The 140030-nt window shown below is 41.7% G+C and overlaps 37 protein-coding genes across 37 annotated transcripts in view; 23 read left to right on the top strand and 14 right to left on the bottom strand.

Moving 5' to 3' along the window:
- Nucleotides 1–71, top strand: part of GLAREA_10145 (Class I glutamine amidotransferase-like protein) — a gene marked incomplete at both ends in the record, with an annotated part of 715 nt that extends 644 nt beyond the window's left edge. The window contains one exon of the mRNA XM_008080195.1: nt 1–71. This exon is cut by the window's left edge and continues 354 nt beyond it. Coding sequence (XP_008078386.1) covers nt 1–71 — 71 coding nt within the window.
- A 1282-nt stretch (nt 72–1353) lies between these two features.
- GLAREA_10144 (MFS general substrate transporter) lies at nt 1354–3150 on the bottom strand (the record flags this gene model as incomplete). Its single annotated transcript, XM_008080194.1, has 1 exon — nt 1354–3150. The coding sequence occupies one exon, from the start codon at nt 3148–3150 to the stop codon at nt 1354–1356; it is 1797 nt and encodes a 598-aa protein (XP_008078385.1).
- Nucleotides 3151–31079: 27929 nt separating this feature from the next.
- Nucleotides 31080–31679, bottom strand: GLAREA_10143 (uncharacterized protein; the record flags this gene model as incomplete). The annotated part of the gene is made up of 1 exon (XM_008080193.1): nt 31080–31679. One exon carries the CDS (start codon nt 31677–31679, stop codon nt 31080–31082), a length of 600 nt encoding a protein of 199 aa, XP_008078384.1.
- A 923-nt stretch (nt 31680–32602) lies between these two features.
- On the bottom strand, nt 32603–32911 carry GLAREA_10142 (uncharacterized protein; the record flags this gene model as incomplete). Its single annotated transcript, XM_008080192.1, has 1 exon — nt 32603–32911. The coding sequence occupies one exon, from the start codon at nt 32909–32911 to the stop codon at nt 32603–32605; it is 309 nt and encodes a 102-aa protein (XP_008078383.1).
- An 870-nt stretch (nt 32912–33781) lies between these two features.
- GLAREA_10141 (uncharacterized protein) lies at nt 33782–34168 on the bottom strand (the record flags this gene model as incomplete). Its single annotated transcript, XM_008080191.1, has 1 exon — nt 33782–34168. One exon carries the CDS (start codon nt 34166–34168, stop codon nt 33782–33784), a length of 387 nt encoding a protein of 128 aa, XP_008078382.1.
- A 1297-nt stretch (nt 34169–35465) lies between these two features.
- Nucleotides 35466–36029, top strand: GLAREA_10140 (uncharacterized protein; the record flags this gene model as incomplete). The annotated part of the gene is made up of 2 exons (XM_008080190.1): nt 35466–35699; nt 35742–36029. 2 exons carry the CDS (start codon nt 35466–35468, stop codon nt 36027–36029), a joined length of 522 nt encoding a protein of 173 aa, XP_008078381.1.
- Nucleotides 36030–37971: 1942 nt separating this feature from the next.
- Nucleotides 37972–39650, top strand: GLAREA_10139 (UDP-Glycosyltransferase/glycogen phosphorylase; the record flags this gene model as incomplete). Its single annotated transcript, XM_008080189.1, has 3 exons — nt 37972–38278; nt 38328–38700; nt 38750–39650. 3 exons carry the CDS (start codon nt 37972–37974, stop codon nt 39648–39650), a joined length of 1581 nt encoding a protein of 526 aa, XP_008078380.1.
- Nucleotides 39651–41076: 1426 nt separating this feature from the next.
- GLAREA_10138 (Zn2/Cys6 DNA-binding protein) lies at nt 41077–42791 on the bottom strand (the record flags this gene model as incomplete). The annotated part of the gene is made up of 2 exons (XM_008080188.1): nt 41077–42535; nt 42721–42791. The coding sequence occupies 2 exons, from the start codon at nt 42789–42791 to the stop codon at nt 41077–41079; spliced, it is 1530 nt and encodes a 509-aa protein (XP_008078379.1).
- An 835-nt stretch (nt 42792–43626) lies between these two features.
- On the top strand, nt 43627–45015 carry GLAREA_10137 (Acid protease; the record flags this gene model as incomplete). Its single annotated transcript, XM_008080187.1, has 1 exon — nt 43627–45015. The coding sequence occupies one exon, from the start codon at nt 43627–43629 to the stop codon at nt 45013–45015; it is 1389 nt and encodes a 462-aa protein (XP_008078378.1).
- A 430-nt stretch (nt 45016–45445) lies between these two features.
- GLAREA_10136 (uncharacterized protein) lies at nt 45446–47620 on the bottom strand (the record flags this gene model as incomplete). The annotated part of the gene is made up of 4 exons (XM_008080186.1): nt 45446–46101; nt 46215–46261; nt 46365–47316; nt 47371–47620. The coding sequence occupies 4 exons, from the start codon at nt 47618–47620 to the stop codon at nt 45446–45448; spliced, it is 1905 nt and encodes a 634-aa protein (XP_008078377.1).
- An 820-nt stretch (nt 47621–48440) lies between these two features.
- GLAREA_10135 (uncharacterized protein) lies at nt 48441–49903 on the top strand (the record flags this gene model as incomplete). The annotated part of the gene is made up of 4 exons (XM_008080185.1): nt 48441–49085; nt 49137–49281; nt 49368–49483; nt 49544–49903. The coding sequence occupies 4 exons, from the start codon at nt 48441–48443 to the stop codon at nt 49901–49903; spliced, it is 1266 nt and encodes a 421-aa protein (XP_008078376.1).
- A 499-nt stretch (nt 49904–50402) lies between these two features.
- Nucleotides 50403–51594, top strand: GLAREA_10134 (Acid phosphatase/Vanadium-dependent haloperoxidase; the record flags this gene model as incomplete). Its single annotated transcript, XM_008080184.1, has 2 exons — nt 50403–50603; nt 50653–51594. The coding sequence occupies 2 exons, from the start codon at nt 50403–50405 to the stop codon at nt 51592–51594; spliced, it is 1143 nt and encodes a 380-aa protein (XP_008078375.1).
- Nucleotides 51595–53786: 2192 nt separating this feature from the next.
- On the top strand, nt 53787–54458 carry GLAREA_10133 (uncharacterized protein; the record flags this gene model as incomplete). Its single annotated transcript, XM_008080183.1, has 1 exon — nt 53787–54458. One exon carries the CDS (start codon nt 53787–53789, stop codon nt 54456–54458), a length of 672 nt encoding a protein of 223 aa, XP_008078374.1.
- Nucleotides 54459–56345: 1887 nt separating this feature from the next.
- GLAREA_10132 (Pectin lyase-like protein) lies at nt 56346–57672 on the top strand (the record flags this gene model as incomplete). Its single annotated transcript, XM_008080182.1, has 4 exons — nt 56346–56479; nt 56540–56637; nt 56696–57112; nt 57188–57672. The coding sequence occupies 4 exons, from the start codon at nt 56346–56348 to the stop codon at nt 57670–57672; spliced, it is 1134 nt and encodes a 377-aa protein (XP_008078373.1).
- Nucleotides 57673–59539: 1867 nt separating this feature from the next.
- Nucleotides 59540–60445, top strand: GLAREA_10131 (uncharacterized protein; the record flags this gene model as incomplete). The annotated part of the gene is made up of 1 exon (XM_008080181.1): nt 59540–60445. The coding sequence occupies one exon, from the start codon at nt 59540–59542 to the stop codon at nt 60443–60445; it is 906 nt and encodes a 301-aa protein (XP_008078372.1).
- An 890-nt stretch (nt 60446–61335) lies between these two features.
- On the top strand, nt 61336–62291 carry GLAREA_10130 (Nucleic acid-binding protein; the record flags this gene model as incomplete). Its single annotated transcript, XM_008080180.1, has 2 exons — nt 61336–61470; nt 61566–62291. The coding sequence occupies 2 exons, from the start codon at nt 61336–61338 to the stop codon at nt 62289–62291; spliced, it is 861 nt and encodes a 286-aa protein (XP_008078371.1).
- Nucleotides 62292–63991: 1700 nt separating this feature from the next.
- GLAREA_10129 (uncharacterized protein) lies at nt 63992–64396 on the top strand (the record flags this gene model as incomplete). The annotated part of the gene is made up of 1 exon (XM_008080179.1): nt 63992–64396. One exon carries the CDS (start codon nt 63992–63994, stop codon nt 64394–64396), a length of 405 nt encoding a protein of 134 aa, XP_008078370.1.
- Nucleotides 64397–66188: 1792 nt separating this feature from the next.
- On the top strand, nt 66189–66671 carry GLAREA_10128 (uncharacterized protein; the record flags this gene model as incomplete). Its single annotated transcript, XM_008080178.1, has 1 exon — nt 66189–66671. The coding sequence occupies one exon, from the start codon at nt 66189–66191 to the stop codon at nt 66669–66671; it is 483 nt and encodes a 160-aa protein (XP_008078369.1).
- A 652-nt stretch (nt 66672–67323) lies between these two features.
- Nucleotides 67324–71650, bottom strand: GLAREA_10127 (TPR-like protein; the record flags this gene model as incomplete). Its single annotated transcript, XM_008080177.1, has 2 exons — nt 67324–71485; nt 71535–71650. The coding sequence occupies 2 exons, from the start codon at nt 71648–71650 to the stop codon at nt 67324–67326; spliced, it is 4278 nt and encodes a 1425-aa protein (XP_008078368.1).
- Nucleotides 71651–72426: 776 nt separating this feature from the next.
- GLAREA_10126 ((Trans)glycosidase) lies at nt 72427–74816 on the top strand (the record flags this gene model as incomplete). The annotated part of the gene is made up of 3 exons (XM_008080176.1): nt 72427–72810; nt 72860–74110; nt 74157–74816. 3 exons carry the CDS (start codon nt 72427–72429, stop codon nt 74814–74816), a joined length of 2295 nt encoding a protein of 764 aa, XP_008078367.1.
- Nucleotides 74817–75811: 995 nt separating this feature from the next.
- Nucleotides 75812–80046, top strand: GLAREA_10125 (ARM repeat-containing protein; the record flags this gene model as incomplete). The annotated part of the gene is made up of 11 exons (XM_008080175.1): nt 75812–76669; nt 76719–76907; nt 76953–77418; nt 77472–77596; nt 77648–77719; nt 77777–78001; nt 78050–78153; nt 78211–78469; nt 78516–78658; nt 78709–79310; nt 79358–80046. The coding sequence occupies 11 exons, from the start codon at nt 75812–75814 to the stop codon at nt 80044–80046; spliced, it is 3732 nt and encodes a 1243-aa protein (XP_008078366.1).
- A 1347-nt stretch (nt 80047–81393) lies between these two features.
- GLAREA_10124 (uncharacterized protein) lies at nt 81394–82743 on the top strand (the record flags this gene model as incomplete). Its single annotated transcript, XM_008080174.1, has 2 exons — nt 81394–81634; nt 81722–82743. 2 exons carry the CDS (start codon nt 81394–81396, stop codon nt 82741–82743), a joined length of 1263 nt encoding a protein of 420 aa, XP_008078365.1.
- A 2546-nt stretch (nt 82744–85289) lies between these two features.
- GLAREA_10123 (Zn2/Cys6 DNA-binding protein) lies at nt 85290–87387 on the top strand (the record flags this gene model as incomplete). The annotated part of the gene is made up of 5 exons (XM_008080173.1): nt 85290–85313; nt 85387–86004; nt 86055–86195; nt 86245–87012; nt 87058–87387. The coding sequence occupies 5 exons, from the start codon at nt 85290–85292 to the stop codon at nt 87385–87387; spliced, it is 1881 nt and encodes a 626-aa protein (XP_008078364.1).
- Nucleotides 87388–88526: 1139 nt separating this feature from the next.
- Nucleotides 88527–90889, bottom strand: GLAREA_10122 (ARM repeat-containing protein; the record flags this gene model as incomplete). Its single annotated transcript, XM_008080172.1, has 4 exons — nt 88527–89120; nt 89168–89913; nt 89961–90598; nt 90660–90889. The coding sequence occupies 4 exons, from the start codon at nt 90887–90889 to the stop codon at nt 88527–88529; spliced, it is 2208 nt and encodes a 735-aa protein (XP_008078363.1).
- Nucleotides 90890–92078: 1189 nt separating this feature from the next.
- On the bottom strand, nt 92079–92468 carry GLAREA_10121 (BolA-like protein; the record flags this gene model as incomplete). The annotated part of the gene is made up of 2 exons (XM_008080171.1): nt 92079–92317; nt 92375–92468. 2 exons carry the CDS (start codon nt 92466–92468, stop codon nt 92079–92081), a joined length of 333 nt encoding a protein of 110 aa, XP_008078362.1.
- A 514-nt stretch (nt 92469–92982) lies between these two features.
- GLAREA_10120 (NIF3 (NGG1p interacting factor 3)-like protein) lies at nt 92983–94368 on the top strand (the record flags this gene model as incomplete). The annotated part of the gene is made up of 5 exons (XM_008080170.1): nt 92983–93047; nt 93110–93153; nt 93209–93328; nt 93583–93760; nt 93846–94368. The coding sequence occupies 5 exons, from the start codon at nt 92983–92985 to the stop codon at nt 94366–94368; spliced, it is 930 nt and encodes a 309-aa protein (XP_008078361.1).
- Nucleotides 94369–94691: 323 nt separating this feature from the next.
- GLAREA_10119 (uncharacterized protein) lies at nt 94692–95477 on the bottom strand (the record flags this gene model as incomplete). Its single annotated transcript, XM_008080169.1, has 1 exon — nt 94692–95477. One exon carries the CDS (start codon nt 95475–95477, stop codon nt 94692–94694), a length of 786 nt encoding a protein of 261 aa, XP_008078360.1.
- A 254-nt stretch (nt 95478–95731) lies between these two features.
- On the top strand, nt 95732–96506 carry GLAREA_10118 (uncharacterized protein; the record flags this gene model as incomplete). The annotated part of the gene is made up of 2 exons (XM_008080168.1): nt 95732–95881; nt 95940–96506. The coding sequence occupies 2 exons, from the start codon at nt 95732–95734 to the stop codon at nt 96504–96506; spliced, it is 717 nt and encodes a 238-aa protein (XP_008078359.1).
- Nucleotides 96507–98399: 1893 nt separating this feature from the next.
- GLAREA_10117 (Protein kinase-like (PK-like)) lies at nt 98400–99758 on the bottom strand (the record flags this gene model as incomplete). Its single annotated transcript, XM_008080167.1, has 4 exons — nt 98400–98806; nt 98855–99236; nt 99298–99493; nt 99649–99758. 4 exons carry the CDS (start codon nt 99756–99758, stop codon nt 98400–98402), a joined length of 1095 nt encoding a protein of 364 aa, XP_008078358.1.
- Nucleotides 99759–101496: 1738 nt separating this feature from the next.
- On the bottom strand, nt 101497–104507 carry GLAREA_10116 (vWA-like protein; the record flags this gene model as incomplete). The annotated part of the gene is made up of 3 exons (XM_008080166.1): nt 101497–101508; nt 101582–103798; nt 103848–104507. 3 exons carry the CDS (start codon nt 104505–104507, stop codon nt 101497–101499), a joined length of 2889 nt encoding a protein of 962 aa, XP_008078357.1.
- Nucleotides 104508–104784: 277 nt separating this feature from the next.
- On the top strand, nt 104785–105576 carry GLAREA_10115 (uncharacterized protein; the record flags this gene model as incomplete). Its single annotated transcript, XM_008080165.1, has 3 exons — nt 104785–105113; nt 105165–105461; nt 105531–105576. The coding sequence occupies 3 exons, from the start codon at nt 104785–104787 to the stop codon at nt 105574–105576; spliced, it is 672 nt and encodes a 223-aa protein (XP_008078356.1).
- Nucleotides 105577–107650: 2074 nt separating this feature from the next.
- Nucleotides 107651–109146, bottom strand: GLAREA_10114 (uncharacterized protein; the record flags this gene model as incomplete). The annotated part of the gene is made up of 2 exons (XM_008080164.1): nt 107651–108904; nt 108955–109146. The coding sequence occupies 2 exons, from the start codon at nt 109144–109146 to the stop codon at nt 107651–107653; spliced, it is 1446 nt and encodes a 481-aa protein (XP_008078355.1).
- Nucleotides 109147–109556: 410 nt separating this feature from the next.
- GLAREA_10113 (Ribonuclease H-like protein) lies at nt 109557–110675 on the top strand (the record flags this gene model as incomplete). The annotated part of the gene is made up of 1 exon (XM_008080163.1): nt 109557–110675. One exon carries the CDS (start codon nt 109557–109559, stop codon nt 110673–110675), a length of 1119 nt encoding a protein of 372 aa, XP_008078354.1.
- A 377-nt stretch (nt 110676–111052) lies between these two features.
- GLAREA_10112 (uncharacterized protein) lies at nt 111053–111475 on the top strand (the record flags this gene model as incomplete). The annotated part of the gene is made up of 1 exon (XM_008080162.1): nt 111053–111475. The coding sequence occupies one exon, from the start codon at nt 111053–111055 to the stop codon at nt 111473–111475; it is 423 nt and encodes a 140-aa protein (XP_008078353.1).
- A 4585-nt stretch (nt 111476–116060) lies between these two features.
- Nucleotides 116061–120000, top strand: GLAREA_10111 (Seven-hairpin glycosidase; the record flags this gene model as incomplete). The annotated part of the gene is made up of 7 exons (XM_008080161.1): nt 116061–116246; nt 116320–117284; nt 118098–118155; nt 118215–118510; nt 118565–118784; nt 118846–119847; nt 119908–120000. The coding sequence occupies 7 exons, from the start codon at nt 116061–116063 to the stop codon at nt 119998–120000; spliced, it is 2820 nt and encodes a 939-aa protein (XP_008078352.1).
- Nucleotides 120001–126903: 6903 nt separating this feature from the next.
- Nucleotides 126904–127752, top strand: GLAREA_10110 (uncharacterized protein; the record flags this gene model as incomplete). Its single annotated transcript, XM_008080160.1, has 3 exons — nt 126904–127058; nt 127135–127626; nt 127677–127752. 3 exons carry the CDS (start codon nt 126904–126906, stop codon nt 127750–127752), a joined length of 723 nt encoding a protein of 240 aa, XP_008078351.1.
- Nucleotides 127753–138375: 10623 nt separating this feature from the next.
- GLAREA_10109 (uncharacterized protein) lies at nt 138376–139389 on the bottom strand (the record flags this gene model as incomplete). The annotated part of the gene is made up of 3 exons (XM_008080159.1): nt 138376–138782; nt 138988–139182; nt 139305–139389. 3 exons carry the CDS (start codon nt 139387–139389, stop codon nt 138376–138378), a joined length of 687 nt encoding a protein of 228 aa, XP_008078350.1.
- Between the last annotated feature and the right edge of the window lie 641 nt (nt 139390–140030).

The raw sequence follows: 140030 nt of genomic DNA, 5'->3' as shown, positions 1-140030 counted from the left end.
ATGATAGACATTTGGATCACGAGTGGGACCCATTCGCAAATATTTGGTCGGTTAAAGTTGATTCAGCTTAGTCGTGTGATTATGAAGGACTGGGTAGGCAGCAACGGCGTTTACAATTGTATTACATATACAATTATTCAAATCTCGAATCTCGATCTTATATCCGAGATACTATTAACGGGTTGTAATAAGGGTCAGAATAGCATTAGTGCCATTCTCCTCAATGAGTAATGAAGGAATCGAGGTTCAGCCATAAGCTTTCAGTTCGTCAGTGAATCGCCGCTTTATTCGAGGCCCTTCTCGACGGCATATTTCACCATGTCTTTGAACTCACCACCATTCTTCCTTTCTTCCAATTCTTTTATTTTTATTTTTATTTTTTCTTGGAAAGGAAATGGATTAATAGAATTTACATTGTCCGTCTGAGGAGATCAAAGTTTATATCATCTCACAATCTACATCGTCTCAGGAATTCTTCTTTTCGGTCACATGGAATTTTTAACGAGCTTTGAATGAAGCAGTGGACCTTCAATTGCTGTCTGAATTATTGCAGGTCCTGTATTCTTCTGAGCGTTGGGTAAAAAAAGTCACTAGACATACTTGTATTCGACATTCAACTGCTCGTAAACGTACTAACAAGTGTCCATATGTGCCATAATGGTTTAGATTTAATGCACGTGCTACTTCTTCCTTTTGGCTCGTTAACGGATATGGTCTAAACAAAAAATATCGATGAAAAGCCATAAAGACTCTCGCACGCGATAAATCGAAAAATCTCCAGCAAGTGCACAGTGGCGATGTGTCAATTAGCACGGACTGCGCCTTTAGCAACCAGAAACACGCGCGAAAATCTGCTCACAGTTTCCACTGCTTGTTTTTATCATAGATAAACAAAGACAGTCGTGGATATGGTGTACACTTGAAACATAATTCTTTCCTTTAATCCCAGCCAGCAGCGTCTTCAACCAGTCGCCAGGTGGCCATGTATCCTAAACTGCGCTCTGCGATGTAGTCTCACCAGCGGACTCCATAATATATACATCCGTATCTCTAAAACTATTGAACCGGCAGTCATTGTGGTTGGCTAAGTCACCGGCAATTCAGCGATTGTTATCGCACATACAACACCACAGAGGAGGCATTAAACTCAAGCATTTACACTAAAGGCCATTGTTCTTAAAAGATGATTCAGATACATGTGGGACGACTTTTGTCGCGTGAAACTAGCAACATATATGTAATTGCCCTAACTACCTGCCGTTATCTTTCTTGATTTCCATCCAGAAAAACCATCACGTAGGAAACCCTTTCCAGAAATGGAATAAAAGATAGTGTTTCATGTCAGCACCGGAATTATACAACATAGCCCTTGTTTTGTTTAACGCCCTTCACATTCGTATTCTTCCACACAAGCATGGCTACCAGCCCCAGGGCCCAGGTTGCCGCACCAGTAATCAGCAGAAGCCGCCATGTGTCTGCATACGCATGTTGAATTGCCAAACGAGTAGGCGAGTTCCATTCGTAGAAGAGCTGTTCCTCGATAGAACTATATATGGTAGTAAGATTCTCTTGGCTCTCGGGAGGGAGGTATAAAGCTAATTTCTCTGGAAACGTGCCTTGCCAGATGGCAGCAGAGATTGTAAAACCGACGGCACTCCCGATGTAGCAGAACAGGTTCAACAGAGCAATACTGATAGCGAAATATTGCTGGACGGCAGCGGCAGCTAAAAGGCCGATCTCCACTGTGAGCATCAAAATCCCGAACCCAAAGTTGACAAATATGTTACACATGGCGATGTACCCCACATTTCGATCGGGTTGTCGAAAGTTTATCAGCAGACCTGTACCAAGGACTATCAGAGGCAGGGCGAAGTAAAGACTGATCGGTTTGTACCGCCCGGAATATGAGATAGTCACTCCAGCAACAAGGTTCGCGATGACTGATATGACCGTACCCGACTGAACTATGTAACTTGCTTGAGTTACGCTCAGACCATTGACCACTTGAAGGAAAGAGCTCAAATATGAATTCCAGCAAGTTGCGCTCACAAAGAGCACGAAACCCACCATACAAGTGCCAAGGACTGTGCGGTCTCGAAGTATTGCCCACGGGGTTACACAGACCCGAGCAAAGAATCTTTCCCAGACGACAAACGCAGCTATGAACAAGATTCCAAAGACGAGAAAGCTAATGATGAGAGGGGAACTCCAACCCTTGGCTTCCATGGTGTAAAGATTGAATGGCAAGAGAAAGAAGGCAAATCCCGTAGATATAAGCAGTAGCCCAACAACGTCAAACTCATCGATATAGTACATTACAGATTGCCAGCGTGTATGTCCGCTTTGCGTGCGAGCTGGGATAATGCCTTCTCTCTTGGCCTTTTTGTAGTGAAACATGAAAAGTCCAAACAGCGGAAGAGCGACTACCGGAATAAGAATGCTCTCCATTCCAAAAGCCCACCGCCAACCAGAACCGTTCAAAAATGATGTAGAGATTGGACCAGCAAGCCACGATGTAATTAGGTATGGCGAGTTGAGTAAGGCTTGCATAAGACCTCGATGACGGAGTGAAGATGTATCGGCAATAAAAACGCTGAGACAGTAACCGAGACCATTGATTCCGACTGTATAAAAGACTTGGGATGCAGCATATGCTTCGACGCCGTTGCAGGAAGCTGCCATGACGAGGCCGATGGTCGCGAGGAACGCACATAGTATGAACCCATGGGGACGACCGAAGATGTCCAGGACTTTTGCAATACAGAGGTTTGTGACTCCGCCGACCACCTGGCTCACCACACCCGTTGTAGGGATAAGTGAGTGTGCCGCAAAGTCAGAAGTGACATAGGGGAGTAGAGCACCGCTGACTCCAGTGACGATGCCTTGGACAAAGTAGACAAGCCAAATCACGACATAGGCCATAATCAAGGCTTTCAACGACCAAGCAATTGTGATCGCTTCAGCCTTTTGCACACCAGGTTGGAAGTTTGTGTCGACGGATTTGTCGTTCGATGCATTGCCATGGATCACGTCCACGCTATGCTTGAGTTCCGAGGTTGAAGGTTTTTCTGAGATATAATTTTCGCTGACGTCCTTGGTGTCATTTTCGGTCGAAGGGTGGCCGGATGTTGGGGGGCTATGGGAGACCATTGTGATATTCGTATTTAGTCTCAAGAAGTCGTCTTTCTGCTAATCACTAGTGTCGCCAGTGCTCATCAAGAATGAATGAACTGCCTTCTGCGAAATAGCTATAGAAACGAATAAGTGAGAGGAGAGAAGAAAGAAACCGTGGAATGGCAAGCCAGCGCACGGCTTATATCAAGAGAGCACAAAAAGATAGGGTCAGATGCAGACTGTAGATGGCGTAGCCCAAGAAGTAGCTACTACGATGCTGAGACGGCCTGCACTCGATACACCGACGCAGCAAACCTGACAAGTCGGCAGGTTGTCCGTAATATTGGTGGCTTAAGCATTCCATGCAGGCGATGGCGCCAATAGTAACGCCAGGGACACTGAGGAATCTGCGCAAAACCCCTCTCACGAGGTGTGGAAAATAAAGCTTGCTTAAATCACCTCTTATCAGCTCATATAACCGAGTTCCTATCCCAATGCACGGTCCAACTTAGGCCGTGTTTACTCACCTAACAATTTGACAATAATTGTCAAATTGCTAGATTTAAGCATTAGGCTAGTAGGGGGTGATTTTTAGTCTATTCTTCTTTAGTATATAGGTAGGAACTTGTCTCTACGATATATAGTAGCGCTAAGTCTAGTAAGGGTATAACCTTATCGTCGCCTCTTGTACGTTATAATTAAGATTTCTTTATAATTAAGACTTCTTTCTTATTAATTAATTATTAAGTAACTATAGTACCTAAGAAGAAAGTAAATACGAATAAAGCCGCTCCTAGGAGGGTATCGAAAGCGGCGGTAGATACTAGAACCCGTAAACTATCTAGGAAGGCGCTTAAGGTACTTAAGAATAAGGGTTATAATAAGGTCGAGGAACCTAGCTTAAATAATAAAGATACTACGTAGTCTTATTATAATAACTCTTAACCTAGTCTTTATTTCTTTACCGAAATTAATTACTCTCTTCTATCTAGTTCTATACTATTACCTCTACCTAGATCTAATACTTAAGATCTAGAGCCTTAAGATACCTAGAAATTATCCGCTAGGAGCGATAATATCGTTTAGACTTAGAATATAGTTCTCGCTATATATACTACCTTATTAGACTATATTTAAAAGAGTAAGAAGCTAGATATTAGATTTAAGCTAGAGACGTAACGAGCGGTAGTACTTATAGTTAAAGAGGTATATTTAGGTTAAGGTATAGTTACGGCTCTTAAACTTAAGAGTAAGGAGAATATAGAGAGATATTATTATCTTAATCTATAATAGATTAAGAACTAATCTAGATAGAGTTAGAATAATAAAAAGAACGTACCTAAGGTCGTAGATAGAGTCTAGAATAAGGCTTAAAAAGTAAGGGTTTTAAATAAAGATCTATTACTTAATAATTAACTTATATACTTAATAGTTACCTTTATAGAAAAGAATTAAGTACTATAAAAAGAACTTATTTACGTACTATAATATATTAGATAAGATCTATAAGAATAGGATTATAACTAGAGTCTATATAATCTACTTTTCTTATTAAAATAGAGGTATAGATAACTTAGAATAATATCTCGATAAAGACTTTAATTTAGATAATCTCTTCCTTAATCTAGTACTCTATACTTTAACTAGACCTCCTACTATAGTTCTAGATCTTATACTATAACGAAATCGCGGTAGAGGACCTAATACTCTAGCTTCTATTAGTTTAAGAGTATAAGTATCTAAAAAGAAGAAAGACTCTATTAATAAGAAATTCCTAGAGAAGTATACTTAGAACTAGATTCTAACTTATAAATACTAAGAGAGGGTTTTTACTTAAATATAGAAAACTAACGCTCTCTAAGTTAACCTTTAAACGTCCTCTATAGTAAAGGCTTTAAAGAAATTATAAGACAAATATAGTAATAGATTAAATATAGTCTAGATAATTAAAGCTATTAAGTTTCTAATAAATTTTAAGGTAGCTTAAGTATTTATATTATTAAGAGGCGAGATTTAATAACTTTAGTTATAATACTCTAGTAAGGTATAGTTTCTTAATTAGTACTATATAATAATAGTAACGCTATATAGTAACGCTTAGAGTTCTAGAATTGTCTATAATTTGTAATTTAATAACTAGTAAAAAATAAAAACTAGTTATCTATAATAAAGGTAAGATCTTCTTCTATTATCTTATTCTCTTTCTTCTTATCGTTACTAATTAGAACTAAAAGCTTATTATTAGTATTCTCTATATTACTACTCTCTTCTTCGCCTATATTATTATTCTCTATCTTAATATTATTATTCTTCTTATTATTCTCTATATATATCTAAATAAAGTTAGAGTTATAAACCTACTAAGTAAATATAGCTAATTCTTCTTCTAAAACTCTAATAGCTATACTACTACTAGCTATAATCTCTACTTCTAATCTCTCTACTAAAGAGACTATATAGTCTATAAAGATCTTTTTAATTATATACTCTTTCTTATCTTTATTATTATTATTATTACTATTCTTAATAATAGTACGCTTTTTGCCCTATATAATACTAGTTAGTAACGCTTTATAGTAATACTTATAGTATTAATATATCTATAAAAGTACTTATATAAGCTTCTAGGTTCTTCTTTAACTCCTCTATCTTCTTGTCTTTAATAGTTTATAGCTTAATACTTTTCTTATTAATATAAATAGTTATTTTTAAATTAGCGTCCTTATTATTACTATAGTAAGACTCTATAATAGTATTCTCTACGGCTTTAATTATAGTATCTTAATTAGCTTTAGAGAGATTTTCGAAGCTAGGCTTAGATTTCGCGATAGCTTATACGTAGAACTTTATTAAATAATCGGCCTACCTTACTTACTTAATAAACTTAGCGGTTTTTTTATATATTTATTAGTAGTAGGCGTTAAAAGAAGATATTTTAAAGGTATTTAGAAAGGTAAGCGTTACTAGTAGGCGTTATAGTTAGAATAATAGAGTTTAATAATAATTATTAAGGAAAACCGATAACTTTATAGAAAGAACCTATATTTTATAAGATTATTAGAAATATCGAGATATTATATTAATATACTATTATACTTTCTATAAATCCTTCTATTATATTATATATTAGCTATTATTAGAAATTTAAGTAAGAGTTAGAAATTTATAGTATAATAGAATAATTTATAATATAATAGAAGAATTTATAATATAATAGAATAATTTATAAGATAATAAGATAATTTATAATACTATCTTATAATATATAAAGATCGACTCTCTCTAAGAAAACTAGAGCTCTTTATACTTAATAGTATTTAATCTATAAGTTATCTATCTAAGAAATAGTAACGTTTAATAGTAACGCCTAATAGGTTCTAAAACTTTAAATCGCTAGAATAGTACGTAAAAAGAATTAACTAAAACAAATTCTAAAGATATAAGTATATTACGATAATTACTATATAAAGGTAAGAAGTAAGTAATCCTTAATAGTAATATAGAATAGTAATATCTAATATCTCTAAAGCTTAAGTACTTCGCGAAATCTAATATTACTAAAAGGCTAAAGGCTACTTTCTCTCTAAACTTGTCTTTTAACGTCTAGTTTATAAGATTACTTAGAATATTTATATAAAATCTAATATATAATTCTAAAGTATAGCTATCGAAATACTTTAAGAGGTATTAGAATATTACTTAGTAGTATACTTCGAAGATATAATTCTTCTTTCTAACTTAATATATTCTAAAAACTAATATAGTAATAAAATAGCTATAAATATATATATAATTTATATAAAGTATATTACTATTTAGTAAAAAGATATATAATTAGTCTATTAGTTTTATTAGAGTAATTTAGTTATATAAGAAGTTTAAAAGATATCTTAAATATTATAATTAAATTTATTACTTTTTTTACCTATTAATAAAATATTAAAATAATAACCTCTTCTAATTATAATAGTAATACTAGATAGTAATACTATTAAACTTCTTTTCTTAAGAATCGTATAATTTCGCTATAATTCTAATATATAATAGCTACTTTTCTATAGGTCTCTATTTAAATATAACTAATAATTCTTCTATATCTACTAACTAATTTTATCTCTTAACTTATCTATCTTTTTATTTCTATATTATACTCTACTATTTTAAGTATTAATTAATTCTTTATTATTACTACCCTCGATCTATAGCTCTATACTATTCTTATTCTCTAGATTATCTACTCTATTACTCTCTTACGATCGAATAAAATTATAGAGCCCTAATAGTACTAGAACTAGGTAGTTTTAGATATTAATTAAATACTTTATAATAGTATCTAAGATCTTAAACTTTCTTTTATTTATACTAAATATTCTCTCTACTATATTTCTTATTATTATATACTTTAAGTTAAAAAGCTTCTATATATTCTCTAGCTTACGGCTTACTAACCGATTCTTTACTAGGTAATATTATATACTATAGTAGAGCGCTATTATAAACTTAGAATTAGTATACCTAGCGTCCTCGAGCTAATATTTATTAAGTAGAGTAATAAATTTATAAGATAATTAAGTGTTCTATAGTACTCGAGTATTATATATAGATTCTTTCTATCTAGCTAAGATATAAATAAAATTTATATTAAAGTTATATACTACGAGAATATTCTAAGAGAGATACCTCTTTCTATTTTAATATAGTCTATAGAACTCTATAGGTATATAAGCTTTAATATAGGTTTTATTAAGAGCTCTAAGGTAATCTTTAAAGTAAGAAAAGAACCTAGAATTATCTCTAATTAAAGAGGTAATTAGAGTATTAAGATTAGGTAATTTAACGAACTATATATATAGCTTAAGTAGTATATCTAAAATATTATAAAAAGCTTTATAAATTAATAAGTATTAACTCTATCGCTATTTTATATTAATAATATACTTACTAATTAATTTACTAGAGTACTTAAAGATCTCTTTAACGTTATAATTTAAGATAGCTTTAGAGGTAATAAAAATAAAGATTATAATCTTCTCTTCTACTAAGATATATTGTCTTTAATTAATACTACTACTCTCTCTACTACTTAGTACTATATTAGCTAGAAGCTAGTCTCTTAAAGTAAAGAACGTCGATAATTCTATATATAAGTAATATCTAATCCTTTTAGTATTGCCTAATTCTAATAACTTTTAAATATAGTACTCTCTAATTATTTTAGCTCTCTTACGACTATTTCGGCCGCTTTTATTAATATCTATAAAGATTATTCTAAATATTAAAAGATTATCTAATAGATTATTAAATAGAGTAAGAGAAAATAAGATAAGATCTATATTATACTAAAATAAGAGAGTTTATTAGTAGAAGTTAGGTTTTTATTATATTTTAATAGAATTCTAATAATTATATAAGTAGTCGAGACCTATTTTTATAGTTATTAGAATTCTTTTATCTAAATAATAATAATTTAATAATTAATATAGACCTTCTACCTAGATATACGCTAAAAGTAGTATCTAGTCTCTATTAAGCGTTTATTAAGTAAGGTTAGTAAAAATTAAGTAGTTTTAGAAATAGCTTTATATTAGAGCTATAGGGAGACTCTATACTATTCTAATAATTTAATAATTTTATTAAATTATTAGTAAGTAAATAGAGCCTTAGTATATACCTTTTACTACTACTCTATATACTCTCTTAAAATACGTATTATATATTTTAAATAGTCGAATACTATATAGTCGACTATTCTACACGCTATTAATTAAGAAAATATAGAGTAAATTACTATTCTAGACTTATTAAAGTCTAGAATAAAAAAGACTTAATCGGTTAAGTTCTAACTAATATAGAGTTTATAGTATATAGAGTTTAGGAAATAATAGTAAAGATTCTTATTCTACTAAAGTTAAATTATATAATATTCTTACTTAACTCTAGAATATTACTATAGAATATATTTATTATATCGCTTCTTAGACAAGTCCTCGCTTAATAGCGTAACTATAGTATAACTATAACGTATAATTAGAGTATTTCTAATATAGAATAACGATTATTAATAAGTTATAGATATAAATTAATTATATTATAAGACTAAACTTCTCTTAAAGTAAAGCTCTAAGTATATATACTAATTAGTATAGTTATATATACTCTATAATATACTCTCTCTTAAATAAAGCTTACTTTAAGAGCTTCTAAAAAAACTAACTAGAAAAAAGTATACTATAAAGACTATCTATATTTAGATTTAAGTACTAGTATTCTATTATTATATAGTATATTAATTACTATAAAGTTAACTTCTTCTCTATAAAATAGACTTAAAATACTTATCTCTAGTTTTCTTCTTTTTCTCTATTATCTTACTAATCTTAATAAAATATACTTAATAAGTAAAATCTATAACTAGTTTATTCTTATTAGTAATAAAGCTACTTCTAAATTTTTTAGAAATAATCTTACTATAGAAGTAAGACTTCTCTATAATAATACTATCTAGATAAAAGATAATCTTTTTTCTAAAATTAAACTTTTAAAGAAGATTATAGAACTTAGTAGTTAGATTATCTATATTCTTATTTATTAGTTTATAAGCTAAAATATAATTTAACTTTAATATACTTATTAATACTAATAAGTAGAGCTAAAGATAGAAGACTATTTTAGTTAATATTACTATACTTTAAATTAAAATATAGAGAAGAAAAAGAATAGTTATACTTATAAATACTTATAGATAAGTAAATATAAACTTTATAACTACTATCTTAAATAAGATATTATCTAGAGAAATATTATAGATATTTTTAAAGAATTTAATTAGCTTAAATAAAGCTATAGTATTAAAAGATATAAATAGTTAAGAGAAAGACTTATAATTATTTTTAGTTAAATCTAAATAGCTTAAGAGTAGTTTCTATAAAGTACTTAGATTTTAAATTATATCTCTAGTATATTAATTTATTATAACTAATAAAGTATAGGTTTATATATATATTATATTTTTAATATCTATAAATATATTTAATATAGTAATATTAATTATAACTTATATATAGAGAAGTATATATCTAATATAGTAGTCTTTATCTTTAAAATTTTACTCTTATAAATCTAAAGATATAGTAACTATAAGAAGAAGATAGTAAGAGAGATAGTAAGAAAGATAGATAACTTTACTTTATATAGTATAAAGTATTTTCTTAATAAGCTTCTAATTATATTCTATAGAAGTATCTCTATTATTATCTATAGCTATATTATTATTATTTATAAAGTTACTTTAGTTAAACTAAGTTAAAATAGTTTTATTATTAGTATTATTTATTATTTTATTTATTAGTTTTTCTAGATTCTTAATCTATATAATAAATCTATCTTTATTATTAAAGTACTACTTAATAATAGTTAAAGAAATATTTTAATAACTATCTAGTTTATTATATATAAAGTAATTCTCTATTTTAATATTAAATATTAGATTTAAAGTATTATTTTCTTCTAAATACTTATAGAAGTAATCTCTTATATTAAGAAGAATAATTTAAGATTTACTCTTATTATAATTATATTTAATTATCTTAGTAGTTACTCTAGAAATAATATAAAATAATATATAGAATATATTTAAAGTATAATTTTAATATAACTCTACTTTAAGTAGAAACTTATTATAAATACTATAGACTATTAAGATATTTTATTTAAAAGTATCTTAAAATTAAGTCTTCTTATAAAGTATTAATTCTTTATTATTTAAAGTAAAATAATTCTAGAGATTCTAGATATTATCTATTATAGGCTAAGCCTTTAGTTAAAGTAGTAGAGTTATTTATAATAGTTTATAATTACTAAGAAAGTAAGAGAGAGGTAGAGCCGTAGCTCTCTATATATATATACTATAAGCGAGGTAGATTACGTATATATACGTAACTCTAGTATAGGTAATACTAAGTACTACCTTTAGGTCTAACCTATTATAATATCTCTCTCCTCTATCTATAGCTAAACCTCGGCTCTACTTATTTCTCTTAATAAATATTATTAAAAAATTTCTATCTAGTATTAGTATTTCTAAAGAGTTAACTATTTAGAAATACCGGCTACTCTTTTACTATTTTTCTAGTAACGGCCTTATCTTACTAATACTATTTTATACTTTTTATTACGTTTTATTATTCTAGGCTTTTAATTATCTTTTTATATAAGTACGTCCTTTTAAGTATATTAAGACTACTAATTCTTTACTAATTTTATTATTCTAGATATCTATAGTCTTAAGCTCGTCTATCTCTACTCGCTTTTTCTATATTAGTTATACGTAACCTATCTATTTAATAAGGACGTATATACTCTCTTCTCTACCTCGTTTTTTGTCTAAGATTTTATCTACCTTATAGTAATCTTTATTAGTAACTAGGCTTAGTTATAGTTAACTATTATTCTAAACCTAACTCGATAATAGGTCTATTACTACTAGTTATAAGAGCTTATTATAGAATATATTATATACTCTTAGTAGAGTATCTAGCTAATAGAAGTATATATCTATAGTTTCTAGGACTATAAACTTAGTATACTTTATATCTAGCTTCTTACTAGGGCGATTTATCTTTATATTTCTTATGTCTAGCTATACTTTATCTTTAGTCTTAAAAGTAGAAGTCTAACTTCTTCGCTTATTTATCTAGTCTTCTATATTCTACTAAGTAATAGCTATTACCGCTTATATAAAGTTCTATATATCTTTTAGTTTCTTTAGAATAGTATTAGCCTTCTAAATTAGCGACTATAGAGTACCTTTATCTATAGTAATTTTCTTATTAAACTAAATAGGCTCGACGTAGTAACTATAATATAAGAAGAATAGGCTTACTTCTATAGAGGCCGTATCTCTATTATTAATTACTAGCTCTACGTATACTAGTAGCTATACCTACTTTTTCTAGTTAAAGTCTATAAAGTTTTTAATATAACCTTCGACGTTCTAGTTTATTCTCTTAGTAGACTTATTAGTTTCTAGGTTAAATACTATAGAGAGTCTCTATAGAATCTTTAGCTCTTAATAAACCTATCTCTATAAAGAGCTTACAAACTAAGTTTCTCTATCTAAGACAATAGTCTTTAGTAATTTATATTGTCGGTAATAAGTAGTTATAAACTAATTAGCGACTCTCTTAGCTATAATATTATCTAATAGTTGAAATATAACTTCTTTCGGTAGTCTATCTATTACTACTATAATATTTATATAACTATTACTTTCGAAAAGCTTATTAATAAAGTTAACTAATATCTCTTACTAAGGTTAACTAAGAACTAGAAGTAGTTTAAGAAATTCTTACTATCTATCTCTCTAAGCTTTATTTCTTTTATAGATATTATAGTTTCTTATAAACCTTCTTACTTACTTTAATATCTTTAGCTAAAAGAACTATCTTATAAGAATAGTATTAGTAGCCTCTCGTTCTAGGTATCTATAGATAATCGAGTTATATACTTACTAAATTAACTTTATTCTAAGCTCTTTAGAATTAGGTACTTAACGTCTTTTGTAAAACTATAATTTCTCTATACTAGAGAGAGAGTACTTATTTATTAATACTTATAGCTTAATCTCGGCTAGAAATTTTCTTATCTCTTTTTATACGTATTCTATTAACGCCTAGTAGACCTTATTCTTCTCTTCTATAGTTTTCTAGAGAGTCGCTAACTCTTTATTTTCTAGAGTTTTGTCTAGGCTAAAAGAAACTTCTTTCTTATTAGAGGTCTTATTTACTAGAATCGAGTCTTCGAAACTATCTTATCTAGAAATCTTCGAGGTACTACTAGTATCGCCTAACTTATTTATAGTCGACTCTAATATTATTATTATTATAGTTTCTTCTTCTACTCTACGACGGCTTTATATTACTAGTTTTACCTATATCTTATAGGTAACCTTAATAACGTTTTTTAGTAACTTTATAAGGGTCTCTAGTTTTAGAAGTTATAGGGTTCTAGCCTAGAGCCTCTTATCTAAGTCTCTTTATAGTATATTCTAATCTCTTTTTAATAGAGTATCTACTTACTTATTATTCTTATCTAGAATATATAAGAGCTTAAAGTTAAACTAGAATAGCTTAAGGAACTATCTTACTTATCTTTCTATTAACTTCTTTACTATTATAAAGTATTCTAGGTTCTTATTATTACAAGTAGCGTCGGCCTCGGCGTCGTAATACTTCTAGGACTAGAAGGTCCTAGGATTAGGCGAGGTTACGGGAATCGAGTAGTTTCTAGGACCGCCGTCTAATAGGTTAATTTAGTTAATATTAGTTATATTTATATTAGCGGATCGGCCTCGGTTTTAGGCGGTATTACGTAGTAAGTAAAAGTTTAATAAGTTCGCTCGATTTACTATTAAACTCGTTAAACTTATCGAACTCGTTAGAACTTAGATAGAGTAGAAAGTCCTATATAATAATTATAATTTCCTTAGATAGAAGCTTTATACTTAACTTATTATAGTAATAGTATATTATCTATTTAACTTACTCTTATTATAATAAATAGATCTCTAAATCTATAAGTAATAATCTTACGCCTACTTCTTAATATACTAACCTTACGATAACTCTAGTCTACCCCGAGTAGAACCGAATCGTTATACTTTAAGTACCTATTCTTAGTAAGTACTAGATTATTAATAATAGCTCTAAATGTTACTAGCCTAGCCGGAAGCGTCGTAGAAACCCCGGTACTACTACTACTACTAGCCCCTACTATAATCGAAGCTAAGGAGGGTCTACGAATCCCTCTACTAGATAAGTTTAATAGAACTCTAGCTAACCTAGAATAGTTTATTATAAAGGCTTAACTCTATATAGGTTTTTATAGAGACAAGTTTAAAAATAAAATAGATAAGGTCTTATTTCTAATCTCGCGCTTTAAGGGGAAGACTTATAACTAGATTAAACCTTATATTAGCGATTACTAGGAGAATAAGACCTAGGCGGGCTTAGTATCTATAGTTTACTCCTAGTTTATTAAAGATTATTTTAAGTTACTAAGAGACTTTATAGCCGGTATAAGGAAGGCTTTCGGAGATATTAATATTAAGAAAAAATTAGAGCTAGCCCTACTTAAGCTTACCTAGACTAGGTTAACTATCTACTATAATATCGACTTCTAGTAAACCTTAGCTAGGTTAGAACTAGGTAATAAAGCCCTAAGAATATTATTCTATAGAGAATTAAAGAAATTTATAAAGAATAAATTATTATATATAGATTCTCTTAAGACCCTTTACGAGCTAAGTAAAGCCGCTATTAAGATTAATAACTAAGCGTATAAGCGCCGTATTAAAAAGAAAGGAGTCTATTCTTACTATATACGTCTATTAAAGAACTACTATAGCGATCTAATAAAACTTAATATAATTAGTAGAAGAGAACTTAATACTTTAGAAAAGAATAGAAAGAAACTCTTTAATAAGGAGAGAATATATTAAAGAGAGAAGAGACTCTACTTTAAGTATAGAAAAGAAGGTTATATAGTTAGCTTCTATTATAAAGAAAAGCTATAGAAAGACTAGAAAAAATAGTTCGGCCCTACTAGATAACTAGCGGTAATAGATAGAGCTACTCTACTAAAAGGTAATTAGGACAAGTAAGAGGCTACTAAATCGAGTTTAGTAGTCTAGGTAAGATCTAAAATACCTCCGGTAAAGAAGAAATACTAGATCGAAGACTCTTTATACTAGATAGACTTAGAACCTAATAGCCCCTCGGTCTACTAACCCGAGAAAGTAGTTCTAAAACCTAGAGAATACTAGTACTTTTAGGAGATAATAGAAAAGGGAAATATTTAGATAACTAAGAATAGCTAGAAGTTTACTATCGACTAATAGATATAGAGAGAGAAATCTATAATTAATATACGTTATAAAGTATCTTTTATAGATATAAAAAGAGTAGTATTCTAATAAGAACGTACCTAGAAAACGACTATTAAACTACTTAGACTAATTAGGTAGTTACTCTACTTAAATAATATTCTTAAGCTAGAAGATATATAGAAAATTATTAGTAGATCTCTAGGAAAACGTATCTAGGAATAGGTCTTCTTCGTTAAAGAATAAACCGACGAGTTTACTTAATAGGAGGCCCCGATTCTAGATATATATACTCTACACCTTAGTATACTTTATCGCTTATAAGAATAGGTAACGTAATACTATATATAGACCGACTTACTTCGAGATATAGAGGTTATAGAGATATTATTAGACCCTTATAAGCTCTATACTACTAGAGAATAGAGATAAATTATAGTCGAAATAAAGATTAAAGAAAAACTAATTAGAGTTATAATTAACTTAGGAGCTAACGAGAACTATATCTTACTTTATATAGTAAAGAAATTAAATATTTCTATAACTAATATTTAACTATACTCTCTAAAACTCGTAGATAGGTTAGACTATATTAATAGATAGGTTAATAAAGTAACTATCTCGTTAAAATTATTCTTACTAGATAGATATAAAGCTAATATCTAGTTTAATATTACTAAAATCGGAAACTATAAGGCTATATTAGAAATAGCCTAGATCTAAGAGTATAACCCCGAAATAGACTAGTATATAAATACCGTAAACTATAGAAGATACGCCTACGAGAGTATATAGGTTTAACTATAAGGCTAGAGAGAGGTTTACGCTACCTTCTCTAAAGCGCCTAGATACCTCGAAGAAATAGAGGGTTCTCTATAGAATACTAGTAAGAGTATAGAAAAATAAATACCTATATAGTATAGAAGATTTAAGAAGTTATTTAAAAACCCGAAAGACTTTCGAGCCTTACCCGAATACTAACTATAGAATTATAAGATTAATCTAAAAAAAGGAAGATAACTACTTTCTAAGAAATTAAAACGATACTAGTTCGACGTCTCTAAGACGTTAGAGAAATACGTCGATATAGTACTTAAGAAAGAATAGATTAGGCTATCTAAATCGCTAGCTACTTCGAATATACTAGTAGTAGTAAAGATAGGTAATAATAAAGAGAGACCTTATAGAGACTTCTAAAGGCTAAACGATATTACTATTAGAGACTAATACCCTTTACTAAATATATAGTATCTATAAGATAGACTAGCTAAAGTAAAAATATTTATAAAACTTAACTAGAGAAATACAGGAATCGAGTAGTTCCTAGGACCGCCGTCTAATAGGTTAATTTAGTTAATATTAGTTATATTTATATTAGTAGATCGGCCCCGGTTTTAGGTAGTATTACGTAGTAAGTAGAAGTTCGATAAGTTCGCTCGGTTCGCTATTAAACTCGTCGAACTCGTTAGAACTTAGATAGGGTAGAAAGTCCTATATAATAATTGTAATTTCCTTAGATAGGAGCTTTGTACTTAACTTATTATAGTAATAGTATATTATCTATTTAACTTACTCTTATTATAATAAATAGATCTCTAAATCTATAAGTAATAATCTTGCGCCTACTTCTTAATATACTAACCTTACGATAACCCTAGTCTACTCTAAGTAGAACCGAATCGTTATACGCCGCTAGTAAGGGCTCTTCTATAAATATCTTCTTTAGCCTCTTAAAGCTATTCTACGTACTCTTATTCTACTAGAATAGAGTATTCTTAAGTATAAGCGCTATTATTAGCCTTACTATATCTAAAAAGTTCTTAATAAACTTTCTATAGAAGTTTATAAAGTCTAGAAATTCTTAAACTTCTTTTATTATCTTTAGAGCTTTCTATTTAAGAATAGCTTTAACCTTCTTAGAGTCTATCTAAACTCTCTTTCTTACTTTAATAATAAAGTCGAGATACCTTATAGACTTTACCTCGAACTCGCTTTTTCTAATATCTAATTATAGGCCGGCCTCTTAAAGATATATTAGTACTTAATTAACGTATTTCTAGTACTTTTATAGCGATCCTATTATATATACTAGAATATTATTAATATATACTAAATAGAACTCGTCTAAGTAGCCTTATAAAGTCTAGTTAATATACCTCTAAAACGTACTTAGAGTATTCGCTAAGCTAAAAGAAGTAATAAGCTATTTATATAGACTATATTTTATTCTAAAGATAGTTATCTATTTCTTCTCTTTTACTATTCTAATCTTATAGAATATAGCTATAATATCGAACTTTAAGAACTAGTATACTCTATCTATAGTTTATAGTATTTTATAAATTAGAGAAAGTAGGTATTAGTCCTTCTTTATTAGCGCGTTTAACTCTCTATAGTCGACGTAAAATCTTAACTCTCTTTCTAGTTTTTTTGTAAATAATATAAGTACTATAGTAAAGAAACTACTAATCTAAATAAACCTCTTATCTAATAGATCTATTAGAGTCTTTCGAAGAACTAGTAGTTTATCTTATAATATATTATATAGTAGTCTCTAAGAAATTATAGCGTCTTTCTTATCTATTTTTTCTAGCTTAATATAGTAGTTAATATCTACTTAGTATAGAGGTAGTTTATTTACCTTATCTATATTGAAAAGTACTCGAAACTACTTATATTATAGTAGTAATAACGTATTTACGTCTAGTTTCTTCTTACTCTATAGCGCCTTATTAATATTCTTTATAGAAGCTATAAATACTTCTACGTAATACTTCTTTTATAGAGAATATAATACGCCCTTACTCGCTATATATCGAGCCGTATTACCCGAAAGCGTAGCTTATTTAGCTTTATACTTATTAGTTTAGAAACCTTTTATTAGAGTTATAAACACTATAGTAGAAATTTACTTATAGTCTAGTTCGATTTTCTCTTCTAGGACGTACTTTACTCTAGTCCTAGAGCTTAAGATAAAGATCTCTCTATTCTTTTCGTCTATCTTTATATTATAGACTACTATCTAGAGTATTCTAATTACTATATTCTTATTATCTATTCTCGAGATAATATATATAAAATATCTAGACTTATAGTAGCCTTCTATATCTAGAGAGAAATATATAATAGAGTCTACTACTTCTTTATATTTATTAAAAGCTACTATAGCTTAAGATAAGATTTAGTAGTATAAGAGTTTATATTTTCTTATAAAGTAAGAATTAATTATACTATAAGTAAAATATCTAGTATTAATAAGAGCCTTTATATTAATTCTATTAACTAATACTAGTATATTAAATACTAATCTATTTATATTATTTTTAAAGTCTTTCTATATATTATAGTCTAATACTTTCTCTAATTACTTCTAATAGTAGCTATAGTTAGAAGCTATTCTTTTCTTAATACTTTATTCTCTTTACTAGAGTTGTCTAGTACTAAGCTTTCTTTATTCTCGACCTTCTTCTTAATAACCTTATATCTTATCTTCTTATTACTCTTAGTTAAAATAGTAGTTTTCTTAGTTATTTTCGACTTAGACTTTATATTACTAGAGTAGTTATTCTTTAAGACTACTTTATAATTAGCTATAAAGTAATAGTTAAATCTATACTATAATAAAGGTTATTATTATATTATCTTATTTTTTCTTCTTTATTATACTAAGATTCTTTAGATCTCTAGTTATACTATTTACCTTTCTTATATTAAGTACTAAATACCTTAGCTAGAACTTCTTAGTTAATATCTATTAGTTTACTATACTTAGATTACTTCTTAGAAGAACTTACTTATATTTTCTAGTAAAAATAGGAAGACTTTAAGTCTTTAACTATTTATATATTCTCTTAGATATTACTTAGTACTCTATAGTATTATTAGTAACTAAGTAGTTTAATAATAGTTACTATCTAGTCTATAAGCTTACTATTAAGTAATATTCTTAAAAGGTTCTTCTTAACTATATTCTCTTATCTCTAACTACTAACTTCTAGAATCTATTAATTTATCTAGATAATATATTCTTAGAGTAACTATTACGTATATAGTATCTAGAGGCCTTATAACTCTAGAGTCGAGAGAGCTCTAGAATATTATATTTAGAATATAATCGAATCTAGAATAAAGTCTTTAAAATATAGTCTAGTCTAGGATAAGTATTCTAAGGCTAGAGAGTTTCTAGAAGTATTCTTCTAAATACTACTAGATTCTAGAAACTATAAGTTACTTATTTATTATATAGGTTATAGAGGTAAACTATAAGATAGTTAGTTAACTCTTAGTTTCTTAGTTAAAAAGAAAAGTTATATATTATAGTTAACTAAGTTAACTAGCGACTTAAGTAATAGTTAACTTAGTCGACTATTAACTAGGTCGATTAATCTACTATAAGAGTTCTATATAATAATTATAATTTTCTTAGATAAGAGCTTTATACTTAACTTACTATAGTAATAGTATATTATCTATTTAACTTACTCTTTATTATAATAAATAAATCTTTAAGTCTATAAGTAATACTTTATACTACTACTTACTATATACTAACCTTATAATACTCTAGTCTACTATTAAGTAGAGAACTAAATTATTATACTTTAAGTACTTATTCTAAGTAGTATTATAAACTATTAATATAGCCTCTTAACTAAAAGAAACTATTAGTCTAACTACTAGTTATATTAACTTTACTCTAATAACTAGTCTACTAAAAAATACTAGAAAAGAGAAGTAACTAACTCGAGATAATAATAATAAGAGAGATAATATTAGTATACCTAATACTCTACTACTAGTTATAGTTAAAAATACTATTAAGAATAATAAATCTCTTAAAGTTACTCTCTTAGATAAGTTTAATAATAAGTAAAGTAAGCTTAAAACCTTTCTTTACTAGGTTAAAGTCTACTTTATATTTAATAAAGATAAGTTTAAGTTATCTACTAAATAGAGTATATATATAGTCTTATACTTAAGAGAAGAAGCCTAGAAGTAGGTTTAACTATTTTTAAAAGACTTTTTTATATATTATACTACTTAAGAATAAATAGTAATAATCTAAAGAATCTTTAGAGAAATAAATAGATTTAAGGTAGAAATTTATTATATATTTAGCGATATAGATACTAGATAAACTATAGAAAGAAAGCTTCTAGCTCTCTATTAAATAGAATCTACTATTATTTATATAACTAAGTTCTAAAGATATAGAAATAAAATAAGTTAGAATACTACTACTCTAACGGCCCTTTTTAAGAAAGGCTTAAAAGACTACCTTAGAGAGAAACTAGCCTAATAAGAACTAGTCTATAATAATATAGTTAGTCTAGTAAAAGAAGTTATTAAGCTAGATAACTAACTTTATAAGTTTAGAAAGAAAAAATACTATAGACAAAAAGGTTAGAGCTACTATAAAAGAAAGAAATATAAGTATAATAAATCTTTAATAAAATAACTTAATACTATAGACTAACGACTAAAACTTTCTAATAATAAAAGAAATTACTATTAAGAAAAGAGACTTTATTATAAGTATAGATAGTCTAGTTATCTAGCTAGCTTTTACTATAAGGAAAACTATAAAGACTCTAAGAAATAGCTTAATACTATATACTAGTTAGTAATAATATATCGAGTAGCTTAAACTACTCTAGTATTAGTATACTCTAGTACTAATACTTACCTTCTTATATAGAAACTTAAAATAATATATAACTACCTATAACCTAGAAATATTACTTAAAAGATAGCTATTACTCTATAGCCGACTCTAAGAATAGTAACTTATTATATTCTAAATAAGAAGAGATTAAACTAGAACTAGAAGAGTACTAGTACTTTAATAAGGCTACTAAAGAGAGAAATCTTTAGAAAATACGTTATAGCTACTACTTTATAGTAACTAATTAGACTATTAAAGAAAATCTCGAGACTAGTATTTACTATAAGGTTATATATATTAATACTAAAAGAGTAGTATTTACTTAGTAAGAAGCTAATAAAATAACTACTAAGTTATTAGGCCTATTAATAGAGCTATCTTAGTTAGTAGACTTACTTAAACTTAGAGATATCTAGAAAATTATTAGCTAATACTTCGAAAAGCGACTATAGAAATAAGCCTTCTTTATAGAAAGATAGATATCTATCTTTACTTAATAAGAAGCTCTAATACTTAATATAAATACTTTATATCTAGGTACGCCTTACTATCTAAAGACTTAAGAAGCTTATTACTAAGTTTAGGTCAACTTAATAAGAGACGTAGAAGTTATAGAATTTCTCTTAAACCTATATAAGATTTATATAACTAATAGTTAGAGATAAATTATAATAGAAATAAAGATTTATAGTAAAAAAATTTAAGTTATACTTAATTTAAGAGTTACTAGAAATTTTATTTTACCTAATACTATAAGAGAATTAAATATTTCTATTATAAGTATAAGACTATATATACTCTAACTAGTAGATAGAACTAATACTAACTATAATAAAGAAGTAGTAAACTAAGCTATAGTCTTCTCTAAACTATTCTTCTTAGATAAATATAAAGTAGATTTCTAATTTAATATTTTAGATATAAAAAACTATAAGACTATTCTAGAGATACTTTAGTTCTAAAAATATAACTTAGAAATAGACTAGTATACTAATATAGTAACCTATAAAAGATATATTATAGTAGAGTAAGTTTCTCTACTTATAAAGGCTAGTATAAAGTTTTTTCGCTTTAGCCTACTACTAGAGTAGCCGCTATAGCTAAGCTATAAATTATCTTCTTTCTTCTCTATTACTTATATTCTTAGTATTATATATATATATTATTTATTATATATATTATATACTTCTCTATACTATTATAATATCTATAAGAGTTTATAGTAACTAGAAGACTAGAGAGAGGTTAGTACTATCTTCTCTAAAGTATCTAGATACCTTAAAAGAATAGAGAGTCTTCTATAGAATACTAGTAAGAGTATAGAAAAATAAATACTTATATAGTATTAAAAATTTAAGAAGTTATTTAAAAACCTAGAAGACTTTTAAGTCTTACTTAAATATTAACTATAAGACTATAAAATTAATTTTAAAGAAAGAGTAAAATACTCTTTAGAAACCTTAAGGTACTACTATTTCGATACTACTAGAATACTAGAGAAATACGTTAAAACTATACTTAAGAAAGAATAGATTAGAGAATCTAAATTACTAATAGTATCTAATATACTAGTTACTAATAAACCTAGTAATAATAAGAGAAGACTTTATAGAGACTTCTAAAGAGTAAATAAAATTACTATTAAAGACTAATATTCTTTACCTAATACCTAGTACTTATAGAATAAGTTAGCTAAGGTAAAGATATTTATAAAAATTAACTAGAAGAACGCCTTTAACCTAATATAGGTTAAAGAAGAATATAAGTAGAAAATAGCTTTTATTATACTCTCTAGACTTTATAAATATACTATTATACTATTTAGATTAACTAATACTCTAGTAACCTATTAGAGATAGAATAATAATATCTTATAAGAGTATCTCGATAAGTTTATTATCTATTATCTTAATAATATTCTTATCTATTTAAGAACTAAAGAAAGAATATAAAAAATATATCTATTTAGTTTTAAAAGTTCTATTAAAAGTAGACTCTAGACTAAAGCTAAGTAAGTATAAGTTTAGAGTATAGAGAATAACTTTTCTTAGCTATATAATTAAACTAGAAAAAATAAGTATTAAGTCTAAAAAGATCTAGAGAATATAGAACTAGCTAGAATTAATATATATTAAAGATATCTAATTATTTCTTAGATTTAGTAACTTTTATTAATAATTTATTAAAGAATACTTAGAAATAGTAACTCTATTAACTTACCTTATATATAAGAATATACTCTTTATTATAGAAAAAGCTAAGAGAATAGTGTTCTAGATACTAAAGAATAAGTTTACTAGTAAGCTTATAATATAGAGTTTTAATAAAGATAAACCTAGTAAGGTCGAGACTAATACCTTAAATACTACTATTAGTACTATTTACCTATAACTAGATAAATTCGAAAAGTAGTACTTTATTATCTATTACTCTAAGAAATATTTACTTACTAAATAGAACTATAATATCTATAAGAAAGAACTTATAGCTATAGTTAAGTTATTAAAATATTAGAAAATTTATCTTTTAAGAGCTAAGTATCTAGTTAAGATCTATATAGACTATAAGAACCTTTAAATATTCTTAACCTCTAAAGAACTAGATAACCGAAGAATAGTAAGATAGACTAAAGAACTTATCTATTATAATCTTATTATTAAATATATTACTAGAAAAGATAATCTAAGAGCTAACGCTTTAAGCTATTAGCCTAGTTATAAGAATAATAAGGTCTATAAGAAGTAGACTATCTTAAAAGAAAATAAGAATAGTAATCTAGTACTTAATAGTAAAGTTATAGCTACTCTTATAAAGATCTATAGTCTATAGTATAATAAAATTATAGTAACTTAAAATAAAGAACTTAACGTTTTAGAAGAAATATCTAGATATAAAGATAGTAAGCTAAAAATACTCGACTTATATACTAAGAAGTTTATCTAGAAATTCTATAAAGTCTTAAAATATAGCTATTAAGAAATAAGAAGAACTTTCTAGAGAATCTAATAGTAATACTATATTAATAAGCTTTAATCTTTAGTAAAAGGTATAGTAACTAGCTATAATATATATATTTAAAATAAGCTAGTATACTATAGCCCTTATAGACTTATAGAAATAATACTAATTCTTAAATAACTATAGAAAATAATCTTATAAGACTTTATTATTAAACTCTTACTATTAAAAGATCTAATAACTAGTATTAAGTATAACTTAATTATAGTTATAATAAAAAGACTTACTAAGTATATAATTCTAATACTCTATAAGAAGTCTAGTACTACTAAGAAGTTAGTCTATACTTTTATCTAATATATATTTATAAACTATAGTACTCTAGAGAGAATAGTCTTCGACTAAAATAAGTTATTTATATCTAAACTCTAGATAGTTATAATAGTATATATAGAAATAAAGTAAAAGCTATTAACCTTATTCTACTCTTAAATAAATAGAGAAAATAAAAGAATAAACTAAGTAGTTAAAGTATACTTAAGGTATTATATAAACTATAAATAAGATAATTAGATTATACTACTATCTATAGTCTAGTTTATATATAATAGTATACTTATAGAAATAATATAAGTATTACTATTTAAAGCTAACTATAGCTATAAGAAGACTATATTTTAAGAACTCTATAATATAAAAGTTAATAACTAAGTAAAAAGAATTCTTATTAATAACCTTTTCTCTCTTTATAAAAAACTAGTTAAAGAACTTAAGTTTATTATAGAAAGAAACGTATACTACTATAATAAAAGACGTAGTTATAAGTCTATACTATAAGAGAGAGATAAAGTTTATTTAATTAGATATAATATTTAAATAAAATAACTAAGTAATAAACTAGATAATAAAAAATTAGAACTATTTAAAATTAAGTTACTTAAAAAATACTTAAACTATAAATTAGCTCTACTTAAGAGTATAAATATCTTTCTAGTATTCTATATATCTCTTCTTAAGCTAGTACTATCTAGAGTACTACTAGCTCTAGTTATAGAAATAGAACTAGTAAACTCTAATACTAAGTATAAAGTTAAGAAAATCTTAGACTATAAACTTATTAGAGGAAAACTATATTATCTAATAAAACAGAAAGACTACTTATAATTAGAAAATATATAAGAACTAATAAATAACCTTAACTACTCTAAGTAGCTTAAAAGGTTTTACTACTAATATCTAGAGCCTCTTAGAAAGGCCTAGAATTAAAATTTAGATTAAGTAATAAAGAGTTATAAGTAAAGAAGTCGTTAGGTAGAGTAGAGTAGGTTAGTAGTTATTCTACTTCTATCTTCTTCTTCTCTTTCTCTCTTCTCTTCTCTTCTTCTTACTACTCTTTCTTCTTTAATTTATCTAACTTATCTAAAGAGTTAAGACTAGCCGCGATTATTCTCTACTTTTTCTTATCTAGAGTATCTTCTTCTTTTTTAAGCCTCTATAGATAGGTAGATACCTTCTATAAGTAGACTATCTTCTACCTCTTTAGAGTATATACCTTTTGCCTCTTCTTCTCTAGAGACTTCTACTTAAATACTTTAAGTATTCTATTAACTTAATAAACGTTATAAGTCTTACCTTAATAAGTATACTTAGTATATCGAGATAGTTTTATATTATAAGGCGTAATATAAAGGCGTTTACTTTTCTTATAATAGAAGTAAGAAGCTATATTTCTTTTACTAGTCTTTTTAATTAAATTTTCTAAAGAAATATAGCGATAATTATTAGTTCTTTTAAGTAGTATATTAAAAAAGAAAGAAGTCTATAGATACTATATAATTTATTTCTTAGTTATACTTAAGTATAAGAATATACTAGTCTAAATAGAGAGTAGTATTATATATATAGTATCTAGAGGCCTTACGACTCTAGAGTTAAGAGAGCCCTAGAATATTATATCTAGAATATAATTAGATCTAGAATAAAACCTTTAGAACCTAGCCTAGTCTAGGATAAGTATTCTAGGGCTAGAGAGTTTCTAGAAGCGTTCTTCTAGATACTACTAGATTCTAGAAACTATAAGTTACTTATTTATTATATAGATTATAGAGGTAAACTATAAGATAGTTAGTTAATCTCTAGTTTCTTAGTTAAGAAGAAAGTTACGTATTATAGTCGACTAGGTCAACTAACCTACTATAAGAGTTCTATATAATAATTATAATTTTCTTAGATAAGAGCTTTATACTTAACTTACTATAGTAATAGTATATTATCTATTTAACTTACTCTTATTATAATAAATAGATCTTTAAGTTTATAAGTAATACTTTATACCGCCGCTTACTATATACTAACCTTATAATACTCTAGTTTACTATTAAGTAGAGAACTAAATTATTATAGTAACGTAAAGCCTTACTTTATATATCTAAGGGCTTTATCTACCTTTATAGCTTAGAATTTATCTTTAAAGATTAAGTTTAGTTAGTTAAAAAGTCTATTAACTATAAACTCTAGACTTCTCTTAGTATACTTAATCTATAGATAGATTACTTATACTACTTTACTTATTAGATAACTAAACCTATACTAGACTTAGTATTCTAGGTCTTTAATTATAGCCCTATTAATTATAAGTTTCGCTTTAAGCTTACTTATCTATTAAGTATATAGAGTCTTATCTTTACTATTAAACTTCTCTATATCTAGTAAGCTAGCCTTCGGCTTTCTAGCTTCTTATACCTCTATAAGAGAAGAAGTAAGTTATTAATTAAATATTATAACTAGAAAGAGAGGTATAGCTAGAATCTATAGCTAAAGTCTAGCTAGAGCTTCTAAGATATTCTTTATCTAGATATTAAGTCGTTAAGCTATAGTAATCTAGACTTACTCCGCGGCTTATTATACTTATTCTATACTTACAACCTATACTACTAGCTCTTTAATCTAACTCTTACTTAACTAGTTACTTACTACTAGCTAATTAAAGATAGTTTAAATATTATTCTCTATAAGTAATAGTACTACTAGTTCTTCTAAAGAGCCTTCTCTTATATTACCTTCTATATTATATATTCTTCTATCTATTACTTCTTTATTACTATTATAGTAACTATCTATAAATCTATAAAAACTCTCTAATAAACTCTTTAATATTTACTACTATAAAGTCTTTTCTTCTATTATCTAAGATTCTTAGATAAGTAAATAACTTTTAAGTAAAAACTCTAATTTTACTAAATTTACTATATAATCTCGATAACTTTATAATTTAGAGTTTTCTTACTCTATTTATATTCTAAGTTATATACTAGCTACTTAAATATTATACTATTATCTAATAGATTAATTAAGCTCTTTACTTAATTATTATTATTAAGTATAAAGTACTATTATAGTTTCTATATTTCTAGTTTAGATATTTCTAAACTTATATACTATTATACGTTCTCTAATTATAAGATAAGAGTAAGTAATTTAATTATTATAGACTAAGTCTTTAGTTAAAGTAGTAGAGTTATTTATAATAGTTTATAATTACTAAGAAAGTAAGAGAGAGATAGAGCTATAGCTCTCTATATATATATATTATAAGCGAGGTAGATTATATATATATATATAACTCTAGTATAGGTAATACTAAGTACTACTTTTAGGTCTAACTTATTATAGAAGATATTAGTAATTATTAGATACTTAGAAGAGTAGAAAGTAGAACTTAAGAGTATTTATAAGTTTAAGATTAAAATAGACTATAAGAACCTAGAATACTTTATAATAGTAAAGAAGTTAATAAAAAGATAAGTAAAATAGTTTCTTAAGCTATTCTAGTTTAACTTTAAGCTCTTATATATTCTAGGTAAAAATAATAAGTAAGTAGATACTCTATTAAGAAGAGATTAGAATATACTATAAGTAGATACTCTATTAAGAAGAGATTAGAATATACTATAAGAAGACTTAGATAAGAGACTCTAGGCTAAGACTCTATAACTTCTAAAACTAGAGATCTTTATAAAGTTACTAAAGAATATTATTAAGGTTACCTATAAGATATAAGTAAAACTAGTAATATAAAGCTATTATAGAGTTAAAGAAGAAACTATAATAATAATAATATTAAAGCTAACTATAGATAAATTAGATAATACTAGTAGTATCTTAGATATTTCTAGATAAGACGATTCTAAAGACTTAATTCTAGTAAATAAGACTTCTAATAAAAAAGAAGTTTCTTTTAGTCTAAATAGAACTCTAGAAAATAAGATAAGAAAATTTCTAGCTAAGATTAAGCTATAAATATTAATAAATAAGTACTCTCTTTTTAGTATAAGAAAATTATAGTTCTATAAAAGACGTTAGATATCTAATTCTAAAAAGCTTAAAATAAAGTTAATTTAGTAAGTATATAATTTAATTATCTATAGATACCTAGAATAGAAGACTACTAATACTATTATTATAAGATAGTTCTTTTAGCTAAAGATATTAAAGTAAGTAAGAAGGTTTATAAGAAACTATAATATCTATAGAAGAAATAAAGCTTAGAGAGATAGATAGTAAGAATTCCTTAAACTACTCTTAGTTCTTAGTCGACCTTAGTAAGAGATATTAGTTAACTTTATTAATAAGCTTCTTAAAAGTAATAGTTATATAAATATTATAATAGTAATAGATAGACTAATAAAAAGAGTTATATTTTAACTATTAGATAATATTATAGCTAAAAGAGTTACTAGTTAGTTTATAACTACTTATTACTAATAATATAAGTTACTAAAGACTATTATCTTAGATAGAGAAACTTAGTTTATAAGCTCTTTATAGAGATAGGTTTATTAAGAGCTAAAGATTCTATAAAGACTCTCTATAGTATTTAATCTAAAAACTAATAAGTCTATTAAAAGAATAAACTAAAACGTTAAAGTCTATATTAGAAGCTTTATAGATTTTAATTAGAAAAAGTAAGTATAGCTACTAGTATATATAGAACTTATAATTAATAATATAGATTTAGTCTTTATAGAAGTAGTCTATTCTTTTTATATTATAGTTACTATATTAAGCTTCTTTAGTTTAATAAGAAAATTACTATAAATAAAGATACTCTATAGTCGCTAATTTAGAAGACTAATACTATTCTAAAGAAACTAAAAGATATATAAGATTTCGCTTAAGTAGTAATAGCTATTACTTAGTAGAATATAGAAAACTAGATAAATAAATAGAGAAGTTAATTCTCTACTTTTAAGAAAAATAATAAACTATAGTTAAATTTAAGAAATATAAAGATAAATTATTTAAGTAAGAAACTAGATATAAAGTATACTAAATTTATAGTCTTAGAAACTATAGATATATACTTCTATTAGTTAGATATACTACTTAGAGTATATAATATCTTCTATAATAAACTCTTATAACTAGTAGTAATAGACTTATTACTAAGTTAGATTTAAGATAATAGTTAATTATAACTAAGTCTAGTTACTAATAAAGATTACTATAAAGTAGATAAGATCTTAGATAAAAAGTAAGGTAAAGAAGAAAGTATATATATTCTTATTAAATAAATAGATTATATATAACTAATATAGAAATAAAGAGTAGAAATAAAGAAACTAGCTACTCTAGACGTCTAGAATAATAAAGTTAGTAAAAGACTAGTAGTCTTAATATAATTAAAAGAATACTCTTAGTTAAAAAGATAACTAAGTATTTAAGAGAATAAAATATAATAGAAAATATAAAATAGTATTAGTAAGATAAAACTATTACTAGAAATAAGATAAAAAGATAAACTAATATCTCTAAATAATTACTTCTTTAGAGATATTAGTTTATAATAAAAAGATTACTTAATTATATTAATTAAGTATAATATAGAAATAAGTAGAGTTAAGGTTTAGCTAAGTAATAGTTAATTTAGTCTTAATAGTTTTAGACTTAATTTATAAGCTTTTAAGCTATAAATTAGAGTTATATAAGACGTAATAAAGAAGAGAGCCTCTATAGATAGAGAAGAGAGGTATTATAATAAGTTAGATCTAAAGGTAGTACTTAGTATAGTCTATACTAGAGTTATATATATATATATATATAACTTACCTTACTTACCTTATCTATATATAAGAAGCTATAGCTCTATCTCTCTTTCTTTCTTAGTAATTATAAACTATTATAAATAACTCTACTACTTTAACTAAAGGCTTAGTCTATAATAATTATATAAAAGAATAAATAATTATAAACTAAGTATATATAAAGAAAATTAAATCTTAACTATAAGAGAATTTCTTTAACCTTTTTCTATAATAATAATTCTTTTATTCTAAATTTTAATATATAGAATATATTAAATATATATTTATAATTATAGACTTTATTCTTTTAAAATAAAGCTTTTATTCTTATTCTTATTTTTTACTAGAGTATTACTAGAGTTTAAGTAATACTAATTCTCTTTAGTATTTAAGTAAATTAACTTCTTATTACTAACTAGGTTATAATTAAGTCTTATAAACTAAAACTAGAATTCTATATAGTATTCTTTTAACTTATTTATCTTATTCTTATTAAAATATTATAAAAGAGTAAAAAGAAAAAGTAGAGTATAAAGTAATAGTTCTAGTAAGTATTAAGTATAGTTAAGATATTAGATATATTCTTAAGAACCTATTATCTATAGATTTACTCTTTAAAGTTAAGAATAGAAATAGAAAAAGGTACTCTAGAGTATATTTTCTTATTCTCGTTATTTTACTATATAAATTAGAAGTAAACCTAAAAGCTTTAGTTAATTATAGAGACAATATACTAGTATCTAGTACTCTGTCTTTATTAAATACTACGCTAAGTAGTTAGTAGTTAAAGCGTTAAACGAAGACGTCTAAATAAGGAATAGAGAATATAATTACTCTATTAAATAACGAGAACTTAAAGCTTTAGTTCTTGAAAGAATAGAGCCGTAGTAACAAAGACCTCGTGGAATCTCACTTCTACTTAGTTTCGAGGTTTTTACTTAGGTTTATACTTGTGTGAAATTAGCAGCTTGTGTCTTCTTGACAATCTAACTTGTCTAGCATGAATATCAGATAGACCAACCTATTCTGAGCTGAATTGGGCAAAGTATGTCTCGGTTAGAGGGCACACGTGGTTCCTTGACCTTCTTTTCTTTATCAAATCTTTTTCTTTAGGGCATAACCCTCAGCTTTTTATCCTGACACTCTTGATCACTTTGAGATTTCTTCTTCTGGGTCTTCACTAAAGTTCACACTTATGTTCTTGATCAAATTTACACGTTAATTGGGTTATTAAATTTGCTAGCTTTGGATTGTAAATGGTTATTAACCTGATTTTGAGACGGGTCATGATTACATCAGAATCAATCATCGTCAATCGAGATAGACCTAGGAGGTTGGATCTCAAAAGAACCTCATATCTTGATTGTACGCTTAATTCTCAGCGTTGACATGGTCGAGTGATAGCAGCAACACTGCTCTCAACATAAAAGACCATGCCAACGTACACCAAAGCCCCCAAAACGAAGGAAACACGGAATACTCCGCTAGGAAACTGTGCGATGATTTGAGAATGATGACTAACAAAGACAAGAGAAAATACCATGAGCATGATAGTCGTTCCCAGACTCATAGTATACGGCAGCAGTCTTCTCGGAATCAACGAAAACGCTTGTGGGCAGTAGTCGCTGATTGTTTTGTAGATCGACACTACAAATACCAATGTACTTGCGCAGAACGGGAAACTGAGGGTTAGGCCCTGCAGTATCTGATGGTATGCGTGAGATGCCGGGTAGAGTTCTGCTAGCACGTAGCACGTCGCTACGATTATGGGATTGTGGATGACGTAAAGTCCAAGAACGTTGCGTTCAAAGACGAGGATACCGAAGAGAATGGTCAAGATGATGGTGGCGCTGGTAGAGAGTTCGCTGTATCTTGACTGGATGTCTCTTCCATGGTTGACCTGCTGAGATGGTGTGACTAAAGAGCTTGGAGCTGGCGATCTTGCGCTGCGTCTTTTTCTGATCTCTACGTTGTCCATTTTGACTTGCGAGAGAAACTTACCTACGGGCAGACTGTTTTTGAAATTTCTTGTTGCCTTGAAACTACTTTTGGGTATCTTTTGATAATATTTTAGGCAAACGATATTCCTAGATTGGTGTTGGAACTGCTGAGATAAACTACAAGAGCATCTGATAAGAGCTCTTATACATATGAAGTGGCCTATTTTGAAAGAAATCATAACAAAAGAGACAACGAAACAGAACAAAGAAGCTAAGTCGGGACAAACCTCTACATTCTCTAATTCTTCACTTCTAACACAAAGGAAAAAAATCGGGCATTCTTTGATACCATAGAACAAGATGCTTGCTCCCATAGCCACATTTGCCTTTCCTCAGAACCCCAACCGCTCAGATCAGCTACCAGACAGTTGTGGTAGCTGTAGTGCGAGCTTGCGATACTTGATATGTAATTATGCCGAAATAGAGATACTGACTGAAGTTTACGATGTTTGTTAAGTTTTCTCAGTTGAAAGAATGGTAGGAGGACCACAACGGTTTACAGAATATTCTTGGATTCCATGACTAGTACAAGTAAATGTGGCAATGAAGCGATGTTTCATTTCACTTTTGAAAACGATTTCTGTAAAAACGAAGGACAAGAATAACAAAGTAATGGCTTCCACTTAATATGGTATGTCATTAAAGTTTTATTGTAGTGATGAAAAAGATTCAGCACCTTATAGTAGTTTGAAACGAGGTCAGTTGATTTGTATCATGTAGAAATAGGTTAAATTTAAAGCAAAGTTATTGTATTCTTGTTCTTATGAGAGCAATTAAGTTGCTTTTATTGAACGATTTTGAAAGTGACATGACTCTCAGGTAAACCCTCACTTGATTCATTAGAACGGGTCAGGGCAATCATCACCACCAAGAAAGTCACCCTCGAGGAGAAGAAGTGGAATTATCCCATGAGGGAACCGAGCCGCCATCCGACTGCAACAGTGAGGACGACAACAATAGGAATGGAAGCATACTTGACCAGCTGATCAATGAATTCATCATTTTCTCTATCAAACTGAGCTCCTCTTTTATCTGTTTGCCCTCGAGTCTCGTCGAACTTTGAAAAGCTAGGTGGAATTGGGCAGCTATTGGTGCTGGCTTGGACGGTTACCGGAACGGCTCGTTCTTCTGTGCTATCAAGACCCTCTTCATTTGAGATTGTCATGACATCCTGCTCACTGATCATTTCATATTCGCCAAAACCAGCCATTTTAAAACTTTGAGGTTGAAAAATGTTACTCGAAGATATGATTATAAGTAGAAAGAGTATGGAGTCTTGTACTAAAGTTGAAAGACTTAGTGGAAAAAGCATTACGAGAGCACCACCCAAGTACTTATACCCGTAAGAGTAAGAATAGGACATAGTAAATAATGCCCTAGATATGCATAAGAACAATTAGCACAATGCACGATAAAGCATTGGAGCTCAGTTAGAACAATGCCCCTCATTCTCTAATGTCTTATTGCTAGCACAAAGGGAAAAATGGCCATTGTTGGATATCGCAGAACAAGAAACAAACGTCGCAGGCAGATTTCCGCTTTCTAAAAATTATTAGCATGTCGTGAAAGTTACTAGTTCATTAGAGTAGTAATAGGATAAATTGTGGATATATAATGTGTATATAGTGCTGAAATCAAGGTATTAGCTGAGGTTTACGATATGCGTCAAGTCTTTCAGTCGAAATGAATACCGAGGGGCGGCGGAAAGGCCACAAAACTTCGAAAATTCCCTGTTGAAGCCTAGAATTAGTACAACTGAATTATGGATAAGGAAATTGATAGCTAAACTTGCTCGTAACATCACTTTCGAGGAAAATGCTATCAGGGAAAAGACTGTTTCGACAAATCACGAAGTGTACTTAAGAAGTGTTTTTATTAGGGTTTCATTGTATTGATTGAAACATTTAATACGTTTGAATAGTAAAAAATTGGATCAGTTATTTGTTTCACATATATAAACTTGTTGACTCGAAGTATTAATATTTTGTATTTCTGTAATCATGAGATGCAAACCAGTCGCCATTTTTAAACACCCTTTCAAACACAGCCATCCGCAAAACCCTCATCTAAATCATACGAATCAATCAAAAATCAGATCATCGCCAAAAAAATCGCCATCAAGCGCCATGGAGATGACGAAGTTAAAGTCGATCCAATACGCAGCAGTAAGCATTATGAGGACCATGCAGATATAGTTGACTACTTGACTTATGTATTCCTCCTCTTCTCTATCAAGTGGGGTTCGTTTTTCTTTGTGTATTGGTTCTTGCGTCTTGTTGGACGCTGGAACTGGGGCGCCATTGGGGCAGGGCTGGGTTCTGTTTGGAACGGTGCCGTGGGTAATGTTGATGTGGTTTTGAACATTGACAATGGTTAGCTTAACTTTAGATGGAATAGACGTGGTTTCCTGCTTGCTGATTATTTCGTATGAGTCAACATCTGAATTTTTGACAATTGGAGATAGCATGATAATGTTTGAAGGTTTGAGCGTTGGAACTGCGAAGAGTGTGAAGTCTTGTTGTTGATGGCTGAAAGAATTGGAAAAAGAATTAGTAGAAAAACGCTACCCAAGTATATATAGCAGGGAGAGTAAGAAACGTATAGAACGAAACAAAGCACTGGACTTCAGTCAGAACGAATTGGTCAAAGTCGCTCTAGAAAATTTCATAGTTCTGCCAGAACAAGCTTGCTAGTTCTGTTCAGAGTCTGTCCACAAGGTCTTCATCATGAATGGTAATGATAGAAAAGTGCCTTATCTGTTCAGCCATATGTTTTTTCTTTATCTAACAAACAAATTGGTATAATAACAATCATATTGTTCTTTGTTAGGAGTACACCCCAGGTAACGGTCTCAATTTCTTGAATTTCGCTTAGCATATGTAAGATCTTACACTCCCGTACTTTTGTCTTGTGGATGTAGTAGAAACTGGACCCTACATATTGACTATACGAAAAGAAACATACGTACAATAGATTTACCCAGTCGGCATTATGAGTACCAATTCACATGTCACTTGAACTATCGCTTTATAAGTATCCATCACTTCAATTGTGCCGAAGTCAGTCATGTGAGACACCGAAGTTGTGTCAACGTTCACTTTACAGCAACTTTCTAGACCGAAGGACTAGACATAAACACCAATTGTATCATGTATAATTGAACTAGACATTACCACGAGACGCTTTATTCCGCTGGAGAACATGCGAAACACGTGACTCACATTTCTTTCAGCGATAGCAAAAGCACCGTCTGTTTCCCAATCCAGCAATGGCTTTTAGTCGCTGCTGAACATATATCTTTCGCACATACCCACCCTACTATACCTTCCAGACTCACCCGCATCGAAATCAGTCGACCTAGCATGTCAGCGGGATCTTGGCGTTCATCTTTGCAGGGCATCAAAACACCACAACGAGCATCGTGAGATAACGTAATACCACACAAATACGGTTCTGCTCTGATCTATGCAGTATAAACCTCGCGATAAGATTCGTGGACCCTGAAATTTCGGCAGCCCCGTGTATCTTTCTGCAGGACTTTGCAGCTGAGATGTTTTGTTTGCGAGATGCGAGAAGCAAGATGACACCGAGCTGAGAAGTAGCACCGAATGTGGCTTATGTGGTGAAACTGCCAGTATATGTATGGGGTTCCTTTTTCATAGTTTCCCCCAAGTCTCAGAATAAACCATAATCGCGTTTCTAATTACATTCCATGCAACGCCTCTCGATCACTTGAATTCTTCCGTCCGCTGACTTCCTTAAAAATGTCCTTCTCCAAGAAGCCAGGGGTCGATGATACTGCCGTGGGTAGTAAATATGACTCTGAGAAGGAAGAAGCTCCAGTGACCCGACAGATCGAGCAATTGTACGATGAGAATGGAGAGCCACTAGCAATTGAGCCCGGTACGCGTTATAACGAGGATGGAAGCTGGCTTGGGGAAGATCCTCAGGATTATCAAAACACTTACGAAGAGGAGAAGCCGTATAGCGAAGGAGAAGTGGAAGAGCCCGAGAATGAAAAAGTTGCTACGACCTAACAGATCGAGGAGCTATATGATGAGAATGGCGAGCCTCTGGCAGTTGAGCTAGGTACTCGATATGATGAGAACGGTCGCTGGCTTGGAGAGGATCCTAAGGCTTACCCAGAAACTTCCGAAGGAAAGAAGCAGAATGGGGAAGTGGAAGGGGTTGAGCGCGCGGATAAGGAGGTCTTGACTAAAGATAATGAAGGTCAAGAGTCTGCAAGGGAAGCTGTGGAGCAACTTGTGCGACCAGGGGTGGAGACAAAGACTGACATCGGGGTGGAAGGCTCAAGAGGAGGATCCTGAGCAAGAAGATCAGTAAGAGTGCCTTCGGGAGGAGTTTTAATAAAAAGAAATCCAGGAAGGGTTCTTGAGCGAGGAGACTCGTGATAAAGACCAACATCGGGATGAACGTCAAGATGGTGTTTTTGATGAGTACCAGTACCCGGAGCGTCGAAGGGAGTGGTCTGCGAGAAAGATGAGATGGGATATTGAGCTTAGTCGTTTATATTCGAACTGTCCAGCTAGATGCTGTCGAAAGATCATGCAAGGATGTTAGACACTGTTATATTCTGTACTTCGTGGATTGTGTTACATTGCACGATTAATAATGTCGATGGCGAATCGAGAATATCCTTTGCAACATGTGCTTGACTTGTGTTACTCGACTTCTGCACCTGGCCTGAAGGTCTTTAGTAAATTAGATTTTCTTGCGAGAAACATCGAAGGAGTACAGACGAGCCAACTATCCCAATTTTGCAACATCTGGGATTCTGGTTCGTGATACGCCTTGTCGTACACATATGGGGCCGATAAGGAGTTACACCAACACATCATCGCGTGCTGATTTCGTTGGTTACGGAGCTCACCATGCCAGCTTCCATTCTATGAAAATAAGGATAGATTTGTTATGTGGGTTTGGGTAAATCATATCGCGTTGTGAATTTTGTTTGAGCAATCTTTGCAGTCTTATGACTTCTGTGCAGAGAACGAGTGCATGTCAAATCGGAGGAGGTTGTGAAGTCCGTCGAAGAAAGAATTTACGGTATGACAGGGTTGTTGAACCGTATGTGGGCCATGGATCGATTTTCGCATGGGATTTTCAAATTCCGTCATGGCCTTTGGCGTTGTGAGTACCGAGATAGTGTACCTGAAACGGTGCGGAAATCTTCTCCAAAAGATTGTGTTGTTGACGGCGTTGTATGAGGGTATTGTTGGAGCTGAATGTTATTGTAATTTTAGTAGCCATAGATACCAGTTCTTCTAGCATTCCATCTACGCTTCGAAGTAGTCTTTGTTGACTGAAGAAACCTCTCTGTCGTTCGTCGTCAAAATTAGGAAGCAAAACTAGGAAGGATCCCTACGGCCTACGCTGATCAGTCACCAACGGGAGCGATCTCCATTGCAGGAACCTGCGTCAGACCTATTTGAAGGTTCAAATCGAATCTTTGTTTATCTCGTCGAACTCCACGGCGCTCTCATCGCCTTCGAAAGGCCGCTTTCAAGGTTCTGGAGATGTCATCGACAATTCTCGACATCTCTGTGACTTTATCAGTAGATACCTAGATACTCCCCATTTTTAACTTTTTTCTCGGAGCTCTCAGCCGTGACTATTCGAGGTCTGCCGCTGACTGTCCGGCTTTCTTCGCGTTGTGTTCCTTGAAAAATGTCCCAGGTTAAACTGGGAAGGGAAAGGTGGTGTTCCAACGTTGAGTGTTCTGAGTTCTGACAGGGCGCAAGGGGGACGTATCGCTCCGGCGCGCAGGAGGTCCAGTATGAATCCACGTCAAAGGCGCCCGCTTTTTTGACGGAGTTTGTGGGGCCTTGTTGACGAGCAAGTCCTATACAAAATCATACACTTCCTTCAACCATACATATTTTCTGCGCCTATGTTTATTCGATGCGGATGTGACTGCTATTAAAGCCTCTTGATTTCGATAAAAACCTCCCACTTCCTGGATTCTGAACCGCAACGATATACGACGACACGATAACGATACGATAGATACCCGACTCTGTCCAAGAAGCAAGCTGGGGCTGCCAACATCCAAGTATCCCCGCCATCGCGAATAACCTGTATTCACCGGATTCTGCGACGACTTGTCTGCGCACAGTCGAAGCGCTGAGATACGTGTTACTTTGTTTTGCGTGCGACTTGCTTCTGTAGCTATACGATAGGTTGTCGCAAACAACAACCTACAAACACCAATCCTCCTCTCCCTCTCACCACCCTCGCAACACCTTCGCAATGCCAGCTTTAGTCCAGGAAGACGCGAAGCCGCAAGGCAGATTACTGCTCGTATCGAATCGACTTCCGATCACCATCAAGCGTTCCGACGATGGCACCTATGCGTTCTCCATGTCCTCGGGGGGTCTAGTCACTGGGTTGAGCGGGCTGTCCAAGACCACCACCTTTCAATGGTACGGCTGGCCCGGCCTCGAGGTACCAGATGCGGAAGCCGCACCGCTGGTAAAACGGCTGAAAGACGAATATGGAGCTGTGCCTGTTTTCGTGGAGGACGACCTGGCAGATAGACATTACAATGGATTCTCGAGTATGTATTTTCTGCTGGCTGGCATGCAATCCACTAACTTTATCCGCAGACTCAATCCTGTGGCCTCTCTTCCACTACCACCCCGGAGAAATCACTTTCGATGAGTCGGCATGGGCGGCATATAAAGATGTCAATCGTCTGTTCGCAAAGACCATGGCAAAGGATGTACAGGATGGAGATTTGATCTGGGTTCATGATTATCACCTTATGCTACTTCCAGAAATGCTGCGAGAGGAGATTGGCACCAGCAAAAAGAATGTCAAGATTGGCTTCTTCTTGCACACTCCATTTCCTAGTAGTGAGATATACAGAATTCTGCCAGTTCGAGAATCCCTGTTACTCGGCGTTTTACACTGCGATCTTATTGGGTTCCACACATACGACTATGCCAGACATTTCCTCAGCAGTTGTTCTAGAATATTGTAAGTACTTGGGTGCGCGGAAAATGAAGTATTTTGCTGACCATTGTAGGGGAACATCGACAACACCCAACGGTGTCGACTTCAACGGTAAATTTGTTACCGTCGCAGCTTTCCCTATTGGTATCGACCCAGAGAAGTTTGTCGAAGGTCTGCAGAAGAAATCTGTTCAAGATCGAATTGCAGTTTTGGAACGCAAGTTTGAGGGTGTGAAATTGATTGTTGGAGTTGATCGACTCGATTATATTAAAGGTGTCCCTCAAAAACTCCACGCACTCGAAGTATTCCTGTCAGAACATCCTGAATGGGTTGGAAAGGTTGTCTTGGTTCAAGTGGCCGTACCCAGTAGGCAGGATGTTGAAGAATATCAGAATCTTCGAGCAGTCGTCAACGAGCTGGTTGGTCGTATCAACGGCAGATTTGGTACGGTCGAATTTATGCCTATTCACTTCCTACATCAATCGGTGTCTTTCGAAGAGCTCACCGCTTTGTATGCCGTGTCGGATGCCTGTCTGGTTTCCTCCACTCGAGACGGTATGAATCTCGTTTCATACGAGTACATTGCCACTCAACGGGCTCGTCACGGTGTTATGATCCTCTCCGAATTTACCGGTGCAGCGCAATCCCTTAATGGCGCTCTTATCGTTAACCCATGGAATACGGAAGAACTTGCAGGTGCTATTCATGATGCGGTCACCATGTCTCCAGAATCACGGGAGATCAACTTCAAGAAATTAGAAAAATACGTGTTTAAATATACATCGGCTTGGTGGGGCGAATCTTTTGTCAGCGAACTTGTTAGGATCAGCGAGCACGCCGAGAAGAAGCAGAAGCGAAATGCTGGTAGTGTAGCTGGGAAAGTACAAGGCCTTGTAGAAGGAGTGAAGGGTATGGTCGTAGGGAAGGATGAAAAGGAGAATCAAGATGCTGGTGCCAAAGAAGAGAGTAAATAGATAGATGGTGCATGAGGAATTGGCTGGCAGGTTGTCTTATCCTTCAGTATAATACCAAGATACCTTTTCGGGCGCTTTATGCGAAGACATGGCGCCGATTGTATTGAGAGGAGAGACGCATGGTGGACTGGCGTTGGCGAATAGAGAGTTTTCTACACATCAGTCTGGATACTATCTAGTGCCAGGACTACAGAATGTTAAATTCGTTCTACTAATCTACAGAGCGCATCAAACGCCTGCCTACTAAAGCGACTTAAAATTCTTCCTTGGAATAAACGACAAGATTGGAGATACGAAAAGCGACCAATGGATTGGCCCATCGAAATGTGGCATTGTAAGGTCGAGCAGGGTTGCATGTATCCCGTTTTCCGCCCCAAGGAGGATTTCAAGCATTGCCAAGGACCCAACAGCTATTTGAAGCTTACCGTATGGAGGAGTAAGTGCACAATAGCTGACACCAGCTGAGTTGGTTTGCATATTGTAGGTTTGGTTACTTTGGAGGACCGGACGACACTCCTCCCGAATCATTAACAGAATATCCGCGGCTTCCAGAGTTTAAAATACCATTCGTATAGCCATGCTCAAACGATTCAATAAAGGTCTTCTCAGAGGTATTCGATCCACATTCCAGCTTGAATGAAAGATCGATCACTGCCGCCGAAAACGTCGTCCCCAGCTCAACAACTCGACGATGGTCTACAAAACCGTCACACATAGACGTTTCAGGGAACCCACCACTCTGCTCTAGATGTCGAGACATGATCAACGAGGCGAGAGTTAGGGGAGGAGTACACGCATAGCTGGAGGTTCATTCGAATGAAAACAGCGGCTGAGTTTGGTTGCTGTTTATTCTACAACATGCCCTGGATACCAAGCAGCTTTAGCTATGCGGTGACGGAGCAGACGCAGCAGATATCAAATCGACCCAGCTGGATTTTAGGCGAGAAAAGAAGTCAACCGGATGAGATCCTGTATCGATTTGAAGACAAGGATGGAGGATCAGACGATGAACTCCACTGGCGTTTTAACTTGACTATTAGGAGCCGTGCAAGTGTTACAGGGGATAATTGGCAAAAGAAGTTGTTGTTGTTGCACAGGAAAGGTAAGTCTTCTACTCACCTTGACTTTCGTGGCTAAGAAATAAGATTGTGAGGATTACATCGCAATTCCTTCCCCACCAGTACCAATCGCGAGACCGCGAGTAGTATGGCTGTGGCCTGGTTAACTGATTGTGAAACTTGCCATCAGGATTGCTGTAAATACATAGCACAAGTCCCGTCATGGAGACCATCAAGAAAGCCCCAGCAGCGACGGTTTTGACAGACCTGAATCCAAATGAGGTTCTATACGTGGTGTACCATACCACAAAAGTCATGATCTACAAATGGTTGTAAAAGTATGATCTGATGCGCCGCATCAACCAACTTTACACCCTCTTAGTTCCCACCACCCTCCGTCCTGCTGAATCCGTTCGATCGTAGTCCAGGTCAACGACCACTTTATCCGCCAACTCCCCAATCTTATCTTCATCGCTCGTAACCCTAACCGCCACAATCTTCTGCCTTTCATCTTCATCAGACCTCTCTTCTATCTCCAGCATCCCACTCGTGATACGCACTAAAACATCCGCATCCCACATCCCCTCCCTCCTCGGCACCCCCCTCAAAAGCTCCAGCGCCTCACACCGAATCCGCCGATCCGTACAGCGCGAAACAGTAGCGAAAAGCGGACCGATGAGGCCGAGATCTGAGGATATACTTGCCGTGTCCCCCACTATCAGAGTCCGAGAGAGGGAAACGATTTTCCCGTATAGTGATGTGGAGTTGAAGTGGCTGAATCCGGAAGCTTCTAGGACCGCGGTGTGTACAAGGAGGGAGAGGGATGCGTGGTGGACTTGTAGGAGGACGGAGCCTTTGAGCGCGGTTGCGGAGAGGTTGGCGCGGGGTTTGAGGATGATCGCATCGAGGGATCTTGACCAGCGGGTGAGGTCTTGGAGGATGTCGGGAAGTGTGGTATTGATGCTGGTAGTATGTGTAGCGGTGTTCTGGGACTCAAGTTGAATTCGACGATGTGTATGATACGCCATGAATCTATTGAGAATCATATTCAACGCATGTCTAGCATCATCAACCGTTTCGAATCTTGGTTTGAAGCCACGATTGATAATCTCAATGTGCGTCCAGATACTCGTCGTATCATCCGGCAACACACTATCAATAAATGTGCCAACCTGTAACCCCAGCGCAGTAAAAGCCCGCACTATCTGCTCTCCTGATTCTGTTTTATTCCTCATAGTATTAGATAGGTAGTCAGCAAGTAATTTCATACCAGCCTTCAGATGCGTAGCAGCTGCAGCGTAGTTCCCTCGTAGACTATCGAAAACCACATAAAGCGCACAACACGACAAAATCGGCTCAATACTACTATCCCCGGTAGCAATAACTTCCTGCAAATTCGTAATAGACAAAGAATAATGCTTTAACGCAAACGAATACGCCTCTAAATGAGTATTCCGCTCTGGGTTTTGCAGTCCACGTGTGTAGCCCTCGTGGATAGCGGCAATTGCAATAACCGCATGGCGTAATGCGGGTTGGTTGATGCTGAGCCTGGGGACGTACTGCAGCCAAATTTTGGGAGAGAAATGGCCGCTGAGTTGTGGGGCTGTGATGGTGATGAAGTGGTCGAATGCGCGGTTTTCTCGTAGGTCGGAGGGTTGGTGGAGAGATGGCGCAGGGGAAAGTGATGGGGAGATGGGTAAATTGAGGAACGATGAGGAGACTGGGAGATTAGGAGAGATATCTGATGCGTAACCATCACATTTGCGTCCAGTGGTTGAGCACTTTTGGCAGGTGGGCTTGGTTTCGTCGCATTTGATGCGTCGGACTCTAGGGGATGTCAGCCCTATTCATTAATCACAAAATCAATAGTAAGAGAGTTCTTCTGTATTGTTAGTCATCCAAACCAGGTAAAAGAAGTATCAACTTCATCTACGAAGCTGTATCGAAAGAAATTTTACATGACTTTAACTTGATTGGACACCTCAAACTCAAAAACGAACCAACCAACATACTTGCATGTAATACACCCCGTCTTCCTTCTCGGAGCCCATACTCTAACCACAGGCTTTGATTCTTTAGTCATCCTCGATATCGCCGGGACAAATGGGTGTCAGGTGCGTTGATGAGGACTTTTCATTTCGAAGCAGTTCATCTAGGTAGCACCAGAACGTCTCAGCTCTGGCCCTTCGACCCAAGCCAGAAAAGCTGTGCTACATAGCCGCGTATCATATTACACGTCGAGGCGCTGTCTTTGGTATTGGGCGAAAGTCGTCGTCGTTGTTCGACTCGCTCGAGCTTGACTTTCGCACATGAGCTTGGCAGGGCTTAGCGGTTCGCAGTCAGACTTTTAGCAGTATTCGAATAAGTGCGTTCCTATTCTTTCCATCTGGTAAAACGAAGTTATTGAATGATAGATTAATCACATATTTCCTAAGACTAAATACATTAGTAAATATCTGAAAGTGTGGTTGCATTGTAAATTTAAATCGCAGAAAAGCTAACTACCCATACCTCTTTTTCGCATAGAATACGCCTTTGGATCTCGTTATGCAAGCCACAAATCTGACGATCCAATCTGAAATACGGTCAAGTAATTCGCTGTTGCGTGACGCTTTCTACTGGCCAGTTCGCTTAAGTGGAGCCCGAATTATTTCGTCCCCAACTGGGGAAGCGAAAGCCGCTGTGAGTATATACAGGGGTGGCAGAGATTCGTTGTTTAATTTGATAAGGATCCGAATTTTAGGGATACTGTATAAAGAGTCAGTGAGCTTCTCTTTTGCTTCTTTTTGTCAGGTCTGAATATCTCTTTCACCATTACTTGCTTTCTATTTTGTGCTTTGCAAGAACTGTCATCTGTTACTTCGTTGTCAGCTACTAAATCAATTGATGAATCAATCGGAAATACAAATACATACAGGATGTTTTTTGTCAGTTTTATATCAATTGCAATATATCTGACGCATGTCGCGGGAAAAAGTTTAAATCCTTTGAATGAATCTCGCAAGGGAGTAATCAACTCTCGCGATATCAACACAGGTGTCACTTTACCATTAAAAGCCACGTTCACACCAGGAGGCACCATACTTGATGTGGACGTCACAGTCGGGGGCCAGAACTTCTCCATGTATTTGGACACCGGGAGTAGCGACTTTTATCTCCCCAGAACAAACTTCCAATGTCTGAACGGCACCGACAACTCCATACTCCCACAAGAAAGTTGCTTATTCAACAAAGCGTACACGATATCCCCCACGTTTCAGCAAATCAACAATCAGTCATTTGGCGTCAAATATGGTTCCGGCATCGCAACTGGTATCCTTGGATATGAGACTGTTACCATCGGAGGGCTGACAGTCGAAAGACAACAAATTGGAGTCGCCGACAGAATCACGGACGTGGGCGATGGAAATGACAGTGGAGTTTTAGGACTTGCGTATCCTTATCTTACTTCCGCTCATCCAGGAACCGACTATCCTAACGATACCCTCTCCTTATGGTCAAATCGTATTCCCTACGACCCCCTCTTCACAAGTCTCCACAAGCAAGGGTCCGTCAAACCATTCTTCAGCCTGGCGATCAATCGAACACCTGTCAACGTTTCGAACGGTGACGGCGGTCTCCTCGGCCTCGGTACCGTTGTTGAAGTTCCGCATAAACCTACATTCGCCATTGCTCCCGTTCAAATCATCGGAGTAATACCACCGTTTTTCACCGATAATGTCACAGCCAAAACGTACTGGGCACTTAGCGTCAAAAGCACTGATATCAACCATTTAGTCTCCACCAACAATTCGTTCCAAGCTCTTGTAGACTGTGGTAACTTCTTCAACTTGGTTCCCAAAGATGTTGCACTCTCCATCAACAATGCTTTTCAGCCTCCAGCCACCCCAAATATCGATTTTCTCGAAACGGGGTCCTCAACCGTTTCTTGCAATGCAACTGCTCCGTCATTCGGGATGAGTTTCAGCAATAACGTCACTATTTACATAGATCCGAGAGATATGCTCGTCGAAAACGCCGATGGGACTTGCACTTCTGCTTTTGTAGATGCGGATGTGTTGGGCGAGTCGACAGGTATTGTGCTCCACATATTGGGTACTCCGTTTTTGAGAAGTGTGGTTTCGATTTGGGATTTTGGAAAGGACGAAATGAGGTTTGCAGAGAGGATAGAGACCAGTGGAGGCGCAGATCCTCCACCCAACTCGTCGGTGCCTGTTGTGCCATCCTCGAATGGCGCAAATCAAGGGTCGGAGATATATGTAACATGTCTGCTTTTTACTGTTTTGACCTTAGTTCTTGTACTTTAGGTCGATAGACCACCCGCGAAGTAATGTGATTCAGAATTGTGTGTAATACATCAGTTGTACTTTATGAGAATGCAATTGTCTCCACCGGTTCGTACTTGGGGTTGTCACCTTGATCAGTTGTTTCAGTCCTAATAAACAGCCCCTCAAGACAACCTGTCGCATTAGTCGGGTGCATATATTCTCTCCGATTGAAGTTGTATGCTTATCGACTGCTGTGTAGCGATAGCTTCTTAGACGTTAAGCGTGGCGTATAAAGATCGGCCTTCCTGGGCAAGTGAGGGCGGATAGTTTCATCCATTCGCTCACTTAGCCTCCTGCTCATTTGTACTTGTCTACCGACTTCAATAAGCAGGAATTCAGCTTATAATAGAATACATAACTGAAAACAGCCTTTCTAGCATTTTTTGAAATCGTTAGAGATGTGCAATTCTCATATGATAGTGAAAACCACCTCTTCGGTATCATCCTCCCGCTCTTGTAGTTCTCGAGGTGATGCCTTGCGTGAAATATTCGTCGTACATCCGTCCTCTGAGTAATGTACTTCAAAAGGGTATTTCTTGTAGGACGTTGCTAATTCTCTGGAGGCATCTGCAATGTAGCTTCCAAGCTGGCCACGTCTTCTTTTGGATATAAGTGTCTTAACGACGGGGTCGTATGAATTCCAGTTACCAACTCGCTTGTAAACACCTTCACGTACGAGTTCTAGAACGAGCCCACAAAACTTCTTCGTCCGAATGCCATAACATGCAATCACCACGCAGCAATACGACCTCCCGTGCATTGAGGGAGTTCTTATATAGTCCAGTCTGCCGTAAATCTCTCGCGGTCCCTCAGTCACATGCCCTGGGTGCACAGACAAGTCCAGTCTTACTTGCCCGTGGTAAAGGTCAACATCTTCCCAAACTACTTGGGTCAATATCCCCCTCAACCGGATAAAGCGTTTAACGATTGGGCTTATGGGACTTGGACCTGCTCGCTCAAGAGATAGATCTTCAAGGTCTACCGCGTAAAGTTCTTGTAATTGTTCCGGAAATTCGGCTTCTCGCGGCCTTTTGAATGTCTCCACCTTACAATTTATTGACAACCCTACAATGTGCTAATAGTTAGCATTTATTTTCTGCCCCGCAATCTCAACATTAGAAACTAACAGACTGATAAGTGTTTTCTGTCATCAGGTAGAAAATATTACGGAAACTGACATGACCATGTTGGAAACCACGTTGCAGAATGCTCAACTGGTGTAGAACTGCCAGTATTGGGTTGCCACAGAAGTTGGCTTAGTAGTGTACCTAACCACAATCCCACAACACAAATATCATCGAATTGCTTTTGAAGAACTTCGATAATACCGTATATGAGCTGCTTCCTTGTCTTCGAGCTTTGTCAACTGTGCGCCAGAATAGGTCCCTATGATTGACCTCCACATTTCCTCTCTCTCACTCATAGACAACCAATTACCGTCAGGTCTAATGAGCGCTTCTGAAACAATAGTACCAAGATCGGGCATCTTCCGTGGATAAGTCTCGCATAGCCGTTCTTGATTGCATTCCCAAAACAATTCACCTTTGGCGAAATGAAGAACACGCGTTGCTAGCAATCGCTCTTGTACAACCCAAGCCCGTTTTAAGAGCGGCGCCAACTCAATAGCATTGAGCCAATGATTGCGATCCCAGATATGGAACATTCCAGTCCTTGTTCCATATTCCTTGATTTCAATCATACATGGTCGAGGTTCGAGGCAGTGGCCAGGAAATAGCCCCATTGAGCTATCACTTGCCCAAGTAGCAGCAATGTTACACATTGCTCCCTGGTAGACTTTGCTCATGAGTTTCGCTTCCCGAGTCCAGTCCTCGGTTGAGTTTTGGATAATACATAGGGAATCGATCCATATGTACTCGCATTGCAGCCCTTTCGCGACTACCATCGCGTCTTGGAATGTTCTCGGTAATACGTCAACGGAAAACCCAGCTTTGAGTTCTTCAATATTATGAGTTGTCAGCCGGAAAAAATCAGCATTACCCCAGCAATGACTGAGAGTGAGGTAAGGCCCAAGAGATCGAGAACCAGCAGTCTCTACGAGTTGAAGTTTGAGTCCAACGATATCGTCAGGGATTTTGATCAAGCGACTTGGCCGCCATACGTTGTCAGAAAGCCTAGCATTACAAGAGCCGTGAGTCGCCGAACAGTTGTCGAGCCAGGTCCATGCTTGCTTCAATCTCTGCTGTGTTGATATGGTTGTGATCGAAACTTGTTCACATTCATCAAGAAGCGTCAGCTTATTTGATATAATTCCTTTGGAAACTGTGGCAACTTATTAGCATTAGTTAAATGAACTTGTATGGAGATAACACTTACGCAATTCGTCAACGTCCAGCAGTTCAAAGGTTTTGCGAGCGTACCCACCAACCAAATTCGTGTACTTAAATTCAATGTTGGCGGACCGGCTACCAAAGATATCGAAAGCGGGAGTAATTCGATAAGTGACGATCAGTTCATCTGCAGCCTGATATTCGGAATCTGAACAAAAATGACGGTACAGCATGTAGCAAATTCGGCAACCACCGTTACCCGATTCTGTAAAGGATGCAAGAGAACTAGAATGCATATATTGCACCGATCTGTTCCACTCGCTGAGAAAACATCTTTTTGGAATTTTCTGACAAAACTGGCATAACATGATTCATGGATATATAGGATGGTACGTGTTGGAAGTGATTAGTGAAGGTATGGTGGTAGATGAGTGAGTTTATCCCCTGAGATGTGGGAAATGGGACTTGTTTCAGCCTAAGGCAGCAACATAATGTTACAAGTACCAATGTAATTCTAAATAATCAACACCAATAAATATAGATGTATGTATACTTTTGGAAACCGATGAGAATACCTCAAAATGAATGGGTATTCCCAGATTTCCATTGTCGAATGATGACTAAGCCAATTCCTGGGCGAGAATGCTTCAAGCTGGGCGAGCCGTTCCGAGTCCGTTTACAATGTCCTCATACATAAACAAAACTAGGACAATCTTGAAGATATTGAGTTCTACGAGTTAAAACAAAGGACAAATGTTCCGATGAATTCCATCTAGTAGCCGCTGTTGACGTCGTGCGGCGAGGTAACCGCGCCGCAGACAACAATTTCGTACGTGTCCGCAGGCACCACACAACAGGACAGAGTTGATGTATTCGATGGACTGACTCACCTTGTGCAGGATCAGCAGCAGGATAATGCTATCTGTCTTTGTTTGAAGAGCATTATAAGTCCGTTATTCTATTCATCGTCAAGTACTTCGAGTCCAAAAGATTCCCTCATCTTCTGGCGGCAACGTTTCGTAAATATATCGTTGGCATTGGCGTTGAGAGAATAGCCATACTTTTCATCCTTTCTCGACCTCTTCTCGACACTTGTATCTATCAAATACTTCCACAATGAGGCTCGTTATTCTCATCTTACTCCTCCCAGCCGCAATGGCGTTCAGTCTCTCACCCATTCAAACCTGGCTGGCCAGTTTCCAACAACCCCTCAGGAACCTCATCGACAACCCATTGCGCCGATCGACTGTACCTCAATTCCTTCTTGATGCCAGACACCCGTGGGTTCTAGCTCACCGGCGTCAACTGGAAAGACTTCCAAATGCCGAAGCATTCCTGTGTACCGAATTACTTGATGGCACCTCCGGGCTTGAAATCCCACCGGATCTTTTTGACAGACTTGAAGTTGACAACAACCGAGTTGGAATGTCACGCCCAGGATGGCCAAACGCGCAGGAGCGGCTTACCGAGATGTCCAAGTGCCCGAGAGCACTTGAGCAAGTCAAAGAGCTGGAAATTAATATTTATGTGTATGAGGGTGCATATTCAGAACTTGGTAACAGACTCCTGGAGCCTTCCTATCCCCCTTCTCAATTGACTGGGCTTCTCGGTGACGTTCTGGAGTCGATGAAAAATCTGGAAAAGCTCAATTATCACATACCAAAGGAGTACACTCGTCTCTTCGGGGGCGCATTTCAGGCTCGGAAGCTTGTACTGCCATCTGTCAAACATCTTGCGCCTGGACCTTGGAGTCACTACCTAGTTGGTATGTGTCCTAATCTAGAGTCACTAACAAATGGTGGGAGCTTTCAGTGGTACCATGGCTATTTCCCAGATGAATTTGGCTATCGTTTCCAGTGGGGACTCGAGTTCATTCAATCCACTATATCTGCACCCAAACTAAAGCGATTTTCCATGAATGGCGGAAACCATGGCTGGGCTCTGGAGCTTGTCTCAGGTATGTCCGCAGCATATTTGCTTCCCCATCAGTTTTGATATGCTTCCACTCATAGTCTACGAGTGCTAACCCATCTGTCCACTTAGAGGTTGTAAGAGCCATGCCTCAGATAGAAAGTCTAGGACTAAACGGAGCTCTGGTGAGTGACGTGTACCACTATGAACCTGAATTGGGGAATGTGGGAGAAGACGGTAGACTGAAGGTATGTTCACATATTTTGGAGCTCGCTGTGCTCTAATTTGAACTAATCACCTCGGTACAGGCAACGCTGAATATTCTCAACGGACAACAAAACCTCACACATTTGGACCTTCCTCGCTCATCTAGTCTAGCACTTGGTTTTGATGGCGGCGCTTGGTGTGGCAATGCATACTTCGGAAAGGAGGGGAGAGTATATGAGCGCGATGTTGTACGGCAAGGAGCAGAAGCGACGGAAATGGCAGGCGAAATCGTGATGGAAAACATGCCTCAATTGACATCCTTCACTGTAGGAGAACTACGTCCGAATATCACTCGAGATTCTGATGGAAAAAACATGGTGAGTTTGGCGTGGCCTTGGACTGGGCGGATGGATGAGTGGTTAATGGAGGAGGTACCTGAGTGGGTTGAGGGGGATCTGTGAGGATGAGGACGATTAAATTGATTTAATTGTTTGATCACACGCATATTTCTACCTCTCTTCTCACATCAACTTCATATTCAGATCACGATGTGTCGCAATGACAACAGTCGTCGTGTCGGCTTGCGTGTTTGAGATGGTCGTACAGAGGCGCATGCATTCTCGCTTTCCTTGTTTTTATGGGGAGGTTGGCCCGGTTAGGGTGACGTAGGATCAACATCTCGCTTAAAGCAGGGCCAAGACGGGTAAGGAGGCATTTCGAGATGGCATTTTGTCAAATTGCCTTGGAAGATGGTGGTATTGCATGGTTCGTGCTTTGTTTATGCGTTCATACTTGCAGCTTTCATTTAACCAATTTAGATTTAAAGGGGAGAGGAGCCGACTTTGTGGCTTGGTTAAGCTTTCACTCAAGCTTTACACAAGCTTTTTGTCTTCTCTTCGACTTTTATACTCCAGGGAGCAAGTAGATCGATTTATTACAACTCCAAGAAGATCAGACAATATGGGTATCTTTAACAGAGCTCCACGAGATGGCACACACACCACCACAACAACAAGAACATCTCATCGTGCCTCAACTCATCATGAAAAACGAGCACCAGCGACGATGAACATGTCTTCCAGACCATCCTTCGGCCAGTGGTTGAAGGTTACATGGCTAGATATTGTTACCATGGCTGCAATGGGAGCGGTAGGTCTTGGTGTAAGTATATCCTCATCTCCATTCCCAAAATAGCTCTAACATATCCCAGGTCTACACAGCCCACCCAGCACCATCACGTTCCTTCCCCGTCTACTTCCAAGATGGTGAAATCGTCTACCCTCAATTCGCCTACCCGCTCCGCAACGAAATCATACCCATCTGGGCGGCCGCTCTCATGGCAGCACTCATCCCCATCGCCGTCTTCCTCTTCTGTCAAATCCGCATTCGTTCATTCTGGGATGTGAATAACGCAGTCATCGGCCTTCTATACTCGCTCATCACCGCCGCCGTCTTTCAAGTCTTCCTCAAATGGCTGATCGGAGGTCTGCGCCCACATTTCCTCGCTGTGTGCAAACCAAACGTCCCTGTTACCGGCGAGGCAATCGGAAACGGTCTGCGCCAAATAATGTATGATCGTACGATCTGTACCGGAGATGAATCTCAGATCGATGACTCCCTCGAATCATTCCCCTCCGGTCATTCTACCGCCGCATTCGCAGGTTTCGTGTTTCTCTCCCTCTACCTCAACGCCAAGTTGAAGTGTTTCTCGAACTACCATCCCGCGATGTGGAAACTCCTCGCTGTTTACGCTCCAATCTTAGGTGCTACTCTAATCGCAGGCGCACTCACCATAGACGAGTTCCATAACTGGTATGATTGTCTGGCCGGTGCTATCATCGGCACGATCATGGCATTCTCGGCCTACCGTATGGTCTACGCTGCTATCTGGGATTGGAGAGTTAACCACATTCCTTTGAACCGTGGTGTTCCATTTTCAGGACGTGCTGGCGGATATGAGCTTGAGGATTCTACGTTTACACGAAAAGCTGGTTGGGGAACGGGACATGGACATTTGGGTGGACACCGGGAGGGTATGGAGATGCACGATGGGAGTGCTTTCGGTCATGGACGCAATTCGTCGACGCCAGTTCGGAAACCAGTTGGTGGACATATGCACCATGGACGTGGTGGGTCGGTGGATATGGTTTAAGGGCGGCTTATGATAATGAATGAGAGAAACCAAGAGGGATACATTTGGTATGCGAGGAGTTTATGAGGTTCAATTGAAGCGGTTGCTCGTAGCGTTCATCGGATTATATACCCATAATAATGTACAGTAACTCTTTCTCCCACTGAAAAATAATTGCTTTCTTACGTTAGTCCTCCTTCTGAGTTCATGTGAGTATATAATTGCGAAATCACAAGAGGCGTTCATTAATACAAAAAGAAATCCCCAACTGATTGTATCACCTCGATGACAGTGATCAAAGATAATTCTTCGAGATCCAACTTCACGTACTCCTACCCTTTCAATTCCGAAGCAATCAATAACTCTTGTATATTTAGCACTCCCTGGCGGCTTCAATCAAAAAGCATAGTTTCGAAAGTCTCTGAATCGTCACGAGATATAAACCAACCAAAACGACACGCTTGGAGATAAATACTGAAATTCGACTTTAATTAGATCACTCGTTATCTCCTTTCACAGATGATATGACTTGCAACAATGAGTTCTGGTTGCATACTTTTAATTCGAGTTTATTTCGATTACATACAAATGGTGTTGTTGATAACAGCACAACGCAAACACCATACTCTACGTTTTTGTTTGGGTGAGAATTGTTAATTCTTATCTTCTCATAAATGAAAATTATGTCTGTATAATGGTCTTGCTTTCATACATTTGGGTTGACGTGGATTTCATCTCCAATTTTCGCTTCATCCAGCCAGAGAAATATCGATTTCTTGGGTCAATCTGAGTTAACACAGGTTCATTCAACGAGACAATTAGTGCTCTATGAATATCAAACAGTAAAAAAATTTCTTGCTCTGTTAATGTACACGGAATGCACAAAGGAAGCCGAAATTTAGAAAGTGGCTCGAACACAGAGGACTAGTTGGTTTAGAGGTTAAAACTCTTTTTTTCTGTGCCTAGGTGTGCTCTTTTTCTTATTAGTGTTGAATCTGGCAAGTATGTTAACCCAGAAAATTGGTGTTGTTTTGCGAGACGTCGAACATCAGGAGGTACTGACGAGAATAAGTTATATCGAAATATGTTGAAAAAGCCGTCCCAGAATTCACAACCGAAATTTGTTCATCGACCAGGATTTCATCATAGGAATCAAGTTGGCTCAGGTAAATTATCGTTGTTGATTTTTGCGATACAAACGAAGTGAAGTGGTGATAATTACCGTCAGCGACCGTCTAAACCTATTAATACTTTCTCTTTCCCAGCAAAAGTTTGCTCTTGAACAATTATAGACCTTGCTTGTGACTGTAATACTCGTTATCTCCGCAAAGACGGCACCACTTCTAGTAATTATACAGCAGAAGAAAAGTAATAAGGGTTACGACCTAGTGACAGAACTTGATCTTAAGAAATTGTTGGTCCGAGTAGATAATGTTTGTGGCAGTTCAATATGGGTTTTGGGCTCCAGCTCTGATAGACAGCTATTAGATATTTGAGCATTGATCTTTCCTGACACATGTGTTTAGGTAGCCGAGCGAGAGATCAGCGCATGAATGTCTAGCAATTCGTTGAGAAATTTATAACTACCTTACCATTGAAGAAAACTCCTTGATGCTCTTCATCAATTTCCACACAACATCCCAGAGACACAATTCCTCTTTACGACCAAATTCCCGAGCTAGATAATACAGTCATCCTTGGAACCCTGTTCACGATATCTTATAGTAGTATATTTCCATGAAAAAGAAAAACAGTATGACATTACCACATACACAAAATTTCAGACTCCCGAGCATACTGACATCATGAGCTTCATTTTTTCACAACAATAAGCAATATGGAATTTGTTATCGAGAATAGCTTGGAGACTAATGCTTTTCGATCAAGTCAGGGATGCGAATTGGGATGCAATTTCAAAAATTGAGGCTGTGGTACGTGGTACATCGGCTCAACTCACTCTCAATGTGAGGTTCTTGTGTGCCCTGAGCTACTTCTCGACTGACGATAAAGGAGAAGATGAACATCAATAACTTGGATGTACGAGAAGATAATCCTGTTTTCATGGTAGAGTGTTCCGAGGTCGCCGGAAAGAGTTGAGTATATAAAGATCAGTGTCTCTATCTAGTATCATACATCACTCACCTTTCAGAAGCCATATACTCGAGAGCTTTCCAATTAGCCCCTCTCATCCTATTTTCACCGCAAGCTTCATCATGAAGTTCTTCACCACAGCAACCCTCCTCCTGCTCGTTCCCCTCAGTACTGCAAGAGCACTCCAAAGAGACTCGATTCCCATCACAGCAAGAGATTTGTCGACGAAATCAGACGAGATGTTAAATCGTGATGGCCTGCCACATGAAATCACGAAGAGACAGGGCTTTGCTCAAGCCCTCGTCAATGCACTTCCAGATATCCTCAAGACCTTGGGTCTCCGTGGTGTCGCACAGGACAGCACGAACCCATCGATCGGGAAAAGATCTCAACAAAGCTCGATTTCCGACGAGGACAACGAAGCTCTCCAAACTTTCATTCAAGAGTTACTTGGAAGTCTCGGAACGGTGCAATCAGACGGCAACTTGATAAATGGTAGAGGCCAAACACAAGCTATTGCAAAGAGACAGGGCTTTGCTCAAGCCATCGTCGACGCACTTCCAGCTATTCTGAAGAACTTAGGTCTCCGTGATATCTCACAAGACAGTCTCAACTCATCTTTCGAGAAAAGAGATCCAACACTACAAACTTCGGATGACGACGCTTCGACGCAAGGGATAGCAAAGCGACAAGGCCTTACTCAAGCTATCGCCAATGCGCTTCCCGATATTCTTAAGACCCTGGGTCTCCGCGATCTCTCACAAACAAGTCTCAACTCATCGTTCGACAACTGAGTCTCAGCATCAGAAAGCACAGCAGCTGATGTGGACAACCCGAATCTCCAACTTCTTATCCAATGATTGTTTGCAATCAGTGTACAGTGTTGGATATGTTGCGTGGAAGTTTCAATTACCCATCAAGATGTTGTTTCTTGCGACATGCTACTTCGTTTGCATGATGATGGTTGTGGTAGAGCAGTGTAGCTGAGATGATATTCCCTGATTTGATATATTTTCTTTTTGGTTTCCTGCACGATTTCAAGTTATGAAACGTTCCTGTATTTTAATTGTGGTGTTGCCAGGGACAGCAAATAGTAATCAAGTTCGCATATACTCAAACAGTTACTACTCCGTTCGTGTGAATAGCCCGATCTGTCCGTATTGGCTTTGGGTAGTTAAACAGCTTTACCGCAATGTTTAGAAAAAATCTGAAAAATGGTTAACGAAGATGTAGGAAGACTTTCGCTAGCAAAATAAGGCAATCGAAACACAATTGACTCTTACAGTAGTTTATCAAGTCACGGTATGTCTCGCCGACTAAATTTCTATCAAATAACAAAGTCTTTTGAGCTGTGTTCTAAAAGTCCATGAGTCTAAAAGATCTTACAGCTCAAAGTAAGTCTAATTTAAACTTTTAGCCAGATGGCTACCGACACTTATGTTTCCCAGTACGCGACACAGCTCTTTGAATAGCTTGCTAGACATACGAGCTTACAATATAGTAGGAAACGGAGCGGAACTCAGAACCTTCGGCTTCTCTTCAATTATCTGTGATTGCTAGAACAAATTGAACAAATCGCGATGCGTCGGAGCTGCGGTATGTGCGAACTGAAGGACTTCGATGTATTTGTAGTTCAGACCGTTCTAGGCCTGTGAGCCTGATCAATTTTTCTTCTTCCCCCAATAGAGCGATCAGAACGTCCACGTTCGGGGAATCAATTGCCTGACTGTCGCTTGTCCAAAGTCGACTGAACATGATCGGAAACAAAATCAAATACTATATCAACCACGCCGTCATTACTGGAGATTCTGTGTTTACCCTAATTGCTGTAAACCCAAGTACAGTAGCGTTCGATTCCAGTGTCCAGTCTCTAAGTTTATATGCGCCACACTTGATCAGCATTAGTCCCAATACAGTCAGTATTGCTGCTTGTAATATTTGTAGCCGTTGTCAGTTGCTGCTTCAACTTAGATAAAAGGTGTTCTGATCGATTGTCTGACGCTTCAGTACCAGTAACCAATTTTTCTCCACCCAGCAGCACCTACTGTAACCGACCGACAACTTCTCTTTAAACGACGCATCTATCAACAAGAACGTTATACCCAGTACTTTATAATAACCTACTTACCCTAGCTATAGGTGTCAGTAGTAAACCAGCGTCTCGGAAATCGAACAATCTACAAGAGTAGCCGGTTGTTCCGTTTTGTTTTAATTATTATTGGCCCCAGCCAAGAATTTGGACGGAAAGATGCGGGGTGCAGCGGGCTTCTAACCCCATGCAGCCGACCCCTGGTTTCAAGATTCTCGAACTTTTAATATCAGTACCGCTATTTTATATTAGGATGTGGAGGAGATTGCCTCTTTGGGCGAAACTATATCTAGTCTTTAATCGTTTATATCAACGTCCTACCTTTGTTGGGAATCAAGGTCCGAAATCGAGATTACTCCCCTCCAACTTGGATTCGCTTGCCTCCTTCACTTTCCAGTATTTCCAATCCTCGTATTCAATCTTTACTTGCTTCTGAGAGATGGGGAATACAATGAACTACAAATACGAGAGCTCCCCTCGTCGTCGTCCTGGATTTTTGGTTGGCAACAACCCCGACGGCACTCTCGTTCATTTTTCACATTCTCTCTTTTGCTAACTTCTTCTCTCGGTTCTTCTCTTTCGAATCGATACGATGAAGTTCTTGGTTTCTGCTGTCGTGCTGGTTGGCCTGGCACAGGCGCAAGTCAAAGGGAAGGCTCAGGGGTTTGGAAGATTGACAACTGGTGGAGGGACTGCAACTCCTCAAATACCAACCAGTCTTGCGCAGTGAGTTTCTGCTGAGAATTTCTGTCTCCAGACTAAGGTTCTTGTAACTGATATGTAAAGACTTGAGACATGGCTCACGGACGCTACTCCTCGTGTTATCATGATCAACAAGACCTGGGATTTCTCCTCTTCTCAAGGCACAACATCGACCACTTGCTGTTAGTTCACCCTTCGTTGTTTGAGAGAGCCGCGGAATCACTGCTGACTTCACACAAGGCCCAAACTCCTGCCAGCCCAACGGTCAACTCTGGATAATGGACACATGTGACTCCACCCGCGTCGCCTGCAAATATAACAACGCCCCCAAAAACCCCATCGCCATCGCCAGCAACAAGAGTCTTGTCGGAGTCGGCAGCGCCGGTGTGATCAAAGGCCGTGGCCTCCGCATGATCAACGGAGTCAACAACATTATCATCCAAAACATCCACTTCACCGGCCTGAACCCAGAGTACGTCTGGGGTGGTGATGCTATCACCCTCGACGGCACGGACAATATCTGGATTGACCACTGTAAATTCTCACTCATCGGCCGCCAGATGATTGTGAGCGGCTGGGGCGCTGCCGGACGTGTGACTATCAGCAACAATGAGTTCGACGGCAAGACGTCGTGGTCTGCTTCTTGCAATGGAAAACGTAAGTTAACAGAGCTACCCAGGTTTCTCTCTATCTTTCCCCAAATATAACATATATTGACTTCCCGTCAACCAGACTACTGGATGATGCTCCTGATCGGTGTCAAGGATTTCTACACCTTTAGTGGGAACTACGTGCACGATGCTTCTGGACGTGCGCCTCACATGGGCACCGACAAGACGGCCTCGCGAATCCTTTTCCACGGCGTGGGCAATTACTTCAAAGATGTCGGCGGCCACGCGTTCGATATCGATGTTGGCACTAATGTTCTGCTCGAAGGCAACTATTTCGATTCTGTCTCCGAGCCAATTACCGCTCCCTCGTTGACAAAGAGTACCTTGATGTCTATTGTGACCGTGGCCGATGCTCAGCTCTGCCAAGCTAAGTTGGGATATGTCTGCGAGTGGAACCGTCTGGTCAATTCGGGTTCCTTCCCATCAAAAACGAGCACCGCGCTGTTGGATGCTTTTGCGCCGTGGAAGAACTCTTTGGTCGCTCACGTCCCGGTCGCGGATGTTCCAAAGACTGTGTTAGCCAACGCTGGTATTGGAAAGATTTAGGTTAGAGAACTGAAGATCTTAACTTTACTATTTTACTTCTATGTACATATATTAATCGTTTGGTGGGGGGGAGGCTGGCTATTTGAGAAACGTCGAATATGCTCTCCTCATTTATAAGTAATTGTTTATTGCCATAGGCAATAAGAGTAAGAATTCGTTTTACCTACACAATAGACCTAACTTTAAGTACTGATTGCAGCTGAAAATGACGCATTGTCGTCATTGACAGAGGTTAGTACAATCATCCCTCAATAAAGACATGCCAAAAGCAGCAGCTAATAACCTGAGGCTATAATATGGATCAAAATCTTTCTAACCGTATTGAGTCTGGTGATGACTAAGTGTAGCTTAGATAAACTTGAAGATTATAGGTAGGTATGTGGAAAGAGGACACCGCAATTGACGTCCACTGTATCTGGAAAGAGTCAAAGGTTCTTCTGCTGAGATTATATGACAGGCTTCTAATTATCGAGCCGCTCATGTGTGAATTCGCCCCGCTTTCCCGCATGAATGGAGACGGAATTAGGAAATAATTGTAGGCTTTATGCAATTCAGACAGGCAGCCGAATACACGGAGCGGTGCAATCGGCCAAGACATGCAGCAGAAAACACCAAAAACATGGCAGAAACGGCCGTAAAAATCATGAAATTTGCAAAAAGCTGGTCTCACACAACCCTGATCGTCCAAAAAAGTCAATAACCTTTGATTTGAAATGCGTTTCAAAGCCAAGCCTTTGGGCGATCGAGAATGGTGTGCACGCTGCGTGCTGTATGCTGCACGGAGTTGCATTTTCCGGCCGCTCGGGCGGGCTCCGATTTGAGGTAGATACAAAAAAAATAATAGGAAAAAGGCGACCGTCGTTTCGGCCCCAGGAACTTGAAAAGACGAAAAGTTGACGTTATAAGGGGGAGGATAGCGTAGTAATCGAGATGCAGGACTGGAAAAGGCTACCAGTTGAGCTGACAGAAATATCTCCAGGTTACCTACACATATGCAACCTTAACAGAGTGTAGCAAAAATAGCCGAGTGCGAACGAACGAGCCCGGCGCATGAACATGGTAAAGATGAGTGAGATCGTAAATCTCACCTTTTCGTTGATCTAGAGCTTCAACACGCACTTGACAGAAGTATATGTCTCTTGCGTGGTGTAACACGGCAGAATGTCAGGGTTTACTGGCACCGAGGTGAACAGCAACAGCCCACACTGCAGTGCATCAGTCGAGACGCACAATGCTGGCATCTACGTCAACATTCCATATCTTAAATGAGTGAAAAATATTTCGGACAAAACAGTTTGTACTGCATACCTAGGTAGGTAGGTAGACCTTCATCATTGGCACTAAAGTCGCCGAATCACGTGTACGGCCCCTTATGGCCGTCATCCGGCGCCCCGCAAATTGATGGTGCCTCGATTTGAATGTTGCATCGAGCCGGAGTGGTAGGGTTGTGTGTTTTTTGTGGCTTTCTTTTCGTTCGTGGCCCAGTAGATTTATACTGATTCCAATGAAATATGCTGGTTTGTGGCACGTACGTCCATACCTCAAGCTCGCTCCAGCTCACTTGAAATGGAGATTCACACGTTTACCATGTGGTAGCCTTGTTTGAGAAGAACGCATGGGGCGGCGCGTTTAATAGCCCAGATGTCCGATATAAAGTATCGCGGCCGTAACGACTACCACGACTCGACCTGCGATAATCCCGTCTTTCTCGGTTCGTATATTTGGAGCCATAGGATGGTATCGTTCTGTTTCATATCAAACACCTGCTTCCACCTTCTTGATCGGTTCATCCTGGAGTATCAGTGCATGCTTTCAATACTTTCGGTCATCGAGACTGTCGGCAAAAAGCTGTAATAAATACCGCGAGATGGCCCGACAGAGGCCCAGTTGGGTGAACAAGACCCTTTTGACGAGTCAGGTTTACGACGTTATTGAAGGTTTTGTATCGAGTCCCAATTGCGAGGCCTCCGAAATCGCAACGTCATTAACGTCGCTGTTCCTACCCTTTACAAGAACCAGAAGCGATATCGAGAATGTTGATTGCTTGTGGGGAACGATTTTCTGGACGGCGTCGACCTTTTTTCCTGGGGCGACCGAGCACTGGCGGCTTATAGAGCTTGTTCGTGAAATCCAGAGGATTCCAGCACCGCCGGGAGAAGCAATAAGCGCGGACGAGGATGCGAATGGTCATGAGTGGTGGGTAGACCTTCCCGGATGGACAAGAGTTTGGGCAGATCTAGAATGCGATGCGCCCATTACAACACCCATACGGAACAGAAAGGGAGCAACACAGGAGCAGCCGATGAAGTTTACGCCCGGGCCGTGGCGACGTGAAGATGGGAAACCAATGTCCGCGTTGGCGTGGACGAATTTAAATGCCTTTGCTGCTAAATTGTACGCCCAAACACCCCTAGACTATCTAGGTCTGATAGGATTACAGTCCTTTCTAGAGGCACTGGAGAAGGATATATCTCCCAGAGACCTCGACAATGTGGTTCCCGCAGCGGCATGCTGGGTCTTATCAGCCGGAAAAAGCCTTTGGGATAATAGTGAGGAGTTTGGCATGGCGATCAACGAGCGAGACCCAATTGACAGCTTGACTATGTCTGGCGGAGAGCTGTACACCGGCACAAGAGGGTTATCTGACGAAAGATGGACATTTTGGAAGGAACGCTTTGCTATCTTGAGCAAAAGGCTGGACCTGAGTCCCAACACTCGACTGTTCGCTTCTCAGGCGTTTGATGAGATGAAATGCATTGAAGTCAGAAAATAGCCAAGCCAAGCCAAGTCGGTCGCTGGTACTGGAATTCCCGGATTCAAGCTGTCTTCAGCGTCGCTCGCTACGGACAGACAACAAGACAGTGAACACCAATCGACGAGAGAAGCTTGCATGAAGACTATTGAAGTTAGTATTGCCCACGAGTGGGGTAAATATAAGTATGGAGTAATTGCTTGCTCACTGCGCCCGCTGGAACTGCCAAACTGCATGGTGATATTGAGGAAATGTGTTCAACAAATGAGTTTATGGCGAGACCTCGGTCTGAGGGCTGATTGCGAAGAGCATACTGGGAACGGTGATATGAAGACTGATCTTCAACTAAACTGTCTGTTGTATTGCAAATAGGGTTTCATCATTAACAGCTAAAGATGAAGTACTCCATGGTCATCGTGTTCTGGGCGCTGTTGAATATAAATCTAGCCTATTCGAGCTGTCAGATTCAACTCTGAGGTATTTTAAGAAATGAAAGAAATCCTCACATTCTGAATTATGTCCTTAAATGGCGGCAAACCTCCATATGCTGTGCTAGGACGGCAGAAACGCAGATGCGAGTATTCGTAGGGCGTGAAAGGGGAAATAAGGTAAACATAACATAAATAGCGCGGATACATCCCCACCAAGTGAAGAAGTTTTGTTGGAGATGAGAGCGACATGAATAAGAAAGCAGAAAATGTTGAAGTTGTTGTGAACCAAAGACTTGGGGGAAACCTGGGATAGAGGCAAGTCATCCCGACCTTGCTCCGAATTTCAGATGCTACGGCCCGAGCAAGTTCGGAGCGGGTAAACATTAACGCTGTAATCCGCAAAATCTCCTTTCGCATTCATGTCGAGGAGATCAGGTCAACCCCGGAACTCTCCATCTCACAGCGACTGTGGAAATAGCAATGTCGGGTAAGGTACAGAAGCTTGCAGCTTCTGCCCAACGGCAGATGAATGCCGTGGTGGTGTCTTCAGGTCTTATGCATAAGACTGTGAAGGTGCGTGTTGGAGTTCAAAAATGGAACAACCACATTCGAAAGGTATGCATTTGTCTAGTTTCTTTTTCCTCCGCGATTAAAGTTTCAGATTCTACCAGACTTCGGTCCTGTGCATACTCATTTACTCATGTTTTCAGGATTTCAATGGCACTCAACACCTGATGGTACATGATCCAGCATCATCCCTCCGAACCGGCGACATTATCAGTATATCGTCCGGTTGGCGTGTAAGCAAAAATGTACATCATGTAGTACGCAGTATACTAGCACCTTTCGGCGAACCAATTGAGGCGAGACCAGCAGTTCCAACGGAAGAACAGAGAATGGCGGAAAGGATCGCAAAACAAGACGCCAAGATAGCAAGGAAGCAGGCGCGCGAAAGGGGTTATATCTTGCCAAAAGACTCCTATACACCAGAAGAACTCCAAACAATCAAGGAAAGGCGGCAGGCTAAAAGGGACAAATGGATACAAGGTTATGAGGCCGCCAAAGGAGAACCCATGCCCGACAAGTTGAAGTTTCGTTTTATGAATTACCAAGAGAAGGTGGAGTATTGCGAGGCCAATGATCTGCCGATTCCAGAACACAAGCCAGTGGTAAAGAAGGAGAAGGTAGCGGCTATGCCACCTACCTCCGAGGAGCTTGCTGCGATTAGACAACAACGACAAGCAAAAAGGGAAGAACGGTCGAAGTTGTACAAAGAGCGAACAGGTACGGAAATACCGGATTGGCAGCTCTATAGCTGGATGAATGTAGCGGAGCGCAAAGAATGGCACGCAAGAGACCCCGAGACAGCTCGGACGGCAGAGCTCAAGTGGAGAGAAAATCGGGAGATAAAGTATAATCAGTCGAAGAACTTGTAAAATGTGTATAAGACGGCGTTTTGGAACGAGGACGATATTGTATCATAAAACTGGTCAAGCGCATTGCAGGAGTATACCAGAAGAAAACTTAGCTGCCCATTACAGATATTTGTTGCTGGAATCTGGTTCTTCCCGCTTCTGTCGAATGGCTTCGTCATCCACTGGTGTCTGTTCGAAGCTATCCAGGATATATTTTTGACCTGGATCAAGGCACATCTGGAGGATTTGGGCTTCACCCCGGGGTATAGCGAGTCATTCAAAATAGACAAGTCGATGTATCACTTGAAGCTACCTCCTTTGTATTATGTATCTTTTATGCTGGGTCAGTCGCACTAGAGCTCTATCAGTTTTGCCATTTCGACCTCTAACAAGCGATTTTGTGGAATTAGAAGTGAGTATGTATAATAAACCACACATCGGGTCCCCGCCCACTGGCGCCCATATTAGTCTGTCTAATCGAGAGATAATAGTCCTATTAGTAAGGGAACTCACGTCGTTCACTATAGGGCTCATGTATTAAATTCATGTTTTTTTTGCTGAATCGCTTACACTTTCTTTGTTTTCCTCAGCTTCCTAACATTGCACAAAGTCGCACCAAATAATGTTGCCAAATCTTTTGTTCACTGTCACCCTTTGTAGCATTCAGCTGTTTGACTGATATGAGAACAGCAATAAGGATACTTCTACTACTTCTAACCTTCTAACTTTTCCACACTTAACAACAAGTCACCACACAGTCTCTGAAATTATCAGAGAACCCAAGATCCGTCCCAAACACTCCTTCTCAAACTCACTCAGAATGATCGGCTTTGGCGACGACAGCACCATGGATGACTCTTCTCCCATACTTCCGATGTATGACCCAGCATTGCTCCCAATCACTAAGCGCCGCTCCATGGATGAAGTAGATTGGAATCTCATTTATGCTATCTCTTTTTGTATGGTATTGGTATGTCTCTATCTTGCCATCACCCGTGATTCCTCCGGGAATTAAACCTGCCTGTTGTTAACTTTTCCCGACGAGAATTTGTCAAGAGGGGAACAAAAAATGCAATGATATAACCAAATACAACTTCCCAATCTTTATTTAAATTAAACTTCCATGCACTGTTTCATGTTGACTGTCCCAGAAAATAGTTTCATAACACTTCCACCAGTGACTAAATATTTACATCTTATCAATACTCACACTTATGGACCCTAGTAAGAATGCTTTTATTTCAAAGTCGTAGGAAGAAGAATGTGCGAAGGGGGATGGGTCAAAAATCAACTTGAGTCAAATATCGAGAAGTCACCAGTACAACCACTCCCATCTAGGGTCATGGTGACGGAAAATCATACAGGCATTCATTTACAAACGTATGGATATCCATCCATATGTTGATTGGCACTCAACATTGCTGGAGTGAGATAATTTATGGGGTCTAGATTCACACCGTTAATTTTTGATTCACAAAGTTAAACATGAATTACCAGTTTCTTTCATTTAATAAATGTGGCAGGCTAGTTAGTCAGAGTTCTCATTGACCACTCAACCACTTTGGTCTTGAGTCACCTGAACAGCCTTATAAAATAGTTATGAAAACTTTGCTTTCTTCAACCAAACATCATCAGCCAGTCTTCTCAGTCTTCTACATTTGCAGCCAGGAACACTTCACACAACTTTTACAAAACTTCAAAACTTTAGAAACCTTCACAATATGGCAGACTCCAACATCCCGAACGTCAACGAGAAGGAAGATTCAACACCTCCACCGCCTGCATCAAGCTATCCAACTCGAGGTCGTAATGGAGAATACCAGTTTACCCTCCACACAGCAGACTTCAATCTAATCTCTCACATCGGTCTCGGAGTCCTTTTCATGATACTTTCCACTGGCATCGCAACCTACTTCCTCAGCTTCGGACGCACGAACTATTTGGCCTTCGTCATCTGGCTATTGAATCTCGCGCTACAGTATATCCTGATTCTTATCCAGCCTTTCCGTGAACTGAACAATAGCTTGCGACCATTGTGTACCTTCCAAATGGTTTCACTCGTTAGCTATTTCGTTACAACGGTACTTTGGTTCTTAGTTATGGTGAATTCGAAGGGTAACGCCTAAATCACCTGCTCGCTACTAGTAAACTTCGTATTATGGGCTGAATTACAGGCAAGGCAATACTAAAAGGGATAGAATCTCTCAAAGTAGTCACACGCAACAAACTACTGACTCTAATCTCACTGAGGGTCAAAAGACTAGCTACTAAATATAAATATGTTACCTCTAAAAAATACTTAAAGTCCTTATAATTCAGAAGGATGCTTATAATCTGAATAATAATAATATTTTTGAATTGAAACAATGAATCATAAACGTTTGAAATAAGAAGACTGATTAGTCAACACCAAAAAGTCTGCTCTTGAATATTTGCAAAGTTAACTGCTTTATGTAATATTTAACTTGTGTGTGTACATAGAGAAGAGCGCAGAACTCTCATCCAGTACCTGTTTTTACTACTGTCAGTAAAGGTCTAAGCCACAAATTCACATATTCAAGTGTGAATTAGCCTTGTTGTATTTCTAGATATAATCGGTTCTCATCTGTTCTTAGTGAGGTGAACAACAGGTTCAATGAGTAGATATAAGGACCCTCGTCTCTTCTACGGGATCCTCTGTTCTTCTACTGATCGTTACCACAGAACCACACTCATACACAACCACACTCATAAGCAACCACACCTATAAACAACCACTCCAGTCACAGGAAATACTTCACACACACAAGACCTTACAAGCAAAACCTGATAGACTATCACATCATGGCAGATTCCAACATCCAAAATCCCCAGAACCCGCCTCAACACAACCTTGTACAACCTACTATTTCTGAAATCATTTTCAGCATACTCCAAGACACATTTTCTGCCACGCTCCTCTCATTGGCATACTGCTCAGGGCTTGGTGGCTTTGGAACACTCTTCGGCAGTATAATTTCTGGCCATTATCGCTCATTCGTTCTCTGCGCAATAACCTTGGCCATGAATTATGTATCTTTCATGAAACAACCTGTCTATCAAGGGAATTTTTCAACATATCTGGCATTTTCGGCACGGTGCTCCCTCATAAGCTCCTTTGCTGCGACTCTCCTCACGTTCTACAGTCTGATAGCAGTTGAAATTGGTGCAGAGTTAACCAATCGATCAATCACTTCTCTGATTATTGAGGAGCTTGCCAACGGGCTTAGAGAAGGGATCCTACAGAGAGAGATGTTCTGAGGTGAGGAAAGTAGCACTCGAAAGATAGTCACCGCTATTCTCATTTAGGAACCGTAGACTAGCTACCCTAAATCAATATACTGCATTTACTTATTACTGCATTTACTTATGAAAACAAATCTTATTAAAAACATTGTATGTGCTTTGAAATATGTCATCCTTAAACTTAGAACTTTGAAATTGTTATAATGTTAGAAGACTATACAGCAAGATTAGACAGATCTACTCTTGAGATTCCGTATCTTCAACGATATACTCTTAAAAGGTCAGCCATTACTTTCTCATATACGAAGGTATTACAGGTGAGACGCTAGAACTAGAAGTCAGTGAACATCCTACTCAGTACCTATTCATAATCTTGTAGAGATATACTTACTACTTCACCTCACTGGCGTGAATTAGCTTACTTTTCCGTTTATTCAACATGCATGACAGTTTCACTCTAATTTTATTGTGTCATGAGATTCATTCTGTTCTGTCAGCTGAACAATCAGTAAACTAGGTATAAAATCTCTGGCTTCTCAACACAATATACAATTCAACACTCAACCTTCAACTCTCCGTCCACAAACATTTCAAACACACGAAAGCCTTCACACTCAATAATCATTTCCCGAAAGGACCAAACAAATTTACAACATGGCAGATATCACAGCTCTCTACGCAAACCGATACTTCGACGACGAAGAGAAAAGAGACTGGAACGCACCACCACCTGCATCACCTCCAGACTACAAGGAAGCCCTAGCTCGCGAGCATACCATAGTCCGAAATCGACAGATAATCTTCTTCGACATCATGCGACTCGTGATCTGTATCGGGATAACCTTAGAGGTATTATATTACTGGGCAACTGACAATTCCTTGTCGGGGCTCAACATCAGTCCTAACGGACTCCTAATCCTTTCCGTCGTGTACTGTGTATTTCAATGGATCGCATTTTATTGCACTGCTGTTTACGGAGGGCCAGTACTGGAAGAGAAGAACCTAAAACTGTCACAAATCCTTAACGCGACATGTTTACTTTGCTCTGTCTCATGTTCGTTTTGCGCCTTGGTTGTGGCTCTCCTTGGGTTATGCGTTGCAGTAGATTCGCCTTATGGAAGGTACTACTACTGTTGATCGAGCAGCTTCGTCAATTGGTTTTGGGATTGGGAATCTTGAATGAGATAGAGGTTCTTAGGATGGCGGTGCTCAACAGACTAGCATCGTCATTCTCATCAAGTTCCTCGAAACAAACTGGCACACACCATCTACCACTGCACTGATACACCAAGTCTTCTGGGGAAACAGAGAACGCACTCAATTAAAGGATGACTTTCAACAACTCCTCCTTTAATCACAAAAAATCAATTAATCATTTCAACAATAACAGACTTGACATCCCATGCATAATGGAGCCTTTGAATTAGTATACGTGAGACAGTGAAAGTAAAATATTCTTTAACGACTTACAGATAGATAGTCTTTGTGAGAAAAGAAGAAACATTACTGTGATAACTCTACCACTCTTCAAATTACAACTATAGTATTAGTATTTCCTTTCACAAATAGTATAACTTTTTTATAATCAACATAAGAACAATAATAAAACTAAAAGAAGATATTTCTTTCGACATCATCAAATCTTCATGTATTTTCAAGCCGTTTAACAGCCAACTTCTAATTTTCATTAGAGCACTTTTATCTTCTACCAAGACCCATGCTTTTCGTAAAATCCTACACCATTCCCTAACAAAATAACCATACCTCATATCTTCGTCAAACCATGTATTCATTTCCCCTCCAAAACCCCACCAAGAACATCCCACCCATCTCTCCTCCACGGCGCAAACATAACTGCCTTCTGTGCGTCTCCAACTTTCCCCGTCCCGGCAAACACACTCGCAAGATCCGCGCCTTCAAGTTGACCACGGGGAGGAACCGCTTTGACAGCTGTGACCAATGCCGTCTCAGCAACTTCATTATCCGACTCCGCGAGTTCGGCGAGACGACTCCAGCCATAGGGCTGGTTTGGGTGAAGGAGGATATCTGTTTGGATTTCCGCGAGGACAGCTTGGTCGGCGTCATCATTGGATGACAAGGCGGCAGTGGCGCGTAGAATTTCGCTGACTTGTGATATCTCTAAGTCGGTGATGGAATGAGTTGCACGTAGCTCTTGGAGGGTTGAGGAGACTGCTTCAAGAGATTCATCGTCTTGATCAAGCAGGGCGATGACTCCTAGTAATATGACTGATTGTACATGATTTGGATGGCTTTCAACGCAGTCGAAGAGAAGATCGCGAGCTTGCGTTTTCGAAGGCTCGTCTCCATTTGCCCATAATACCTGTGCAAGAAGGCATACGGCATCTGGATTCCCGTTGGATTCTTCCAGTGCAGGTTTGAAAAGTTCCAGAGCTTTAGCATGAGATTTGTTGTAGTAATGTGCTAACCCGACAGTCAAGTGGGCTGATAATCTGCACTTCTTGCGGTCTTCAGCGGTGAGTTCGTTACCCGCATCATCGGCACTTAACTCGAGAGAGGTTTCACCACTATCAATCGCGGCTGCGTATGCGCCTGCTGCGAGTTGTGAACGCGCCAGGTCTGCTTTTGCTAGGGCAAATCTAGAAAGTGATGAAGGTGATTCAGTGACTTCATAATCCGCCTCGACAATAGAGCAGATTTTTGATAGATTCTCGACGGTGGATGCGACGTCATTGATTCGCTCAGAAAAGAGGGTAGATAGATGAGAATGTGCCAAATCAGTAGGCATCATCGCCTGCAACTGATTTAAGGCGAACAGAGGCTGAACAAGGTCTGTAACACTTGCAATAGAAGATGTAGCAAGTATCTGGTCGAATGTTGACTGCGAATACTGTCGCTTTGTGATCAAGGAAGATGACTCCGAGATTTCAATGGCGTGGGTGAATAGCAGATTCGCCTCTCGGACATCACCAGTCATCAAAAGTGCCAAGAGACCTTGTCCAACCCAGGCGTGAGCAAATTCAGGATCACTTGACTGAGCTCGAGTAAAAGCTTCATTTGCAAGACCCATATCGTTTTGCAAAAGATACAGCGTGCCCAGGTTCGTCCACGTGTGAGGACTGCGCTCGTTTAAAAATAAACTTCGTACGAAAGAGTGCTGAGCGACTTTGGGGTTCAATACGCTGGTCACAACTCCAAGTGCATTCCAGAATTCTGAGTTTCCTGCTTCCAACTCAATGGCTCGCTTGAAACAACGGACTGCAGCTTTGAGGTATTTGCTGGACTTTTTCTTGAGACTTTCGCCTAGACAAACGTGGGCTCGATGTTCTGCCCAACCCAGGTTGTAATAGGCGACAGCCTGGGCATGGATATCTTGTGCCGAGGAATGGACGGCTATTTTATGGGACAATATAGCTCCATGAAGGCATCTAGTAAGATTAACACCTTTTTGGTGACCCTTGGCGAAGATACCATCAGCAAGAACTACATCGGTGTCCACACCGTCAACATCTGCAAATAACTTGTAGGCTTCCCGTTCGGGTTCAAGTCTCAAGAGGTACTTAACGTTTGATGACGGAAATTCAGGAAGTCGATCCTGGACCCAAGAAAATATTGAGCAGGCATCTCCAACTGCTTTCCACAGATTGAAAGCGTCGGCAGCGCCAGTATTCGTAAGGTTGATAGCTGCGTCGATAGTCTCCGAGGCGCGATTTGCAGCATAACCGAAGAGACCTTTTTCAATACCATCCCATGCGCTTTCGACAAGGGCTTGGATTAAGGCGATGGAAACCCCAAATTCGGTAGGATGCTCTTCTAGTACACTCTGGTATCCCTCGATGGCTTCATCGTATTCGCCAAGTTCCCTCTTGACATTAGCGAGCATATGCTTTGCGAACCAAGTTTCTCCTGATTTCTGCCTCGTTATTTCTTCTTCAAACCTTTCGGCATGTTGAAATGCTTTGGTAGCCGCAATGTATCGCCCGGAATTGTGGTAACTCTCTCCCAAACCGACCCAAGAGTTATAATCGTCTGGGGATATTCTAAGAGCGGACTGGAATGACACTATACTCTTCGAATAGTCTTGTTTGTTAAGTTCCGCAACACCTAAAGCTGCAAATGGCCAGCTGATACCTTTCTTCTTCGATCCTGGTGCCGGCCTAACTTTTCCGGATTCCACCACCCTCTGAGCTACCACTTCTACGAGGTCCCAGTCGCTCTGCTCAGCGAATATGCGAGCTAATCGCTCAGCTGCCTCGACTTCGGATGGTGAAAGTTCAAACGCCTTTTGAAAACACTTCCTAGACCTCTTCTTATCGTTTGTATAATCCGCATAAAAGATTCCGAGGCTAGTGTAAGCCGGAGCGAAATTGAGATTGCTCTTTAATGCAGCCAAAAAGTAAGCGTAGGCTCCATTTCGGTCTTTTCTCGCTGACTTTGAAGAGTCAATATTCCATATGCAAACACCCAATCGATATTGGCATTGGGCAAGGAGGTCTTTTGACCGCGTATCTTTTCCATCGATCTTCGGAACACATCTCTCCAGATCACTTTTTCCGGCAACGTAGTCACCGCTGAGAGCCTTCACCCACGCGGCCTCGGCTCTGATCCGAACGTTATCAGGATCTTTCTTAAGTGCACGTCCGAGGAAGTCAACAGCCGCTGCATAATCCTCCTCTTCTTCATATATCAATCCAATTCCGATTAACGCCGGTGTCAAAGTCGGGTTCTGCTCAAGAAGCTTGTCGAACAAAGATTTAGCTGCAGGGTGGTTCTTTGGCGATTGATAGAAGACAAGGCCAGTAGCAAGGAGTGTTGTAATGGCCCGCAGAGAATGAGCAAATGATAGACCAGTTTTCTCACCTTCAGTCTTCACGAGATGTTGAGCATTTCGCATCAGCTCAACAACACTTTCATGTTCTTCGAGGAACTGATAGTATTCACCCATTAGTCTGTGCGCCAAGATTGATTTTCCAGCCTCCGAGATACCCTCGCTCATGAGAATCAGCCTATCCTCCGCAAGCATCTGCTCATCTAATGATACCCCTCCTCCTTGGTCGTCGTCATCCTCACTCTCATCAGATGCTGTGGTTTCTTGAGGAGCAGGTGTCGTCCGCGGGGCGGGAGCTGGAAAGGATGATATTTCACACCCCATGTAAGCCCTCAAAACTTGTCCCAGACCGCTGGCAGGGAAGAATTCATAGTACTCACGGAGCACATTTGGGTCTAAATCTGAGATATTTTCTGTGTCCTGCCATTCTAAGGCAATATCCCATGCTAATTTGAAGGGATGTTTGATGATCACCATGTCTCTGGCTAGTTTCTGCGCCTTGGATCGTTTTGAATTCTTCTCTTCTCCCGGCGGGAGAACTTCTAGAGCTTCGACGCATCTCTCAATGAGCTTTTCCTCGTATTGTCGGCGAAGATCATCATCAGTGACCCAGTCAATGACCTGCTCATAGAGATCCTCCAAGTCACTATCTTTGAGCACTTCCCTCTTGACTTCTGCTGTTACCTGGCCAATTTTGGCACCGAGTCTGGTTCGCCTCTCACCAATCTCTTTATTGATTCGTTCTTTCTCATCAAACTCGGTGATCTGAGCCATGATCTGATATGTATAACCAGGGCGCGGCACTCTGCCTTCGAGAAAGTCGTATATCGGAGATCCAGGCAGAATTATCTCTTGGGCTTTCTTATGCTGAAGTCGCGTTCCCTGGCTCTTTGCGAAACCAAGGAATTTATCCACCACATCCTGACATTTATGTTTCTCTTCCGTTTTCTGGTATAACTCTGCCAGCTGCAATGCCGCAATCTGATATTTCCCTACCGCCGGACTGCCTTGTCTCTCGTATAGTTGTATTAAGCCTTGCCACGGATTGGGGTCGTCCCTCTTGAGCTTGGTTGCCGCATCGTATGCCTTCTCGGCCTGTACATAGTCGCCTTGTTTATTCAACGCAAACCCGAGAAGAAGGTTACTGTATATTATCAGCGTGGGGGTATCAAGAGCATTGGGACTATCATTACGCTTGATAATTCTTGGCATCTGAGGCCAGCAACTTTTCGGCATCTTTGATAGCATCATCATATTTTTCTGCTTTGATGGCCGTAATAATCGACTTCAGCGCAGCTTTTGCGGACATGATTGGACTGTGAGACTCCTATCCAGGACATCTAAGCAAGGGGAGTCAAATATGCGGATAATCATGGGGCGGGATGTTCTGTGATACCGATCAATGGTGACGGTCCAACAATTTTAGTCCACAGACAGATGGTACCTTTTTCCAGAAAGCTTCTCAGCCTTGTCATTGAGGTTGTGCCACCACGCTGGAAGACCGACTCAGTGGGGTAGCATGCCCCTCCCATGCGGTCGGATCGGGGGTACGTCGGGCCGTCGTGAAGGATGGCAATGAGCGCCACTGACATCCATCACCATTTTCTTGCTCGGTTGGCCCGCTGCAGCTGGGACATGCACCTGGCTCCCACTGCTGCTGCACCTTCAGCTTTCCTCTCTACCTACTCATTATTCAGCGCATTTGCTTCTTCAACCGAACCAATACTCGATTCTCTTAATACAAGTCCTGGCTCAACGTAGTCCAGTCTCGGATTAGATTGGATTCTTAAGTAGCTCATTTCAATACTCCTTGGCCAACCATATTCTGACATTCAATCGTACAGACGAGGCTGTTTGTAGCGAACACCACCCGTGGACTTACTCGAGGTTTCACCCACCACACCCATTACCAGCAGGGCCCGCAGCATCAGCGTCATCGATAGCCCGATTACAGCCTTGAAGGGGTTTCTGGTATTCTTTCGCTTTTGCGCACCTCCAGCAGCGACACGACTACTCCTCCTACATCGTCGTCGGCTTGGTTCTCTAGGGCACCGTTCTCAATCGCATACGCGGCAGATCAACAATATGGCACCCTTGAGACTCACAATCGAGAAAGGCATCTTCCGCGATTCCCGAGGAAGAGAGGTCACCCTGCGTGGGATAAACTTAGCAGGCGATGCGAAGTATCCCAGTAACCCAGAGCAACCATCTCATGTGGCGGACGACTTCTTCGAGGGCGATAATGTCACTTTCCGAGCCCGCCCATTTCCCAAGGAGGATGCCCACATTCACTTTGCGCGACTCAAGCGGTGGGGATACAATACGATACGTTATGTTTTTACCTGGGAGGCGATAGAAGCTGCTGGGCCTGGGACTTATGACGAAGAATGGATTCAGCACACGATTGAGATACTGAGAATGGCGAGAGATTATGGCTTCTACATCTTTATGGACCCCCACCAGGACGTGGTATGTCTCCCTATCATCATACCGTAATCTGCGCTGACTTTCTACGAAGTGGTCAAGGTTTTCGGGAGGTTCGGGAGCCCCTATGTGGACTCTATATGCGTGTGGTCTGAATCCACAGAGCTTTGCGGCTACTGAAGCCGCCTTGGTTCACAACATGTATCCCGAGCCTGAAAAGTTCCCGAAAATGATCTGGTCCACGAACTATACACGATACGCTTGCCAAACCATCTTTACTCTTTTCTGGGCCGGGCGGGATTTCGCGCCCAAATGCATTATTGACGGGAAAAACATCCAGGATTATCTTCAGGAACATTTTGTGGGTGCTTGTGCTCACTTGGCAAAGCGAATTAGTGAAGCGGGGGATTTGGAAGACGACATTGTTATTGGATGGGAAAGCATGAATGAGCCAAATCGGGGAATGGTAGGCTATCCGGACATCTCGGTCATCCCAGACGAACAGAAACTGAAGAAGGGTACGTCTCCTACGGTATGGCAGGCTATCCTAACGGGCTCGGGCCGCGCTTGCGAACTGGATACCTGGGACTTTGGTGGCATGGGCCCTTATAAATCTGGGCGAGCCCTCGTCGACCCGCAAGGGGAAACTGCATATCTACCAGCGGACTATGATGAGTCGAGATATGGCTACAAGAGAGATGCAGGCTGGAAACTAGGAGAGTGTATATGGGCCCAACATGGGGTATGGGATCCGAGCAACGACACAATTTTGAAGAAAGACTATTTCAAGAAACACCCAAAGACGGGCGAGGTTATCGACTATGAACAGTTCACAAACACATACTTCATGGAGTACTACCGCATGCACAGGGACGCGATACGGGCGCATCATAAGAACGCCATCATGTTTTGCCAGCCACCAGTTCTGGAGCTTCCCCCATCAATCAAAGGAACTGCAGATGATGATCCGAATATGGTTTATGCTCCGCATTACTATGACGGTATAACGCTCATGACCAAGAAATGGAACCGGTACTGGAACGTCGACGTGTTCGGCATCTTGCGTGGTCGATATTTGAGCCCTGCCTTCGCGGTAAAGATTGGTGAGACTGCAATTAGAAACTGCTTACGAGACCAGTTGACCGCTATTCGAAAAGAAGGCTTAGATTATATGGGCGATCACCCCTGTGTGCTCACTGAATTCGGTATACCATATGATATGGACGACAAATATGCGTACAAGACTGGTGACTACTCTAGTCAATCCGGCGCTATGGACGCCAATCATTTTGCAGTCGAGGGTAGTGCCATGGCGGGGTACACCCTGTGGCTGTACATGTGTGAAGTATATGGATGCAACTCCGTTTTAGAGCTAAACTAACTTTCCGTAGAACAATCATAAGCTGGGCGACCAGTGGAATGGTGAAGACTTGTCGATATTCTCCCTCGACGACCGGCCGTTACCACTATCTCCTGTGCCTCAGTCTCCGACCAACGAATCGACGCTCACCGTGGATCAAAAGTTGGGGAGCAACACTAAGAGAGAGTTCTCTGACGAGTCAACTGTTAATCCAGGTAATTTGAAAGCTAAACTCAAGACGCCTTCGATATCATCGCAGGCCACCACAGACAAGCCACCCGAGCTCACCAATAGTCCAGGATTTCGTGCCGCTGAAGCATACGTACGTCCTTCACCATTTGCAAGTGTTGGCAAGATTATCAACTACGGCTTTGACCTTCGTAATTGCGTCTTCACTCTGAATCTAAAAGCAGATAAGGTGGCTCCACAAGACTCGCCAACTGAAATTTTCCTGCCCGAATTTCACTTCCCCAAAGATGTCTGCGATGTGGAAGTATCTGGGGGAAAGTGGACAATCAACACTGATGATGAAGACGGAGGCATGATTCAACGACTTCGTTGGTGGCATGCTGAGGGCGAACAGTCCATCAAAGTCACAGGCGTGCAAAGACGACAAAATATGTCTCTTGGTAAGGAAGAGGAAGAGGGTTATCTGGATCAATGTCAGCAGAGCAAGTGCGGTTTGATGTAAAGATATTGATGGTTTATTGAGTTGCATAGTCAGGCGTTTGGGCATTGATCATGGGTGGGAATACTTTCGAAGCCAACAAGACGAGACAGACCTGTATAAGGTTTACTTCAAATACATATATATGAGATTGCGGTCGGAACTATATCATTAGAGTTACATTACCAGGATTACCTATGAAAAGAAGCTCGGGAACCAAACTCTCCTTACCTGGACACCAGATTTTTGTCCCCCTCCAAACCTGACCATCGGAGATCAGAAGGAGAGATGCTTGAAAACTTATTGTGCCAGGGCTGTAGAGGCATCTCTTTTTCAAACAGACGCCCTCCCCCTCTAATCGCCCTCCCCCTCTAGTCGCCCTCATGTTGTAAAAAGAGATCAACGATTAGGAAAGTGAACTGCAATGACGTCTGGTTGCCTGACAAGGCTACCGATTCGACTCACTGGAGCAGCCTAGAAGCGGTGACTGCGACTTTTGAGAGAGACGTCTGTTTAGATAAAATCTGAATACTGAGCTGAGTCGAACACAGCTGTTGATCTTCCTTCCTGTGAAAAGAACTAGACAAGTCTTGTGCTGATTCGTTGTGAGGATTTTGTTATTAACAGCCTTGTTCGGCAAAAGGTGGACCGCCGATTCTACTTCAGCCTTCCTTCTGCTGGCAACTCCATCCAGAATTTCTCAATATCACAACATCGCATTCTGCTTTGTGCACACGGACTGGCTCCCTTCAACAGCTGGTGGTCCCAGTTTCTTTGCGGTCGGCTCGCACACTTATCAATCATCACATAAACTTTCACCTGTCGAAGGCTCTCAGACAGCGTGAATTCACGCACATGACGATAGGTATCGATCGCAAGCTGGATGACTCTTTTTCTGTCCTAGACCTGGGTTGGAACTCTTGATTTCTACCTTACCTCGTATCTTGCCACCGATCTCGCGGTTAGTTAAGCTCCTGATCTACTCTGCAAACGTATTGTTTGCGATTTGGGCAGACGCGATGGGCCCTCCCAATGGCGAGCATGTTAATGGCGGTAACACGAACCTATTACCACAAATCCACGAAGCCCTCAACTTAGTCCATGGACCATATTCCTCGAATGAGTCGCGGCGACAAGCGGGCATTTTCCTCGAAGATCTCAAGAGAAACGACGAAGCTCCATATCACGGCTTCAATCTCGCCTCGGACAAAACCCAACAGCCTGTCGTGCGCCATTACGCGCTCTCGCTCCTCGAATTCGCACTCAGATACAAATGGGCAGAATATTCAGAGGAACAGGCGGACACTCTGAGACGGTGGGTGCTGCAGCTATCACAGAATGTCTCCCAAGAGGATCCGCAGTACCTGCGAAACAAGACGGCACAATTATGGGTGGAAATCGCGAAGAGGAGCTGGGCGGCAACTTGGCTTGATATGGATGAGCTGCTTGTCCAATTATGGAATATCCCTGGACAAGTCGTGCATAAAGAGTTCGTCCTCTTCGTTCTCGAGACACTCTCGGAAGAGGTGTTCAATGGCGAAGATACGGTTGCCATAATGCGGGAAGGAGTTCTCAGCAAAGCTTGCGTTGAAATTTTTACGCCAGCAATTGTGCTAGCAGAAGCATTCCCCAATCGTCAGATTGAGAACACCGTAAGATATGGAGAAGAAGGTTGGTTAGTGCGACTAGGTGAACTACTCAGTCAATGCTTGAATACCGACCTATACAACAATTCCCAGTACCAAAATTGTGCGGTAAGAGCTCTAGCGGTTTACAAGTCTGTCATGCCATGGGCCATACCTCGAGCCATCAACAGTGCCTCTTGCGTTCATCATATGTGCAAAAGTCTTGCTGCGTCAAGTGTTGCTGTGCAGCTGGTAAGTCCTCTATTCGAAATGTAATTTCATCTAGACTAATATCTGTAAGGCGTCTGTCGAGGCTCTTCATTCTCTGTATTGTCGAATGAACTTTTCTGATGAAGAGTTCCTGACTTTGGTGTGTCCAATGTACAAAGGCGAAATGGTTGAATTGCTGCAGAAACTCTATGACTGGTCCGTGGTTGATGCGAACAATGTTGACGATGAGAAATACCTATTTGCTAAGAAATTTTCCGAGGTTTGAAATCCCCACTCGTATCTGGATTCTCTAATTTGTGTTCAGATGATTTCCAATCTTGGTAGTTTAATCGAGCAGAAGAATTCTGCTATACCCGAAGATTGCGATCTTCCTAATCTACTAAATCTTTTCCTTGCCATCACACAGAGCCAGAGCTTTGTTGTTTCAATACCCCTTTTAGTTACTTGGACACGATTGTTGCGCTCCGAAACGATTGGTGGCTCCCCCACCATGTCTCCTTTAATCGCACCACTTCTAGAGCTTTGCAGCTCACGCTTAATTCGATATGATAGCATGCCTGATGACACAGACGATCCTTCCTTTGTTCTCTTATTAGAAGATATAGATACTATTCCTGAGAGACACGCGTTTCTAGGGAACTACAGACGTTATAGCACGACGATTATCGAGCTCATTGTTCGACAAAAGCAATCAGAGGCGATATACCATATATTAGGACAGATTGATAATTCATTGCAGCACTTGTATGATGGACAGCCTTCTTTCAACTGTAGGTGAAACTATAAATTCAATCCTGGGCAGGAAGCTAACCAGTCTTTCAAGCCGAAAAATACTCCAAAACTTCCGTTCCAGTCCTACGGGTTGACGCACATTTCACAGTTGTGGAAGCGGCATTGAAAGGTTATATGAAGTGGCGGTCCGTCCATGGATCAAAGTTGCGAGAAGATGTATGGCTTGGATAAACAACCACTGGTGAAAACACACTAAAGACATTGTAGGACCAGCAACGTGTAAGTATCGAAAACAACCTCGAGACATGGTGTGAGAGACTGTTGGCACTGAATTTTGAGGTTGGTCACTTTCACTCGTTCCGAGAGAACGGAAAATTTTAACACAAAAGCCCACAGGACCCTCTCATTCGCAAAAGAGTGTTGCAACTTGCTGTGGCTTTTAGCACTTCTGCGCTGGACAAGAAAGCTGGCTTTATGCTGAAAGTCTTAGAGCACATATTAATGAGCCAACCTGTCGAACATCCTGAGCACGCCGCTTACTCGGAGGCTGTGAAAGAACTCCAAGTAGATGGCACGTATGAGCTGCAAATTTTAGCTTCTAAGATGCCTGATCAACTTCTGGTAAGTTCGTTACAGTACATCCTCGAGAAATTGCTAATTCACGTTAAGGATGTTTATGAACAAATAGAAGCAAAAGTGAAAGAAATTATCGCGTCTGGAAAATTGGATTCCAAGCGACAAGTCTCATACCAAACTTTCTTGTTTACCATCATGTAAGATTTACAAACGTGGACTATGTAAGAGTGTTTACAAGTGCTAATTTTTTAAAGCCATCGTGCGGCGAATGTTACCCCAGAAGTCCGGTTGCAGAAGTTACAGGGCTTTATAGACCCCGTTCAACAACTTTGGCTAAATCCCGCCTTGGAGACCTCCATTTCTACTTTCCCTGGATTTTGTGATCTTCTTGGATTGAATAAAGTTCAACAGTATCTGACATCTCATCGTGTACATGAAATCCAGAATTGGGCTCAATACACATTGGATCCGGAGGGACAGGCTATCCAAGCAGAACTTGAAGAACGGCTGAAGGTATGTTTATTTAATGCTTCAATAGCCTGCGCTAACCATTCCCCAGGCTCTTCCTTTGCGGACAACTAAGAGCTTCTTAGCATGTTCCACAGAGAAAGTGGAGAAAGACTCGGAGGCTTATAGGGTATCTCGAATGTTGTGGCGAGAACGCTTGCCTGTCATTTTGCCGAACCTTTTACAATTTCTCAAGTAAGCAGATAGCAAGTCAAGATTGAAGAAAATATCTAATCACACTTTAGCCACTCTCACGCTTTCCACAATCCTTCAAATTGGGCAGGTTTACCCCCTGAGATGCAGGGTCTGGTTAGCCGTATCCTTACCGATCGATTTTGGCAGGCCGGCATCTCAGAAGGCACGAAAGACGATTTTTATGCTAGGGTTTCTGGCACAAAGACTACAATGGAAGGTTTTGCTTCGTCCATTCGCGGCTCGGTTCGCACTGTGAGAGAAGCCTGCTACTCCATTCTTTGGTGCATGAGTCGATTAGATGTGGACTTCTATGGCTTTAGTCAACTTCCGGGACCACTTGCTAACTCGCTCTTTGCTGATGCACATTGCTTATCATCACATCAACTGATTGCTCTATTAAATGTGGTTCGATTGATGGTCGATGATTGTCCGGTTGAGGTTAGGAGCCATTTTGTTCCTCCTATACTAGCGGCCTGTTTCACCCAGATGGATGCAAAAATCAGTTCTGAATGGGAAAAACTTGCGCAACGACAAGTCATCCAGTCAGAAAGCGAGAGTCTGACGGATGAGATGAAAGAGGAAAGTATATTGCGCCAATTGACACATGCTGCCGTAATGATGATCGGGGGTTTCCTAGACCCAGCACGACCAAGTAAGTCATCAATACGATCATAATGTTCCACCTACTAATCGACCCAGACCCGCAAGCAGTACCAATAACCAACAAAGAAGCATCGACTTATGTTGCTGATAGCAACCCAGCATCATCTTATCCATCCATGCGCAAATTTTGCCTAACTTCTTCCACCATTCTCGAACCTCTCCTCCTCTTTCTGGCACACGCAATCCGTATGCGCGACAGTCGCTGCTGCGGTGTCGTCCTTCGCGTTTACCGCTCCATCATCCCTGATTTCACCGCCACTACAGGCAATGTCGCCTTTTCCCAATCCATTCGCGAGTTCATCAGCGAGGAGGTCCTCAAATCCTGTATCGCGTCCTTGAATGAAACTTACTTCGTTGACCTCCACAAAGAACTCGCGCAAACCATCGCCGCGATCCTAACCTGCTACTCCCCTCTCACCAACACGCCCCGTAACATCCTCCTCAGCCTCCCAAACATTCAAGAAAAAGCAGTCGACAAAACTCTCGAGTATATCACTCGACCGAACGTGCCACAACGTCAACAACGCGGTGCCATTCTAGACCTGCTCAAGGATTTGAAAGGCGTGAGTATCAGTGAACAAGGCCGAATCACGAAATCCGTGGCGAGCGTCAGGAAGGAGAGGAGCAAAATGCAACAGGAGTTCCTAAAGGAAGCTCCTAGGAATGAACCTAGAGGTCCTAGTCCGAGTCTGGAGGGGGTGGCGGGGATGTTTGAGGAGAGGTGAATGACGGTGCTTTGACTTGCTTGTCGGGTGGGGGTTTCACAGATGGGGAAAGAGTGAGTTTTCTTTTTGGAATAAAATGGGTGCGTGAATTTAGGGGGTTTCTGGGTTGCGGGTAGGCTGGTGGGTGGGTTGGTGGGTGTAGATGGATGGCGGGGGGGTAAAAATATTCTTTTATTTAGGCGTTTGGTTGGGGGGGATGATGGTGTGTATCTGGTAGGGCTTTTTATGAATATAATCTTCGTTTGATATATACTTCGGAGTTGGAGGAGTGTTGGTTGTGTGACGTGAAGGTGCTTTTGTAAAGTTCTCCTAACTTTTTGGATGCTAGTTGACATTTGTGCCATTTTGAAATGGAAGCTTCAATAGACATATCTTCTTCGGCACTGCGGAGATTTTGATCCTGGGTATCTAGCTCGACATCTAGATCCTCATCTTCTCCTGCCCCTATACGCAAATGCAATGTCATCGATGATACAGTACTCACAACTCCCCCACCGTTTGAACTCACTCAGTACATCCATCTACTTCAACACCAACAATCTCTCTTACAACTATCTCACACCCCTCTACACCTGCACACCTACACACCAACACAGCGCCTCAAGCGCACTATCCGCCACACCTCGCTTAACGAAACAATGCTTGCTTTTTCCTCGTACGATGTATTAGAAACGGTGGAAGCAGGTGACTTGTCGTTTTTTGAATTGGGGTTATGCGGAAGGAGGGGGTGTACTTTGGAGAGCTGAATGGCTGGGAGGTGTGGAGGGAGGAGGCGATGGTTTAGCACGGGTGTGCAGTTTGAGGGGCAAAGGCAACGGGATATTTGGAACTGATTTACGGTACCAAAATATCCCTTTTGAATGAGCAGCTTGAGTGTTTTAGATCATTTTTAAAGGCACTTTTGAAGTCAATATAGCTTGCATCGCTTGAACCGGGGGTCTAATTGGTTATCAAAATGAAGTAGAAGCTGTGGAAAGATTTGCGATTTAGAAATGGGTTTTTTTGGTATTTATCCAGCTCGTCTGAGGAATGATTGATAAATGAAGTATAGTTGGTGGTGATAAAAGGGTCTCAGGATGGCATGGGACTCATATCCATCTCATTCACTCCTTAATATATAGATATAGCATGTACATGACAGTCTTTCTGGGGATAGATGTCGTTTACTGGAATATAGGGTTGCAATGCATTCATGTGTGGCAACCTTTACAGCCTCACTTCATTCTCTACCCCTCATTTGGTTTCCAGAACTCATATCTTATTTCCCACTACCTTGGGTCAATTTTGAACGATTCTTCTTTTCTGAGTGTACAAGTTCTGAGATGAAAACAGCAAGTCGGAGACAAAATGGCTCGTGATCACCCTACGCATATCGAAGATGGTGATGGGAATGAGTGGGATGATGGTCAGGACGATAACCAAGACGCCACCCAAGAACACTCGAACACAGAAGAATTAGCACCGCTCAACCAATATGAAGGATGGGATTCCGCTCTACCAGAAATCGAGGAAACTCAACCTCGCAGTTCCGTGCCAGTTGGACACGTACCGGCAAATCCAGAGAGCCAGTCCTATTTCCATTATTACAGTTATGTGGCCTATCCCCAAACCAATCAATGGGCATTTTAGAGAGACATGGCACCTCCACAGACTACTGCTAGCTATCCTTCCGCAGGAACAGGCCAGGAAACTCGCAGTGATAATCATGACTATTATTATCCTCCTGCCTCAGGGCTGGATTACAGCCAGATGGCACCTCCTCAGGCTACTGCTAGAGAGCATACTGAGTCATCTTCCGCGAGATTACATGCGGAACCTAGCACGGATTCGCATGATACTTCTACTCGACCTGCCAAGAAATCGTCTCATCGAGACAAGAGTGGTAATGTATCAAAGGCATCAAAATTAGCATCTGGAAAAAAGTGCTCTGTGTGCTCGAGCTCATTCAGAAACAACGCAGACTTGGAACGCCATAAGCGGGTGGTACATGGAGATGTTCTGAAATTCAAATGCGATTATAGGGGGTGTCTACACGAATATTCGCCTGTACGTCTAGATCATTACAGGGAACATCTGGAGAAATTCCACAAGGAGGATCTGCCGAAGGGTTCAAACGGATACAGTGATGAGTGGTGGGCTAAGTGGTGGGCTGAAAGGGATATCAGGGAGGACTGGTGGAGATGTAACAAATGTCTGACGAGAGTTGTTAAGGGGAATGAGTGGGTGTGTTTGAATTGCTCTACTTACTGCAGTCAAGAGCGTATTGACGAACGGGAATCCCGGTTTGGTAATTCAATGCAAAGCGAGCCGCATGTACCGACTACCACGGATTATGCTCCACAAGCAAATATCCCAGATTCAGCGTATGAAGAAGCAAACCGCAGCCAGTCCAACATCCCACTCGCGCCAGTAGCAACGACATCTGCGTTACCTGATCCAAGTCAAGACAACGTTCTGCATGGTTGGGTAGAAGAAGTGGTGATGCTGGAAAGATATGTTGACATTGAGTCTGGCGAAGAAATGTACATTCTGTGTCGCGATAACAACCGACGAATAGTGAAACGGGCGAGCGAGTGGTCAGAGGGCCAGATTCGTCCTGATGGTGTAAACGCGGAGCCTTGCTTTGTGCACAGAGATCAGGGGGGAAGGATATACTGGACGAAGACTTTCGATGTCAAGGGGAAGGGTAGACGGTAGCTGAATCTCACTGAATAGTTATGGATTATTAGCTAGTCTTGCGGTAACGAGCGTTCGAGTTTCTTGTGTGATTAGCCGTTGGATAAATTGTAAATTGAGTAGGATGGTTCAGGTAGCGTTCTTGAGACGTCGGTGGTGAAAAAATTGGGAAGCATCGATCCATGCGGCCTTGACAGAACTTGAGCGATGAAGGAGAGCGTAGAGAGAGACATCCAGATCGGGCCGACGCTGCGAAGAAACGTTAGATATTGCTTGTCCAAAATGAGCAAGCAAACTGACACTTTGCTAGTTAACCTGATAACAACATTAGCTATAGCGTCCATCTGGCCTAGAGTATAGTCTGTAATTCTCGTCGTACTTGTTGGTGAATTCTTCTAAATACCTTCCACTAGCCACTTATGGTGGTAGCGCAATTACACCGTCGTGCAACATGAGCGTTCGAAGAGTAAGCATTTTTACTATTCCTTCTTCTTTCGTAGGCGTAAGAATAGTTGCCCATATATCACATTTAAACCCTCCCAGGCGACAGTACCTTCCCCGCAATCGACAGACGACAGCGGGTCCTGAAAGTGGAACAGCGGCGCTGCAGGAAGATGGGATGAGCCGAAATAACAGTTTGAAACTGATATTTCTCGGAGACTTATATGCTTCTTTATATCATACTCTCCTGTATGTATCTTTGACGTCCGAGTTACCTGCTGTGCCATGAATTTGACAGATGCAACGTTGTAGGGGTGCCGTGGTGTCGATGGCAAGTCGGATGTTGCCGGCGGCAAACAACCTGGTATTTGGGTCATCGCGTACCTGACGATGGTGAGATTAATTGGTACTGGACTGGTAGATGAGATTGCCGAGTTGAACCGGTAGAATCTGGAGATCTTGGGTTGCTTGTTGGAGTCGAGGACAGCATGACGACGTAGATGATATGCTGGTATGAACGAGGTGGGAAAAGTACACGTCGAAGAGACGAATAGAAGAGGGGTGATCTAAAAGGCAAGTACGAAGTAGTTCGGTTGTTTAGCATCGTTCCCTATCATTTCTTGCCTGGGTTTGAGGCCTTGAGAGTCGAGTCTTTTCCCAACGTGCCAGCCACCTTCTTAGCACTCAACTCCTAAGCGAGATCGAAGCTACTCTTCAGGCTAAATGTTGATCTCGTGAGACGAGCTATGTATATGAACTAGTATTGAAGCACTAATATACTTCCGTAACTTCTCCCGCGTGTTCGTTGAAAAAGAAAGTTAACGCTCCGGCGGTAGTTTGCAACGGGGCCGAGTAGTGGCCTGTCAGGACCAAGAGGAGGGGCGTTTTAGGGCTCTCTCGGCGACTGGTGTCGTCAACTCCCGTGCGACTTCGGCATCACGTCTCTCAGCATGAACCGTGATGGAATGATCCTCCAGAGCTTTGTCCGTGAAAATCATCGGAGATCTCTCATCCTTCGGCTCCAGCATTTCGGCTATCTTCCCTCACTTCAAAGTTGACCCCTTTCCCAAGCGAATTCACGACACCCACAGCTGATTTGACTCTGGAGTACATATCGTATTCCTCTTTCCAAGCCTGTAATGGTCTCCTCCATTCCCAATAGGACGAATCAGTATCGAAGGCCATCGCTCAGACCACCAAACCGTAATTAACGGTAACTCCTCCACCCATCCCGGTAGGCCCAAACCCTGGTCTGACCCTGGTGCAGCGTGAGAACGCTGCCGGTGCACCACATTGCATCAAGTAAGAGGACAAATCAGGGCCGAGTATAAAAATACTTTAGTGACTCTTCCACGCGGCAAGCTCTCTATTGAACCTGCAGTTGCTATTGCCACAATCGTCTAACTTTTGTTGAGCTGAAGAGAGGTCAGCACCTATCAAGATTATCCTCAAACACCAGCATTTATATTACATTCTGATATACGACAAGGGAAACCGTTCCCGGGAGCAGCTTGCCACCGGGAACAACCTCTCACTTAATCCTTGCCACATTGTTCACGCACACAGATCTGGTACAAGGACTGTTGCAGATGGCACGGCCTAGCTCTTCCCCACTACCAACCTGCCCCAGATAACTTTCTTGATCTACGGAACATCCTCTCCCAATTTTCTACCGGTTCGACATCAACCTCTGATTTTAGTTTCTTCACCAACACTGCGTCTGCTATTAGGCGGAGCAATTGGGAGAACATTCAACCGCTCACCACGCGAGCAAGCGCAATCGTCTCGTCAAGCCTCAACGGTTCTTGACTGAGGTGTCCGGTTTCAGCAAAGCTACACATGCCACCGACAGGTGCCAGAGTTTCATCTGATGATTACAAACAACTGTCCAACAACCATATCCTAGCGTGACATCAGAACCGATTACCCTACGACAAGAACAAACGCTAAATCGAGGACTTGAACATCTGTACCGGCCCCGTATCAACGCAACTTCAGACTCATTTCTTTCCTTGCGAAAATCCGTATTTCATCAACCAGTATTCACACCAAGGGGTTCCCTGGACAGGACCCTCATCTACTTCGACAAGATGGTTTATTGTGGGAAGCCCTCACGGGGCTGTCAGATGTGTAGGACGAGGAGAATAAAGGTGGGTCATATGATTGATTAAGATATCATCCATACAATCAAAGGAACTCCACTGAATATCACTCATGATGTAGTGCGATGAGACGAAACCTACTTGTAATCAATGCGCCAAATCAAGACGGCAATGTCCTGGATACAAAGATGATTTCGACCTCGTCTTTCGAAATGAGACGTTGGCTACGGAAAGAAGAGCAAGAAAGGCGACGAATGGTAAAAGAGAGCCTGGACACTTTACTATCCCCACCGGGCCCAATCAACAAACTGTCTTTGCGGTAAACTCAAAAGATGAAAGCAATTCTTCCAAACCGGATGCAGCTATGGAAATGGGACTGTCACGAATCAACACGATGATTCTCTCGGTGCCAATTGAACAACAAGCGCCCTGTTTCTTCCTTTCCAATTACGTCTTGTCACCTACGTCTGACGTCGATACGCCACGAGGATATTTTGATTTTCTAGGCCCATTGATGAAAGGAGAAGGCCCGGATAGTCAGTTGAGGCTTGCTTTCACTGCTGCCTCGATGGCGTCTTTAGCAAATAGACCAAGCTCTAAGCACCGAAGGGACTTGAAGCATATGGCTGTTGCGCATTATACGAGAGCGTTGAAAGCAACGAATCTTGCGCTTCAGAATCCAGCGCTACAGAGAACTGATCAAACACTTGCTGCTGTTCTCATGTTAGGTTTCTATGAGGTAGGTCGAGGATATCCTCCACCTCCGTTATAACATGCTGATATATGTAGACGATCTGTACAGAAAACAACAACGCATCCGCTTGGTATTCACACATCGATGGTGCAGTACAGCTTGTAAGAATGAGAGGGAAGAAATTTGCAAAATCCAGAATGGGCAATTCTCTCTTCCAAGTAGTACGGACACAGATGGTAAGTGTCAAGTCTACCCCTTACCACCCTCCCAACTCACCGTAACAAGATGATAAACTGCATGACCTCTGCCAAACTACCAAAAGGAGGAGTAGAATGGTGGACAACAGACATCGAAGGAGACTTCGGCTCACCCATCGTAAACATGAAGCTACGCCTCGCAACGCTCCGCTACGAAATGAACCAAACCCTCAGCGTCTACAGCCGCACCCCTGAACATTTCGCCAAAATCGCCGACATCATGCGGCGAGCCCAAGCCGTCGAAACCGAATGTCAGGCTTGGGAAGCCTCGTTACCGGAATGGTGGCATCCTAAAACCGTCGCCTGGGTCGACAACATCGCCGGCATGGACGTCAGTAAATCTGAAGTCTGGCCCGGCAAGATCGAAGCGTATCATAACATCTGGGTTGCTACGTTCTGGAACCACGCGAGAGTCGCTCGTATCGCAGCATCTGGTATCATAATCCGCTGTACAGCGTGGATGTGTTCACCAGTAGACTACCGCACCACCCCCGAATACGCCTACGCGAATCGTATCTGTCTTGACCTCGTAATCGACATAATCTCCTCCATCCCCTACCTCCTAGGCTGGTCCATTGGTAAAGGCTCCTCCGCCACAGCCAACCTGTCGAGTTTCGAGGCCGGACTCGAGGCGTTCATAAACCCTAAACCCATCGGTGGTTTCTTCGCCCTCTGGCCCCTTTTCGTGGTCAGCACCGCGGATTACTGTACTGATTCACAGCGAACATACGCGAAAGCACGAATGGTACATATAGCCGACCATCTAGGACTTAACCACGCCCGAGTCCTCGCAGGCGTAAGTCTCCCTTCCCTTTTCTCCTTTTCCTCTAACATCACACAGTTCCAAATCCGCATCCCCTCCATGACAATCCGCCGCGACAACATCGGCCGTCTCCCCTCCCCCTCGCAGATGATCGCGCAAACCCTCTACACCCCCGCCTCCCCCACCACCTTCCCTCCCCCAGGCACATCCTTCCCGTCCAGTCCCGAAGAACCAAGCTCCCCGCCGCCGGCGATGGCGAATAGGACGTATGATCTATCCCCGTTGCAGCAGCGCGAGATGATGCAGAAAGAGGCGTTTGAGCGGGAGAGGTTGACGCTTTTGAAGCGCGCGGCGGGGGACCAGGGGGAGAGTGTTGAGAGGTTGATGGCTAAGTATTTGGCTGTTTGATTTGGTTGGGGGTTTTTTGTAGCGATATGGGTGTCAGGACTGAGGTATGGAAAATCTGGGTTGGGAGTTCTTGGGTTGGATCGGTAGGGTAGGGAGGGGTATCAAAGCTGGGTGTTTGGTGGGAAAAGGAATCGCGTGCTTGGATGGTTTTGGTGGGTGTTAGTGGTTTTGGGGTCGTGGATTATGGATATAGGATACTTCTGTTGTCTTTGAGACGATCGGTATCTCTGAAATTGTAGGCATAATTAACTGTGAAAGTACTGGACGATATCACTAGTTTCGGTACGTTGTAGATGTATATCAGATTCATCAACCATCGCGCTTCTAATTCAACGTTTATAACCACACTAAAACTCCACCACAGATATCGCTCACAAGCATACCCTGACTTCTCACACCAAATAGGTAGTCTCCAGTGCCCCTATATTACGGTAGCGCAAAGATACCCACGTCTCACATATCCTTAAATTATTTTCGTCCTCACATGAAAATCCTTAATCACGGCAATATCGTCGGATTCTAGAATATTGACTTCGGAAAGCTCTCAAACAACACCCATTTTACTAAACCATTTTCTTAATTCTCGACCAGCAATATTCTTCCTCGTACTCTAAATTTTCATCAACGCACTACCCATCCTTCTACTCGAATCTTGCTGTATCGTTAAACTAGAATCGACCATCGTATCACATCACAACCCCCAACTAACCTCTTCCCTCGAACCACAGGACGTAGCATTTCGACGCCCGAATTATCGTCCCCACCAAGGACGGAAAAGCATGTTCCCGCCATCTAGTTCCGAGCATCCTCAGAAAAAGTGCAAATCCCTTGCTTCAGCACATCGAATTCTACGAAGCCCCTTACGAAGCGAGGTTTTCCAACGTCTAAGATGAAGGTGACGTGGCATATACATTGTGAGCAGGCAGAGATGATAGTCAGAGTGTTTATCGATGGTCAGAGACGAAAATGAGCTTACAGACACGACAAATATTCATGCCGAGACTACCAAAGCCATATCACATTATTTACGCACAGGCGATAGAGGACATCACATATAGCAAACAGCAACATGAGTTTTCCACATCATCAAATTCAAAGCCTAGCTACCCACCCCACACTCAAAAAGTCAGACTAGTTATCTAAAACATCCCCAACAAATCCTCATTAGTCTTCTTCCCCTGCTCCCCAAGCTGCTGCTGCGGTGGCGGCGGCTGATGATTAAGACTCATATCCATGCCCGCAAGACCGCCCATCAGATCATTCATATCGTTGCCCTGTGGTGCCGGGTTCGAGCTACTTCCATTCATATCGAACAGACCCATCATGTCATCCATGTTGTTGGCTGGTTGTTGGGAAGGTGGACTAGCGACACGTTGAGGGGTTCCAGCAAGACCTTCGAGACCTGATGCGCCGCCGCTAGGTAGGGCGTCTGCTGATGCGGGTGCGCCGCCGTCAAAGTCGATGTCGAGAAGGTTCTCAGCGTTTTGACCATTTTGTTTGGCGACCACCCCAGCGGCTGCGATTGGATTGTCGACTGCGTTTTGGCGTTGCTCTTGAATCGCTGCGTGTTGGATGGCGTCGGCGCCATATCGACCGTGGCCGACGAAGGTCTCTGGTGGTTTGTGATATACGGAAGCAAGAGTTGAAAGCTCGGTTAAAAGTTGTTCTAATAGTGCTGGAGGTAGTGATGACATGGTAGTGGTGATAGGAGGTTTTTCCGAGAGAATGATGTTCTGAGTTCATTAGCATTTAAAATAAGTATGGATTTAGCCAAGCCTACCTTGGCGATTTGAAGATCGCCTGATAGCAGTCTCCAGTAAACATATGCTCTATCCCTAATATCCGGGTTATCGTTGTCGGCCGTTGCAGACTGGAGAACCGTCTGTACGAGACCTTGGTTGTTGTCAGGTTTCTTCAAAAATAACTTGACAACGGCAGTCAAAATTTGAAGCTGGACTTGTGTGAACTCTTCCATAAAGCCTTCCACGAAGCCAGCAAGAATCTCATCAGCATTGCTAATTTTCTCCGCATACTCTCCTACAATCCATATCAAAGCACCACGTGCCTCTGGTTCATCTAATTCATCAATGTGTTTGCACAAAGTTGGAATGATCCCTTCATAACCAGGATATTTTCGGAAAATGTCCTTGATGACTACAATCGCCTCTTGAACAACATAGTTCACTTTTGTGGCGATGAGGTCAAGAAGGGTGTTTACGCACTTCTCGCTGGCGCTCTCGATCTTGATCGCAGCTTGTCCGATAGCCTTTACAGCTCGGCGAACAAAATCCATGTCGACTTCCAGAGCGTACTCTTTCAATTCGGCAAGGAGCTGGTCGACGTTTTTGTCATTGGCTATCCGTACCATAATCTCGAGTTTCTGAAGCTTTACGTATGGCGGATCGTTGTATTTGCAGAAGAAAACACGCAGCTCTTTGCTTAGGATGTCGGGTTTGGATTGAAGTAGCAAATCAATGTTTCTTAACGCAACATATTGGACTTCTGGGGCAGAGGCCACAAGGGTGACTATCAAATGTTAACCAAAGTTAAGCAGACTAGAATGGCTTTCTTACCTAAAGGAGGTGCCATTTTCTTCAAGTACTGTTTGTTCAGTTCCTGGCTGACATTTTTCATATGCAGGAACACAACTTTGACCGCAGCCAGCACGACACTTGGGTTGACATGCTGGAACTGTGGTGATACTCTCTCACAAATGTGTTCCGACTCCTTCACGTCTTGAGCCTTATAATCCGCCAAAGTCGTCAATATCGTAACTCTTCCCCACTCCGTACATTCATTCAGAGCCATCAACATCTTTTTCAGTGTTGCCGGCGTCACCCGTAAAGCCTTTGTTTCTGGCGCAGCTTCGTTGATTTCTGCCAGTGCTGTCACAGAGTTGGCCACGACCATAGGATTTGGATCGCCAATTAATTCTTGTAATGTTTCTAAAAACCCGTTTTCGAGGCACATTGTAGGATTGAGATCAAAGAGTTTGGCAACGCATATCGCAGCAGTTTTCCGCACATAAGGAGATTCATCTCGTAGTGTTTTTCGTAAAGGTTCCTCCATATAATCAACCATCTTATCTACCCGGATACAACCCATAGTTCGAATAGCGAGGGCGCGTACGAGTGGATTTGGATCTTCTGAGTCTTGCACAAACGTATTGACCGCTAGTATACAGAGATCCGGATGCGATTTGGCATAATTCCTAGTTGCAATATCAGCCATCTCGTGCATGTCAGGGACATATCTCCAGCTAGGCAACATACATCAGATATAGGTAGACAAGCTTCTTCTGATCCAAATCTGCAGTGGCAATATTCTTCAAAACGTCCGGAAAAAGCGCAGACACATCTTTGCCCAAGGTCATGGACATGATGGTCTTCTGGATAGCCTCTTTGCGCTCGTACGCATACTGCGATACTAATCCAGCTCTCAACTCGAATGTCTCGCCCTTCCTGGGTACCGCGAAGGCCCCTTTTATCCTGTTGACCGCCATCGTTCACTCGGATGGCGATTCGAGGTCGTGCCCCTCATACACCGGTGGCCTTTTGAGGTGGGAAGGTCGAAAGGCAGATTCTTGCAGAGCTGAAGTGATTGATGTCTGCTTGAGGTGTGCTGTCAAATGATGTAGGATCAAATCGTTATTGAGGTGCGGAGTTCTTGTGTGCTCGTAATTTCTTCGTCGCAATGAAAGGTATTGATGTTGCCCATTGTCCAAATCTCAGCCCTGCAGGTCCAACGCTAAATTTGGTTGTGACAGGGGCGGGGTGGAAGCATGAATTCAAGCTTCACGTGGAGTTGTTCTCACCTCCTTATCCCCACAACATCATGGGCATGAAACAATCCACTGAGTATAAGACCGTTAATTGAGATTTGATCATGGTAACTATGCTTCCTTTCCTCAAAGCACATTGAAAATGGGTTTAGCTAAGTTTTCCAAGGCCAATCTTCCCAACCTTCGTCGACTGTTTGTCGAGGCTCGAACAGATGCAGAAGAAAGTGCATATTCTCGTAATGCAGTTAGTACCACAAACTCTTCTTTTGGCCCAGGTAGCTCAGTATTACTAGTTCTACAATATCGTACTCTTCATGTCATCAGTGGCCGTCTTCAGTCTTGTTGCACAGAAAATGAACAAACCATCAAGCTGAGGACTCAAGCGGAGGTTTAAAGGCGTTATGTCACACTCGAACCAACTAGCCGTGATGGAAGATTAGAAGTCATACCTCCGACCATGATGGAAATTAAAAGCGGACAACTCAATCTGAACGTTTACTTTGGACGGCATTCGCAAAGGACCCATCGGCATGTGACAAAAGGCATATTAACACCAAAGTTATTAGCACCAAGACCCGGGAACAACTCGATCTCTATTGGTTAGACATTGTTGATTATCTCTAAGACGAGCTACGAGACACTCTCTGAGTGCCTAGGGGGTTTAGAGCGACGACCCGGCTAGGCAATGTATATGAAGGAGGCTAGTTGTGATCTATACTCCTAGCCAAATCCTCAAAACCATCAAGTCCAACCTCCATTGCGCGCCATGTTCTTCGAGTCGCGGAGTTGCGAAAAATCGCTGACATTCAATATGGCTTCAACTTGACTCTGCTTGCGCTCTGTTTTCACATTCCCTCCTCACTACTTGGCATGCCCTTGACTCCGAATCTGGTCTTCCATCGTATGGCATTCAAGCAGTTGTCCCATTGACTACTTCTCCAGTCGTATCCTTTCCCGGCGCAACAGCTTGGTTCCCTTCAGCCTTCTGCTTCTCCCACTGTTCCGGTGTATAACATTTTGGCGTCCAAGCATGTATAGCAGCGATCTCGCTCTTCAATTCGGTATTAACCAATCTATGTCTTGCCAACGTCGTCTTCTTCTCGAATAATGGGGAAACGATAACAGCAGAAAAAGCTTGTCCACAGCCGCCTGTATCATGCGACAATCAGCTGTCTGTCGTAGCCGTGATACTGGGAGGAGACCTACCTGACATATCCTCAATCTCGACATGCACAGCTTGTAATTTTTCAATTAGCTTAGACTTCAGTCCAGCATCCGTGACCCCCGAGTCCCCAGACATGATTTCGTACGACCCAGAAGGGCTAAATGCTATAGTCGACTTGGTAGTGTTGATGCGCGAGATCAAATCTTATCTGATCGAGAGAAAAAGTACTGGTCGCTGCACAATTACGTTTGGCGGGGTTGTACGGTAGTCAAAGAATTAGTAAACAGCGTCAGGAAGGTTGGTAATTGAGCACAGTATTTTCGTAAAGATAATATATGTAAATTATAAGAACCAGACATACCAAAGAGTGAGTAATAGATGCAAAACAGATCACGAGTAAGTCTAGAAGTCTCAGACAGTATTGTCATTCAATATCATCCAAACTTCCATATCAAAACCCAAAGACCCCTCCACACACAATCCGGATCGCTTAAATAAAAGCGGGGCTTGCTCTCGACCTCGACCTCGAGCAACTTTGGAACAGTTCATGAGCCATACAAACCTTCAACAAATAATGAACTTTTCTAGAAATCTACTCTCTTCATTTCGCCCCTTTAAAAGATTCCCAACAACCAGAAATCTCACCACAATGACCTCTCAAACCTCCAAAATCTCTCCCTTCACAAACGCGGTCATCACAGCTGTTCGACAGTTGTATGTATACCTACCTCAGCCTAGTCATTCATCTTATCATCTTCTCACTAATAAATATCCAGGTATCCCGAAGTCCTAGCAGACAAATCTTTTGATAATACCGGTTGTATGTATGAACCCCGTTTCCAGATTCACTGAAATAAAGGCTCATTTGTAAATAGTATTGCTGGAAGCGCCGCACCGAGATCATTTGAAGAAATCGGTGCTGCTGACGGTTGACTTGACGACGGCGGTGGCGGACGAGGCTATTAAGAGGGGGGATTCGATCGTGATTGCGTATCGTAGGTGCTTGTTTCTTTTTGTGTCTAGGTTTGGAATGTTTTACTCTGGGGAAGATTATTTCAATATCAGAAACAAAGTTGCTTTAGTTATCGAATTGCTTATCGATGTTCCAGTCTCTTTAAAAGAGGCCGATTAAGTCTCAATTCATACTCAGATGGATGATGTTCCTGTTATGCCTTACAGCTCTCGTCGGTCCTACACTTCTTATCCGATCTCAGCTCATACCTCGAAGCAATCACTAACAAATTTCTAGATCCAATCATATTCCGCGGTCTCAAATCACTCACCCAGAGCAACACCCAAACAAACACCCTCCTCCGTCTCGCCCAAGAAGGCATCTCAGTATACTGTCCCCACACAGCAGTAGATGCCGCTCCAGGCGGACTAAATGACTGGTTATGTGATATTTTCTCCAGTCTTGGACCAAGCGAGTAAGCTTCAATCCCTCAAACTTCAACCTCTAGCCATAAAATGGCTATGCATCCCGCCCTCATTCTTAGATGCTAACATAACTAGGCGCACAAACATAACACCCCACCCCTCACCACCCTCAACTATGTCCACAGCAGGCTACGGTCGTATCCTGCGCTTCTCCACCCCGCAACCCCTCAACACCTTGATCAAAGCCATAACAACCTCCCTTAACATTCCCTACCTGTCCGTAGCGACACCGCAATCACTCTCCTCAAACTCTGCACGCGCTCACCCAATATCTTCAATCGGCATTTGCGCCGGCTCCGGCGGTTCCATGCTCAATGGCCTTGATGTTGATTTGCTATTCACGGGTGAGCTGTCGCATCACGAAGCGCTGGCCGCGATTGAGATGGGGAAGTGTGTGATTACTGCGTTTCATAGTAATACTGAGAGAGCGTTTTTGGGGGACAGAATGAAAGGGTTGTTGGAGAAGGAGGTTACTGGGGTAATTGCAGGGTTGAGACAGAAGGGGACGTGGAAGGTGGATGAAGGTTTTGAGGTTGGTGTTAGTGAGGCTGATAGGGATCCTTTTTATGTCGTTGGGAGGGGGGTTGAGGGGTGGTGAGGATGTACGGATTAAGGTAGTGACGATGAGTTGGTTGTAAAGAGAAGGATGTCGAATTGACAATTAAAAGTGTAGGCTTGGGTCGTTCGAACCGACATGTCCGCCTGGCTAGAGCCGATCCGTCTTGATACCTGTTGGCTGGAGGTCGATCGTATAGAACCTACTAAGACGTTGTATTATAGCTGATCTTGTCCGAACAAAAGCATTGTTATCAACACAAACCAATATTTACATGATTTCCGTCATTCTCACCAGGCTTGACTTAAAGTGTCTGCACTGAAACACACCAAATTTTCAACCAAAACGCTCAAAGGGTATCATATTCAACTCTCATCCCTCCTCACATTAACCCAACTCCTCTCCCCCGGCCCCTCACCCCTAACAGCCGCCTCTCCATCCTCAATACACTCACTAACCTCCACCCCACCAACCCCCCTCTCCCTCCACCTCTCCAACACCCTCCTAGTCCTCTCCCACAATTTCCTCCCCTCCTCCTCCCTCCCACTCCCAACCAACACCCTAACCCTCTCCGGCGTCTCCAAAACCCTCCTAACAACCTCTCTCCTCCTCCCCTTAACCCCATCCCCTTCACCTGTCCCCCAAACCCCCCTCAACGCCCCCGCCCGTTCCCACACCCCCCTAACCTCCCTATCCAACCCGCCCATCTCCACCCCACTCCCCCTCATCCGTCTGATCGTCTCCGTCGCCGCAATCAACTTACTATAATTATCATACACTAGTGCCTTCCTCTCCGCATCCAACGCCCTAATATCCATCAACACCCCATTATACGTCCTCAGCACCTCTTCGAGACTCTGTTCCTCCAGCACCTTTCGCACATACGCTTCCCCGTCGAAATCCGCGCGGTCTAACGGGGAATCTGAGGGCTCGTGGGGGGAGTGGATGGATGAGGTTTCGGATTGCGTGTCGGCGGAGGATTGGAGGTTGTAGTAGGAGCGGAGGGCTGCGCGGTTGCGTTTGGGTGCTGGGGAGGGGGAGAGGGGGCGCGGGAGGTCGGTTGAGGGACGCGTGGAGGAGGTGGGTGTGCTGAGGAGGGGGATGCGGCGGCCGGTTGTGGAGGGGTCGCGTTGGGGTGCTATTGTTGACATTATGGATGGGGTTTTGAGGGGTGGTGGGTTTGTAGTGGGAGTGTGAGCATTGAGTGGGAAGCTTTTGGTTGTGTGGAGTTGAGTGATGTTGTGGTTGATGAAATCCGGGGAAGAAAGGCTGTCATTTATTTTAGCGAGGCTACGCAAGGCTTCACCTTATCTCACTTCACAACACCACAACATCACAATACTAGAATGTCCTTCATCCTCGGCCTACGTTTTCAATTATTTTCCCCGAAACTGAGATGTAAAACATGAACCCACCACCACCAACCCAAGCTCAACTCCTCGCCCGCCTCCACGCCGACGGCTTCCCAACTCCATCCCCAGAATTCCTCCTCTCAATCCTAACGCCAAACCCAACAACAGGACGTATACCACCTTTACAAGCACTCACCGCAACCGTACGTCCCCCTATCCCCCTTCCCCTCCCCTTTCCACACACAACTAACCCCCCTCCAGGCAAAACACCGCATCCTCTCCACCCCCCTCACGCCCACCCTGCTCTCGCCCTCCACCCCTTTCCTCCCCGCAACCATCTCCTCCCCAACAACCCAGTCCCACCTCCTCACCCACGACACCCCCGTCCAAATCCTCGACATCCTCGACATATCCACGCCAAAATGGACACAAGTAACCCAACTCGAAGACATCCGAAAAGGATCCTCCACGTCCGGACGGCGGGTCATTCAACTCCCTACCCCTCCCTCTGAGGATTCAACTCAGCAAACACAAACCCAGACTCAAACCCAAGTGCGGAGCCGGGGGACGTATAAACTGCAATTGGTAGATGTAAAAGGCACGCAGATCTCGGCGTTCGAGCTCCAGCCGATTCCGAAGTTGGATGTGCCGCCGGGGATGGGGATTGGGTGTAAGGTGATGTTGAAGAAGGGGACGAGGGTTGCGAGGGGGGTGGTGTTGTTGGAGGTTGGGAAGACGGTTGTGTTGGGGGGGAGGGTGGAGGTTTTGGGTAAGGCGTGGAGGGAGGGATTGGAGGGACGGTTGAGGGAGGGGTTGGGTGATGTGTAGCGATTGTGTTTTTGCGATTGGGAGTTTTAAGGGGGTATTTTCGTGAAGTGTATTTTAGGAGTTTGGGAAGATACCCGGCGGACTGTGAAATGAGATGTAAGATATCTGCGAGTGATATGGAGTCAAGTGATTCGAGGTTGAAGAAACAATAGGAGTGGTGTACTGCGTTTTCCCGAGCAATAGGACTTAGAAGACATTCAGATCCCTACTATAAGTCGAATATCTATACACAACAAGAAGATAATACCCAATCAAACCACACCAAAAATAAACACATAAACACAACAATTACCAAACGAAGTTCCCATAGCTTCATCAACACTAGGCAATTGTGCCAGGTTGAGACGAGAGAATTTAGCGAAAGTGTCTACATGAGCAGAGTTGTTTAAAAAGTGGGATATGTGGAGTTAGGAAGAGTCACAGGTTAGGTGTAAAGACATCTACTAAACCAAAGAGAAAACCAAGGTTTTTAGGTGGGGACTTCAAAGCAAATTTGTCCAGGCATTATCGGTTTCCAGAAAAATGAAGTTTGGAAGGAATTCATGTTAAGGGAACTCGATGCAACCAAAGTAGATTAGAAAGTCAATCTCTCAACCTTTCACAGTAGTTCATGATATATATAACCTTTCATTCCCTTATTCCCCTATAAAGTAATAACAGGAGCAGGTTTCCATCTTTTGTACACCTCACTTACTCCTTGCTCCTAATCTCCAGCTAGTATGTATCTTGTATTAATCCCAAATAAAACAAGAATCATCCCTTCACTCTCTATCTTCCATAGGAATCTACATGTATATGTCCCTATACACATATATGCATAAATCCAGCAACCGTACTTGCTCTTAATATATTAAATACAGTAGAACGTAAGACCAAAAGACTCAAGGACTATTGCTATTTATTCCTTTAACGGCTTAAGAGAATAGTTATATATCACAAACAGACGATTCCACCACCTCATCACAAGAGATAACTAAATTGGAGTAAACCACCCTTCACACCCCTCCAAACATCTCCATCAATCCAAACAACACCCTCCCAGATCTAGTACCTCCAACCCGCTACACCTCTTAAACTCAAGAAACCCAGCGACTTAGCAGGCCAAACACCCACAGCCCCCCCAATCTCCAAACCACATAATCCCAAACCCAACTTAACCACGCAACCTCCTAACTACCCAGTACTTAATACAATCCACATATAAACTCCAAGGAAGGACTAGAGACGCCCGTGAGAAGAGTGAAAAGTTTATATAGGACATCACTATTAGCATCTCACTATCGTCACATCCCATCCCGTTTCTCGCTCTTTCATTCTCAGAACCGTGGCACCTTACACTTTTAGCCTCACTCACAATGAACCACTTCACATCGCACTAACCTCACTACGCCTCACCATACACTTCAACACTCAACCTCACATACCTCACTCAAATCAACCTCACACATCTCAACTTACACACATCAACATGCACAGACACTCAAAGAACAACCCAAATTTTTTATATCCATTGCCATTGCCATTTTATCCTTTCTCAAAACCAACATAATCTCATCCATCCATCCATCCATCATTTAGTCAAAAAAAGAAGAAGAAGAAAAACGCACAAAACAAGAGAAAAACAACAGAGATTCTCAAACACACAGAGGGGCTAAAGATCCGAATTCCCATAAAAATCCCAGAGAGATATTCCTCATTTCACTCCCTCACTTCCTCTGTCTTCTACTCCTTCTCTTGGAATTCTTTCACCCCTCACATCTTCCTGGAATCTTCCCTCCTGGAGCCTCAAGCCCATCTATCCAACCCAACCACCCAACCACCCAACCAGCCCTCAACCCCATGAATAGCCCCATCATGAACACACTAACCTATTCCTTCCCCACGCATCACACTCTATCGCATAATCTCCGTATAAATCAACTCCTTCAGCTGTTCCTTGGTCAGATTATCCTTGTTTTTATCGAAATCAAAGAATTCCTCTGGGATGGGAGCAGCCGTTGGCTCATCATCTTTGTCATGGTACGGACGGAGATATTTATGTTCTAGAGCCTTCTCGACCGTGATTCTCTTTGCCGGGTTGAATTCCAACAGCGCCTGGAGGAGTTGGATGGCAGGAGGTGGTTGTTTTGGGTCATCTTCTTCGTCCCGTGGTTTGTCGGGGAAGAGAACTTCTAAATCGACCTTCTTCTTGAATGGGAGGGAACGGATATATTCGCGCGCACGTCGGGATTTGATGCCATAGTAATCTTCCATTGTTGGTGTGCCGAGGATTTCCAGGATCAGTGTCAACTGGTGGTGGTCTATACAATATTAGTATAAGTCTGAATCAAAGTGTAGTCGCAACTTACAATCCTTTCCAGGGAAAAGAGGCTTCCCGCTGAACATCTCAGCCAAGATACACCCAACAGACCAAACATCAATCGCCTTTGTGTACTCCTTGAATGTCAACATGATTTCCGGCGCACGGTACCATCTCGTAGCAACATATTCCGTCATGAAACCGGAGTTGTCTTCGTGAGAAGCAGCCGATCGAGCGAGACCAAAATCGCAGACTTTCAAATCGCAGTTGGCATTAAGAAGTAAGTTGGAGGGTTTGAGATCACGGTGAAGAACATTCGCTGAATGCATGGCTTTGAGTGCACGAAGGGTTTGGTAGATGAAGTATTGGCAATGGTCATCGGAGAGGTCTTGGGTTCGAATAACTCTGTGCATATCGGTTTCCATCAATTCCTGTAAATGATTAGCACTTGAATATGAGATTGGCTGAAAGCAGAGTTGGAAAGGGACGCACTTGAATCAGATACACCTCAGTAAACGACTCGTACGATCGAGGCTTCTGGATATCCAGAATCGAAATGATGTTCTCGTGGTTAAAGTATCGAAGGAGTTTCATTTCTCGCAGGGTTCGCAGGCAAAACATAGAATGGTCGAACGGCGTAATCTTCTTAATTGCGACCTTTTGGCCCGATGGCTTGTGCAGGGCCGAACTGTAAATCTCGTCGTCAGCAAGAATTCCACATCGTCTCCTCGAATTCAGTTGGGAATATCCTCAAAAGGACCCCTTCTCAGCCCCAAATTGCGGGGTTGTCAGATGTTGGAAAGCAGCTCGCGAGAGCGGTAAGGAAGACCAGAAAACACATACCAGACCACACCGTATGCACCCTCGCCCACGACATCTTGGATATCGTACTGCTCCGAGACGTTGAAGCTGATCTTGCGCGACCCCGATTGTCCTGGAGCGCGGTTCGACATGATGAGGGTATCGCGAGACGGGCGGTTCTACGAGGGAAGTGGGGTGGGGGGGATCGAGAACGAGAAACGTCGAAAAGGGATTTCTCGGACTGCAGCCGCGATGCGCACGAGCTGCTCGGAAACCTCGCACACTTGCAGAGCAAATGCTGGAGAAAATGAAGGTATTCGGGGGGTTTTCGTGGGTGTTGTAAAGGGATGGGTGGTCGCTGCGAGCGAAATGGATTCTTTGTTGTCTCCCCTTCAGGATGCAATGCCAGGCCAGTTCCCCTTCCACACCACAGTAGCGTCAAAGCAACCTTACTCGGTACCGGAAATCCTATGGGAGCTTCCGACCACTCGCTCAGTGCGGAAGTCAACAATGAATGTTTTAGATTCTGTGGGTGTTTCTTTGATGTTGGTGAGCTGTAAGATTATTTGAATTTCGAGAAATTGGTAGTAATTTTATTAATCGATTTGTTTGTGAGTCCGAAGTTGTGTTGGATGGTCGAGGAAATTGTCGAGTTACTTCGCGCTCGGTCCTGCGCAATTGTCGGACTGAAGCAGGTCTGAAATCTAGTTTGGGACGGTTCTTAAGTTCTCTGACCTCCTTTTGGTGGTGGATAACGTAGTATGATGGCTGTTTTGGGATGAGTTGCTATTCAAACGGACAAGTTAGCCTTCCTCACTCTGACCATATTCCTATTGTGTTGTAGCTAGGACTCTTTGGTACGAGTAGCTGTCCAACACTTCTTCAGACGTATGAAAAGAACATAAACAGATCAACGAGAAAGAGTGATACTTCATCATCTCAAGTCGCAATATTGTACCTTCAAAAGAAGAAAATCCGACTATACATACCTCAACTCCGTAATAGCTCAAAATTCCAACCAAGTCAGCAATTCCTCGCGACTCTCGTTTATTTCCACGTTGATAATCGAATTGATTCAAAACACAAAGCCTTCAAAACCAACATCAAAGACCATCAAAATCAAAAACGAATTCACAAAAGACAAGTCAAGAAACCCAAACCCAAACCCTCAAACCCCGTCCTCATCCGCCCCCAAAAAGCCCACCAGCGCTCAACGCACCCTCCTCCTATCACACGCCGCTCCCCCTCCTAAGCGCCCACCCCCCAGCAGGCGCCTGTTTCACGGGCTAAAGAAGGGCCAGTTTCAAGAGCTGGTAGTGGCTGGTCCGCCACCTAATGTGATGGGCGTGGTTGCGGCCGATGCAGGTGCTGCGCCAATGGGTGGGTGTGATGGTGATGGAGGATGCGTGATAGATGAGAATCAGGACCAGCGACGAGAAGGCATAAGTCAATAGCACCTCGAGATGCCAAAGTCTAGATCGCACGCCTACGCACAAGTTCCCTTTGTGCCTGACTAGTCGACGCCCAAGTAACACGCTAACCGCCGCCAGCATCGGGTAGTCAGCAGACAAGCAACAACCGCCGGAACCAGCGATTCAGGAAGCGCTTGCAGAGGGATATTCAAGTCCTGAGCCCCTTTAACTTGAACTTGCATGAGAGCGTGATGTGATTGATTTCAAATAGAGTTACAGTGATGGAACAATCATAATTGAAAACAAGATCAGATGATCATGAAGTCGAAGCCCCCATGTCAAGAAGAACCATCTTAACTTCATAGCATTCATCATCAAGCGCTAAATAATCACTTGTTTAATTCTTTTCTATGGTACTACAAAGTCCCAAGTCTGTTTCCACCACTTCCAATCAGCGTCCTCGATTCGAAGTCTCCGTTTACTGAACGACCTGTACCAGAAGATAAATACATCAGCAACCCGTCTTCAACCTATTTTGCATATCAGATTAACGTTTAGCTCACCTTCTCTCGTAACGTGCCCATAAACTGCTGAAAGCTCATCCCCTGGTCTGCCCGATCTTCAACCAAAAGTGTCTGGGCCCAAAGCTTCAAACTTGGATCGCCATCCTCCCTAATGATATACAGATGCGGCACAATAATGCTGCCAACACCCCGCGATCTGTAATCCCGACTTTTTGCTATCACCGCACGGACGCGTTCGTTGAAATCGTTGTCGAGTTCAGGTAGCGAGCTCTTGCCAACCTTGAGTTTGGTTCGATCTGCAACATCGAAAACATCGGCAAGTAATTGTGGTACAGCATCCCGACCAACCCAGAGAAATTGTGTCTGCCCATCGTCAATAAGATATAAGCCGTATGGTACCAAGCGCTCGGAAGACAGATTGTGAGGAGGGGGCAGCACAATCTGGCTGGTTTCCGGATCAGGAATACCCGCATTGTCAGGCATATCGTGCAGTGAGTATAGACGTGGGTAGATATATTGCATCATCAGTGGCATAGGTAAAGTTGACAACTGGCAAAGCGCCGCTGATCGAAGATCCGATGGGATCTGAGCTGATTTTCGAAGACCAACGTTCTTGATTAAACCGAGGAAAAGAACAGGCAGTCCTCGAAGATTGGCTGGGAATTGAAGACCGCCACTGCCCATGTTTCCACCAGCCAATTCCTTCTTGAACGTCTGGAGAAGTTCAATAAGTTTTGACTGAAGCGCTTCTCTGGCGGGTTCAAGACCACCGCTGAGTGCTCGTTCAACTGCCTTGTGGCTGAAAAACGTGGTGATGGCACACTGATCCGCTGATGCGTAAACATCCGCAAGATTGGTAGTTGTAGGCAATGAAAGAGTCATAACCCGAATTCGTCTTTCTCCGTTGCTTGTTGTATGTAGAACAGCGGTTTGCATACAGACAAAATTCTTCGTCAAGCTCTCATCAATAGCGACTTCAACAACGTAACTCTGGTCTCTTGGAAATGCAGGGAATGCACAAAGATCTGAGCTTCGATTGAAGAAGTTGCCATAAAACGTGCTCATTCGAAGACCGGTCGTAGCACGAACGCGAAGAACAGCCTCGAGACCGATTTCCGCAGAGAGATAATCGCTGAACTCAGTAGCAAACTTGATGGCATCTTCGCTTCTTCCGGCATTCCACCCAGGATAGAAGTAAGTTTGACCTCCAGTATATCTTGGCAAATTGCTGAGGGACGCAACATCTTGATATTGTGATGAGAAGAGAAACATATCGATGGAGACTTGGTTCTTCGAGCATTCGACAGCAAAACTCTTGTAGAAGCTGTTGCCGGTCTGGAGGAGTCCACTCTCCTTTGAAGTTCCTAAAAGTTTCTTGTCTTCTCGCATTTCTAGCTTGCCGTAGCCGACGTTTGGTAGAGTTGCTGTGATGACGACAATCTTTCCACCAAGTGGTGAGATTAATTTGTGACCTGCTCTCAGTGCCGAACCCATACATGATCCGCCATTTTGATTTGCTTGGAACATTGCTGGCAGTGAAGTCAAGAATTTCTCCACACTCAGACGGCTTTCGGATAATGGGACAAGCAGTTCTTGTGGAATAGGCAAGAATGGTTCATCCAAATCACTGACTACGAGCATATTGGTTTCTCCATTTTCATCCGTATCCTTTGGAACAGCGAAGTAATGCAGACTGGAGTCGACGGCCATAAATCCCACCCTCGTTCTTCGGTCGGCATTAGGTATCCTGTTCAAACTGTCCAAAATTGTTCGCGCACTTGTGGCAAGCAGACCACAAGAAACAGAGGCATAGCTGACGTCGAACAAAAATAAGTAGACAAGTGGCTGTGGCGGTCGAACCATATACTCCTGGGGCGCGACGAATTCTACAACGGCGTGGTTCAACTCTGGTCTTTGCCAGCGATCCACACTCTTCTGCGCCGCAGCATCCCAATCAAATGCTTGGGGAACATCGTTGGTGAGGTTACACATATTACACCGCCACCGATGCCCATGGTCTAGGAATGTAACATATGGATTGATGTATGACCGACATCTTCGACAACGAGAAATAACTTGATCTTGAACGATTGGCACAGGGTCATCCACATCATGGAGGGACGTATATGGTTGAATGACAAGGGCGAAAGGTAGTTTTGACTTCTTCAGCAAAGAGTGTGTTGTGGGAACGGCGTTCAGCGTCGATCGGACGTATTTTGGTGGACAGTTCGCATCCGGGGAGGGTGTGACACTCGACTTGAAATCATTAGCACTAGAAATGAGTTGCAATGAGTTGAAGACTTACATTAGGAGGTAGGATGATTGGAGGAGGAGGTAAATCTAGTTCAGCAACGTTGAAAGGTTGATTGAGGAGGTCGGTGGGGTATAATTGGTTCAACACAGCTGGTCGGCCAGCTGCTTGTTGTGCTTGAGCTGGAGGTTGACCTCCCACGCCCATTTGACCCATTCCCTGCGTGATTCCGGCAACACCACCAGCGGCTGGATCCATTCCATATGTTTGAGCCGGAGCACCAGGACCTGGATAACCTGCAGCGGGAGGTTGATATCCCACACCGCCACCATACTGTGGTTGCTCAGCGCCATATGGCACTCCTGGAGCTCCCACAGCCGGTACTGCAGCTGGAGCTCCGTACTGGGCACCTCCATACGCATTCTCTTGTGGTGCTGCGTATCCTCCAGCGTATGCTGGCGCAGGTGGTCCTCCTGGTTGTTGAAATTGCCCGCCGCCTTGTTGCTGACCTCCTAACGCTGAATTCGCTCCCGCTCCAAAGTCGTAGGCTTGCGCCGCGTAGCCTCTCTTTTTCTTCTTTCCTCCGACTTCCTCGGGTTGTCCTCCTGGGGGTGGTGGAGATGATGTGCCAAAGCCAGGTTGAGAGGGACTTTGTTGAGCATATGGATCTGGGGCAGGATAACCCTGACCGTACTGATCTTGTGGTGCCGCCATGTTTACTTCGGTGGAGTCGCTTCAGGAAGTTTAATTATAATCTCCAGATCGCGGAGTTTGCTGGTAATGGTTGGCAAAGCGCAATTGCTCTGCGGCCGTATCCTTAGTATCGTGAAGAAAACGTGGGACAATGATCTGTATCGGCCACCAAGCTTCGTCGAGAGAGGGGGGTCGAGGGAACACGTTGCTCAATCAATCGTATTGTTTTCCCAGCTCAGAAAGGATCAGGTATCAGCTATCTTTGGGGACTCGAAACTGCGCATGTATAAGGACAGTCATGACATATCTTGCTCTTAGCCAGGCTGTCGTTGACAGGAATATGCTAGCCTTGTGTGTGCCCACGGCTGAATGTCGACCAGAAAGGTGGCTCTCCAACCATGATCCAGTCACGTGGAATGCGGCTTCTTTGACATGTGCCGTCATCCTCGAGAGTAATTCCCCTGAAACAAGACACTTCTCTCCAACAAATCCTTCAATTCTGGCCTCTACATCTTCTTCTGACCTTGAGAAAACGTATCAAACACCTGCGACGTTATTGAAATCTGCAATCATGGCTTGGGGACGTTCAACACCTAAACCTCCCCCACCACCCCGCTCAGCTTTTATGTACTTAGCCTGCTGGACTATCCAAGATGCGAAAGCTAACATGCGACCTAGGAAATCTCTCCCTCTCCTCGTATTTCTCATAATAGTTGGCGCATTCGCATTCATTGGGTACCATGTTTACCTAGCTACACAGCAGATTTCGAAGTCTGCATCGGAGAAGATGGAAAAGAAGAATGTCGTATTTACGAAAGATGGTGTCAAGGTTGGCGTTAAGCAATTGAAGAACGAGAACTATGTGGATACGACACAAAGTTTCTTGGTAAAGGCATGGAATCTAAGTACATGGCCAGGATATAAGAGCAAGTTATGGAACCAGGAGCAGCAAGGAAAGGTCGAGTCGCGGAAACCGTAAGTGGTGCTGTATTTGTGTTGGTAGTACCAACAGCGAGTCTCAGAAGGCTAACTACGTTTCATTAGATTCTCTCGCTCTTCCTCCTCTAATGTATCGACGAAATCAAAGTAATCTCAACTTGTACACCCTTATGATACCCGGCGTTCTTTCCGAGATTCGAGCGGTCTCACATTTCGTTACGTCCTTTTAGCAACGGTCATCTTTACTTTGGGATATTCACATGAGCGGTTAGGTGGTCTGAGAAGACTTTGATATTGGCGATATAGGATGGAGGTTGCGTATCGCGGCAAAAGTTATAGTATACCCTTCGATGTTTGTTCTGCAGGATATGGACCATGATGTCTCTTATCATGAACTGGGGATTTATAGTACTCAAATGACAGACCAATTTACTTCTGTCCAAATGACAAATCCCTGATCGAGATGTTTTCCAAGGTACTTGATTGTCCCCTTTAAGATGATAACCAGCTCGATATTTGGCCTTTTGACTGAAAATTGTGAGCTACTTTTGGGCTTTCTTTCCAGGATTTTATACGCTTTTTTGATTCCATCTAGGCGACGGCGGCACAGTTGACAGCAAGGCACTGTCCATTTCTTAGGTACACGAATACTCTTTCCATAATCCAGTTACTTCATTGTACCACAAACATTATCTTCTCATCTAACCACCTAGTGACAGAAACTAAGAAAGTCACTTCATTCTTTTGTTTTATTCTCAAGGAAATCAGCCATTGCCATTATCAGAGCCAAAAGAATTCCACGAGATACACAGTTCGATTTCGGGAAATGAATGAGACGAAATGACTATCGTCACTAGTGATTCTAGCTTAATGACAAACTGTGAATGGATTGACTTGCAAGTCGAAATTGCGAATTACCATCAATACGGGGTCCTCTCGGTCATTTGTGACTATAGATGATTACTAGGCCAAGAGATACTTGTGCTTGCAAGTGAGAAGTGCTCGATCCACCGGCATTTAAGTCTGTTCTCATCTATCTTTCCTAAGTAACTTGCTGTATGTAAGCCGTCAAACCCGTGTTGCGAATCACTTTCAATCCCGACCAAGAAAGCGAATACTGTTTTCGGTGTCGCAGATGGATAGACCAGAATTTGGCTTGAGTTACATGACAACTTGAGTTACACGAGAAGACAATCTGACGTCTACACACGGAAATAAACCCACTGGAAAGTGTTTTACTTCCGCTGCTTTCGACTTTACTAACCTAAAATCAGCGAAGTCGGAGAAATAAACACGCCTTCCATATATGTTTCATCTTAAACTTTGATACGTTGTGTAAGTATCAGGACTTCATAATTCAGGTGTACACAGGAGAGTTACCTTCCCTGGTAGAAAAGCGGTAATTTTGACCAGCTCTAGCAATTTCTAGCATTCTGTTATTGCTCAGATGTATTTGGTTTAAGTTGTTTGGAATTTGTCCTCCTTCGAAGCCTCACTGCTCCTATAATCTCAGGGTGGAGCTGACAGATTAGTGGATTTTGAGATTATTGTTTGTGCAATCTTATTCCGGTAGAAGGACGTTTGGATCAAGAATAGCACTGCTGGTAATTTTGAACTTAGTATGACAGTTGATAATGTCGTTCGTCAGTCTTTACTCAAAAGCCTGCAGAGTCTCATGCTTGTTTATCTATCTGTTGTAAGGACCCTTCCGGTGTCTGTCATTCCATTCCGTGAATTTAACAGTACCTAGGTAATGTTGTGTTTTGATTATCTCCTGGACGTCGAATTATTACATAAAAAGCCTTTCAAGTCAATTTAGAGGGTGTCATGAAAGCCCTATAGGCCGGCTTTGCAACAAATGAGGAGGCAATCTAAATTGTAAATTCACTGGACCTTTCCGTATTCCCATTTTATTAATTCTCGCTTAACACACACTATGTGGAGAGAAAGGAAATACATAAGAGCAGAACGACCTACTGGTATTGAGGCCATTATAGAAGACTAGTGCATAGCCCAGGAGTGAACACAAGGCCACCTTCGTGCTCGTTTTCTGGTCAGAAGTGTTACTCTAGCCACGTTTAAACCAAGAAGTCAGGGTAATAGTATCATATAGTCAAAAGCTATGAAGGGTATTGAGTATCAACATACACATTAAGATCCCAGGGATATACAACAACCAACCTTGCTCAAAAAACAGCCCAATCCCAAATATACATCACCCAACCCTAATCACTCTCACTCTCGCTCCCCAAAAACGCCAAATCAGCCGCCCTCTTCGCGGGTCTGCTCACCACTTCCTCCTCCTCATCCTCACTGTCCCCACCCCCCTCCTCACTCTCCCCCTTCCCTAAACTCTTCCCGACTGCTTTACTTCGACTTGCCCTCCCACTCTCCATCCCCCAATTCTTCTCCCCCTCCTTCACATCCTCCAAATCCTTCTGCAGCTCCCTCATCTCCTTAATCTCCCTCGCTCTACTCTCACTAAACCGCCCGACCATACCCACATCCCTCAACATATCCTTCAAATGTTTGATTTTCGCATTATTATCCTCGCCGTAGGATTTTAGTTCAAAGGCCCATATTTTGCGGACCCCGCATTTGAGGAGGTGGGATTGCAGGGTTTTGATCTGTTCTTCGGCGGGGGAGAGGGTCTTTTCGGTGGGTTTGCTTGGTTTAGCTTTGGCGTCGGTGGATTTGGATTTAGATTTGGGTTCTGCGGATTTGGAGGCGCGTTTGCGTTTTGGTTTTGGGCCTTCGTCGATTACTACGGACATTTCAGAGGAGTCAGAGGCGTTTGCCTTTTCTTCTTTTTCTGCGACTTCTACTTTTGTCGCGGTATCGTCGTCAGAATCTTCGGCGGTGGGTTTGGTGGTTGGTTGCTTCTTTTTGGCTGATTTTGGAGACTGGGGTGCCGGTATTGGCTTCTTCGCTGGCCCGCTCTCAGAATCAGATGGTGTGGTAAGTGCGGAACTTTCCTCCTCGGCTCCAGACTCTTCGACTTTGGCATTTGATTTGGTAGGTTTTGTTTTCTGTTTGGACTTCTTGACGGGTGGCTGCTTCTTCGTAGGTGGGGCGTCACTTTCCGAGTCTGCTAATGAACTCTCACTATCATCCTCCTCCTCGTCTGAATTGTCCTGCTTCCTTTTCTGGCCGCCTTTCTTGACTGGTGTCTTGGACTTCCGCGCTATCTTCTTCTTTGGTTTCGGCGCCTCGCTGGCATCCGAATCGCCAAAGTCTTCACTCCCGTCGGATGGCGCATCGCTTAGGATACTGCTCGCAGAAACGTCGTCCTCGTCTGATGGTGTTGCTTGTTTCTTTTGTCTTTTCGCAGGTCGTGCTTTTTCTGCTGACATAGGCTTCTGTGCGCGCTTTTTGGAAGGTGCCACTTTCCTTGGTACGGGCGCGGGCTTCTTCTTCTTTTCTGGCGTAGGTTCTGCGACGGGTAAAGCTCCGGCTTCTTCAAGAGTATCAAGATGTTCCTTGAATAGAAAATTAATACCGAAAAACTCCAGGCTACTACTTTACATACGACATGTTCCTTTATAATCTGCTTCGATTTATCCTTCCATTCTGGGCTCAAGAAAAATCCATTTTCAAGATCTAGTTCCTCTTCAACCGCACTTCGCACTTTCTTCACACTCAATTGCTCTCGATCCGTGTCGAAAATGTGTTTTACGGACTTTTTGAGTTGAGCGACGAGCGCGCTACTTGAGGGAGCCATAGCAATGAGTTTTCTAGGAAATTGAACTTTGTGTATATATTAAAGTAAGCACCTGTTCAATGGCTGATTGGAAGTCGCGTCGGGTCGCGTCTCGCCTTCGAGGTCTTTGCGCCTCGAAGTTTTAAGCGGGCTCGAGGCGGGGGAGATCACGTGAAGCTCTCGGCCTTTGATCACCAACTCGAAATAGCTTCACTCTCGCGACGGTCCAGGTTTCTGCGCGCTCCTTCTTCACTCAACTTGTACCATACTACTTCCCCTCGTCAATTTGCTTTTCTTGCTCCGGCCTGTGAGGAAGCTGTGTTCCCTTCAACCTATTTCCATTCCCTCTGGCTACGTAGCTCTTGATGCTGAAACTCCTTTCTCGCTACCATCGGACACCACTTGGGCCTTTGATGCGGATCTCAAGCAAAATGGCGCGGCCAAACTTTCACACAAACATCATGCTGGATTTAGAATGCACTGATGCTTCTGTTCCAAATCCTGTCATTATTGAAATGGCAGCACTACATTTCGACATTGATACGGGAGATATACTTGGCTCTTTCACTACTCCTGTCAATTTTCAGTCTTGCTTAGACCATGGTCTTCTCGCTGATAGGCAAGAAGGTCTTGATTGGCTTCAGGCCACTATCCCTGACACTCTTGCAACTAGCAAGGCTTCTCCAGTCACACTTACTCATGCATTGTTCAAATTCTCATCGTTTCTACGCGCCTCAAGTAAGCTCAACGCAGAGAAGCTGACGGCTAGAAACCTTCGTACCGATCAATCTCAGCTTATGATCTGGGGGAACGGGGCAGTCGCCGATAATATATGGATTGCAAGTGCTTATCGAGTTTGTGGTATGGAGCGGCCATGGAAGTATTATAATGACATGTGTTTGAGAACTTTCGTCAAGCAATGTACGTTCATGACAGGCAAAGATTTTGCAAAGGACGAAATCTTTGAGGGGAAAAAGCATGTGGCACTAGATGACTGTCGTTATCAAGTCTCCTATTTGGTAAAAGCTCGCAAACATTTGGTGTCAGCTCGAACACCGAGAAAGAAAAGATCTAAGTTGCCCAGTCCGAACTCTTCTTCTAGGGCCGCAAAGGAAGACTTGGACGTAGAGACCGTATCAGCCGCCGATCAGACCTTCTTTGGCCCGCTCCAGCGAGGGTTAATTTCAACCGAAACATCGCAAGAGCAATCAAAATCGACAGCCGGCGGCGGTAGCTGTGCTCCACCTCAGCCTCGAAAGAAGAATGGTCTTTTGACGCCAGCCACTTCATTTTCTGTACCTCCACCCGAAGATGATCTACTAGAATCAACACAGCCAAATAATAGTCCGGGCAGATTAACGATTAAGAAGAGCGGGCTTATATCTCCTGATACGTCTTTTGTGTTCGCGGATGATGAAGGTGAAGAATCAGTTTCTGTATTGAAACAAACTCAGAGCGTCAAATTTGAAGGAATTATATCAGGCACTTTCGTGCCCACAGTTGCAGAGCCAGAGACGCCAAAAGCAAGAAGACAGCTCTTCCATCGGTGAGAGAAAGCGCAAGACGAAGTGTACTTTTAGTCATCATGCGTTGCTCGACTTGGTGGTATAGCTTATTCCGAGCATTGGTTTAACAAATCATCTAGAAGAGATGACTGAATTAGCATTCAAAGCTTCCGTGGAATAAAATATGGCAACAGCTACTCTCACAGCGGCGGCTGGTGGCCGGATTGTCAAGATCCTGTGAGTCGCTGAATTTTAAGCTGATTCACATCATTCGGGATTTATTGGAGAGTTATGATACTTAAGGACAGCAAAGGGTCGGTTCAGATAGAACAGCATTCCTCCCAACCTTTTCATTCTCCCCACCAACCACGCATTCCACCAACCAGCCCACGAAACATAACACCATTTCAAGGCCTAAACAAATGCTTGATCGCCCAAATGTTTCTACCATCTCTTCAGTATTTTCGAATTATGACCCACAAGCTCAAACCATCTCAGCAATGAACTCGACATCAGCACTTATCCTCTTCCTCACGACGCTCTTGTGCATCACCCCCTCGCTCGCCCATCCGGCGTTCCCATCTCTGGTGGAAGCTATACCGACTCGCTCTCCATCTTTCCCAACGGCTATTCCCAATCAAGCTTCGACAACCAGTTCAGCTCCAGGTCTGCTCAACGGAACCGATTGCGATGCACATGACAAAGTTTACCAGGCCGCGAAATGGATGCTGATTATCACCTTCGCGGAGGTTAATATCCTCGGGTTATTTTTGGCTTGGAAGTATGTTAAGGGAACTGCTAAGCCGCCACCTCCTCCACCACCTGCAGTGAAGAAGGAGGGCTAGTGGAGACCAGGCTGGAAGAGGGTTTTAGTTTTTGGAGGTTTAGCATGCAATTTGATTTTTGGGGGGATATGCGGAGGGCTGGAAGAGGAAGAAGCGGTTCGATATTAAGGATGGATATTGATGGAGATAGTGTAGTTGGAACGGAAATGGAAAACAAACTGTTTGTGCTTAATGTTTTTGAGTGTTGAAATGTGACATCAGAAGCGATAATATGCTAACTGGTGGAAGTAAGGGAACTCAGGGAAGTACTTGGGAAATTTAGAAAGTCAAGGGTCAGCCGTTTGCAGAATAGCAGTTGTAAGAAAATATTAACATACGAACAACCAAACACAGGTACGAGGAGATTTTCTGGTATACAGTCGAATTTATTCGATATCATCCTCCCTGGTATACATTCAGTGGGCTCAGAAAGCTTGACTCACTATGTTAAGGTAGCCCCTTAATCCAAGCGAGTTCGTTTATATTCAGGGTGACAGTACATTCACTTCACCAGTGAAGGTATCGCTAGCCTAGTGGTGAATGGATTCTTGTTGAAATTTTATTAACACACTTTCCTGTACATACTTGAGGGACAAGATGGCCGTCTTCCTCAATTGCACCAACCCAGCAACGTTGTTCCAGCTCAACACAAAATAACCGTCGTTCGTTTCCTTCACCTCAAACTACGACCTCAAACCACGCTCGTTACACCGGCAATCAAGCTTCGAATCAAAAAACGCTCGTTACAACACTATTTATCACCCTACGCACCCTCATCGTCCTGAAAACCCCGCCCTCCCACACAAATCCATCACCGCGAGCTCTTCCTCCCACCACGAACCTCGAACATCAAAACACCATGCCAGCAATCCCCACCCACGCCCAAATCCTCACCGCCTTGACAATACGAAATGACTTCTCACAAAGAGATCATTTGATTCTCGAATGGGTGTGCGGGGTTTTGATAGTATTGACTCTTGCCTCTTTTGCCGGCATTATAGTCAAGAAGCTTTGGTTTCCTAGGAGGGATTAGGGGTGTGGGGGGAGGTTGGGGGAGGAGAAGAGGGAAGGAGGAAGGGGTGAGAGGGTTTGGGAATTGGGGGGCAAGGGGGGAATGGATGGATAGGGATGGAGGAACAGGGTGGGGAAGTGGATGAGGGCAGGGAGGGAATAAGAAATGGAAAGAAGAAAAGAGCAGATCGCTGTTGGGTTTGAGGATGGATGCCAGAAGGATTGAGTCAAATCTAGGTTGTAGATCAAGATGGTTTTTTTGTGGACAGTCAGGGAAGTTTAGTAGAATCAATGAAACGTTTCGAACGCCTCGGCCATTCACTTCTTTTTTTTTCGTCAGCTCGTGACTCTGAATCAACTGAGCGTGCTTCGCCGTTTTTCTCGACATAATCTGAATCGTATGTTCCCACGACGTTGTGGTTTTGGTCTTCAAGACCAAGACAGATGAATGATGAAAACGATATTATTCGATCAATTTGATGCAAAAAGAATTATTTCATCTGCGGTTTTCATGAATTATTGCTGATATCTAGGGAAAGCACCAGATTCCGTTTATGTTTAAGACCGATTCACAGATTATAGGTAGCTGAAATATTACTGTCGTTTATCTATCTGCTGTGAGAGAGTTACGGAGTGGGAGTAGTGCAAGTCCAGGATGTTGAGCACAACTCTCCGGCTTGTCACAAAGTTAGCAATTGGGCAATACAATTTATTTCGGGGCTTGTTGGGTATACTGGCGAACGTCGTTGGCTGTCAACTTGATCTGATATCCTTTCAATCAGGTGGACGAAGTGTCGTAGATCTCTCCTATTAGTTGGGGGGAAAATATTTTAGGGAAACTATTTGGAACCAGTTGCAGGTTAAACTTAAGCACCTTCGTAGATAGATACCCATGATTATGATGTTATTTGAGTTGGACAGCGCTTATAAATTGTTGGCACTAATAGTTATAAGTGACAGATATGTGAGTCTCCAGGGCTGTGTTTGAAGTTTGATTGTATTATATCTGCTGGTGCTTCGAGAGCAAGCGTAAGGTACGCTTAAGAGCATGGAATTAAGAAGCTTAGGCAATCATCCCCGTCGACACTGGGAAAAAGGAGAGATGGATATTCATCTCCAGGCCACGTCTCTTCAGGAATCTGCTGCATTACATGTTGATCCCATATCATATCGTCCGGCCCTGGACCTAAATCTTTCCATCTTGTCACCATCAAGGCAGGGCCACAGTGCTCAAAGTTCCTAAATCCAACTCGATACTCTGTTCGACACTGCTCACATCTCCTCATAGTGGTTTCCTGGGTCTCCACTTCCTTTTTACTCGGTTCAAGATCCAGGTGGTTACATATCCACTCGACGGGTGGACGGTAAAAGAATGTGGAGGTTGCCTGCCCATGTGGGAAGTATACGCTGTGACGCTTCTGCATTAATCGATCTTTGCTGATGATGCAAGAATCTGTCAACATCATGCTGTAATTATCCAGTTCGATCTTCACCCAGTTTTGGGCTACCGCTTTTAAGAATCGGGAACAGTCAGACTATTTATGATGTTCTCTCATAATCATCTTGAATGCAGTGGTACCAAAGTTATGACCAATTCCTTTGATTGAATTACTGTTATCCCGATCGACGCAGCGCGGTGGTAGTACTTGGTGGCGATTGTGCCTGTGGTTCAAAGAATCGACAGTTGACCTTTTGTACCTTTCAAAGTCCTCGAGTTTATGCAATCGTAGACAGGCTTCGCATGCGACCTGGTTCGGGAGATCCACAGCCAATAGTTCCAGCAACACCAATTTCTCATCAGCTGATGTTATTCTAGAAATTTGATAAACTCCAAGACATTTATGAAGTTGCTTACAGCTCAGCGAGAAGGCTACGCCGGATGCTGGGTGTAAAAAATCCAAGATGTAGGTCAGAACATCTACTGGGATACTGCCTATGACAGAACAGTGAAGTGCATTGATTTCTGACACTACCCGTCCTGCTTTGACTTCTGGTTTGTTTCCAGAACGAGAGAACTGGTTCCGTAGACGGAACAAAGATTTTCGAGGCCGAAGTTTGCGTGATGTTGTTGCCATTTTCTCGACTTTTTTCTTTGCCGACGGGCCCGATCCATGAGATTCTATCGCTCCTTTTTGTCTCGAAACATGTACGGTTACCGAATATCTGATCAACTTGATAAACAAATTTGAGTCTTGGTAAAGAAAACACTTGAAAGGTTGTTCCGTGAGTCTTCAGTCAGTGTGGGGCATTAGAAGCGACGGCGTTTTCGCTTTCCCCCCTCGTGGCTCGCTTAGCTGTGCTAGCCATCACTACTAAAATCGTGTCCCGTCAAAAGACTTCTAGAAGATGACGCAGACGGAAGGAAAATTACAGAGTTTAGGTGTTGCTACTGTGCCTTTCAAATCCATTCCAAACAATTCTGCTCTACCAATGCTGCTTACGAAATAGGTGTGAAAGAGTTATCCCTTGTCAGCACCAGTAACCGAGATCTGAGTCTTGTCGATTAGATTTTTGTGAGAGGACTATCTCGCATAAGCTCTCCAAACATTATTCTTCCAAAAGAATCTAGTTTTAAGGTAGAGCATCGATAAGCGACACTACTAAAAGTGCAAAATATTGATAAAGGTCCAATGCTCGCAGCACGAATTCCACGGAAGCAGTGAGTATGCTATTGTTTGATGGGATAGCAGGAAATGACATGACTGACAATGTGATTAAAGATATTTCCAGAAACTTAAAAATCTAGGACTCTAATAATTAAATGCTCCCTCTAGAGTTCTGGAGCTTTGCGACCTACACACCAGACACAATGTCTTCCCTCATAAGGCTGATAGGACCATATGGAGGTGACTTTCTTGAATGAGGAACAGTATTACTTAAAGTCGTTACACATATTAGTCTGTCTAGTCACGCTGTATTCACGAGTGTTGGGGTCGGAAGGCGTAGTGCGTTCGCCGATCAGTGATGCCTAAACATAACTCAACAGCCCTAGTGCTCTATGACTCTTGATAGCGAATCAAATCAACGCTTGACATACTACTGCGCATGAGTGGCAAAAGTGATATTTCTAGGCGTGCTGCAGCTAGGATTTTGAGTCCTGCCACACAGGAATTCGATTCCGAAAACAAAATTCCGATATTGATTGTTGAAGTTAATAGGTTACAGCAAAAGCGGCCAAGTCACTTCGCAATATGGGAGGAAGTTGGTCTTGGTAGCCTTGGCCTCCATAGATTCCTTGCTGAGCTAAAACAATTCAGCTGTTGACCAGGAGCTTCAAAAAGGTGGTGTGGCTGGAAGCTAATCAGTGTGGTTGCACGGCAATTCAAAACGTCTTTGATAGGTCGGTTGAAGAAGTTCATCAGGTGCTGAAACATTTGTTCTCGAAGCTCAGCCGCAGATCTGTCGCAGTTCCTTGCAGCGCCTCATTTGAGCATCTAAATGACGACTAGGCGTGTAGACTAGTGATGACTGCATATAAGGAATGTATGCGCGATAAGATCTGTAGGGAGAACTATCCTTACTTTAATCAATTCTTTCGATATCCATAAGGAATTGTCTTCACTTAACTCGCCTTTAGAAAGCTCACCTATCAAAAATGGGTTTAGGAGTTTTCGGTTTCAATACCAAAGGAATTTTAAGGTTTGATGTTGAAACAGCGTGCCGTAACACATCCACACCGATCAGATGTGGCATTATTTTCAATTCTTCCGATATTGAGACAAGAATTGGGAAATTTGGTAGGAAGGAGTTCGAGCCAAACCCGGATATTGCAGGTATTGGGGTAAGTGCTTTCTCACCTTTCATTCTTTGGGATTTTCTCAATACACTTTGATACGCTGATCACTAATACTTAGTCTCAAAAACAGATTGTGGTGTCCTTATTTGTTCAAGCTTTTTCGATGCTTCTGCTACTGCTTTCTGGCTTCTTTGCTCCGAAACTGCAGAAAAAGCGATCATACTTCCAGACGCTCTTCTTCTTTTCGGACGTATTTACAATAGTGGCTATGGTATACATAATCAACTTCCTGTCGACAGGAAAATGTGATATGTCGACATATCATTACTACGTTGCTCTGGATTCGGTACTGGTGGCTTGTTCAACGATACTAGTAACATTCACAATTTCAGGAAAGCTTTACTGGAGGACCTGGGCGTGTATTCTTCGGCTCATCACTGCAATCACAATCTTCGCTCTTCTCGGAATACTATTGGGTTACCAACTGTACACACACGGCGATAAGGACTTCCCTAACTACTGGCCATCAATAGGAAGCGATACCGCTCTTCTACTCCCCGCATCCTGCTTCTTTGATCCCGATCTGATTAGGTACAGCAATCCATACTCCCCCATGCGCGCGCGGAAAAGACCTTTTACAGAAGCTCAGATGGCCATAATCGGACACCCCACTAAAAGCAAGAAAATCCCTGAAATGGGGCTTTATTGGACGTTGGCAGCTCTCTTCTCCGTCGCGCTCATCATTTCCTTTGCGAAGTGTTGCCATTGTGGCAATTACTCGCGCAGAGCAAAACGCGCTGGATTTCAAGAAAAGTCAAAGATTTTTATGAAGTGCTTCTCGGCCGTCATTTTGGCATTTTGTTTGAGTGTTGATATTTATTGTGCAGTCCACGTCAGTCGTCTTAGAGCCTGGGCAAAAGCGTCCGGATGGCTCGAGGATAATAGTGAGAATGAATGGTCCTCACTTGGGCAGTTAATGCCAGTTGGTACTTTAGCTGGTATTTTATTTCTCATTTTGGACCAATTGAAGAGAAGGAAGCAAATTGACTCACCTGCTCAACATGTCTCAGTTGATATGGCTCAGTACGATAAGATTGAATCGACATCACAAGTAGGAGTATAGAATAACATAGTATTAGAATAGACAGGGTATTCTCGAATATGCATGTAACAAGTTTCCTGACTGCCAAATTCCATTAAATCACCATTAAACACAAGGCTCGGAAATATAAATATAAGACATCGAGTTTACAAAAAACAATAAATAGCGCATATTAAGTTAACCTAAAGAAACCAGATAAGCAATGTTGTTTGACTATGTTGTAAACTGTCGACCGCTGAATATTTTATAAAGTAATCCAAAAAATTGTTTGGCATTCTCATACTCGCTTATTCAAGGAGGTTAGAATAACGTGCCTCATACAATCGCAATGCCAAAAAGTAATTTAGTAGCAGAAAAACGTTTGAGCGAAATAAAAATAGTCCACTGTCAAATTTGAGGCATGTATTGTGGGTGCTGAAAAGTGCAAAAACAAAAAACATACAACAGCAGGTATTCGCTGGTGGTCACCCACCCAACTACTAATCTGCCGATCTGAGGCTTGTGTATGGCAGAGCGGACGGGATGCCCAATTCTCCTCAGTCTGTGGTCGTATGTGACATAAACGCTTGTTTTTGCAATAATATAATATTGGCTGAGTCAACAATCTCAAGGCAGAAGTGTTACAAAGGTGACGTCATGTGACGCTTGGTACTTCGGATGTGACCGCGTCTCTTGGAACACAATAATTCGCAGCGCGTTCGAGGTTGCTGGCCTTATTCCTATATGTATTTGACTAATTAGACGCTACGATTTAGCTTAGACTAGGAATCCTCTTGACGCTAAATGGATCATAGAACGGCAGCGTCCTTGTTATCGACTGCTTGTACTTGTGCGGATATCCGTAACCCGTGGGTACGAGAGACATCTGGACTGGGACAGAGTAAGTCACCTTATGTACTGAAACCTTCTAGCCTAACGTGGCGGCCAACAGAACCATGTGGATGAGACGAATGCGATCACTCTCCTTAAGAAGCAAAAAGCGTCGTTATGTTGCATTAGCCGTCCTTCTGCTTGGCTTTTGGTTCACCACGACAATTCTATTTCCTAGAGCACCCTCACGACCGAAATGGGCGGATCGTGCAGTCACGCCGGCTCAACGAGCCGAAGTCGTCAAAGATATGTTTAAATTTGCCTGGAAGGGTTATTACAAGCATGCCTTTCCTAACGATGAGCTCGTCCCTATGTGGAACTGGCATACCAATTCTAGGTATGCACTTTCTCTATAGTGAAGCTGATTGTTCTTTCTGACTAGAAGCACCAGAAATGGTTGGGGCGCAACCGCCGTGGAGGCGTTAGGCACTGCAGCTATTATGGACATCCCTGAAGTAGTGGATCAGATACTAGACTTTATCCCTAAAATCGATTTTACAAAAAGCAAGGATCCAGTAGACTTGTTCGAGACGACCATTCGCTATTTGGGAGGCATGCTATCAGCGTACGAGCTACTCACAGGCCCTCTGCAACATCTAGCCCACAACAAGGTCTGTGAGATGTCGCGATCATGAGAAATCAGCAGCCTACTTTACGTACTGACTTATTCAGCCAGGGAATGTTAAGGCACTTCTAAATCAATCGACGAAGTTAGCTGACACATTGAAATTCGCATTCGACACCCCCACAGGAATTCCATGGAAAAAGCTTTTGCTCGACAAGCGAATTGGTACTGACAGTACTATCAATACGGCTAGTTCAATTGGGACTTTAGTGCTCGAATGGACTCGACTTTCTGATATTACAGGCGACGAGCAGTACTCCACCCTCGTCAACAAGCCGATGAAATATTTACTTAATCCGCAACCGCAAAGAAATGAGCCATACCCAGGTATCGTAGGCACTTGGCTCAACATACACAGCGGCAAGTTCACTGATGCTTGGGGCTCATGGGGTGCGGGCGGAGATTCGTTTTATGAGTATTTGATCAAGATGTACATGTATGATCAGGCTCGCTATCGCTTGAACATGGAGAGATGGGTCACGGCAGCCGACTCAACTATTGAAACCTTAGCGATTACTCCGCCGGGAGTAAACCTGACCTTCCTTACAGAAACCACTGGGCAGCCGCTAGATCACAAATCAGGCCATCTCCAATGCTTTGCAGGCGGTAATTTCATACTCGGTGGCAAGATTCTAAACATCACGCGCTACATCGACTTCGGCCTCAAGATCACAGAAAGCTGTCACGAAATGTATGCTCGTACAGCCACTGGAATCGGCCCAGAGACAATTATTTGGCCACCTGCTAGCATGACGCCCGAACAAGAACGCGAATTCAAAACCCTTGGTTTCGGCATCAGGAATGCGAATTTTCAACTCCGGCCCGAAACGGTGGAGAGCTATTATTACGCTTATCGTGTGACGAAGGATCGAAAGTATCAAGATTGGGCTTGGGAAGCTTTCGTTGCTATCGTGGCTCACACAAAAATCAGGAATGGGTTCTCCCCCATAAGTAATGTCAACGAAGTTGGTGGTGGGTGGAAATCGGGAAAGCAGGAAAGTTTCTTGTTTTCAGAGTTATTCAAGTATATGTATCTTATTTTTGCCGAGGTGAGTGAGAACTTGTTCTTCTAAGTATCTTTTCGTTTCCCCTCTGACCAAAGCGCACAGGAATCGGAGATTCAGGTCAACTATGAAGGGCGAAATGAGTGGGTGTTTAATACTGAAGGTCATCCCTTGAGAATCCCTGGACATGGGGTGTAGATAAGGACTATCAAAATACGGACTGTGAGGGTTGTGATAAAATAAATAGAGAGAAGAAGAACTTCAAACAGTTTAGTGTCTGACATATTGCAAATAACAAGCTAGATTTCAGATCTTGGAGCTTAAATCTCATTAGAGAAATTCTCACGAATAATATCCTTTAGATTTAAGATCTTATACCCGAACATAATTCATCTGATGTTCAGATATTACAAACTGAAGATGCAATTTATCTCTAATAATGGCCATTGCAAAAATTGAAAAACGTTGAAGACGACAAACTCCAAAATTGCGAAGTTTTCCTAAGTTGAAACCCCGCCGCGACAGCTGTTATGAGACTATGAATGTTTCTTATCATTTACCCAACTAGAGACGTCGTTGGCACGGGTTATACTCAAGGTCATTAGACTAGCAAAATTTATCGTGGTAGATCAAAATATCATGGAACTTTCGCAGTGTACGAAGCTACTGCTCTCCCTAGGACTTTTTATGAAATTTAATGAGTGTTAGCAACTTAGCATATGATATTCGGATCCTCGAGGACTGAGTTCATCTAGCTGTTGACCAAGGTGTTCAAGATTTCCCAATACGTTAGAATATTCTTAAACCACTCCTAGACATATCCCAAGTTTTCTTATCATGCTTCATATTTCACAATGTCAGGTGTTTCTCCTTCAGCTAGGTTTAACTTTCAATTATAGGTATTTGAGATAGTTTAGCGCTCTTACTACTAGCATCTACAATCTGGACTTAGGGTGACTAGTCAAGAGAGAAACTATCATCGATTCCTATCAAAATTTCTTTGATATTAGGATGCGACATGTCATTCAAGAGTGGCTCATTCTTGCGTCTTGCTAGCTTTGAAACGCTAAAGTCGTCCAATAAAGGCAGAGGATCGCATGCGCGTCGTACAGATTTCCAAATTCCAAAAACGAAATATCACGACAACCAACAGGAAAACTAAATCAAATACCCATCCACAATCACAATCTCTCAAAACCAGACCAATCATTTCACACCACAATCCCTATAAAACCCTCCCACGACGCAATGTATCCCCTGAGCAACCCCCCGAAGACCCATGGCCTGCATCCAAAAAAGTCATACGATTGCCACGAGCGCCCAAGCTCCAGCTCTAGATCCTCGTATCGTCCAGCCAATGACCCCGAATTCCAGAAATCCCATCCCAAATCACATATATCGTACGATTCCCAGCGCCCAGGAGCGGAGAATCCTTGTTGTTTCGGGTGTGTTGCCTTTTTGGAGAAGGGGCTTGGGGATGCTTATTTGGACGTCAGGAAGGGTTGGGTGTGAGGTTTGGGTATTGTGGCGTTTTGACTTGACTGGAACTACGATGATGGGTTGGTCAAATTGATACTTTTATTTATTTTGATTTTGAGTTGTCTGACTTGAATTCTACGTACTGATCCTTCACTTATTACACCGAGTAGACGAAACACTACTGTATTGGTTCCCAAGACATGAATTTATGCTGCATGAGCGTTAGAGGAAGCACTAAGAAATTGTAATATGTAATAACACCATCTTCCCAGTTTGTCAGACGATCGAGTTACTCATCATCCTTACAACAGAGGAGCGGCGCCTTCCACGCCACGGAGAATATCACCATCCCTGGGTACAGTATAGAGAGGTGGTCTCGAACCCTTCTGGGATTGCCCGGCAGTACATCGAGTGGCATTTCGAGCACATCAAGAACGAAAGGGCCACGGCAGAAAACGCCTCAGTATTGATCTTGGATCTTTTTGGCAACTTGAACCGAATGTTCGTGGGAGGAATTCGGAGATGTAATCAGTTTCTGTTGTCGACAAACGTATCTGCCACCATTTTTCATCAATCCAGTTAGTTTCTTTGGAACTAAGCTAAGAATGAACAGAGAAACATCAAGATATCTTCGCTTTCAGTACCGCCGATAAATATTCGACAGAGGACATTTTCTGTGTGGCTTTCGTGGTCTCAATGAAACATCCATGAATTCTTGGATGCCCGCAAGATATAGGGTGACTGTAAAGCCAGATTCTAGGAGGTCGAGGGTGTAGAAACTAATAGCGATGGTATTCTATCGTTTTCTTATGGGTGAAAAAGAGTGCCATGTGAGAAGCCAGATAGATAGGACGGGTTTCTTGCGAGACTGAACATCCATATGAGAGAATGGAAATGGAACCTGGGCACACAAACCGGACTCACCTCTTTTCCCCGTCTGGCGCTACAGAAAGCTGCAAGCCAGCCTTTGTGACATTGCAAACGACCTATTTTTTTTCACAGCTCACCGCCAGTGGTTATCAACATCATCGATTAGCGATGAGGTCTCACCCACTTTTGCTGTAGATACTGTGCAACAACTTCATGGCTAGCGAAAGCGGAGAACTCTAGATCGCGCCTGTCGATCGAAGTTCGAGGGGGCAGAGGGGCCATCGCCATTGCAGCCAAGAAAGGACAACAATGGATATAACTGATGATCCCACGCCCACCTTCGCAAGAATTATGCTGTTTGCCTCGCTCTGGGCGTCTTCTGGGCATGACGTACCGACATGTGGGACTCGAATCTTGCGAAAACAACAACACTGTCAAAGTAGAAACCGTTGTAGGCAAGACAAGCAAACGTGCTCATTGTCGGAAATTCATATCAAGCCAACATTGGTTTTGATGTTCTCGTGGCCGTGGTGGCAAGTCATCTGAATATTCCAAGTAGCAAAGACAATTGGCACATATCCAAGACAAGCTCCCAATATAAATTCGGTTCTACCACGGGGCATTCGACGGTAGGATGATTGTATGCACAACATCCCGAATGACAAGAAAAGGTCAAGGAAATAATCCAGCGGAAAAATTGCTTGATGCGCATGTTGAGGGTTTGCTTTCGGTAGACGGTCCGCATCGAGTCCAGTTGGTCAAGTGTTGTGCATCGTAAGGTCTTGATCGAATTCTCGTCCGAATACCTGGGCATGTTGTAGCACCTGTATTCAATCGGAGATAATACCGTTGCAGTGTTGCTCCCAGTCAAGAGGAATGTCTCGTCCCGAGATGTACGGTTAAATATAGCATTTCGAAGTTGCCATGGCTTTGGATTGTATCGATGCAACGGTACGAATTGACATCCTGCAGAATGTCATTTTCCGGCAACTGGCCTTGAGCTGAGTTGCCATCACAAAACTGGAAGCGGCTAAGCGGGAAATGGTAGCGAACGTGTCTTCGTATTTCGAACCTTCCCAATCTGGTTGAATTATATATTGAATATGTAAGTCCGCTGAGGTCTGAGAAACGCTCGAATAGCTAGAGTTGAATAAACTTTGTAAGATGTTGACGAGGTGGTGGGGACACAGAAAGTTGAGTGACGAAGAGACGTTTCTTGAGGCGGCGGTGCTCTCTCCGAGTCTACCATCAGGGCTGCTTTAGATAGATTATCTGTGACAATGTCTCTTCAAGGCGGGAAAACTTTATTCCAGAACATGCATCATTGCCAAATGCCCTGGATATCGCGTACATTTCAGAAACGACAACTGGCCAACAGCACCACACGACGGACGCAAATAGCTCCGCTCACATCTGGTCCCACCCCAAAACGAGCAAGATATGGAGGGGATAGGACGAACAAACCGACAGACGGACTTCGCAGGTGCAGCGCTGATCCGTTCGAGGTCTTTAATGTGGAGATTGCAAGACGCGTAACAATTCGATGTCTTGATCACCTCAGACGGCTAGGATACTCACCAGTCTTCACAGTATCCGGAATTCTGAAACTCGGCGGCTTACTGCCATGCATGTTCTCCAGAAAACGTAGGACCTGTCCTAAAGTTTGACTGGATTGTGTCGCTAGGGACGCCCGGATGCTCTTTTGCGGATTTCCATAGAATCCCGTTACTCAGTCTGATCTTCAAAACGGAAATACTCGGAAGATCCTTTTTCTGATATCAGCTCCACTCAAAAGTATGGACATTAGAAAGAGATTGTGGTTGCCGAAGTGGTTCGCCGATGATGGTTCCATGTTACCTTTGGATTCTGCCACAACTTGACCGAGTACGTGGAATCGACGGCATGTCAGCTAACATGATGAGTGTGGTATGAGAAAAACTTCAGCTTTCACCACATCTCTTTCCCTCCGGTTCATGCCGGTTAAGATGCTCTTCAGCATGGTGAGGCAGGAGAAGCTTTCAGCCAGCAGTTTCTAACCCTCGGCTTTCTATGTCTCCAAGACTCCAAGTCTCACCTTAGCTGGGCACCTTCCCGGAGCTTCAAGCAGATCTTACTCTTCAGGTTGGCCGAAGTCGTAGCGACAAGGGGATATCTATTACTCTTTCCGGTTTGATCAATCTGTAAGCAGTTAGTACCCTAAGCGCAGAGGCTGTGTTGAGATTGCGCTAATATCTATACTTTCAGTAGTCTGTCAACTTGAGTTAGCCCAACCACGAGATCGTTTATTCCTCCTGATAAAGGTCGCTTGTCACTTTATTGACACTTGTGCTGCCCGTATTCGCGGTGGGTACAACAACTGGTAGTCGGAACAAGACATTTACGCGGTCACATTGGCACAATTTCTTATATCTTGTGTGTTCTCTCAGAAGATTCCAAAGTTAGACCCAGACTTAACCACAGGTTGTCAAGCCCAAAAGTACCTACCTACGCTAAAGCACACCTTAATTTGACAGGGAATTCGCAAGAGCTTCCTGCCTATTTTGTCCACTGCGAGCCATCCTCTTGCTAGTGGTTAGACTAAACAACTTTGCCCAAAGCGACGGCCGTATCGTTCGGTCTTGTGGTGAAACAGTAACATGTTGTCTGTATATTGCTGGGAGCCACCAAAAGACAGATTTGTATCGTGTTCGAGATCTGGCACAGCTGGACACCATTTCGGTCTTTGGGAAGGCGATCACACAAGAATTAGAACACGGTGCTTCGTCGTTGCTGCTTTTTTTCGTCAAGGGAATGACCATGCCATTCCAAGGTTTGCACACTTCGCTCGTTGCTTTGCTGCATGATATCTACCTTGATGGTGTGTGATAAGGTGCATTTCGAAGTTTCGGAACATAAGACAGAGTGGAGTGCAAAGCTAATCTCAGTGCAATGGATGGCCTGCAGACCAAATATGTGAGGACGGACTGGCTGTCTCTGCAATGCCACGCTTCCAAGCCGGCCTAGTATACTTCCTCCCGGGGTTTCGTCTGCTTGCTCTCAACAATGTAGCGTCACGGAGAGAATAGTTGTTGTGCATCTTCGATTTCTTCGATGAGTTTCTACAGCAATCAATCGAAACCGAGACACCCCACAACACATTTGCCCAAGGAATTCCTCACATGAAATCAACTTCCATAACAAAACCAAGACACTCCAGACTCATATATCCATGATACTGTGGGAAAGTTTGTGGGACGACAAGACATTGGGGGTTGTCAGGCGCTTATCAAGTAATTCGACGCAGGGTGTCCGAGCAGTACAATCAAGGGTCGGTACATCTTTTAGGCTCTGCGGCTCTTGTCTGGAGTTCCGTAGACTAAAGTCCGGGGCTCTGTGGATCCATCTTTCTATTATGGATCGACGATGCTTTCATTGATACCTAACCTTACCTACCTTACGCGAGTAGGACAGACATACAGATGAAGAATAATGTGTTCTACACTGCTATGTTTTATGTCGACCTGCCATCCTTAGGTGGTGCAAGATAGATGTTCCTGACGATCAACAGGTCCAATAGGAAAACTCATCACAATCTTCCTGCAACCTCAAGCTATCTCTCCGCCTGTCGGGAACTGGTTTTGAGGCTGAGCCCCGGATGTTACACGTGCTTGAGCATGACCTCCCGTCAGCGGCTGACCGATGCACCACGCAAGCGAGGAAGTACATCTACCTACATTTTGACAATAAGTGCATCTTGGCCTTTTCTCTTTATCGCACTATTCCCATGATGAGAGAGAAATTCTGCAACTCACACTCCTCTAGCCGCCATAAGCATTACCGATGTACGCTGTGTCACATCCTTTCGCACAGTTTCTTTTGAAGCTATCCCAGGCATTTGCAGGTTCCGCGGGTCTTATCTCGAGATTTGTTGTTCAGCCCCCCTTTTTGTGACGACGACTGAAGGCAAACCGTCAAGCAACGCCACAGCTAAAACACGCTTCTCCATCACTACCTCATACTCTCGTCAGGGCCTCTAGATAACCTTCATGAGATCCGTATCTCTTGGCACGCCGCTTCGCCCTCCTTGGCCCTGCGTAGATGCATCTTGGACAGCTTGGCCCTCAATGAAAAGCACTCTGGCCAATTTCTTAACTCCATCCGCGCAATCATTAACCTACGAGTCAGCCTTTTTGAGCAAGAAACACATTCAGCCATTTCGAATCGGGGTATTTCAATGCAGGATAGATCGTCGCGGTACTTGATCTTAGTACCTCCACCACTGTCTCTTGGCCTGGCCCCTATCGGCGAATGCTCACGCAGTATGAAGCAGATAGATTATTGTTGGTAACATCACACAGCATGTACAGCGTCTTGGGAGATGATGAATCACCCTAGCATAAACAACTGCATTTGTGATCTTTGCTGTTAAAACCCGTCCAGGCTCACATCGACACTGATGGAGTTAAGTGCCGGGATTTTTCCACTTTGAAGCCCCGCGGATGCCGTTGCGTGACGAGACAGTAGACGGTTAGCTCCCCACTTGTATCATATAGGACAATTTCATTGTCCGCCTATTTCGCTAACACTCCACAGTTGGCCCACCGGCGACGAAGTCATCGATCTGGACATTTAAAGACCTCGAGCCCATTTCTTTCCGTCGCCTCCGAGAATATATCAGACCATCATCCTCGACGATCAAAACCACATTCAATCTCCACTCCCAAATCAAACACCTCAAACACGTTAGCTTCAACCTCGATAAACACGTTCAAGATGACAGGAAAGTTCTCAACCATCGACCCTCGAAAGTGTGATTACTATGCGGGATTCATGAAGCACCTCACGCTGCCGCAAGCAAATGCAATCTTTTGGTGTCTGTTCATTCTCGTGCTTGGTATGATGTTTATATCTTCATGGCAACATCACCGGTAAGATCTCGCTAGGATTCTCACTACGATCCGTTCATATACATCCTCTTGAGCATCAACTGATATCACATGACAGATCCAACTCCCTCCTCGACCTCGAAAAAGGAATGGATCCCAAACAAGTCAACTCCGAAGAACACAAAGAACACGTCTTCCGCCAGCGCCGAGGATATTTCTGTATCGTCTTCCTTTGCTTCGTTCTCTCCTTCGTCTGTATCGTCTTCGAATGCTTCGCCCTCTTCAACATCGAATTCTGCGATGGTGAGGATCTCACTCAGATGTACTGGGGATTCTGGTCCATCCTTCAAGTCGGAAGTCTCATCGCCATCGGAGGTGTCCTCTTACAATTCTGGATCATCCTCAGCGGTGTCGGTACTCCTCCCTGGGCCGTTGCTCTAGGCACTCCTGTTCTGGTCTTCGCTGCTCTCGGATGGATGTTCAAGCATATCTCCGACGCTTTCTGGGCACGCTTCCGCAATCGATACTGTAATCGTGAAGAAAACCGTACCAACAACCATGACGAAGAGAAAGCCGAAGAAGAATACGTCAACAAATGGATGAGCAGAGCGTAAGTCCCTTCCCTCCACCCTTTGCATCTCAAACTAACAACCTCTTCAGTCCAACCCTCGTCCCCACCTCCAGCGAAGAACTCGTCGAATCTCCACCACGCCCCAAGCGCACAGTTACCATGTAACACGCCCCTCCTGTCTCACGATTTTATGAATTTATGAATATATATCGGTGTCACCGAGCCGGTTTTCCTTTTCTCTTGTTTCCCGACATTTTGCTCAAGTGCTGAGCTTGCATGGTGGATATATTAGGGTTTCACAGGCGTATGATGGAATAGGGAATGGGACTGCAGCGATTTAGCATGCAAAGCAAGCGTATGGAGATGAGATTTTGCAGAGTGAGAGGGGATAGATGTTAGATTAGAGGTTCTAACCAGAGACCATGGTTATATAAATAGTATATTGTGATAGCTATCAAAGCGGAGTTTGTTGTCTCATATCAGCAGTTCCACTATGCAGATTTTCATTTTCTCGTGCTATTTTACACAATCTCCTTCAATTTCCCAGAGATAAAAAGCCAAGAACATGCTTCCATCTCATCACCTTCCATCGAATCAACGTCTCCAATCCGCATTGCCTCAATCACAATAGCGCATACCAACCAACTGACAAACTCAGCTTTGCTGTCATAGTCCTGCCATTGCTTTAGATGATACACTCCCCGCCCTTTCACAGATGATCAGAGGAAACATCTTGGACTCATCTCACTACAAGTGTAATGTCTCGCATCGCGTCGATATTTATGATTTTGTGATTTAATTTCTTTACTCTGTATAGCATCACGAATGTCTTTGAAATGAAAGGTATTGTACTCATCTCAGAAGGAGGAGATAAGATGTGGAACTGGAGTTGAGTCACTGGAATCGTTTCGAATTATGCGATCGGCTTCGGGAGTGAGAGGGGTTGAGGAGCTGAGAAGATCAGAAGTTTTGACTGAGAAAGAGGTAATTTGGCTACGTAAATGGATCTGAAGATTTAGTTTCTGAGGGCTGAGTGAGAGTTTGTTCTTATTTCGGTGAGGTGGAAAGAGGCGGTTTGTTTGGAGGAGTGGATAATCAAGCGTGGGAAAGGATGGGTGGATTGGTGAAGGAATGGACTGATTTGGGTGTACAATTTAATTTGACGGAACTCTCTGGGTTGATTTAATGACTATGGTATAGGTGGTTGAGACGGTATGATCACGGTATCGGGTAAAGCTATTTTGTTCTTTAAACAATGTGTTCTCATTTCACTTCTGCTTCTTGTATGTAGGAATTACACTTATTAAGTAAAGAACTACAACACAAACCCCGAAAACATCAAGGCCACCAAGCAAGACGAAGTTTCCCAAGCAAGCCCAAAAGCCTTCCAACTTCTATTCCGTAACCTCATCACCAGCATCTCCCCAAATATAACACACATAAAAAACTCCGCTCCTTACCGCACGAACCAAATCCAAACAGATATAGCCCCTTACCCGAGCACAACATCTCAAATCCGGGGAAAACAATATATCAGTAATGAACTTCCCCAGATTCTTCAATGGCTTTGTTCCCGAACTGCCGTCATCGAAGGCGCAAGTTTAGCGATACAGTACTGCCACGCACCCAAGATTCCAAGGACGTGTCCAAGAGAAGGCAATTGCTTGAGGGACCCTGTGCTTGAATTATCCACAGAATTATCCTGAGAGGAAGGCTTGTAGGACTTCCATATTCCCGTCCGTACCGACATGTTCCCCCCTATTCCTATGGCAGACTCAGAAAGCCGATAGCAGAACCATATGCACATCTGACATCCACACTGCCGCACCCTCAACCGGTATCGTGCAACCTGCCATCGCGGCTTTCACACCGAGTACACCGTCTACGCACCGGCCCCCGTCATAAATAAACCCCGAACAAACCACCCTTCTTGCCCAGAAAGAACGCGCAACATCCGCAGATCCCTTTGATGGAGAATGGTTTCTCCGCCATGATCACTCTCATATCCCCTATGTATCCACTACCTTATCTCTGGCGCCTCATTGTGTCGAATTCGGCACAAAAAAAGAGTGTGACAGGCATAAGCCTTATGGATTCAAAGAGACGGCGGCTTGGACGTGCTTGGATACATGACTTGGCTGGTCGGAGGCTTATATAGAGAGATGGTTGTGGATTTAGCCGGGAGGGTGGAGGGGTGTTTTGCCGGTTGGTGGAGGTGGGTTCTAGATTTGTTGAGTTGGCGATGATGGCGTCGAGATGGATTCGTCTTGATTATTGAGATGTCTGTTGTCCTTGTTGTTTGTTACCCCCACGAACTACTCGGATGATTTACACAAGGGTGCTCTGTCAGGGGTGGCAGATCTTGAAACATTTGAGATTATCGCAGGGCTTGGAGGGAAGGATGATGACATGCTGCTGATTTTCAGGTTGTTGTTGTCGCGTTTCCCGGTGATGTTTTGTACAGAAAGTTCGAGTGTTGTTGTTTCTGCCAAGAGAGGCTTTTCTCTGCAGTGTCTGACCGGTATTTGCTTTTTCTTCGTCGTCGGCATACCATTACTCGAGTATCCCTGGGTCACCGCTTCTTCCTCATCTCCTATGTCTCCTTCTTGTGTGTGCCCCTATCTCTCCAGCCTCAAACTCGCTTCTATCCCCCATGATATCCAGTTCTCTTCTAACCCTTTGTAGCTCAACTCCTCCATGTGCCCTCTTCCACCTCCACTCTCCTCCTCCACCCCACTGCCCCCTCTCCTCTCCATAACCCTCCGCCTCCTAAACCCATCGGAACCCCACTGTACGGGCGTAAGAGGCGCCGGGGCTTCCACCGCCTGCATATCGCCAAGTCAGCCATCCTGCAGCAAGCGGGAGGCGCTCTCGCCAAGCAGGGAGGGAGAAATGCCGGAAGCGGGGCGAGACTTCGCGTCTGGGTGGGCGTGATTGGCGATGATTGGGTAAAGAAAAAGGTGGGGTATGCGGTGGAGTATATATTCCTCTACATGCTACGGAGGAAGAGGAAGAGCAGAGAACAGGTTGAGTTAGTAGACCCAGTTCGTTGCTGTGATGGCTGTAGACGCTCAAGTTCACGTTGCGGGAGGACTAGGCTAGTTTTACGCGCCCCCCTAAGCTCATACATAGGATTATACACCCCCCCTGCTCGCCTTGCTCATTTGGAAATCGGTAGCAGCAATAGAATCGGCAGCAACAGCCTGAAAACCTTCTCGTCCGACTTACTGCTGTCGTTTTCTGCTTTACTTGCGAAAGCTAGAGGCGGGTGACCAATGAGCGAGGCGGGAATCAGCCCAGAAAGCCTCTGGAATGGATAAGGGTGGATCCTGTGGAGTCCATAGTTGTTTCTTTTCAACATGTGATTGTCTGTGAAGCTTCAGGGGCTGTACAGGAGATTTGCTGATTATATACTTGGGATTGCTCAATGTTTTATCATCATGGAAGATCATAGGTGAAGTTATTTTAATACTGAGGCTGTACAAAATTCGCACCGGACAGCACTACGCCATTCCCCAAAAATCCATCTTGATCTCCCATAATCCTCAGGCACCTCCATCTGGCTTCTAGATATATATATATCTGCCTCCTCTCTCTCTATCTCTTCCCAAACGAAGCAGAAATTTCGCAACCCAGCGACCTCCTCCTCTGCGTAGTCGTGATCTATCACACAATCTCCATTTACTCGACGTTCTTCAATGCATTTCCATGTCTCGAACCTCCCATAACACTGTGATTCCCCTGCCATTCGTACATCAGACTATATGGTCCCCCGCGCCCCAGAATCGGTGACAATTAAACAGTCAGCAGCAATTCCGCAAACGGCGGTATCTCTGTCGCCATCAGAACAGCTCCCGATAGTCTCATCGACAATCTATAGTTTCTGGTAGAACGTAAAAAAATATCCTTGGCCGCACGAAGTGTGGTTATAGCGTAGAAGCAGCGCACAACAAGCCGCCGGTCATTTTCTTCCTCTGCAACTGACTTGTAAGTTAACAGGAGGGAAAGGGAGGGGGAAAGTGTTTTTATAGAGATCGGAAGTGGGGATTTGCAACGGTCGTCAGATGGTGATTGGGTGGATGGTGTGATTGGGAATTTGAGTTAAGGGTGAAGATGATGTTGGAATATGACAAGCGATTATTTAGATTAATACATGGAATGTTAGAGATGCCGAATATAGTTTTCGAAAGTTAAGAAATTTAAGAAACCCCCTCAAGTCTCTTTCAAAACTGTGCACTCTATTATTTCTTATATTGATAACTTTAGGCTCTTGATATACCATCTGTCTGCTGTTAGACTGCTAATTAAACCTTCTTGCTTTTGGAGAGACTTGGCTCGATCTCCTAAATGATTTATATATGCCCTCTACAGGAGTTCATGGTGAGCTATGTGTGTTACAAATTAATATACTTACGACTGGTTGTAATACATGCTTATCTTCGTTGCCCTCCATTCCATCCCTTGTAAGCCACAACATTCCCCTTACCGAACCCACCAAATCGCAAATAAACCGGAGTCTCATATCACCAACAACCTCGTGTAGAGCTGCAGAAGTCTTGACCTCCCTATTTTGACCACGAAGCTCCCGATATCTCCAGCGGTCACAAGCGTTTCAATAACACAACTTCAACTAATGTCAGACTGTATAGACATTCCGCCTACATAGCATGCCGCAGAATGCACTCCACCACCCAGTACTTAGTCTATAACTTCCTAAGTGCTGAAAACATGCACTCGGTGACCTCGGGAAATGGCAACATAGGAGTTGTGCTCTCCGCCTATACAAGCAGTAAACAAACAATCAGAACAAGCACAACCCAAACAAGTAGCGAGTATAGAAGGGCCGCAAGAAGCACGTTCTACGCTAACACAAGTCGCAGATATACAATTGAAACAAGCGCCTTTCCATTTACCTTATACTTTGAATCTCAAACACCACACCCATTGCCCGAACTCCTGAATGCGTAACGAGAATTCCTTCCTTCCGAACAACAAGCAGAAGCCAAGCTGTAACGATATGTATTACAAGAGTCTTCTGCCACCCTAGACACCGCACATATCCGATTCGGATATAGCAAATTCCCTAGAAGCGCAGGAGACATATCTTCCGCCAGTAAATCATATTCGAACAAGTACAAAGTATACTCGCGCCAACGGCCATCGAATGTTTTGGACTCAGTGGCTATACCGCAGTTACTACAAGTATGATCAACCTTCGAGTATAGCAGATTTCCGATGATCGTAGGCTCTGCACCAATACAAGTCGCAGATAGATAGTCCACAAAAACACCAAGTATCCTCCCAAACAGCTCGACGAACTCACACTACCACAAAACACACGATATGACGTCTCCGACACCTCCCAAGCTATAAGCATTGACCTTCAGAAGCTGTAAGCGCTTCGAGCATACCTTCTGCCAATACAAGGAGTAAACGAACAATCGAAAGATTCGCACGAACAATCCGAAAACACCTGACTACAACAAGTCGAGTTATATAAGTCCTCTACCAACTCCTGGACAAAGCTACTGACCTTCGAAAGTAGTAGGCTGCGCCGATACAAGAAGTAGACACATATCTACCGACTACCCTGACGGCCATCGAGCATTTCCGAATCGGATACTATAACCCTATAACGCCAGAGCGCCATAAGATACAATACACAACAACTATTCTACACTTTAAATCGTTCAAAAGCGTACTCATCGACCTTCATAAGCAGCAAGTCTCTTGAAACCACATAAAGCACGCTCTCCGCCAACACAAGACCCGGCAACATCAGCACTTATTGGCAACCCTGCCACTCCGTAGAACGCACCACTCGATCTCTGGGAGCAGCAGTTATCATAGATATGGAATGATATGTTTCCAGCCAATACTATACTGGTGGCAGACAGGGCTTCGCAGATGGCATATAGCCAGAGGGACTATCAAGTTACAGAAGTATTGAGTTTCCCAGGAATTGGAGGTATGCTACCAGCCAGTAAAAGTAATAGACAGGCAGTCGATGTCATTGCTAGGTCTGCTCGCCTTTGCTTAGCTCTACATACTGACTATCATCATGGCTATAGTACAGCGAACACACGTATCTGTTATTAGACCTCGAAGACCGCACAAACTTTTGTGAATAGCAAACTTCCCACAAAGCTGCAAAGCATATTCTGCGCTAATAAAAGCCCTCGAAACATATCTGCACATCCTAACCTCCATCTGCGAACAAGTCTCGAATAGCTCATAATCTGCGGCTATACTATACCCAGTACATGTATCTCTTAAAAGTTCACATGCTCAGGGTTACGGTTCTATTCAATGTTCTGAGGTGGCAGAGACAGGAAGCATTCTATCTACAAATGCAAGTAGCAGCCGGGGAGATAGATATACAAGTGCCTGGCATTGACTCTATTTGTCAACATCCATCCAATGGTTCAGACTCTGCTGCTGTATCACAGCCAACCAATGAGCTTTTAAGCATCAAAAATCAGCACCAACCTACGGGGGTAGCAATTGCAGAAAGCATGATGTTTGCTAAAGCCAGTAGTTGAAAGACATGTATGGTAAGTGCTTAGTATTAAGTCTATCAACCCTCGAATCCCTAAAAGTCCTTATCTATACCCTGACCAACATAACTAACTACTTTGCTTTAGAAACCTAGCTAACCTCCATATCCACACCATTATTCAAGAAGGAAGAAAGTCTATTCCACGCTCATACAAACAAGAAACACCGAAACAAAAAACAAACGAGGACAAATCCTTACCTATACCTACCAACAGCCACCGAGCGATTTATACTCAGCCAGATTATCTTGGCAGGAGAACACAACCCAGGAGATAGGTGTGTTAGCTGTGGTATAGCCGCGTTGATTGTTGCTGGAAAGGGAAGGAGAGGGCCTTTATACTTGATGAATATAGGCGGACGGGGGAGGAGGAAGAAGGGTGTGTGAATGGTGGTGGTGGAGGATAATTTGGGTTATTCAGAAGGGAGCAGTGGTGGAGACGCTGGGTTGCTTTAAGGAGTAGTGGTGGTGCTTAATAGGAAAGGGGATGATATATACGATTATGTATTGTAGATATGCTTGTCGTTGTTCTAGCTATCAGATAGAGAGAGATGTTTCTTGGAGTACTGGCTTTTGATTCTCCTGTCAGTGTCGCGAGTCTCGACTTCGAGTCTTCTATACCACCAAGAAACTACAGCTTCATCTCATTACAGCAGCATCATTCTGTTCCCGTCAAACACGCAAACTGTATTTTCCAATCCAGCCTTACCTCAACAACATGCCCCCCTCTAGCAGCATCTGCGCTCGTCCCCTTCATACCTCCTCCCCTGTCTTATAATCCCACTAGACCTTTATAACACGGCCATCAACCCATAGAGAACAACTCCCATACTATGTTTGTCGGTTAGCGAAGCCGTACGTCCTCGAGTATTGCGTCGGAGGGTCATAATGCTTTATAGGGCTCAGCGTACACAATATAGTAGTAATTCAAAGTCAAGACAGAATAATCTATCAATACCACGACTTCAGGGGTAAAGTTTAATGAGTTTAGAAGCTGAGGATAATAGATAGTGCCTTAAGAACCAATATATGGGGTTGTGTTTCTTGTTACTATGCTATACACTATATTATTACCTTAAGTATATTAAGTCTCTGCCAACCCAATTTCCCTTTAATGCTTCCTTTCATGGATTAGGAACATCTACATCAACATCCCCAGCTCATTAAACAACTATAGCTCATCATTATCATGATCAAACACCTCTTCCCCAACATTCCTCCCTCAATTTCTACCAATTTAGCACCATCCCACCGCAAAAGCAGCCCAGCAGCTCAACAGCAGAAGCACATCTCCTTCTCACCTTCCCATCCTCCCTCCATCCACACCACAACGTCAAGCTCAGCTCCACCCTCCCTCTCAATCCATTCACAACCTCCCCCTACACAGCCCCCCTTAATGCCTCATACAATCCATGAATCACCCCGTGCTCCCCACTCGGCAGCACGATCAGAATCGGCAGCGACGACCTTGGCATACAACTGCTGTCGAAACCAGTATTGCTGCCGAAAGCAGCGGATTACACTCACAAAGCACTGCCTGATACGGCCTCAGGAAGCTAGAATTTCAGACTGAAAAGCATGGGGTAAGTGTTCAATTCTCTGGCATACAACTATTTCCACAGCACACCATCCATCGTCATCCTTATCCACCATAGACGTTTGGTCTCATAATGTTTTTGTGGGTGGAGCTCCTCTCGAGCTCCGTTGCCGCAATATATACCACGCCATACACTCAGCTTCGTACACACGAACCGCTAATGTCTTCAGCTTAGTCCTCCTCCACCACCGTATCTTTATCACCAAGACCTTTTTCTTCCACGATGTGCTTGGAGTGGGGTCTCTCTCATGGTCGATTGCCGCAGTAAACTCCTTGCATCTCTGTCAAAGCACGTTGCTGGTCCTGCTCGTCGGCAAGCGGACGAACCCGTAACCACGGGACATGCCCGAGATTGGGTCAGTCATGATCTTAGCTGACTTGCAAGATGGGAAGCGGGCTTGGAAGAGTGATACGAGGACGTATTCATTGACTTCGGGGCCACCGCCAACATCGAGTTGGGCAGCAGCCCCTCCGCGACGTCTTATTTGGCAACTACTCGGTAAAGCCTGCAACTACTGGGTAGCTGGAACACAAGCGTTACTCTCATCTGAGAGAATAGATTCTGCCCAGAATGAAATCTTTGTCTCACTTCTCAAGGACAATCGGTAAAGCCTACAACTACCGGAGGGCTTGAGTGCAAGGGTTGCTCTAGTTGGGGAGAGTAGATTCTGCCCAGTTTGGAATTCTTTGTTTCGAGGGTAGGCTGGATGTGAGGACCACTCCGTGTATGCTCAGTACTGCTGGTGCCATGACCAAGTGGTGTCGGGGTAGAGAAACCGTTTTAAGAGGAAGTGGCCTTCTATTCATTGAACGACCAAAGGAGCCGATGACTAACCTTCTGCAAGAAAGTCGGGAGTAAGTCCAAGCCGGTCCCTTCCTCTTGCGGCCCGTGGGGAACTCAGTGGAGGCAATTAGATGGAGGGGTGGCCATGTGTAGCGTCGCTCCAGGACCAGCTCCCGTCAGGTGTTCGCACTTCTCTCAGCGTACAATCCGACCGTCGCCGTCAGGCGGTGGGCTTGTTGTGGCTATTGATAGGCTCCATAGGAAGGCGCGGGGAATATGGATTGACAACATATTGACCATTGTAGTAAGAGTATCCAGAAGGATACGCCATTGGAGAGCCCGAAGCCACAGATGGCTTCGACGGCAGAGACAGGCGATACCGAGTAATCGCCTGGCGTCGTATCGTGTCGCCGCAGATCCTCAAATCAACTGTATGTCTGCAAGCCACCACGCTTCCAGAGACCCAGGGTTTCGTATCTTGTCTCGTTATTCGCATAGCATCTTCTCGGAAGTGTAGAAAGTCAAATCTCGATATAGCGAGGCAGACAGTTATTGCACCCTACGAGGTAGAACGGAACGAGCTTGTGGCAGCCAAGCGTTCATAGCGACATTGCTTTTTGATCCTTCGATGTCGGCTCTTCCTATCATATCGAAGAAGAATGCGGCAAGTGCTGCGTTGTTAAGCTCTTTCAAAAATGCTTTAGAATCCTCGTCTTCTCCTCGACAATTGGTTTAGAATCCTCGTCTTCACCTCCACAATTGGTTTAGAATCCTCGTCTTCTTTATGACAATTGTCATAGAATCATTATGACTCGAGCTTCGATCGAAGTAGGCCAGATGTGAGAAGCGCCCCAGGTAGGCTGGACATGTTAAGTCTTCCACGTCTTGTGAGTGTCTTCTTCAAGACACAGACATTACTCCATTACGGAGTCATCGCCTGCTGAGGCATTGCCTTTCGATATCTGTTGGAACGCTTGTTAGCAGAGGAACGAGTATAACGCCAGTGCCGATAGTGTTTGCAAAGGATGCCTTACAAATTAGGTCGTACTCATAACCGCGGCAGGCCTCCAAGGTGAACAGCCCAATGGGCCTCCAGAGGAGACTATAAAGTCCCCTCCCGTCCCCTCCTTCGTCGTCCCACAATGTCTCCAGTAGTTGCAGGCTTTACCGAGTAATCGCCGGTGGAGCGTTTGCGTTCAGCTTTTCAGTCCACCTTTTACTGTAGTAAACATCGTTAGTTTGTATCGAGAAGCTTTGGGGAATTACTAACCTCTGCCTCAACATCAGACCATAACTACCCTTGCCCCCGCATCCCCTGTATTTCAGCAGCAGCTCCATAATCGGTAGCAACTCTGCTTTCGGTAGCAATTCTACCCAGTCTCTCGTTCTCCCGAAAAGGGGCATAGAACTCCTCGAAATGCTCAAAAGCGTAGAGAAACACTTCGGCGGAAATTCCGCGAAAATGCTTCAGCGTAGGTAGGCACGAAGGCAAACCCAGACGGGTTTGCCAGAATGCGTCTACCAATGTTAAGTTATGTTCCGTGCTGCACCTTTGTCTTTCCAAATTCTGACGCAGGCAGTGGTAATTTATAGGAAATTTCGGATCGCCTCGCTCATGACTCGGCGAACCCCTCTGTGGAAGGTATGTTGTAAGGATGACTCGAAAATTATATGCGGATTTCGTGTCCGCGAGGAGGTCATGAAAATTGAGTGTACTCGACAATGAAAATGTTTCGGACGTGTGGTCGAAGATTTTGTACAAAATCTTTGGCCAGTGATCTAATGCGATGACTTCCACAGAGGATAGCATGCATGCACCGAGATCGAAGGTCAAACTCTGTAAAGTCTCTCCTAAGCCCCTTTGCCAGTGACATTTCCAATGGCAGTCTCCATCCACAACTTTGTATACAATCGATGCAAGAACTCAATATGACTCGGCATGGGTTTGCCCTCAGCTTTGCCGAGTCCTTGATAGAACAAACTCTGCAACCTGAACTCCGCAACCCCTTCCTCTTTTTTGATTTTCACACCGATTTCGAAGAGTCCATCGGACGCTCGAACTTCGGATTTCAAAGGGGAATCACCGCAGCGAACGACGATTGAGGATGGGGCTTTGGAGACGACTTCGAAATGATCGGTAATCTGGGTACCGACGTCGTAGGTGGATGCTCGCAGCTGTTCTCGGGTCCAAAGCTGATGTGCAGTTGTAGTAGTGTTCTTGTATTTCTTTTCGAGGAAGCGTCGTTGGTACGCGTAACCTACAAGACAAAGCATTTGTTAGCGAAGGGACGATCTATGCTTGTTCCCGAAACATAGGCAACCACGATGCAGCATCGGCCGACGCAAAGACAGAAAGCCCTTAGATTGGCTTTGTCAAGTGGAGATTCTGCCTTATCGGTCTCCAGACTCACGATGTATACATGAGTATCAACACTGATAATTAAGAAAAAATGATCAACATACCCAAACCACTCCAAACACCAGCACAAAAAGCCTCGGTAAGCTTCTGCTCGTTCTCCAAGAGATCTGCTCTTATCTTCGATAAAGGTACCTTTCTTACACAGAGATCGTGTGTGATTGGGTTTTTATTCGGGTTGTTTCGCAGGTACGAAGGCGAGGAGAAAATAGGCTCGGCCGACGACACAGGAATGAACTTAGCTATGGTCGCATTAGCTTTCCATCACAGGCTTCATCGTACAGCTTCAGATGATCTTCGATGACTTTGAAATGATATTGACGTCGTACAATTGAGCTTGGAGGAAAGTGGGATAGTTACTTACAATTGCGAGTCCAGAACGCGAAACCAGCCGCGCTTCCTGCACCACCCAGTACCGCCGTATTCAAAACAGTTCTCAAGATACCCATTGTCGAATTTGCTTTGTGTATATATAAGCGATGAAAATGAGAAGATGAGGTTCAAATTGTGTTTTGTTTTGGGTTGGTTGAAGGTCGAATGTAACCGAACGCGGGCAGAAATCTTTTAGGCTCAAAGCTCCCCACACCCAGCTCGGGCACGGCAAATGCCGGGGGCATCTGTGGCTGAACCACAATGGATTGAGGGCCTTGAAGCCAAGAGTACCAAGACTTGGATGGGAAGATCTGGCAGATCTAGGATTTGGTTTTGTCAAGCGAGATAGGTCTGGATTGCTTCACGGTTTGGTGATGAAGAGGGTATATTTTTCATTTCATCTTTTGGTTATTGTGGTTGTCAGTTCAGATATTAGCACATTCCTGAAGAGGCGACGTTGCAGAGACATCTGAATTTTATTTACAAGCGGAGATTTTTCATCAAGTGTTCGGAGTACTTCTCAAGATCACGTATGCATTTGGTTTGGTTTGCTTTGAAGGCAACCCAATTAGCTGTTGTTACATCAATTCTTGAATCTTGTTCTCTCAGAATGGTAATAGTGAAGCATGTTTCAGATGTTGGTCATCCACATTTTACTTCGGACGCGGCGCGCGAGAGAAATGCGATTGTCTTCACTTCCACCTCCACCTGCCAAATG

Source organism: Glarea lozoyensis (assembly GCF_000409485.1).
Source record: "Glarea lozoyensis ATCC 20868 chromosome Unknown GLAREA13, whole genome shotgun sequence".
Lineage (NCBI taxonomy): Eukaryota > Fungi > Ascomycota > Leotiomycetes > Helotiales > Helotiaceae > Glarea > Glarea lozoyensis.
The sequence above is the reverse complement of the archived record's forward strand: the minus strand, read 5'-3'. Positions and strand labels throughout refer to the sequence as shown.